Source organism: Macrotis lagotis, chromosome 6 (assembly GCF_037893015.1).
Source record: "Macrotis lagotis isolate mMagLag1 chromosome 6, bilby.v1.9.chrom.fasta, whole genome shotgun sequence".
Classification (NCBI taxonomy): Eukaryota; Metazoa; Chordata; class Mammalia; order Peramelemorphia; family Peramelidae; genus Macrotis; species Macrotis lagotis.
The window spans coordinates 10017757-10154749 of NC_133663.1; the positions used below are offsets into that span (position 1 = coordinate 10017757).

The window sequence follows — 136993 nt, forward strand, 5'->3', positions numbered from 1 at the left end:
CCCAAATTCTTATAAGGGAGCTAGTCCTCTATTTATTTTGAAGCCATCAAAAAAATCAGATGTGAGTTTAAAACATTAAACTATGTTTGAACCATGTTTCAACTTCAATGAATGTCCACTAAAAACTGATGATGCATTATAAAATGATGAAGCCTTAAGAGTATTTCTATGTATATTTAGTATTAAATATTCAAGGCTATTCTGGCGACCTCCCTTCCCAGGAGAATGAGAGAATACTCAAGAGGTCACACAGTTTTTTTCCAGTAGTTCTTGCTTCCTGTCTGGCAGTTGTGACTCAGGGAACTAACCTTTGTGGGGATATTCTCAATGACTTCAGAGAGTGTGAACAGACAAAAAGAGATCTCTTCATAGGCATACCTGGCCCCACTTTCGTAGAGGCAGGCAAAAGTGATGGCCGGAATCCCTGGTGGGGACGGTTCTGTAAAGGGTAACTCGATAGCTGCTAGATCAGAATAAGCACTGGGTCCTTCATATATCACCCAGGGCTCTGTCCAACTGTCAGCATTTCTGGGAAAAGTACTAAGGTAGACGCCCATATTGACCCGAGACCTGTGACTAGTAGGGTGGGAATATAATACCCAAGTAGGTGCCAATGAGGTGGAAGGTTGAGAGATGGGTCTTGGACCAGCCTGGCCTGCATCTCCATCACCAGCAGAGATCTTTTGTTCGGGGTGGCCTTGGGATGCATTTCTTAAAGAGGGGACTGGGATATTTCCAACACTCTTTCCATGGCTCCTCTGTAGTCTATGAAGCTTTTGTAGGAAATGGGAGTAGTCACAGCCACCAGCAAACCATCTCTCCCCTTGTGACCGAAATTGAGAGAAGTTCCTGATGAGAGGAGCTGGGAACCCAACGATGCTGCCATGGCAACCACGGTTGCTCTCCACTAACTTCCGGACCAGCTGGCCTGGAAGAAAAGCAGCCCCATCATCCATGCTGAGGGCCTGCACCCGGCAGCCCAAGGGACTCCTAGCATTGCAATAAAGAATATTGCTGCCATCTTCCTCATACACGGATACCAACTGGCACTCCCCAGTTTTCAGATTGGGGATGAAATCCCCAAATTGCCAACTCTGACCATGGTCATCACTGTAGAAGGTGAAGGAGTGGGGCGTGGTCTTGCAGATTTTCCCAAAGCACTCCTTGCAGTCAATGTGATAAGTGTAAGCTGGAACAAGCAGACGTCCAGACCTCAGTTGGATACCATGGCCCGGACCCAAGGCAAAGGTAGCCCAATCTGCAGAGAAAGAGAATGAGAGAGGCTGACGTGAATGAGTGGGGGCAAGAGGAAGAGAGGAGGAGAAGGAAAAGGAGAGTGTAGAGAAGGAGAAAAAGTCAGGAAGGAGGGAAAGAAGAGAAGGAAAAGGAAGAGGAAAAAGAGAATTAGTAGTAGGAACATTAATGACCCTCTCCTCAACCCACTTCTGTAGAAGCACTTACATAAAGAAGAATACCACAGGGAACATTTAGGTGCCAGCTTCAAAGCCCAAGCTACTCTGACCTTTTGAATCACATCAACAAATGTGGATCACTTTAGAGGCCCTGTCCTGGTCAGGTCCCCCTTTCTGGCTTCCCTATAGCTGTTTTCTTCCTCCCATAAGGAAAGGGACAATCTTGCTTACATTTTTATACCCAATGATTACCTGGCAGATACATAGGAAAAAAAACACTCTGATCCAGCAATACCACTACTAAGTCTGCATCCCAAAGAGATCATAAAAAAGGGAAAGGACCCATATGTACAAAATGTTATATCTAACATATGTATCATCTGTCTATCCATCCATCCACTTATTCTCCCATCTATCATCTACCTATCCATCCATCTATCCAGCCATTGATTTATCATCCATCCTTCCATCCATCTATCCATTCATCTATCATTTATCTATGCACTCAACTATCATCCATCTATCCATCCATCTATTCATCCATCCATCCATTTATCCATTCATCCATCATCTATCTATTCATTCAGTCATCAATTTACTCATCTATTATTCATTTCTCCATTCATCTATCAGCTCTCAATCCATTAATCCACTCATCTATCATTTATCTATCCATTCATCTATTAACTATCTATCCATCCATCCATCTCTCCATTCATCTACCTATCAATCCATCCATCTCTCCATTCATCTACCTATCTAATCCATCCATCCACTCATCTATCATCTGCCTATCTATCCATCCATCCACTCATCTACCTATCTATCAATCCATCCATTTCTTCATTCATCTACCTATCTAATCCATCCATCCACTCATCTATCATCTACCTATCTATCCATCCATCCATTCATCTATCATCTACCTATCTATCCATCCATCCACTCATCTATCATCTACCTATCCATCCATCTATCCACTCATCCAAAATTGAATAGCTTAGAACATCCCAAATAGGCAGAGAAATTTTACAAAAATATTGTATAAATAACTTTCTTTATTCAGGCAGGTAGAAAGTATAGTAGATAGAAATTGCCCTGGAATTAGGAAGACCTAGGTGCAAATCCAGCCTCAGACATTTAGTAGCTGTATGACTCTGGGCAAGTCACTGAATTTTTCTGTCTTTCATAGTTATCTCAAGTATAAAATAGGAGTGATAACAGAACTTAATTTCCAGGGTTGCTGTAAGGATCAAATACATCATACTTCTAAAGTACTTGGTATATCATAACTGTTAAATAAATATTAACTGTGGCTTAGAAAACTGTAGTATATTTATGTCATGGAACACTATTGTTCTATTAGAAACCAGTAGGGATGGGAATTCAGGGAAGCCTGGAGGGATTTGCATGAACTGATGCCAAGCGAGATGAGCAGAACCTGAAAAACACTGTACACCCTAACAGCAACACGGGGGTGATGATTAACCTTGATGGACTCGCTCATTCCATCAGTGCAACAACCAGGGACAATTTTGGGCTGCCTGCAATGGAGAATACCATCTGTATCCAGAGAAAGAATTGTGGACTTTGAATAAAAACCAAGGACTATTACTGTAAAATTAGGGGGAAAAAGTTATATTATTATGTCATTTTACTATCTCATACTTTATTTATCTTCCTTAAGGATATGATATCTCTCTCAACACATTCAACTGAGATCAATGTATACCATGGAAATAATGTAAAGACTAACAGAATGCCTTCTGTGGGGGGGTAGGGGGAGGGAAGGTGATTAGGGGAAAAATTGTAAAACTCAAAATAAATAAAATCTTTCATAAATAAATAAATAAATGTTAACTGTGACTATAATCCTTTCTTTTTTGTTTGTATTTTAAAGAAAATTAGAAAAGGTTTGCACTTCCCTTTACTATCTTGCTTCGAGTGTATATTCCAATAATCGTTCTCAAGTTAAACTTTGTTCCCTGAGTCTCATGACATAGACTCTGTCCCTTGGTATTAGTAATCGACAACTCCAATAAGGATGGATCTCTGTCAGTTGCACAATGACCTAGAAAACCACAAATAACATGATCTATGTTGTATGGTCTTTTAATTTATTTTGTTAAATACTTCCTCATAGTTGTTTAATTTGTACTTCACTAAGCAATACTGATTTAGAGAATTTTATCATATGACTATAGATAGCTTTAATGTCTTCATCTGAAAACTGCCTATTCATATCCTTTGACCATTTATCAGTTGGAGAAATGTATTAATATAAATTTGACTTCATTCTCGATGTATTTTTAAAATGAGTCTTTTATCAAAAACACTAGTTATAAAAATGGTTTTCTAGCTTTCCACATTCCTTCTAATCTTAGCTTTGTATTTATGAAAAACTTTTAAATTTAATATAATCAAAATTATCCACTTTTCATTTTATAATATTCTTTATCTCTTGTTTGGTTTCAAATTCCTCCCCTCTCCATAGATCTGACAGATAAAACTATTTCTTGTTCTCCTAATAGGCTTATAAATCACTATTGATTAGAGAAATGCAAATTAAAACAACTCTGAGCTACCACTTCACACCTATTAGATTGACTAATATGACAAAAAAGGGGAATGATCAATGTTGGAGAGGATGTGGGAAAACTGAGATACTGAAACACTGTTGGTGAAGTGTGAATTGATCCAACCATTCTGGAGAGCAATTTGGAACTATGCCCAAAGTATAACCAAACTGAACACTCTTTGATCCAGCAATACCACTACTAAGTCTGCATCCCAAAGAGATCATAAAAAAAGGGAAATGACCCATAGGAACAAAAATATTTATAGCAGCTCTTTTATGTAGTGGCAAAAAACTGAAAACTGAGGAGATGCTCACCAATTGGGAAATGGATAAATAAATTGTGGTTTATGAATAGGATAGAATACCATGGTTCTGTAAGAAACCATGAGCAGGTGGGTTTCAGAAAAGCCTCAAAGACTTACATGAACTGACTGAATAAAGTGAGCAAAACTGGAAAAACATTGTAAATATTAACATCAACATCATGTGATAATCAGCTATGATAGATATTGTTCCTCAAGGAGCAAAGACAATTCTAAAAGACTTGTGCTGGAAAATGTCCTTCACATCACAGGAAAAAACTGTGGAGTCTGAATGCAGACCAATGCAGACAATTTTCCCTTTTTAAAATTTGTTTTATGTTTTCTTTCCCTTTGCTCTGATTCTTCTTTTACAACATGACTAATATGGAAATATGTTAAATATGATTGAACATATATAACCTATATCAAAGGGAAGAAAGGGATGCAGAAAAATGTGGTACTCAAAATGTTACAAAAAAATCAATGTTGAAAGCTATCTTGCAATTGGAAAAAACTTAATTTAACTTAAAAATAATTATTTCCCAATTATATTTTAATCTTCTTTGGCAGTATTCAGGAGTTTTTTCTGGATACTTATGGCCAACTGGCTTGGAGTTTGACATCTCTGGGAATGTGGACAGGAAAGAAAGGAGGAAACAAAAAGCCTCAGCAGCCTCTGTCAAAGATGAAACTTTTTCTGAATGTAAAATGAAAGCCAAGAGTCTCTTCTACTATTGCTATCTGATAAACTGGACCACACATTAAATGTGGATGTGGTTACTCCATAGGTTACATAAGGACACCTCTCATGCAAAAGAGCATTACTTAAAATTCATGAACCATTTTTCATTTCATATCTATAGCAATAAATTTAACTATGTATATATATACATATATATGTGTATATATATATATATGTATATATACATATATATATATATATATATATATAGCTTTCCACATGTGCTGTCTTTCATTTCTCTGATGGAGCTGCTGGCTTACCACAAAATCATCTAGTTAGAAAGCATTTGCTGTTAAATGGTAGGGAAAAGAGCTGGGAGAGTGTAGTCATTTCTCTGGCCTCCAATAAGTCCCTGAACCTGTAAACTAATACAAAATCAGAAACAAGTAAATGAGGAAGGGAAAAGGAAAGAAGGGGAGTAAGAGGAGATTTAGAAAGAAAGAGAAAAATAATCAAAACAAAAATACTTGAGCAACGGTTCTAAACCTAAAGAAGAATATGTGGATGGAAATAACTGGAATGACCTGAAGCTCCTCAAAAATCAAAGGAAATCTACCAGACCCTGGGAGAATGGGACATAAATTGTTTCATTCTCAGGATCAACCTCATAGAGTTCATGTGCTGAGCAAAGAGATGGCTAAGACACATGCAGCCTCAGTATCCTTTATAAATCAGGTTATTTTGGTTACCTCCAAACCCCACATCTTATCAAGTGTGTATGACTTCTGTTATTTGAAATTCTGGACTGAACTGGCCAACCTACTGTGAATTATCTTCTCCCACCCAATTTCTCTTTCACTATCAGAAGTCTTGTTTGGCCCCAAGTAAGAGCCAAAGCCAGTCATTTTAAGTGGAACACTTTCCAGGCTCAGTGAGGGCTCCTTTACCTTCTATGACAGAGCCGATGACTTGCTCCGTTAGATCGGTGACAGGGCTCCAGGTGAGGCCTCCATCTGAACTGGTCACATAACAAAGGCGGGCTGCATTCTTGCCAGTCATGATCTGGAAGGATTCTGGGGTGTTGCCCAAGACGGCAATAAAGAAGAGGAAGACGGTGCCAGTGAGCTCATCATACACTGGGCAGGGGTTCATGGACCGATGCTCCTCCAGAGAGGCTGTCTTCACAACCCGCATGTCTCCCCACTGGAGAGGGAAGAAAAACATCCAACTTCTCTCTCCTCATTCTATTTCAAGCTTACTGTCCATCTTCACACACGATTCTCTCTCCTTTCTCAATGAGCTACACACTCCAAATTCTCTTTAAATTAGGGAATGTCAATTGCCTTGAACAATATTTGTAAAACCTTCCAAGTTCAAGCATGTCATTGAGCCAAAAGACCATACAGACCCTGCAGAGCCAGAAGAAGCTACTGGACTTGAACGATGAGTGAAGTATCTGGGAGAGAGGTATGATTCATGAAAAACCATTGCTCTTGGCCCCAAAAGACCTGGGGTCAATCCTGGATGTTACTGGCAATATGACCAAGCAAGTCAATTAACCTCTTTGAGTCCCAGTTGCCCTATCTGTGAAATGAGAGTGCTAATGCTGAGGGAAAGGGATTAGGCCTGGCATTTCATTCTACCAGTGCAGGTCAGCCCCTTCTGAGAATTTCCCAGGAGCACTGATCACTAAAGAGACTTGCTGAGTGTCCAACCAGGAGGTGCCAGAGGTAGCATCAGTCTTCTGGGTTCTGACCTAGAACCTACTGTAGTAAAATGACTAAAGGCCCCTACTATGTGCATGTTAACTAAAAGCCTCTATTATGTGCATGAGTGACTAAAGGTCCCTGTCCTTACATAGAAGCATATATCCAGAGCTAAAAGGTCATCTAGTCTGATCCCCTTATTTTACAAATGAGGAAACTGAGACCCAGAAAGATTAAATAACTTGCCCAAGGTAACAGAGGTGGTAAGTCACAGGAGTGGAATCTAATGCTTAGTCAGAGCTCTTCCCATCATACCACACTGCCTCCCATGAAGCAATAAAATCAAACACTACTGTGAAAGTTGTGACCTCATTCAGATTTGGGGGAATTGGTTGTATATTTGTAATATATAATTATTTAAATCAACAAAGAACATAGGAAAGAGGTTCTCAATGCGGAGGCTATGAACTGATTTCAAGATATTCAGTAGTTTGAAAGGGGGAAATATATCTTCATTTTCACTAAGCTCTAGGTGAAACTTCGCATTTCCTTTGGTTATGAATGCAGGCAATAAATCACTATTCTGAAAAGTCTGTAGGCTTCACTGGACTGTCAAAAAGGATCCCTAAATCTAAAAATGGGTAAGATCTTTGACCTAATTCTTATTCTCTCCACTAGTGGAGATGCAAAACACATGCAGAACTCCTGACTGTGTCCCTAGGTGAGGAAGAGAAGGAGGAAAAAGAGAAGGAAGGAAAGGAGGAAGAGGAGGGAAAAGAGGAGAAAGTGGAGGAGGAAGAGGAGGAGGAGGAAGGAAAAAAGAAGGAAGAAGGGGAAGCTAGGTGGCATAGTGGATAGAGCACTGGCCCTGGAGTCAGGAGGACCTGGGTTCAAATCTGGTCTCAGACACTTAATAATTACCTAGCCGTGTGGCCTTGGGCAAGTCACTTAACCCCATGGCCTAGTAAAAAACCTAAAAAAAAGAAGGAAGAAGAGGAGGAGGGAAAGAGGTGGAGGAGGAATCAAACAAGAAAGAGGAGCTGGAGGAAGAAGAAGAGGAGGAGGAAGAAGCGATATGCACATAGGACTTCCAGCCTGGCTTTACATGCAATATCTCATTTGTTCCTCATGACAATTCCATAGGGGACGGTACTATGACTACTATTATCCCCATTTGGCAGATAAAAAACTGGATTCAGACCATTATTAAACTAAGGTCATACGGCTATTAAGTGTCCGAGCCTAAATTGAGTCTCCAGTCCCAACATCAGGAGCCAATTTGATGCTGCTGAACATCCTAGTCTTTTAACCTCGTCTTCCCAGAATGCACCAGCTCTCCTTGCAGGCAGGGACTTCTGAGACATTCCTCCCGCCTCCAATGCTGTTCCTGCCCCACTGCTGCAGGAATGTTGCTCTCTGAAAAATGAGATACTTCCCCTGAGTCTCACACAGATGCCCATCAATTCAGTAAGTGAACAATTTGTCCACAACCTCTCAACAGCCACCCAAAATCAAGCTTCTCATGTTTCCATGGAAGGTAAGTCCATGACCTGGGTGTCACTCACCTCCACATAGGTCCTGTGGAAGGCCCCCCTTCTCAGGACCAGCACGTTTGCATGGGAATCATCTGGGCTGAGCCTCTCTTCTGCAAAAGCCAGCAGAGTGGTCCTCTTGGGGATGTAGAGCAGGGCAGGTATCCTATAGGTCACACCACCTTCCTCCCTCTCAAACAGTACTGTTCGAGCTGGGAAATGTGAGCTACTCATGGCTCTCCTGAAAGAAAGGCTACACAACCAATAAGTAGATAGGAAGTATGAAGGAAGGGATAGAAAGAAAGGAACCAGACTCCTAGGCTCAGTCATAGGATCTAAAGCTCACATTTTGCTTATTTATTACTTTTTGTTTTAAGGCATTCCCAAACAAGGGATGCTTTCCCCCCAGGTAGATGAAGTAGACAATTTCCTGGGTAAGACTTCAGAGTCACAAAATCAAAGATCAAACAGATCTCCATGGAAATCTAATCCTGCCCTTGGCCGAAAATTGCTCCCTCTACAATACAATTTGAACAGTAGCTCTCCAAGCTTTCTTTAAAGACTTCCAATGAGGAGGAGCCTTCTTAGACAGCCTAATATATGTTTGGATAGTTTTGATAGTGTAAGAAAGGGTAGCAATAAGACAGTGAGGTACACTAAAGGCAGTCAGGACCATGGATAGAAGTGGGTTTCCATCAACCCAACAAGCATCCACACCAGCATCCACAGGGTCTTTTCTTATCTTGGAGAAGACTTGATTAGTCTGTAGAGTAAACCTACTCTCTACATCCATTCAGCAAACCCATCATTTCCTTAGTAAGGAGTTTAGTTAAATAAAAGGGCAATAAAATAGAGGCAACAGGTCTATCTCAATGCATCCCAATCCCAAGGGCAGAGCTTGCTTCTCTCCTGCTGAAGGGTGAAATAGAAATCTCCATGTTTATCCTCATTTTATAGTTAAGGAAATTGAGAAAGATAGAGGTTAATGACCAGTTCAGGATCACAAAACTAATAAATGTTTACAGTCAGCTCAATCTTTGCTGACTTCAAGCCTAATGCTCTATCCATTGCGCCACCTACAAGCAAGTCCCTAGACATAATTCTATTATTCAGGAAGTTTTTTCCCTTATATCCCTAAATTTACTTCTTAGCACTACCTAAGCGATTACTCCTATTTTTTCCTTCTAAGGGCCATCATAAAGGGTCTAATCTCTCCTCCATCATAGTCCCTCAAATAACTGAAGATACCTCTCATGTTCTCCATCTCATGTCTCTTCTCCAGGCTAACCACCCCCAGTTCTTTCAACTAATACTCAAATGGCATGAGCTCAATACCATTCTTCCTCCTTGATTACTTTCTTTGGATACACTCCAGCTTCTCTTTGCTCCTCTGAAAAATGTGAGGCCCAAAACTAGACTGAGTACTGATCTACATTCATGATGTATATTCAAGTCAAGTCAAAAAGGGTTTCATGGACTAAATGACACCTGAATTGGACCTTGAAAGAAGGCATGAGGGGGAAAGAATGAGAGGGAGGAAGAGATCCATTCCAATTATAGGGGAAGGCATCAGCAAAATGTGGAGTCTAGGGAGGACAGGGTGAGAGCAGAAAAAGGGAGCAGTCTTTTCTCTCTGCTCTGTGAAAGAGGACAGTGTGAGATACTACCCACAAAAAAAAATATGCAGCCCCTGGAGCTGACTAAAAATGGAAATTACAATTTGACCTTCCCAAATGTGATCCTTGCTAAAATGCAATAAATTCATTCTTCTCTTGGAAGAATAAGCAAATAAGCTGTTCACTTGACATTCTCACAGAAAGGTTGTGATGGGGGAGGGCCAAGTGAGCCCTCAAAAGAAGGATCTGACCAGGAACCTTGGAATGAAATCAAGAGGACATTGCCCCAAGGTGCCGTCACAAGCCAAAAAAGGAGAATGGTTCCTTGCCACTCCCTATATCTCTTAGCACCAGAGCTGCATTATGTCTTCTCCTTCCCAGAGCTGCCACTCTCAGAGGCCCATGGTCTCATCCTTTCTTCCTTAACCCCCATGGAGTTGCAGTCTAGAATTCAAGTGAGGTGGGCTGCACTCTATCCTAGGCTAATTGTACCCATTTAGACTATTCTGTGTATCGGCACAGTCCTCTGACTGCCTTATTTCCTGCCACCCCTGCTCCACTCCCCAACTATTTTGAGATGACATTTGCTCAGCTTTTGACTTAAACCACAGAGGCCAGCTTCCAGCAGAGGGCCATTCTCCTCCCTCCTCTCTCAGTTGCCATGGAGATCCACATCATAGGTCTGCCATGGAAACAATGGAGCTCACAAAAATTGATATCCAGGGTTCATGTCCAGCACACATGAGTGAATGAGAATGAGAGAAATGCTCAGCTGAGACTGGGATCAGGAGGAAAAATAAATACAAAGGGCTATGAGCTTCTGGGATCAGAAAATTAAACAGAACCAGAAGGAACTTTAGGATCTACCTAGGGCAACCATATCACTTTATAGATGAGGTGGGAGGTCCAAAAAGGTTGAGTAATGACCAGTGTCACCGAGTGGCAGAACCATGTTTCCATTGAACCAAAGCCTTGATTTCAAATCCAAAGGAGAAACAAAGGGAGGGGGCAGACAAAGGGGAAGCCACAATAACTGGGGGATGGGAGGAAGATGCAAATGCAACATGCTCCACCAAGACCCTATTCAATGACTAGGATCAATCCCTTCCCTTGACAGAAACCAGGCGAGTTGGAGAACTCCAGAGTTAGAAGGGATGTCAGTAGACATCGAGGCCAAACCATCAATCCATCAAACATTTCTCAAAGATCACTCTGACAAGCATCCCCTCTACCATATAGCCAATGAATGGGCATCCCCACAGTATCTATTGGGATATTTCCTGAACTGAGAAACTCACTATCTATGAAGATAGCCTTCTTTGAGATAATCCTGGTGGTTAGGACCTTTTTTCTTCATTTGATGCCGAAGTCTGGGATTTCAACTCATGGGCTGCTAGTTCTATTCTCTGGGGTCAAGGAGAATGAGTCAACCTCTTCTCCTAGGTCACAAGCCTTCAGATGTCGCATGACACACGCCATGTGGGCAGACCGTAAGGTCCTTGAGGTGAACGACTTATTTCTTTTAGTCTTCATTCACTCAGGGTCATAGCTCAGAATCTAGAACATTCCAGTTATTCAGTCACTTTCAGTTATGTCTGCTTCTTCTTGACCCCATCTGGGATTTTCTTGGCAAAGATATTGAGACTCATTTACCATTTCCTTCTCCAGTTTATTTTACAGATGAGGAAACTGAGGCAAACAGGGGTAAGTGCCAGGAAGTGACTGAGACCAGATTTGAATACAAGTCTTCCTAACTCCAGATCTGGAACTCTACCCAAGTATCACCTTGTTGCCCCAACACAGTGTTTAATAGTGTTTATTGAATTGACTTAGATGGAATCTGCACCCTTCGGATTTTTACAAAAGCAACCCACATTCAGCACAGTTTCTGCAGCTATTCCAACAGGCCAAAGGGAATTTCTATGAGGTTGGCTGAAATTCAACCAACATTACCCCAACGATGAACTTGAAGGGTATTTTGAGATGAGGAAGGAATTGGGGGGAGGGTGATGGAGAAATGGAGAATGGAAATTTCTTAGGTGTGTAATTATTTACTAATAAAATGTAAAAATATAATTATTTTCCTAGTATGGTGACAGTACAGTAATGGAACTAGGGCTGGCCTGGGAATCAGCAGATCTGGGATCGGAAGCTGGTTTTACCACTAACTGACTGTATGACCTTGGACAAGTCATTTAACCTCTTTAGGACTCCATGAAAACTTCCAAAGTTTCCTTCCAGCTTGAAATTTAGGACTCTAAGAAGTTCCCCTTCCAGTCTTCTTTCCTCATTGACCTCCTAAATCAGCATTGTCTGGGATAAAGACAGGAAGCTATAGTGAAGCCTCCTCCTGGATTTGGAACTGTAGAGACCCATAGCACTTTCCATGTGACTGTATGACTCTGAAAAAATCACTTACTCTCTTTTTTTATCTGTAAAATGAGGGAAGACAAAATAAGATAATATTTGTAAAGTATTTTGCAAACTTTAAAGTGTTATTTCAGCTCTTATTAGCACTTTTATCGATTACCCTCAATAGGGTTTAGCTCATGTGCCGAGAAGGCTTCCTGGAGGGTGACTACTGCACATGGTACAGGGTTTTGGGAGTCACAGATGAGAGGTGGGGGACAGGTGACCCCAAAAGTAGATAAGCAGCCCTGAAAAGGGCTCAGCAAACCCCTCACACCAGATAGATACTCTTCCCTGAACACTCCATGTACCCCAACAGGTATCAAACCATTGGTGAGTTAGGGGCTATCTACCCTAAGCATGTGAAGACTCCCCCCCATGGAATGGACAGATGAGAACCATTTGTTCCAAGGGCCATAAAGGTAGCAGAGTATTGGGGAAGACTCAGAGCTTGGTTAGAGTTAAAGATTGTAGTTCCATAACTCTGGGAAAGTGAGGCTGATGACTTTACATAACAATACCTCCCTTAAATTTAATTCATTTAAGTCAAGATATCCCTCATGATGTCATTAGTCCTTTCTGAAAATGAAAGACTAACGTTACTATCATCATCATCATCATCATCCACAAAGCATGACTTCTAATAGTCTCCCCAACTCTAAGCCCCTATGTTAGCTTTCCTGAATGCCCAAAGGCTGGCTGCCCACTCTACCTTCCCAGTGAAAAACTAAGCTGCCCCCTAAGTTGTCAGTCATGTCTCCTGTGTGCCAATAAAATACCATTAGCCCCATAAGATGCCTGTGTCTCTCACATGCCTACCACCCTCCTAGTAGGTGGCTGACATGTGGCTAATTTTAATTACTCAGTACCTATTCTAGGCTGGCAAGGAATAGACCCAGCTTTAGAACACAAACAGCTCAAGAGGTGAGACTGTGAACCTAATGCTGACCTGAAGTCCAATTATTCCCACTTAATAGGGAAGATTAAACAGCGAGATGCACCACCATTGCAGCTGACATAGATATTGTGACTTACATGCATTACCCTATTGAATCTTGTGAAGTGTCTGCCTATTTTACAGAGGGAGAAACTGAGACTAGTGAGCACCCTGAAGCAGGATTTAAACCTGGGTCACCATGACTATTTTTTACAATGCTATCCATTCTCAGAAACTACCTCAGTCAGAAATGTAATCTTTTTATAATTTTTTCATGCCAACCAAAGGCAACACAGGTTAGGATTTACTTCAGGTAGAAGTTTATTATCATGAAACCCAATAACAAAAGACTAATTTATACTCTCACACAATAAACAGTGAAAGGGAATACAAGCTGGGAGAGGACAATATTCCTATGATATCTGGAAAATGAAGTCCAATTAACCCAAAAGCAATTATAGACAAAGCAAGGAGGACTGCAAAAAAACATAGAATAAGCCAGATAAGCTGGTGCTTTCTAGAGTGCTTTCCTCATCATTGAAGACAGTCCATTGGATACTCTCACTTCAGTACTTAATAGAAGAAAGTTGAAATAAGTATTCCAAAGATGAGTCTGCCAAAGGCAACATGATTTTTAGACTCTAGGGGAACTGCTTTCAATATCTCTCCAAAAGGGGAATAGTTCAAAGGAATGGGAAAGATAACAGAGAGAATTACTGAGGAAGCCCTGTGGCATCAGAGGGCTTGATGAAATTCTTTTTTAAAAGGTGATTGGAAACATCCTCACCTTCCAAAGCCCTCTCTCATCTTTCACTGCTTCATAAAATCCTAAGAGAACAGGATGTGTTGAGGTCGGGACTATCATTGCTGGGAGCATGAGAAGTGATCACTGTCTCCAGCAGACCAAACCTTCATAGCAGACCAGGAAGAGGAGAGGATGCAAGAGTTTGCTGCATTTCTTGTTTCTTACTCAAAAAAAAAAAGAGAGAGGAGAGGAGAGGAGAGGAGAGGAGAGAAGAAAAGAGAGGAGAGGAGAGAAGAGGAGAGAGAGAGGAGAGGAGAGGAGAGGAGAGGAGAGGAGAGAGGAGAGGAGAGGAGAGGAGAGGAGAGGAGAGGAGAGGAGAGGAGAGGAGAGGAGAGGAGAGGAGAGGAGAGGAGAGGAGAGGGAGAGGAGAGGAGAGGAGAGGAGAGGAGAGGAGAGGAGAGGAGAGGAGAGGAGAGGAGAGGAGAGGAGAGAGAGAGAGGAGAGGAGAGGAGAGGAGAGGAGAGGAGAGGAGAGGAGAGGAGAGGAGAGGAGAGGAGAGGAGAGGAGAGGAGAGGAGAGGGAGAGGGAGGAGGGAGAGGGGAGGGGAGGAGAGGAGAGGAGAGGAGAGGGGAGAGGAGAGGAGAGGAGAGGAGAGGAGAGGAGAGGAGAGGAGAGGAGAGGAGAGGAGAGGAGAGGAGAGGAGAGGAGAGGAGAGGAGAGGAGAGGAGAGGAGAGGAGAGGAGAGGAGAGAAGTATCAGGCCAAGGGAGCAAGGCGTAGCTTCCTCCAAAACTTGTGAAGATTTTTCTAAGCAAATAATAAGGTCGTTTTTAGAATACATGCTAGATAGTACCACAAGAATAACTTCACTTAATCATCTACTAAGTATCAACATTGAGTGAGTCATAAAACAAAGAGGCTTCCATTACTGTCCCATGTCCTATGGAACACCTGCTCTATTGGTAACCACATACCCTCCTTACATTTGCCCTCAGATTGGAAATTCCTGGCTCTATATTTTCTATAAGCTCCAGGAGGGATGGGCTATTTTGTCTTTATATAATCAATACCCAGAGCACTGTCTGAATGAATAAAAAATGAATGAAAAAATGAATAAAATCTTATAGAACTGAATTAAAATGAACTGAATCATAGAATACTATAATCTTTAAAAACTCAAAATTTCAGGAAATCCAAAAGAGCAATGAAAAGATTCAGGATAGGAGTAAATAAAATATGGAATGTGGCTGGTGGTGACAAGTCAACAGCCTCCAAGATGTGCATGATCAGAAAGGCAGGTGGGTAGATTTGCCCATGATAGGCTCCCACTGAGGCTGTTAATATTTTAGTGCTGAATACAGGTTTCATTTCTTCCTCCTTTGGCTCTGATTCTGATTCTCTAGACTTTTAAAACCATGCCTCAACTGCCTTCTGCCCCTGGAACGTCCCTCCTGGACCCTCTCGAATGCATCATTTGTCCCAAGGAGGGCACTTCTACCTCCTTCCACCTTCCAACTGCATTGTATCTCTCATCTTTCCCCAGCCTTGAGGACAGGGACTAGCTTTCTTTTTGTTTTTATTTGTTTGCCCAGTTTTCATAATGGTGCTTGGTACATGATAACAAATGCTTATTGATTGACTGGATGGCTGAATTCAGACCCTCATTGAGTCTCGTCTGGACCATTGCAATAACCTCCTCAAAAGCCTCCCCAGGACTCCTCAATATACCCTCACCACTCCCAAACTGTCCTTCCCTAAGTATAGACCCATCATGTGAATTCAGGGGCAGCCAGGTGGCACAGTGGATAGAGCACTGGCCCTGGAGTCAGGAGGACCTGAGTTCAAATCTAGTCTCAGATACTTAATAATCACTTAACTGTGTGACCTTGGGCAAGTCACTTAATTCTGTTGCCTTGCCAAAAAAAAAAAGAAGAAGCCATGAATTCCTTGACCAAGAAAGAAAGACATCACCAAGAATTGCATGGGATGAGAAAGTCTGGGAAGGACTTTGGACTGGGAAGAGAGAATTCTAGCATTGCTGATGAAGTACGGAAGGACAAGTGTGAACCTGCCCCTCATCTCACCCATCTTGTTCCTTGGATTGTGATGGGGGAGGGAGGGGAATATCAGTGACTCAGAGCTCCGGTCAAAGTCAGGGGCATCTGGGACTGGAATCCAGAAGATAAAGCATCCTGAGCCCATAGCTCAGAGTGTGTTCCCAGAGTCAGGAAGACTGTGTTCATACCCAGACTCAGACAATAGGCAAGTGACCTTGGATAAATTGTTTGATTTTTATTTGCCTCAGTTTCTTCATCTGTGAAACGGGAGGTAGCACCTACCTAAGGGCATCTAGATGATGCAATGGATAGAGCACTGCCCTTGGAAACAGGAGGACAGGAGTTCAAAGCCAGACTCTGACACTTATTAGCTGTGTCACTCTGAGAAGTTACTTCACCCTCATTCCTTGGCATCCAGGGCAATTGTCTGCAATTTTCCTGATTCCCATCTGACCACTAGACCCAGGTGGCTCCAGAGGAGAAAGTGGGACTGGTGACTTGGCACAGCCCCCCTCACTCAAACCTAATCAATGCATGGCATGGCATCACCTCCCTGATGTCACGGGCTTCTTCAAGAATGACGGGAAACCATTAGCACCTACCAGTCTACTTTGCTGTCGAGATCAAATGAGATTAGGGCAGCTAGGTGGATAGAGCACCAGCCCCGAGTCAAGAGGACCTGAGTTCAAATCCGACCTTTATTAGCTGTGTGACCTTGGCAAGTCACTTCACCCCATTGCCTTGCAAAAATAAATAAATAAACCAAAAAAAGATCAAATGAAATATTTGTAAAGAAAGCTCTTTGCAAACTTTTAAAGGGTTAGTTGAGTGCTCACTACGTCCTTCATCATTATTGTCGTCAGTCATTGTCATCCTCCTCCTCAGGTCTCCACCACCACACCAGAGATGTGACATCATAACTGACTTTCACTCTAACCATTAACAACGCAATAGGAGCACAGGGCCAAGAGAGCAGAAAGCCTGGCCGGAGCCGGGCCCAGAGACACCTGGACATCTTACCTGATTTCCCTTTGCTGGAGAGAAGAAAAGAATGAGAAGTGAAAGTTTGCTGTGGGCTAAGATCAGCAGATGAGATTCAGTAGTGATCAGTGGGAGCCCAGTCTCCTCATTCTGCAAGAAAGGTTAGAGTGATTTAGGTCAGAGAGGGCAGTGGTTCACCCCAAGGCACAGGCAGGAAGCTTAGTACCTCCACTTGAAGCCATCTCCACTGAGGTTTCCATCAAATAGCTCCCTGATACCAGCCAAAAACAAAGGAAGAAGAGCAGGGTGGGGGGAAGAGGGAAGCGGGCAAGGAAGGGGGCGGGAAGGGGGAAGGGGGAGAGGGGGGAGAAAGGAAGGAAGGGAGGGAGGGAGGGAAGGAAGGAAAGAAGGAAGGAAGGAGGGAGGAGGGAGGGAGGGAGGAAGGAGAGAGGGAAGGAGAGAAGGAGGGAAGGAAGGAAGGAAGGAGGGAAGGAAGGAAGGAAGGAAGGAGGGAAGGAAGGAAGGAAGGAAGGAAGGAAGGAAGGAAGGAAGGAAGGAAGGAAGGAAGGAAGGATAGAAGAAAGGGAGAGAGCAAAAAAGAAAGAGAGAGAGAAGCCAGACAGAAAGACAGAGAGAAAAAGAGAGAGAGAGAAAAGACAGAGAAGCTAGAGAGAGACAGAAAGAAAAAGAGAAAGAGAAAAAGAAAAGAGAGAGAGAGAGAGAAAGGAGAGAGGGAGAGAGAGAGAGAGAGAGAGAGAGAGAGAGAGAGAGAGAGAGAGAGAGAGAGAGAGAAGCGACTTAGGACCTTTTTTGTCCAAATGCCTTGTTTTCCCAATGAGGAAGTGAAAGCCCCAAGATTGGCCCATGTTCACAGTGCGGGGCAAGGCTGAGCCTCAGTCCCAGCATCCTTCCCATCACCTGCAGCTTCAACTGAGCTGGACCATCCAAGCCCCTCAAACACTGAGCTCACCTGGATAGTGTCTGACTCTGTTTCCAAAATGTGTCTTTGTGGAAAGGAGTGGTCCAGATTCATGATCTCCTTTAGAGGCAAAGACATAGACCAGGGACACGTCATACAGACAGATCCAAGAAATGGAGAGACAAAGAGATGGAGGAGAGAGACAGAGACAGAGAGATGGAGATAGAGATAGACAAAGCGAGAGCCAGACCCAGGGATAGAGACAGAAATAATTCTGTAAATGTAAAAGCATCATATAACTTGGCGTTATCATAAGAGAAAGGAACAATCCAGGGTCAAGGGAAAAGAGAGAGAGGGAGGAAGCTAGAAGACCTAGCATTGTAATGAGGCAGACAAAGAGAGAGGGGGCAGAGGCAGAGCTCGCTTTGTAACCTGGACCTCTACAGAAAGAGGAATTAGGGAGAGAGAAAGCCAGAGCCAGCCCCTCCTGGGCTCCCACTCTCAGGTGCAGGGCACCTTTCTGGGCACTCCTTGAGGAGTCAGAAGGCCGTTCCTCAGGAGCCATCAGGTACCAGGCTATTTAGCCCTCAGAGCTGTTCTCCTAGAATGCCCCCAGCTGCATTGCACTCTTGTCATTAGCTCCATAGAAACCAGTGGCTGCCATCTTCCAAAGCGGCCTCACCCGCATTTTTAAAAAAGAAAACAAAATTCTACTGCAGTCTTCATCTGCAAACATCTGTCTTTCCTTGAAAAGAGCAGTTTTGATGAGTCCGGGTCACCATGACTGAAAATCCTTGGGGGAGAAGGAAGAGTGGCAAAGCAGTTGGAAAATCATATGAACTGAATCATTCGTTCCCCAACCCCCCACCAAGGTTCTGCTGTGTATCGTGTTTGGGAGGTAGAAACTGGTATAAACATAACTACTTTCCAACCCAAAGAGGGGATGGGACCTGAAAAAATGGAGATAAAGGTTTTAGGGGGAATGAAAAGTTCCTCCAAGATCAACCTCATTGTGAGGGCTCCTCTGCGGGGAAAGACCAGTAGGAATGGAGCCAGAGAAGCCCAGGTGACTCCTACTAACAAGTCACTTAACTTTTGGGGACGTAATATTATCCAGACTCCTCCCTGCCTCCCAGGGCCGATGGGAGCCATACACACCATGGGTGATGCTCCCAACCTGCTATCACATCAGCTGTAGTCATCATTGTCCTCTGCACTATTGTAGGAGATAAAGAGCTGGCCTCGGCCTCAGGAAGATATGAGTTCTAATCCTGACTCCAATACATAAGTTGACTGTATGGCACTGAACAAGTCTGAGGTCACTGAGAGCCCATCTTGGACCTCAGGAGGCATCCTGAGACTGAGAATGTCAGAGCTTATTGTTGATGTGGATTGGCATAAAGTGTTTCCACACTGGGAGTTACCTAGACTGATGAAATATGTCTTCACCAAGATGGGGTGAGGGGAAAGAAAGAGGGATGACTATGCAGAGAGTGGGAGAGGAGAGCTGTCACAGGAGGCAGCAGGAAGAGCTGGGTTCAAATTCTATCTCAGTCATTTACTGAGTATGTGACCTTGGGCAAATCACTTAAGACTCCTGTGCCTGTTTCCTCATCTGTTAGTCTTCTAGTTTCTTTAGATGATACTCATAATCCCTGGCAGAGGCATCAGACTGGCACACTGACTCCCAAAAGGATGGTGCTGGGCATTAGGAGCCCCCAGAACCCCGAGGAATCAAGGTGGAGGAAGGTTTTTTTGGTGACAACAGAAAGGGAGGAGGGAAAGAGAAATAAAATCAACTTACCAGCTTCTCTCTCAATGAGGCGGGTCCTAGTCTAAGCCAAATCCTGACCCTAGCACTGGCACAGGAACTCATCCATCCATCCTTTCTCTGATCTGGGGACCCTGGGAAGCCCACCGACGCCCATTTAGCTTCTAAGTAAGGAAAGGTCCTTAGTTCCTGAAGTCCACTCAAGTGGGGGCAGGTGTTGTAGCTCAGGTGTCTCTCCTCAGCAGACCCTGCCCATCATTTTGATTTTCCTCCTAGCTGAGGTCTCTCTGCTCTGGTCTCTTCCACCCACTCTGCCCATCCCTCTCTAATAGAGGGGCCAGTCAATGACCAGGAAAGAGAACCATGAGTCAGCAGTAGGGGCTCAAAGAGTGGTCCAGACAAGTGGTCCATTGTGGGGAAGCCAGGGGCACGCGCGTGATTGGCAGTTTCCCAGGCGATGGGAGCCAGCCAGGGATTCATAGCATCTGAGAGCAGGGTCAGAGCCCACATTCAGAGATGTGCAGAGTCAACACCTCAACACTCCAGAATGTACAGGGGGACACTCCAACAGGCCCACACCAGGCGAGAGTAGCTCCCTGAGCTGGGACCCTGGCAGAGAGCAGCTCAGAGAACGAATTAATGGAGCTTTCAGTTCCCAGAGAGGTATTCCCTCTGTGACAATAAAAGAAAGGCCCTAATGGGGAGAGATAGACAAACTTTATTTTTCTTTCACCCAGAGTCAAGAGGCAGTGTCCCCTGGAAGGTACCCTGGACTTTGACTTTGGAAAAACAGGTTCAAATCCACCCTCTGGCCATTTTTGGGATTATAGACAATGCAAAGCCAAGAAGCAGAAGATAAAATGTTATCTATGCAATTAGATTAGTTTGACTTTGAAGTAAAATATACAAAGGGGAGTTTCAAAATCAATATGAAAGGGGGTGGCTAGGTGGCACAGTAGATAGACCACTGGCCCTGGAGTCAGGAGAACCTGAGTTCAAATCCGACCTCAGACACTTCATAATGACCTAGCTGTGTGGCCTTGGGCAAGCCACTTAACCCCATTGCCTTGCAAAAACCTAAAAAAAAAAAAATTAATATGAAAGAGTAGCTGAGGTCAAATTGGGAAGGGCTTTAAAGACCATCCAGTTTGTATTGTAGCCTCAAGGCAATAGGGATCCACAGACAGTTCTTGAGAAAGGGAACATCATGGTAAGACCTATGTTTTAAGAATATCACTAGCTCGCTGGGTGACTACATGAAATCATTGAACCTCTCTGGGAATCCGGTTTTCTATCCATAAAATGGGTAGAAAAATACTAGTTCTATCTACCCCCAGAGATTTGTTACTGAGATGAAATAAACTGACATGGCCTCATTTTTCACCCTTTAAGTGATCAACGCTAGGATGACTCTTCCAGGGATTCCCCCAAAGTGTTGTGCCCACTCTGGCCCTGGCATGCACCCCATGTTCCCTGACTTGATGGAATAGTTCACGCTATCCCAAGCCAGGTCTGTTCAGAAAGCACCAAGCCCTCCTTTCCAAATCTGTCCTACCTCCAAAGCTCCCCACTACTGTCCGAAGCATCGCCTTCTCTGCAGTTCCTTGGGTTTGTAATCTGATGGTAAAGCAGGTCACGTCAACAAGGACTTCTTAAGTGTCTGCCATTTTTCAGGTACAACTGAGCCTTGAGGAGTCAACATGTGGCATTTGGTGAATGCCCATAACACTCCGCCAGGGGTGACGCCATGACCTTTCCACCCCCCATTCACTTCTGCTTTGGACTTTCAGAGGATGGAGATGGTGCCCATATCACACCCAGTCTAGCTCTCCACTCAGAAAGAAGCTTCTATAACTTCATCTCTCATCCGAACTCCAGTCCCCCACCCTCAAATGACCTCCGGCCAGCAAGGCGATCCAATTGATAGAGCACCGGACTTGCAATCAGGAAGCGCTGAGTTCAAATCCAGTTGTGTAACCCCAGGCAATGATTCAGCCTTGCCTCACTCTGCTTCGGTTTCCTCATCTGTAAAATGAGAATAAAAATAACTACCTGTCATAGACACCGTGAGCATCTGATACACCAGCACTTTAGACTGTTTTGCAAACTTTTTCTTAGGTTTTTGCAAGGCAATGGGGTTAAGTGGCTTGCCCAAGGCCACACAGCTAGGCGATTATTAAGTGTCTGAAGTTGGATTTGAACTCAGGTCCTCCTGACTCCAGGGCCGGTGCTCTATCCACTGCGCCACCTAGCCGCTCCTTGTTTTGCAAACTTTAACGCATTACATAAATACTGGTTGTTATTATTATGAAGGATGAAACCATTCCTGCTCACACAACTGGTCCTGTAGTCCTGCCTCATCTCTCACTGAGATTATCATAGTCTCCAAACAGGTTTCCCTTCACTCATTATCACCCATCTCCAGTCCAGTCCCTAAAACAATCCTCACAGTTCAACCTCATCACTCCCCCTGTTCAGTAGCCTTCTGTTGACTCTCCAAAAAACACAGCCTCTTCTGCCAGCACCAAAGGCTGTCCACAGTCTAGCTCCAGTGGCTTGTGCAGAGTTCCTCCACATTCATCTGTCCCTTTCACAAGCTCTAACTTCCAGCCTAACTGGACCACCGTTATCCACCAACTCAACGTTCTCTGCGCATTTCTACAAGCTTACCCATATAACTTTTCTCTCCTTTCCATCTTTTGTAATCCTCATCTTCTTTCAGGAAGTTCATAGTGTTCTCCCCTCTAGGAAGGCTTGCCCATTCTCCAAAATTGGAACCATGTCCCCCTTGTTACCCCATATTAATTTATAGGGTGTACCATGGTTGGTTGCTGGGAGCTGAGAGAATAGAGGAGGGTCAGGCCACCTATCTCCTTTTCCAACTTGCTCCCAGACTAGGTCAGAGGAATGAAAAGCATTGAAAAAATATGCTGATGAAAGTTCTACTTCACTCCTCTGCAAAAGTGTGCTAAGGATAACACCCGGGATGATTTGTATGGACCCAGGCTGGCAACCAGCCATATGATAGGAATTAGAAAAAATTTTCTAACCATAATTCTATTAATAATTATATTGAAAGAACTCAGAAAGATTTGATACAAAATCCTAAATTTTCTCTAACTAGCTGGCTGGGTACAGCTGCAGAGGGTTTGAAATCATAAAGAGCTGAAATACATCTGACACCAAATGGCAGACGTCTAGCTTGGAGTCAGAAAGATATGAGTTCAAATTCTGTCTCAGACACCTACAAACTGTGTAACCCTGGGCAAAACACAAGCTCAGTCAACTTCAGTTTCCTCAATTCTGAAACAGAGACCTATTTCACAGGGCTGCTGCAAGATCAGACTCTGCAAGCTGTAAAAACACTACATAAATTCAGCTGTCATTCTCCTTGTAATCTGCCAGCAAACGCAGGTGCACTTGAGCAGAGATGCCAAAAGATGACAGAATAGTAAAACTCAGAGTGAATGCCCACAGAGAGCAGATCAGAGCCAGATGTCATCACCATTGGATGGATGGCATTGGATGATGGCATCCAACAAAAACCTCATCTTAGAGAAGAAAGTTGACCTGAGCTGTTTCCCAGTCAGGAATGTTCCTTGGACACATATTTTTCCTATAGAGCTCAGACCCAATTATTACAAGTTCAAATAATGTGAAATATGATTTAGCAATACCAGGTCATGTGTAACATGAACTAAAACTCAATTCATGTGACTCAAACAAGCCAATTTTAAGGTGCTCCTATGTCACATGTGGATGGAATATGCAGCTGTGTAGACTATCACCACCATTTGTGTTAAATTTTTAATACCCTAATAAAATGGACAAAAGGAAGAATCCTACAGATTGGAAACACTGCCAGTGCAGGGTGGGAAAAAATGAAATGGCTTAGAATTACATTAGAACAAAAATGTGTTGTAATTAAATGAGATAAATGATATGGTTGTAGTAAATCTAAAAGAGGATGAGATGTCAGAATGTCTGAATCTACAGTATAGAATATTATAAAACACAAGCAAAATAAGAGGAAAAGGCAAGGTTGTATCTGCTTTTGTGACTAAAAAGAACAGAAGCATCTGTTGCTGTTGTTTAGTCGTGTCCAGCTCTCCGTGATCCCATTGGGGATTTTGATGGCAAAAATATCAGAGTGGTTTGCCTTTTCCTTCTCCATTCATTTTACAGATGAGGAACCTGAAGTAAACAGGGTTATGTAACTTGCCCAGGGTCACACATCCAGTGTTGGAGTCACATTGGAACTCAGGTCTTCCTGACTCCTGACTCAACGTTCTATCTATCCACTGCACCACCTAGCTACACATTCATGAATTCATTCATTTTAAAAAACCAAATTGTGGTATATGAATGTGATGGAACACTATTGTCCTATAAGAAATCATGAGGGACAGGATCTCAAAATAGCCTAGAAAGACTTTCATGAACTGATGCTGGGTGAAGGGAGTAGAATCAGAAGAACACTGTACACACTAACAGCAACACTGATCAATTGTGATGGACTTATTTATTTCAACATGACAAAAATCAAAGACAATAATCTAAGACTTGAAATGGAAAATACAATCCATATCCAGAGAGGGAACAGTAGAGTTTAAATGCAAATCAAAGCTTATGATCTTCAATTTTCAAAAGTTATCTTATGTATTTTTCTCTCTAACATTTTTTTCCTATTTTGATTTGATTCTTGTTTCACAAAACGATTAATATGGATCTATGTTTAGCATGGTTATACATGTCAAGTCTATATTAGATTGGCTTGGGGGGATAAGGGAGAGAGAGAGCAAAATGTGAAACTCAAAACTTTGCCAAAACATGATTGCTGAAAACTGCCATTGCATGTAATTGGAGAAATAAATAAATAAACTATTCTTCTTTTAAAAATCAAGTTTAATTGCATAATGTTCAAATTGCCAGAGAGGCAGTTAGTGTAGATGAAGACACAATCGGCTAACAATCCTGATCATTGGAGAAAATAATCAAAAGTGAATATTCAGATCACCAAAATCTTAATGTGATTGAAGCAGGCTTAGTCTGGAAAAGAATGCTTTCCCAGAGATTAGATGCCTAAGGAAATAAAAAACTCAAACTGAATCTAAACCCTGTGATTTGGAGGAAAAGAAGACTTTTGACCCTTCAGGCTGTATACCTATAGTTCATTTCCAGTACTATGACAGGTCAAAAAAAAAAGAAAGCCAGGTTGGCCAGAGTCATTTTTGATGATTAATCTATAAGTTATTTTAGCCAAAGAGTAAAAATATTACATTTAAAATGTTCCAGATTTTGCAGAATGATACAATTCATTCAACAGTTTGGTCAATGAAGCTAAGAAGACATTTTAAATGAAAATAATATTGCTCTGTGAAGTCATCAGAATAAGCTTATTTTTATGTACAATGTTTAGTCATTTTAAATTTTACTTTCCTTAACTACTCTGTTACTTTATATTAAACTTGAATTCAAATTACATTTTTTGTTTATTTATTAAAGATTAAAAATTATTAAAGAATTTTCATGGCACATTTTTATCAGATTGGAATCAATTACTTATTTTCTAAACAGTTGTAACTTCAAATGGTACATAATTTAAATAATGTTTCCTGTGCCTAGAAAAATTCTGAGGGCTGGGGCCTTCAAGGACATTCTATCAGATGGCTGGGAGAACGTGCTTTCTGCTTTTGTTTCTATTTCTACTGCTTAGGATAGGGCCCGGCCTACAAGTGAATACTTGCTGACCCTTTTTATGACTGATCCATAACAAGATACCATCTCTTCCCTGACTGCCACCCAGTAGAGGAATTGAGACACATCTACAAATTAGTCTTGAAAAAGACTATGTGGGAAATGTGCCATAAACAACATATGCTCAGAGCTTAGAGGATAGAGACGGCACTTCTGGCAGAAACATCATTGTGTTTGGCCTTAAAAAGGGAGGAAGTTGATATGAGGCAACTGAGGTAGGATATTCCAGAAGTATTGAAACAAGTAAACAAAGTCAAGGAGGGCTGAAATTGAAGTGCAAGAAGTATTTGGCTTCAAAATAAGAATCTTCAATTATTTTGAACTCCTTTCTGCCTAATGAACTTTTTCAGATTATTTAATTTCTCATGCTTCAGAATTGGGGAGTTCCAAGATCTAGTGGATTTTTCCCAAGACAGAACTCCATTCCCAAAAGGACCAGAGAACTTTCAGCATATGACACTTGGTTCCCTGTCTGGTCTTTCTCCATGTTGGGTGAGGGTAGACTTATATTAAGCTCCAACCATGTGTCTAAAATCTCTGAGAAGACCACCATCAATGGATGCCTCTCATTCTCTTCTTAAATCTTTGTGGTTTGCCCAAGGCCACACAGCTAGGTCATTATTAAGTGTCTGAAGTCGGATTTGAACCCAGGTACCCCTGACTCCAGGGCCGGTGTGCCACCTAGCTGCCCCCCTTCTTCAATCTTTATGGTCTATCTTCTACTGTCTTCATTCAACTGAAACTCTTCTCTCCAAAGTTACCACTGATCTCTTGATTGCCAAATCTAATGACCTCTTCTCAGTCCTCATTGTTCTTGACCTCTTTTTCAACCTGGCAACTATTGATCACCCTCTCCTCCTTCACACTCTCTTTTACTTAACTTTTCAGGACACCTCCCCTCCCCCCTCCTGGTTCCCCCCATTTCTCTGACCATTCTTTTTCTGATAAATCTTTGTCCACATCCTTCCCACTCACAGTAGGGTCTTATGGGGCTCTTCCTAGGTCCTCCCCTCTTCTCCCTAAGAACCATTTCACTCGGTGATCTCCACAGTGCTCACAGATCTCATTACCTCCTCCATGCAAATGATTGGCAGATCTACTCATACAGCTTTAACCTGCTCCTTCCCTCTCATCTCACATCTCCAAATGTATTTCAAAAGGCTCCAGCTGGATGTCCAAAGCAGAAGTCACTATCTTTTCCCTTCAACCTTCCTTATCACTGTTGAGGACAGCAGTATCTTCCCAATTCCCCACACTCAAACCTAGGTGTCATCCTCAAGGGCTCAATCTCAATCAGCCCATCCCCATATCTAATCTATGGTGAGGTCTCATTTCCCCAACTTGGCAACTTCCCTTATATGTGACTTCTTTTCTCCTCTGAAACTACAACCACCCCAATGTAGACCTTTATCCCCTTACTCCTGGGCTCCTACAATACCAAGTGGGGTCTTCTTGACTCATGCCCCCCTCACTCTGATCCATCCCCTACTCAGCAGTCAAATGGATCTTCCTTAAGATCCATGTCTGAGTCAAAAACTCAAGTTTATTGAATAAGGGGAGGAGGTGATATTTTGTCTTCTCAAAAATCAAATACGAAATCCTCCATTGGAGGTCCATTGGACTTCAAGGCACTTCATAACCTGGCCCATGGTTACCTTTCTAACTCAACCTCCCCTTCCCTTGCACATTCTCTGTGATCCAGTGACACTGCCCTCCTCGTTGTACCTTAGTCATGATGCTCCATTCCTAAATCAAGTCATTTTTCCTGGTTCCCCCATCCCTCCTGTTGCCACCTCTCGTGTTCCATCAAGTCCCCAAATAAAATCTCACCTTCTGCAAGAAGCCTTCGTGGTTCTCCCTAATCTTTGTGCCTTCCCACTAATGTTATCTCTAATTCACTTTATATGTGTGTGAGTGTGAATACACACACATGCATAAATACATGCATGCATGCATGCATAAATAGCTATTTCTTGTTAATACAGACTTTGATAGGATCTGAACTTCTTGAGAGCAAGGACTTTAACATTTTCCCTTTCTTTGTATCTCCAGTCCTGAGGATAATAAGTGGCAAATCGTAGGTGCTAAAGAAATGTTATTGGCTGATTACTCTCTCCTGGGTTGACCCTAGAATCGAAAAATCTGAATTCAAATCTCAGATACTTCATAGCTATGTGACCCTGGGCAAGTCATTTCATCCTGTTTGGCTCAGTTTCCTCATCTGTAAAACGAGCTGGAGACAGATATGACAAACCAAACCACTTTCTCTACCAAATGGGGTCATGGAAAATCAGCCACGACTGAAAGGACTCCACAATAGCTAGGTGGACCATTTATATATTTGGCCCAGGGTCCCACTGAGGATGGCAAGCTTTCATAAGACAGGGCTTCTGCTCTCAGAGAAGCTGCAGTGTAGTCAAGAGTAAGACTTACACATGAAGTTAAATATACAAAATTACCTGTTCCAAGAGAGAGACAGAAACAGGGGACTACCCGAATTCCCAAGGAGAGACTATCTCCTCGGGATCCTGGAGAAGCCTTCCCACAGTGGGACCATTAAAAGACAGGAAGGAATTCCGCAAGTTAAGAAGCGAGAAAGAGAACATTTCATAACTGACAAAGGCTGGAAGTGTGGAAATGGGTGGATTCTTGCAATTGCATGGTACCAAGGCTGGCAATGAGAGAGAGAGAGAGAGAGAGAGAGAGAGAGAGAGAGAGAGAGAGAGAGAGAGAGAAGGGGCAGACCTGAGCTATCAGATAATAAAGGCTTCAACAGAAAGCAGAAATAGCCAGGCAGCAGCCCACAGTCTTGGATGACTGTGTGATGTCTGTTTGTGTCTGACCAGTTCATCACATACTCATGAAGTCCTGGCATGTCAGAGCTGAGAGAGACCTTAGGTCTCATCTTCTCCTACTCCCTCATTACACAGAAGAAAAAAAACCAAGACCCCACATAGGGAAGTGGCTAACCTCAAGATCAGTCATCGAATCAGTGACAAAGCCTGGACCAGGCCCAGAGGCCCTTAGTATGGGGCCAAGGCATTCTCAGAAAGAGGGTGGGGAAGTTGGGTGCTCTGCCACCTCAAGAGACTCCCTGTGCCCATTACAGTGTCCCAGGTGTCATAGCATGTAAGACATAGGTCCTGTAGGCAGACTAGGACTTCAGGGACAGTGAATAAACATTAAACCATAATCAGTTAGGCACACTTTTTTTCATGAAATAAAATCATATAAATCTGACCTCACACCAATTTAATCAGATCAGTCAACAAGATAAAACGCCAGAACTATAAACCTGTCCTTGAGGAAAAATAACAAAGAAGTAGATATTTGAAGGGAAAGGCTGCTATAGTCACCATCCCACCTTGTCTGGGGGAAATCCCCTATAATCCCTCCTTTTTCCAGATGTCTTGCCCCTAAAGTCCTTCCCTGATTCCTCAAGTCTTTTTGAGTTGAGCATGGGCTCTTGTGGTCAGAAAGTTCAGACCACAAGATTCAGAGGTCATCTAAGACAGAGCTTCTTCCCTTGTTTTATGTTATGAACCCCCTGGGCAAGGCAATCTGATGAATCCATCTGATGGGTGAACTGTGTTTTTAAATGCATAAAACATAATTTATAGAATTACCAAAAAATCAATTATATTGACATATAGCAGGCGTGGGGTCTTTTGAATATTTATAACATCATTCCAGGACTATATTTGGTCAAACTTTCACCCCTAAAAAATGTACCTAAATGTGTTGAATTCCACGTCCTGCCTTGACAACACCAGACCAATACAGCCAACCTGAGAGCCAGAATTTCCTGGTCCCTGAATTATCATCATCAAATTTTTAAAACTGGAAAATATTTAACGAAATAAAAAAATAGTAAAATAAAAAGAAATAAAGACAGCAGAAAGGAAAAAGTGGGGGAAGGAGAGACAAGTTCACCAAGACCCCAAGTTAAAAAACCTGTATCCAATCCAGCCCTCTCATTTTATAGGGAAGGAAATAGGATCTCAGAAAAGGGAAGTGATTTGTGATTCTGAGGTCACACATTTTTTGGAAGGCTGTGCCCAGGAATCGAAGGCTAGCAAGTCCTGCTGAGCTAGAAGGCTTGATGAGTTCTGAATTCAGTCACAGGTTTCCAACCTTGCCTCTGATCTAGCAACTGATGACCAGGCAGCATACTGACCACATTCATTCTGGAGTCAGTGTTTTGAGGCTCATCTTTACGTGTCCTTGACTTTAGAATCTCTACCTCTTCCTTCTATTTGCATATTGCATGGCACAAGATACAACTTTACAAAATAAAAAAGATTATTTTTAACCATGTGATATTCCCCCCCCCAAAAAAAAAAGATCCTGCCCCTATTCTTCTCTGGGTAGTGACATTTCTTATCTTCAGGCAGAATGATACAGTTAGACTTGATGACCTAGGAGATCTCTTTCCTGCATTGCCACTCATGAGAAGCATCTTCTATGGTAAGGGGGCCTTAACTTTGGGCAGTCTGGTGAAGCCTATGGCTCTTTCCCAGAATCTTGTTTTTAAATACAGAAAATAAAATAGATAGGATTCCCAGGGGACCGATTTCATTGAGATACAGTCATCCAATGAAAAAAGTTCACAAACCCTTATGATAGGATGTGAAGGCATCAGGATTTTTGTGATTAGAACAAGATTCCAAGGAGAAGAAATCTATTTTAGGAACTATTTTCTCATGTTATCTCCCTCTGGTTCCTTTTCAGAACCTTTCAGGCTAGGAGCTAGTGTCAGTCATTGATAAGGTGAATTGAAGTAGTTTTCTCTTCTCTGCCAGGGAGTTCTTGCCATTTCAGTTTCTTCTTTAACTATGGAGCAAAACTCAAACCCTTACTAATGGATTTTGAGGAGTGGAATCATTCATTCATTCACCAAACATCTAGTAGATGATACTCCATGCCAGTCAGTAATCTGGCCACAAAAACAAACAAAAATTGAACTGCCTTCAAGAAACATGCATTGCATTGCGAAAAATCAAGTGTGTTACGAAACACAAACTATTTATGAAGCAAATGCAAAGTGATTGGGGTTGGGAAAGGGGTTAGTTAGCAACCAGAGGGAAAGGAAAGAGCTTGTGTAGGAATTGGCACAGGATCTGGGTTTTGAAAGAAGCTAGGGGTTCTAAGAGATAGGAGTGTAGGGGGCACAGCTAGAACAAATTCATGGCAGTGAGATGGCCTATCGTTTACAAGGATAGACTATAGGGCAGTTGGGTTGGAACAAGGGCTTTGGGAAAGAGAGTGATTGGTTTGTAGTTTCATCAAGAGGCAAAGGGAACCCTTGGATAAATGACATGAATTATAAATGTAGGGCTAGAAGAAAGCTTGGGGAATAACAGAATAGTTGTAGCTTAGATCTTAAACCAGAAGGAACCTCAGGGGCCACCAGGGACAAATGCCTCATTTGACAAATGAGGAAACTTGAGTCCCAGTGGAAAATTCAAGGTAACACAATTAGTAACTGGCAGAGACTTCAAATATGGGACTCTTTCCACCCTATTTGGGGAACCCCCTTACCAACATTGGATTGACACCACAACCTAGGTGGCCCTGCAGACTCTTACCCACATAAGTCTAATAGAATCATCTGGCCCAAGACCAAGGAAAGTCTCAGTCAACCCTCAGTCTGCCCCTGCCTCCTCTGAGGCACATAAGCTCGTGTTCCCCTCCCAGAGGCCCAGGCTTTCATGAACCAGTTCTTCCACTTTAGCCCAAACACAGATACCAGATCCTCAGGGCTCTGGCCAAAGGAAGAAAAACGATCTGTTTGCCAGTCATTTCCCAGCTGGCTCCCTCATCCTTTACCTTCCAGAGGCACAGGCTGGAGGAAGCCAGTCTTTTGGTTTTTGGTCCCTCCTGTTCCACGGGGTCCTCATAAGTCCATTTTATCTCATCATCATACCCAAGAAGCAAATGCCAAAGTTCTAAGAGGGTGGGCAGAGCCCACAGTCAGTGGAACTTTAGTCCTGGGAGTCCCCATGAAAGCCCTTGAAGTTCAGGAGGAGTGGGAGGGGGACCCTATGAGAAAAACTCCCTTAAGAAAACAGAGTGTGCTCTGAACCCCCGAATATAATGATCCAACCCAATTTAATGAGTATTTATTAAGCTCTGCCAGACCCCTTGTGCTGGGAATGCAAAGTCAAAAACAAAATTATCTCTTCCCTCAAATAGTTTACATGGTGCTGGCTGGAAACAATGTGTCCCTGGTGAAAATGTACAAAATATGTATAAAAATAAAGATACTGTAATGGGGAGAGGAGGGAGCAAGAACAACTTTAGGGATGGGGATCCCACTAGGCCTTTGAGAGGAAGTGGCACAGGGAAGAAGGAAAGAAGGGGAAAAGGGAAGGAAGAAGGCAGGAAAAGAGGAAGGTATAAAGGGAATGAGGGAAGAAGGAAGGAAAGAAGGCAGGCAGGAAGACAGGAAAGAAGGATGGAAGGATGGAAGGAAGGAATGAAAGAAGGAGGGAGGGAGAGAGGGAGGGAAGCAAGAAGGGAGAGAGGGAGAAGGGGAGGAAGGGAGGAACAGATGAAGGAAGGGAGGGAAGAGGGATAGAGAGATGAAGGAAGGAGGAAAAGTGGGGGGAAGGGGAAAAGGGAGGAAAATGGTAAGGAAGAAGAGAGGGAGCCAGAGAAAGATAAAGGAAAAAAAGAATGTGGCCTGCCCAAGGGTGGCAGTTACATGACTGGAGAGGAGGAGGCATATGGGAGAGATGTTGGGTGGTACGATGATGTTCTCCTCTGTAATCGAAGAGGACCATGTAGTCATAAGCATGATGTTGACATGCCCAATTATGTTTCTTATAGTGAGGGGAGCGCTGTGCAAAGGCATGCATCTCACTTGCCTTCACCAGAACCCCTTCCTCTCATGGCCTGACTTGAGAGGAAACAGGACTTGTGATGATGGTCTGGTGTTGTGGGAGGCCTTGACCCTAGAGTATGATCCTTTCCTCTCTATCCATAAGGAACCTTAGCACTCTAGCAAAGCCAACCAAAAGGCCATCTGGAGACACGAAGACCAGTTTGCAGGACAGGACCACTTTGGACCTCCCTCCTCCAGTTTCTTCTGGCTTCACCATTTGTGGATACAAAGGATATTGGAATAAATGTCTTCTGAAATCTTTTCCAACTCTGAAGTTTTTTTGATAACAGGGCCTCTCTGATCCCCTCCTGCCCCCTTGTCCTTTCCCAACCCTGCCCACCTTATGCACTACCATTAAGCAGTTATCAAGAGAGGGAAGCCAGCAATCCCTAGGGATCTTCCCGGGGCCATGAAAACTTTCCCTTCAATTAACTACTTCTAGAGGATTGCAGAGGAAGGCCTGACTCCAACTCTCAGAAGACAGACACCACAGGTTACATGGAAAGGAATCTTTGATGCTGATTCTGCTCACATGAGAAGAATTTCACAAATGGGCAGAAGGGACAGGGTATGGGGAGTTCCCCAGAGAATTGTGGGTATGACAAAGCAGCTTCTCCCATCTCTGCCCCTTCCCATTGGCGATTAAAGTTTCCCTCCTTACTTGGGGGAGGTGGCGGAAGGCAGTTAGAGTGAGTCTACTGGATTTGCACAAGTGGCCCCCAATCTGTCTGGTTACGATTTTCCATTACAATTTCAGCTTTTCTTTAGCACTCCTCCTCACCTCACTTTCAATCAGCACAGCCAGCTAAGACTGACAGTGAGATCGTCATTCTGAAGAACAAGAACAAGGCCTGTGGACCAGACCATGAAAAGGTTCACCTTCAATGCAAACATCAGCATGAGAAATAACCCCCACAGCTGTCCTGGCGTCATTACCAGAATTGATTGGCATAACCGGAACAATCTTTATCTGCTGGGTCACTGAGGATATTGAGGGAAGTTGGCACAAAATTGTCTATTCTTTTTCAATCCCTATGTCCTTCCCTTGCCCCATACTCCTCAGTAGGTGACCTCACTTCCTTCATTCAAACAATCTACTCCTTTATCTACACCACAAATATTGTGTGTCGAATGGCACTGGGTATGGGCTCAGAGGATCAGACTTTCTTGTTCCCTAGGTAACTTTGGGCAGCTCATTCCTTCTCTGTGGTCCTGTTTGCTCATCTATAAATGAAGGGGTGGGAATGACTGGTCCCAGGGAACCTTCCAGCCAGTGATGTCTGATTCCCATGATCCTCCTCTCCTTCTTCTAGAGAAAGTGGGCAGTTGGCACCTTTCAAGGCTACTTGCTCTCCACCTGTGCCCATACTGCCATCCCCTGCCATCTCTTCTACAGCCTTTCTAATGTGATTGCTACTTCTCTTCTATATATTTTCAATCCCATCCTCCCTATGGTTATTTCTCCCTTCCCTTCAGAGTTACTCAAGCCTCTTTTATTAGGAAAGGAAGCAAAAACCCCCAGGATGCATTCTTCCTCAATTTGCCACACCTCCATCGAGGAGAGCCACCCAGTTCCCCAGAACTAGCCTGGAGCAACAGAAACTATCACCTGAGGACATCAGCCCTTCACTATAGGACATCCAGCACATACTCAGCATGTGCATCCTCAACAAGTATTTATTAAGTCCCTACTACATCCTGGGCACCTATGCCCCAAATGAATGCTCTGTGATTATGAATAAGCCCTGAGCAAGGTCTCCCCCACCAGTGATTTAGCCACCTGTAAAAGTGAGTCTCAAGTATGTATTGAGGTGGGGGGCAGCTAAGTGGTGCAGTGGATAGAGCACCAGCCCTGGAGTCAGGAGTACCTGAGTTCAAATCCGGCCTCAGACACTTAAGAATTACCTAGCTGTGTGGCCTTGGGCAAGCCACTTAACCCCACTGCCTCGTAATAAATAAATAAATGAATGAATGAATGAATGAATGAATGAATAGTATGTATGGGGATCAATTCTTTTTTGTTTGAGGCTACAACTGGCTATGTTACATTCAAAAATACCATGAGTGACTCTATTTTACCTTTATCCACCATTTTATGAAGCTAAGTTTCAACTTCTCCTAAGGCACTTGATTTTGGAGAAGCTTCTAGATTACTCCTCCTCCCAGTGGTCATTCAATTTAAGGAATGTCACAAAAGGACCCTTCTTCCTCTCACTTCAGTGTTTTCTAGTCTCCTCCACCACTAAGGAACCAGGTATCCCTACATTTTGTTTTTGCTGTTTTTCACCCCCTCTAAATTGAATATTAACTTTATAGAAGCAGTGGTCAAGGTCCTTGGCTACCAAGAGCCTTGGACCTCATATGTTTCCAGATTTACATGCATTGCAAAATTAATCATTGTGTGAATGTAACTATTCAGTTTCTTTATTCCATCATAACGACTATGGTGACCAATGAAAAGGTTGTGATTGCAAGTATTTTCAGACTTTTACCAAAGGAACACCCTCCCTAGGACATGATTTCTACATATAGACTTCCTTGGCAAAGAACTTTGCATCCCTAGATCTCAGTTTTGAACCAAGTTCATATGGACCTTAGAGGTGGATGGTCCCTGCAAGTGTATCATGGGGGCTAACTTTAGTAAACCAATGAACACTCCCTGTGGAAACTTTTTATTGGCCTGGGCACAAGGGAAAACTCCAACTCAGAAAGGGAATAAAAATAGAGTTCTCAAATTGTTTAATGATTGATCTAAAATATAAAAAATAATCTAGAAATGACCCTAAATCTTTCCCAAAGAAAGGATTTTCATATACTCCAAAATAAAGGTTGTGAAGCTGTTTTTTCTTTTCCCTTAGTTATATATAGCTTGTGTTTTGTTTGGATTTTCCACTTCTATGTAAAAAAAATCTGTGTAAAAACATTTTTTCCATTCATTTTTAAAAATTCTTAGTTTCAAATTCTCTTCCTCTCTCCCTCCCTTTCCCCCTCACTCAAAAGGTAATTTGATATGTCATACATGGGCAGTCATACAACACATATTTCCATATTAATTATGTTGTGAAAGAAAATATAGAAAAAATAAGAAAAAGAAAGTTATGTCTTAATCTGCATTCAGATCCCATCAGTTATTTCTCTGGAGGAGATGTCATTTTTTCACCATAAGTGGTTCAGAATTATCTTACATCATTATGGAGAATAGATCATTTATTCACAGTGATTGTCTGTTCACATTACTGTTAACATGTACAACATTGCCCTGGTTCTGCTCATTTGACTTTATGTCAATTCATATATGTCTTCACAGGTTTTTCTGAAACTTTCTGCTCATTATTTCTTTCAGAACAATAGTATTCCGTCACTTTCATATACCCACACCTTGTTCAACTATTCCCCAATTGAAGGGCATACCCTCATTTTCCAGTTCTATGACACCACAAAAAGAGCTGCTATGAATATTTTTGTATGTGTGGGTCTTTTCCCCCATTTTATGATCTCTTTGGGATATAGATCTAGCTGTGGTATACTGGGTCAAAGGGTATGCACAATTTTATTGTCCTTTGGGCATATTTCCAAATTGTTCTCCGGGATGGCTGGATTGGTTTACAATTCCATCATTACTATCCCAATTTTCCCACATTCCCTCTAACATTTGTCATGTTCCTTTTTTTGTAACATTTGCCAATGTGATAGGTGTGAAATGGTACCTGAGAGTTGTTTTACCTTTCATTTCTCTAACAATGATGAAGAGTATTTTCTCATGTGGCTATAGGTAGCTTTGATTTCTTCTTCTGAAACGTGTTCATGGGGCAGCTAGGTGGTGCAATGGATAGAGTGCTGGCCTTGGAGTCAGGAGGACCTGAATTAAAATCTGGCCTCAGACACTTAATAATTACCTCACTATGTGGCCTTGGGCAAGCCATTTAACCCCATTGCTTGGCAAAAAAAAAAAAAAAAAAAAACACCTGTTCATATCCCTTGATCATTGATCAATTGGAAATTACTTTATTCTTAAAAATTTGACTCAGTTCTATATATAATGAAGAAATAAAGCCTTTATCAGAAACACTTATAGTTAAATCTTCCCTCCCCTAATTTTCAGCTTTCCTTCTAATCTTGGCTGCATTAGTTTTGTTTGTGTAAAAGCTTTTTTTTGCTGTTATTTTTTACAAGGCAATGGAGTTAAGTGACTTGCCCAAGGTCACACAGCTAGGTGATTATTGTCTGAGGTTGGATTTTAACTCAGGTCCTCCTGACTCCAGGGCCAGTGCTCTATGCCCCTGTGTAAAAGATTTTTAATGTAATGTAATCAAAATTATCAGTTTCCATTCCATAATGCTCTCTATCTTGTTTGATCATAAATCTTCCCTCATTCATAGATTTGATAGATAAATTATTCCAAGCTCCCTTAATTTACTTATGGTATCACCCTTTAAGTCTAAATCATGTGATCCAATCTATCCACTTCTATTTTATGGGTGAGTTCATCCCATTATCATCATTCGCAGTTATGATTAGTGTATTTCCCTCCATCCTACCTTTTCCCCATTTATCCTTTCTCTCTGTCTCTGTCTCTGTCTCTGTCTCTCTCTCTCTCCTTTTATCCTGTCCCTCCTCAATGGTGTTTATTTCTGACCACTTCCTCCCCAAATCTACCCACCCTTCAATCAGTACTTTCCCTCTTACCCTCCTTTCCTATTTCCCTGTAGGGTAAGATATATTTCTATACCTAACTGTATATGTATGTTATTCCTTCTTTTAATCAGTTTTGATAAAAGTAAGGTTCAAGCATTGACCACCACCTCCATTTTCCCCTACATTATAAAAACTTTGCATCTTCCCAGGTTCCAGGCTAGCACAGCATTATGTGTTCCAGAATGGAATTATGACCCATCCCTGAAAGGATCACATTCCTTCCTCACCCCAGACCCTATGCTCTGATAGATGAGCTTTCAACATATCTTATCCCAACCCAAGCCACTGCACTCCCTCTTGGCCAGTCATAAACCTAACCTGCCCTGTCCACTGCTATTCCACTTACATGCCACAAATCCTCCACCTTGATTACCTCACCTTTGTTGTACCCCATGCCTGGAGGACTACGCCCCACCTCATTTTTACCTCATGATATTTCTGACTTCTTTCGAGAGTCATTTCAAATGCCACCTTCTGAGAGGGGCCTTCCCACCCCATCCATTTTCCCACCCAACCACCCTCCAGTCACTCTGAGCTTTCTCCCTTAAAATTCCCATCTTTCTAATATACATGATCATGTATGTGCCTAATTATTTGCATATTGTCTTTCCCACTGGTATGCAAACCTTTGAAGGGCAGAGACCATGTCTGTGTCTTTGTTCCCCCAGCACTTGACCAATAGCTAATGTTTAGTAAATTTGAATAGACTTCCTGCACTTTCTCACTTTTCCATCTTTCCTCAGTCTCAGAACTGCTCAGGAGCCATTTTGGTCCTTAGGTGAATAAGAAAGTCTTCTATGGCATTACCTATGATGATCCAATCACTGCTTGGTGATCTCTAATGAGGAGGAACCAACCCATCCTTGTAGTAAGAGATGGGCCAGGTGGGGTTCCATCTGTTCCTCCAGTAATGGGCTATTGTCAGAAGAAAATTGTTTACTTGCGTTGTCTCTCATCTACATCCAGTAAGGCATACAAAATTCACAAATCCAAAGGATTTATGAACATGACTCCACAAAACACTTTCAGAGGACTGGTTCTGGCTGATTCTCACAACAGAATTTGCTTTCAAAAAGAAGAAAAACTACTTTGTGTGGCCCCTCCTAAGAAACCTTCCCTTTTTATATGGCCTCTGATTCCTCTTCATGTTCTCATTTGGTCTGTGAAAGCAGAAACTCAACTGATGTTAACTCTGTCAAATTGGAAGTGATACTTGCATATGAGAATAAGAGCCCTTGGCGGAGAAGGAAGGTGAACAAGACAAGGGGAACCAACAAGGGGATCAAAAAGGATAAATGTCCATTTTTAAGATTAGGAAAACTAGAACCGTTAGCTCAAATTTGCCTCCTCATTGCTATAGCTGCTTCTTCAGGAATGGATTTAAGACCCCTGTTTCCCAGTTACCCGAGGATGCTTGGATGGCTTATTCCCCCCATACAATCAGAGACTGTTCGTTCAAAAATAAAAGTAATTTCATGGAGCTTTGCGAACTTTCAAAAAATGTGTCACTCAATAAACACACGCAAATTCCTCAAAAATAATTCTAGAAACTAAAAACAAAATCCTTAACAATTAAAGACAATATCTGATGCAATGATCCAGTGACTGATAAGTTCTTTGTAAGCAAGAACTGGTCTGTTTCCATATTTGCATCCCCAGCACCTAATCTACAGTCTGGCACATCATAATATATGCTTGCTGGTTGATTGAATGATTTATGGATGTGAAAGCTTTCCTACGAGGAAAACAGAGGAAGCTTACCAAAAGGGGCTCTAAGACATCCACAGAGTCACCAGGGAAAAAACAACTAAAGGAAGGAGTGGTGGAAGCCTATCTATTGCCTACCAGGAAGGGACTGATGAAAAGACATTGGAAGCCAAGATACAACAGTCCCTGAAGACAGGAAGGAGTCTTGGAGGGTCGGTCAGAGAAGTGACCTGCTGGTGATAGATTACAATTACAGTCTCCTTCCAAATCCTCTGTGCCAGTCCTCCCAGGTCACGGCTTTCCTTCTTGCTGATCTCTATAACCTGCTCCTCATCAGGCCTGTGAGTTGAGAGCAGCATTATGTCTCCTGTGTTCCAAAGACTAACGAGATCCGAACGCCACGCAAGGCACCCTACCCTCAAGTCCATCTTAAATCAAGAAGGCCCACCCCATTACAACAAGAACAACAGCTCAGTCCTGTTCTGATTTGCCTTCCTGTTTTCAAGAACAAGCTAAATGAAAGCGATTCCCTTCACACTGTTTCAAGAAAGTACTACGTTAATAATGACACTATTACTACTAATTACTACTAAGTCTAGCCAAGTAGGTGCCTCATACAATATGTAAATCTTCTAAGACCTTGGTTAATAGTTCTGGAGGCTTTAAATCCTATGAATTGGGGCTTCCCTAAGTCTAGAACAGTCACACTCAACTTCCACGTTTCTTATAACAAAACAACATATTTCCTCAAATTCCCAAGACAGCAATGGAATTGTTCAGTGCCTTCCCAAGGGGAATTTGAAGCCCTGGAGATTTTGAATTATAGACAAAAGCAAGAGTGATAGTAACTAGGCAACCCACTGGAAGGAGTCTACAGCTAGCTATTCACAAATATTCACAAACATGATTAAGAGATTCCACTAGAGTTATCCTTAGAGGCTTCCATGGTTAGCCAAACACCTTCCTTCCAAGGGAGGAGAGGAAGGGTGGAAAGGATATGTGAGGCAGAGGCTCATGGGAGGAGGGGAGGGGTGTTCTTATCACAGCTAACTATGACCTTGGTCACTTAACCCTGATTATGTCACATCCAGGGCCATCTCCAGTCATCCTGGTTCATATCTGGTCACTGGATTCAGACAACTCCAGAGGAGAAAGTGAAGTTGGGGACTCAGCACAGCCTCACTTAATCAAATCACCCAATTGTCATGACATCAACTCCCTGATGTCATGATCTTCTTTGAGAATGAAGGACAAACATCATCATCAGTAACTAGGTATTTTACAGGAGGAAGGGAAGAAAAGTGAAGTCACTTCAGGAGCAAGTGTACCACCATTTCCATGACTGGCATCCACAGGCTCACCCTTGGAGGCTGGAGGATTCAGCACCAACAAGAAGGGAATGGACCTGATTTGACCTTCCAAGTACATCAAAGGCCACTGTTGCAGCCTCAGTGATCCAGGGCATTCGATTCAATAGAAAAGTTATGTTTATTCCATCTGTGGATTCCCCCAGTGGAAATTCCCCCAGGAAGGGAAGGGAAGATGATTTGGGTTAGGCAGGCCTCCTGCTTCCCAGGAGGCCTTGGTCCACCCTCCCACAGTCATTATATTTGAGTTAGTCAGGGATGCAGTATCAGAGGAAAACTTTGGGACTCCTCCCATACCATGGCTGAGGATATTTTTTAAAATATTGCATGGTGCTCACAATGGCCAACTCCATTCAAGGAAAATGTGTGCTAGACAGGCAAGGAGCTTCTGGGTAATCTGGAAGCCTCTGACCTAATCTCTTCATCCAAAATCCCTTTTCACATCATAATTTTGCATTGAAGCCACCAAATGGCAGCAGAAATGGGGACTTAGATTAGAAGATCTGGGCAAGCTCTTTGTAGATGTTTGTATGGAGTAGCATGCATGGTCTGTGTGCTTGTGCGTCTGTGTGTGTGACTGTGTGTGTGCATTATACTTTTATAGACATATGTGCCTTTATACCCATGTAAACACATATGTAAAATGCTGTGTTATGTACCTGTGTGTATGTGTGACCTTTATTTCTACATGTGTGTGAGTTCATGTCTGCACATACATGTGCTGTGCTTTTATAGATATGTGTGAGTCGATGTCTGTGTGTGCATGTGTGTGTGTTGTTCTTTTATCAACGGCACCTCCAGGTAAATTTCTGCAGGCCCATGTAAGTAGATATGAGCATACATATAAATATATATTGACATATATGTGGGGGACTATTTCTGCTAAGAATATTTCATTGTCTTAGAACTAAGTCCTAGCAAGGAAACTGCTTCTAGAAATACAGACACCCCCCCACAACCTGTGTTGCTATTCTGGAATCTCTGGTTGCTGAAGTCACCAAAAGTTTAAGGGATTTACTCAGGATCACATTGTCAGTGTCTGACAAGGGAAAAGTGGAAACCCAGGTCTCAGCCTTGACTCAAGGCTGGTTCTCTGACCAGCAAACCAGCCCATCTCCACTCACTTTCTTCCTCCCTCTTTCTCCTCTTCTCCTTTTCCCCTTCTCCCTCCTTCTCTCTCCCTCTTCCTCTCTCTCTTCCTTCCTCTCTCTCTCTCTCTCCTCCACTCACTTTCTTCCTCCCTCTCCCTCTGCCTCTGTCTCTTTGATTCCGTATCTCCATCTCTATCTCCACCCTTGTGTCTCTCTTTCTGAAGGTATGGATATGGATATATAAATATGTGTGTGTGGACATACTTAATAGCACTTTTTCATGTCTGCTATTTCTGAATTTTGCAGCAGCCACCCCCACCCCACCCCCAGCCAGGCCAAGCTACATCAGCACATCTGGGCTGTGAATAATAACCCAAAAGGCAACCTCAGACTGGGACAGTTTCCTTAATACCCCTTATCAACAGCAATGCCCCAAAACTCTGGGGAATACCTCTTGAAGCAGGAGAAGGAAGGAGCAGACCTCCAAAGCAAACCCCGTCACTTATAAAGCCACAGAGACCAGACCAGGGCTGTCTGCACAGCTCTGCCCATGGACTTTTCATGCTTCGGGCTGGCATTGGACACCCCCATTAGCAAACTGGACTAAGCACAAATTGATGGGGGAAGGTGGGGGAAGCAGAATTAGCACCTTTCCTCCCCCCACAGGACTGCCTGGCTGTGGGTGAATATCTCGGTGGGTAGCAGCTGAATAAGAATGAAACCATGAGGCACAGAGGCACAGGCATATTATTTCCATGCTGAACTGAACATTGTTCTCACTACCACTGAAACTACTGAGGTAGGAAGAACTGATCATCTCCTCTAGAAGCGAAGTCACTTCAGACACTGGCAAGTCCCTTGACCTTTCTTTGCCTCAGTTTCCTCATCCATAACATTGTTGGGGGGGTGGTATTAGAATCAATTAAATTGAGGGTCCTTTCCATTTCTAAGGCCATGACTCTCTGATCTTTTCATTATTCTTAGAGAAAGCTGAGGATGATGCGTCTTCCTTCCCAAACAATGTGTTCACTTCTCCCAGCCTCAAAGATCAAATTCACAGTCATAGTCATTTTGGTACTTATGCACAAGTCCATCTAAAACAAATCATAGTGCAGAAGCGGGCCTGTTTTCTCAAACATAGTAAGTGGAGGAAACCCAGGTTCTACCCAACTCTACCCTTTGGAAAGACTCCAGGGATGGGGCAGGCACAAGACAGGACAAGAAACAGCATTCTAAATGGAGAAAAATGTCATATCATTCAGTCTGAGACCACTAAAGTCCTCCTTTGAGGGAGGAGAAAAGAAACAATCACATGAAGCCATTCTGAGCAAGATAGAATTAGTGATCAGAAGTAGTGTCGATTATTGGAGTAAAATGTTAAAAGCAATGCGGGCAGCTAGGTGGCTCATTGGGTAGAGTACCAGTCCTGGAGTGAGGAGTACCTGAGTTCAAATTTAGCCTCAGACATTTAATTACCTAGTTGTGTGACCTTGGGCAAGTCACTTAACCCCATTGCCTTGCAAATGCCTAAAAAAACCAAAAATAAAAAAATAGAAAAGCAATGAGAGTATAGGACAAAAGCAACAATGGAACAATTATAGCCAATGAGTTAATGTATTACCTGTGTCATTAGGTTCTCCCAAGGATTAGAGAAAGAGTCACTATTGATTAAGAGATTTTAACACATTAAGAGATTTACAGACATTCTATGAAGAGTTTGTATGGATCTAGAAATACATAGTTTGTTAGTGAGAAGTCTTGGGTTCATATCTTGCCTCTGAGTCATTCTCTATGAGAGTTTGGACAAGTCACTTAATTTCTCTTCATTCTTTGTCTGTAAAAAGAAGGGAGTGCCAGTGAGATGAGCAGAACCAGAACAGCACTGTACACCCTAACAGCAACATGGGGGTGATGTTCAACCTTGATGGACTCGATAATTCCATCAGTGCAACAATCAGGGACAATTTGGGGCTCTCTGCAATGGAGAATACCATCTGTATCCAGAGAAAGAAGTGTGCAGTTTGAACAAAGACCAAGGTCTATTATATTTAATTTAGAAAAACAAACTGATATTATTGTCTGATCTTGTTAGCTCCTATACTTTTTGTTTCTTCCTTAAGGACATGATTTCTCTCTCATCACACTCAATTTGGATAAATGTACAACGTGGAAACAAAGTAAAGACTGACAGAGTGCTTTCCCAGGGGTGTGGGGTGGGGAGGGAAGTAAGATTGGGGGGAAAAATTTGAAACAAATAAAATCTTTAATAAAAGAAAAAGAACACAAAAAGGGGAGTACCATTGATGTTCTTTAAGGTCCCTTTCAAAAGGGATTACTTTTCAGTCCTGTCTGAGGGGAGGACAAAGAAAGAAGATGAATAGGACTTCTTTCTTTAGAGAAATGTTTTGACTTTTATTCTGCAAAGAAAGTGAAAGTAATTCTAGTGAAAAGATTTCACTTGGTATCTTGAGATAACTGAATGGTGGGGCTGTGATATAGAAGTGAGAAGAAGTCAAAAGTGAATTTAACTGATTCTTCTTACACCTTAAAAATTGTAAATAATTATCTATGTATGACAACCCTACAGGACTAATTTCTCAATTCCCAATCACATTTATAGAAAGCTCAGGTGCTAAGGGCAACACCAAGGGAGTGGGGTTTCTATTACTCTGGTTCCACGAGCTCCCATCTAGCATATTCTTCATTAGCAGTGAACCAAATGAACTTTCTTAGCTTTTAGAAAAGGGATTTTCTGAGAAAATCTAGCAAGGACAGTTGTTACAGAAATATCTTGCCCAAACTTGGAACAAACTTTTCCCTTGAACACAAAATATTCCTGGAGACAGTGGGCTCAATTTCAAAGGACATGCAGCCAAAGAGTGTGCACAACTCCTGGCAGCTGGAAGTCTTTTTCTCCCTTTATAATATCCTTCTCAATTTTTTCCTAGGATCAGTGTCCTTGCCAAGTTCAGAACTGTATATTTAGTTTGTCCTTAAGATTCTTTCAGTTTCCTAACAGATTCTGCTGTTAAATCACGATTGTTCTGAAGACATTGATCTTGACCTCTGATGGACATTGCAAATACTTTGAGCTTTTGTATTTCCCAAGGTCATCATCTGATCAAAATGGAGAAAAGGGAAACAGAGTGGGGGTGGGGTGGGGCTTTTAAGTTTCTCTCCTTGCTTGGATCCTCTAGGAAGTTGTGATGAATTGATAAGCAAGTCATGACCATAACCAATAAAATAAGCAAATGGAGAATACCAATTACAGCCCCGTGAAGTTCCTACCAATGTGACCTTTTTGATTCAGAAGTTCTTGGTACTTGTTTAGTCCTTCAAATGAATGCAGATGTAAGAGACTGCAAACAATACAATTTCTACTGAAGGTTTGGGCCCTAGATCCAGTGAAGCCAATTCTCACATGCCAATTTTGCAGAAATTTTGAAGAGAATTTGGGCCTGCAATTCATGACACAAGAAATGAACTCTGGGTGGGAGGGTCTGGGAGAAGAAACACGAGTAAATGTCAGTTATATCCATTCAAGGAAAGTTCCCTTCTTTTGACCCAGCCCTATGATTTTTTTTAGGATTTTTCAAGGCAAATGGGGTTAAGTGACTTGCCCAAGGCCACACAGCTAGGTAATTACTAAGTGTCTGAGGCCACATTTGAACTCAGGTCCTCCTGACTCCAGGACTGGTGCTCTATCTACTGCGTCACCTAGCCACCCCCCAGTCCTATGATTTTAATAAGCATAATGAATTTCTTGCATCTACCGGAGTTAACTGACATCTGATTTGCAAATTCGAGGCAAAGAGAGTTGTTTGGGGAACTGAGAGGTTAAACAGCTTGCCCAAGGTTGGGTTGAAGTTCCAAGGTAGTTTATTAATTAATGAGAGATATGTTACCATCTAAACATTAACCCAGATTACCCTAAAGCCTAAAATGATGCCAGTGAGGTGGAACTGGAAATAAGCTTTCTCTGGTTTCAAGGCTAGTTATTTACCTGATACTCACTTGGTATCTCGAGATACCTGAATGGTGGGGCTGCGATATAAAAGTGAGAAGTTATATAAGTGAACCTCTCTCAGGCATAGGAAAATGATTTCTGTTGATGAGGTGATATCTCCATGGCAGCAAAGCACTATTCAGAAAGACATGGTAGAGTATATTGTTGCCCCTTGCAGGGTTTTTTGCATAGTTTCCATCATTTTATTCAAAACACGTATCAACCAATAAGTCCAAGTTCCTTAAAGATAATCTTTACAATTTCCCCTAGCAATGACTCATCCTCTGTTTCTATGTGTTATTTGTTCTCAAACCTCTTTGTCCCAAGTCACCTTTACACCTTTACAAATGCCTATGAACTACTCCCTTCAAATAGCTTTTGTTATATAGGTTAGAGATATCAATCTTTACCATGTTAGAATTTAAAATATCAAGATGAATTAGTCATGAAAAATGACAGATTAGGGGCATCCATCCAGTTGATTTCCTCCAACATTTTTCTCCAAACAACTTTAAAATAACTCCTCAAATCCAATTTTAAAGCAGTGGATCCTTTTCCATTTACAAAAAGTTAAGAAGTCAGCAGAAGTCAGAAGAAACCTGTCAGAGCCCCACACACACACACACACACACACACACACAACTGCAGCGATGGCACCAGTAGTTTAGGGATTTCTCAGTACAGAGATAATGATGATCTCCAAAATAGTGAAGGAGTGAGAAAGAGGGGTGCACTAGGAGAAGAAGGAAGGAAGAAGTAGAATGAGGAAAACTTTCTTACATAAAAGAGGCACACAAGGAAATGGAAGGGAAAGTGGAGGGTGGCATGCCAGGCAAGCTTAAACTATATTCATATTGTAATTAGTTCAAAGAGGGAAGAATATATGTATACACACTCAATTGTATATGGAAATGTAACTTGTCCATTAGGGAAATAGGAGGAAAAGGGGATAAGAGAAAGGGGGAGTGAAGGATAAAGAGGAGAGTGGATTAAGGGAGGCAACAGTTAGAAGCAAAATACTTTTAAAGAGCTACAGGATAAAAGGAAGGCAGAGGAAGAATCAGAAGAAAATGGGATGGAGGGAAATACACTGTTAGTGATCATAATTGTGAATGTGAATGGGCTGAACTCACCCATGAAAGGGAAACAGACAGCAAAATGGATTAGAAACCAGAATCCAAAAATAACTTGTGTACAAGAGAAAAAAATTGAAACAGAAAAACACATAGACTTAAAATTAAAGAGCTGGGGTAGAATCTAATATGCTTCAGCTGAACTAAAACAGAAAAAGGGGGTAACAATCTCAGACAAAGCAAAAGCAAAAAATTGATCTTGTTAAAAAGGAGAAGTGTAGAAACTACATTTTGCTACGATACCATAAACAGTGAAGTAATATCAAAGTAGATTACCCCTAAATACACTCAGGCCATCTATGTGCTTAAAAAAAACCAACTCTCCCTAGGTGTTGTCATGTCCACTAGTCACTGATATATATCTCTTCTTCCCTTTTTATAGTCAATAATAAACATTTATTAAGAAGCATCTATCATGAGTCAGACAACATGGCTAAGTACTAGTAATACCAAGAAAAAACAGTCCCTGTTTTCAAGGAGCTCCCAGTCTAAGGAGTAAGAAAAAATTTCATTTGAAATTTAATCTGTTAAATTCCTTGAAAAACTTGTCTGGACTTGGTGCTCCATGTCCTCTTCCTCTCATTCTACTCTAAACTCTCTGTGGTTTGGCTTTCTGCCTCATCATTTCCCTGAAACTACTCTCTCTCCAAAATTACTAATGTCTCTTAATTTATGAATCTAATGGCCTTTTCCCATCCTTCATTGTTCTTGATTTCTCTGTAGACTTTGAGTTGACCAAGCTCCCTTTTCTGTTAGACTTTCTCCTCATTGGAATGCATTTTCTCAATTTCCTTTGCTGGATCATCTCTATCACACCCTTTAGGTGTGGGGAAGCACCAAGACTCTGTCCTGAATCCTCTTCTCTTTCCTCTCTATGCTTTTGGTCACCTCATCTCTCTTCTGAGGATTCAGTGATCTCTACAAATGATTGCTAGTTCTATATATCTAACTCTGGTCTCCCTCCTACGCTACAGTCCCACATCCCCAACTTCCCACCAATCATCTCAAAGTCTACACGCCCAAAACAATTTCTTATCTTCTTCCCAAATCCACCCCTCTTCCACACTTCACAATTACTGACAATGTTCTTACTACCTTACACTTCACCTAGAGTCACTTTCATCACTTCACAGAGCCAATCACTTGATCTTCCCTCTTCTCTCCACCCATTCCTACTCCATATGTTTATCATCTCTTGCCCATATTATTGCAACAGTCTCCCTAATTAACATCTGTCCTTCAAGTCTTTTCCCTCTCCAGTCCATTCTCCACTCAGCTGCCAAAGAGGACTTTCTAAAAGTACAAGTATGACCTCCCCTCCCCCACTCAGTAAACTTCCGTGGTCTCCTAATACCTCCAAGACCAAATAGAAACTCTGTTTGGCATTTAAAGGTCTTGCAAACCTAGGACTTTCTAACCTCTCCAATCTTCTTAATAATAATTTACATTGCCATAGCTCCTGTAAGGTTGCAACAGAACTTTCCATATATCATCTCCTTTGGTGCTCACCACAACTCTGGGAAATAAATGCTATTGTCATCCTGTTTTACAGATGAGGAAACTGAGATTGAGAGTGATTTGTCCAAGGCCTGAGGCAGAACCTATATTTGTGCAGAAACCATTTTCTAACCCTCCTCAGCTGTTCATGGCCTTCCCTCCATGACTACTTTGTGTCTCATGTATGTTGAGTTCCCCTGTTAGAATGCAATCTCCATGAAATAAAAAGACTGTTTTACTTTTGTCTTTGCATATCAAAGGACTACCTTTAGTGCCTGGCACACAATGGATAATTAATTCTTTTTAATTGATTGGAAGCAGTGTACTACCATGGAAGAAGCACTGCCCATGGAGTCAGAGATCGTGGGATCAAATCTCACCTTGGATTCTAGATCTATGATCCTATAAGTGCATATTTGATCTAGGAAAGCAGTCTCTAGTGCAGTGCCACAAGGCTCTGTTTTTTAACCTTGTGCTGTACAAGCTTAACAATGATTTGGATACAGATCTGGATGGGTATACTTTAAAATCTGGTGGAGGCCGAAAAGATTAACTACCATGTTGGATGAAAGACTATTAAAATCTAAAAAGATAAGAATAATCCAAAACTATGGACTGTATCTAAAAAGTGAAACTCACTAGGGTTAAGTATCAAGTAGATTTTTAAAAATCAACTGTCTAACTTTCCTAGCTCGATATTTAATAACGACAGACAAAAGAACCGAGGCTCTTTGTTTTCTGAAGGCTCGTGAGGCTAAGACCATCTTGGGCACCATTCCTTGAAGCCTGCCTGGGTGCTGGGAGCCACTGTGGCCTCAGCACTGGGCAGACTTCATCAGGAATACCACAATCAGTTCCTGGGGTCACTTTTGGAGGACAGTAACAAGCTCCAGTGAATCTAGAGAAAACGAGGGGCCTCACGACTGTGCCATAGAGGTCAGTCAAAGGAGAGGGAGATGTTTATTCTGGATCATAGAATACAGGCAGAACTTGATAGCTGCCAGTAAGCACTTAGAAGTTGTCCCATAGAAGAGGGATTAGATTTGTTTGGCTTGGCCCTAGGAGGGGGTAGTACCAGAGGGAACGTGTGCCAAAGAGAAAGATTTCAATTTGATAAAGAAAAAAACTTCTCAGCAATTACACCTGCTGCATATGTAGTAAGTTCCCCATTACTGAAGGTGTTCAAAACTTAGAATGAAGGACCACTTCTTTGGGGTACTGCAGAAAGGACTTCCTCTCGGGAATATATTAAAATCAACAATTTCCAAAGGCCCACTTGGCGCCTTGACATCCCAGTGTGGTTTTGTAAGCCACATTGACCACAATTTAAGCCGGCCTTGATTCCAAAGGCATACCACAGAATGGACCACTATGAATGAGCCCCAGTGATTGTTTTATCCTGGAAACATAGTAACGGTGGTTGGCAGAAACCTGGGCACTGCAATGATCAGTTCCAAAGAATGTCCCATCTCTTGCAGTCATTTTAGGCTAAGTTTCTGAAATGAAGATCAAGGTTCAAATGTGTCAAAAGTTTAACCATTTATTCTTTAAATTAAAACATTCCTTCTCATAATTAAAATACATTACAATTACCCAGCTGTGTGATCTTAGGCAAGTCACTTAACCCCATTGCCTTGCCAAAAAAAATCCATTCAAACATGATTTCCTTGAGACAGCACACCATGTTTCTGTCTTTCTTTGGTGATCCCCAGTAATCACTTAATGCATACTTGACTGACTGAAAGACGATCTACAGTTCTCGGGCCCAAATATCCTTTTCAACTGGACTTGTGTTTTACACAGTATGAATTACCTAGTCTCTGTATTTTCCAGCCTCTAAGTAAATAATGTGATGTGGAGCACAGAAAGCTGGCCAAAAATCCAGAAAGACTTGAGTTCAAGTCCTGACTGTGACACATCTAGACTGTGCGATCCTGAGCCAGTCATTTAGCTTCTTTCCCAGGCAGTTCTCTAAGCCTGAATATCAAGACAATGGCAGAGCTGTGTTGGCAGAAGGAGATTCTTAATGGGAGGTCCCTAATCCCAATGAAGTCACAAATTCAGCCTAGGGGGAAAAAGTCAAATTTAAAATTCCATCATTGGATTCATCCATCTGAGACTTCCATGGTAGCCAAAGAAAGTTTGGATCCAATATTGTTCCTCTACTGCCTATAACTATTCTGGAAATATCACCTGGATAGCTTGGCTTGGATGCCCCAAGGCAGAAGTTCTGTGAGGAGAAGGCTATGAGATCAGTAACCTACACACACACACACACACACACACACACACACTCTGTTATCTTAAACAACATCCATGACAGATACTTTTAAAAATAAAACTCTGAATTGAGGTAAGAATTTTCCAGACTACCCAGAGATTGTTTAGATCAAGACCCTTCTTTGTTGAAGTCTTTTCTCTACTGGTCACACTGGAGCCTGATGGTCCTTTGGAGATCTGGGGTTGCCCTCTGTCAGGCCTCTCAGTTCCCAACTTTGAGCTTTCAGTTAGAGACGCCACCATCACTGCAGCTTGATCTTGGGAGGTTTTCTGGGGAACTGTTGAGAGTACAAGTGAGCCATGTACTGTAACTCAGGCATCACCATCCTCTGACACATGATCATGGTCTCATTATCTAAATCCCGTTTGAGATTGTAGCCCAGGATGTTAGCCATCCCAGACTGGTAGGGACGGAGTTTCTTGTCTTTGATCTGGGTCTTATTCTTTGGCTTCCCGTCCTGAATGCAGAGGTCTATGAGTTCCTGCTGCCTACCCCTCAAGAGAGTCACTTCCTTCACCAGCTTCTTCAGCCCAATGACCTCCCTGATCTTCTGCCAGAAGGTCCTGTTGAAATGCTGGTAAAGCTCCCAGTCCAAAGCACACCATTCCTTTACTTTCTCCTGGTTCTCCCTGGAGAGGTTCTGGATGGAATTCTCACTCCGAGAGTTCAACTTGAAATAGACCACATCATCCAAGTCCCAATGTAGGGTATTTCTCAGGAGGACCATAGATTCATCAAAATAATCAGAAATCAGGATTAGCTGGAACTGTTTCTGGATCTCTTCGATGACAGCCCGCACATGACCTTTGTCCTTTTTGTTGTTATCATAGCCAAAATCAAACCACATGCTATTCTTGGCATATATATTTTTAATAGGTATACTTTCATTGTAGTACCTTAGTGGTGATGCCAAAAATTCATTCAGGCTCTTTGCCTTCTGAAAAGCTGGCACGTATCCTTTGTAATACACAAAGGAGGACTCCAGTTGGGAAATTGGGTTCCTCAATATGGAAAAGTAGAAAGTGTTGTTTGGCATGACTTTCTGTACCTTTGGGGGGAAAAGGAGAAATGACCATTAGCAAGCTCGAAAGGATGCTCAGAGCATGAAAAAGATCTTGGACCAGAGCAGAGGACACCTAACCCAGGCTGAGAGATATCAGGCAATGCTGCCAAGCACCATCTTGGAGGAAATCACAATCTGGGACTGCAGCCACTATCCAGAGGTCAAACACACGGGGGTCAGTTCAAGGAGCTGATGGGGGAAAATGTTCTTACTATCATATATATTATGATGGGAGCTATCTGAACTGAAAGAATAAACCAAGAGAAGTGATCCTGGACCTGTCCTCCTCCCCAAGATCTGCAATCCCTGCACCCTTTGGTCCTCTCCCACATCAAGCCCTCTTCATTTATTCCCCTCTCTTCTCCCTATTTTGATCCCTTAGAGGATCCTTCTAAGTTCACATCATCCTCCGCTATCAAAGCCCCGCCCCTCATCCTTAGCACCAATCCACCCTTGCTAAATCCAGTCCCGGATCATGTTCACTATGTACCGCCTTTCATCCTCTTCACATGTTATTAAACGAAGCTAGAGAAAATTATAAAACCAGGCTGTTTATGCTATATAATCTCAAACAGACGCTCATTGATAATCCTTTAACCCTTCTCTAATTGACTGAGGCAGCTACATGGCCCAGGGGATAGACCACTGGACCTAGAATCAGGAAGATCTGAGTTCAGATGAGGCCTCAGACATTTACTAGTTGTGCCACCCTAAGCAAGTCACTGAACCTCTGCTCGCTTTAACCCATTAGAGAAGGAGATGCCAAGAAAGTCCCATGAACATTATGGTCCGTGGGGTCACAAAGAGTTGGGCACAGTTGAACAACCACAAAAATCGATTCTCTCTCCCCCTCCCCTAAAGTGGCTCTTCCAAACCTTCCTATCCCTTCTCAAGTCTCTTAGGCTGCTATGGCACCTGTTTTCCCAACACCCTGTCAGCAGAGGACTTTGCCCCATATCACCACTTAACCTTGGTCTGCCTCAGTAATGGCACTTGCCTCCCAGGATTGTTGTGAGAATGAGAGAAGATGATATTTGTAAAGTGCTTAGGACAAGGGTCTGACCCACAGTAGTTGCTTTGTCGATTCTTGGTTCCCTTCCCCTTCCTCATCTCACATCCCTCAGATGTTGTTTGTCTGTTCCCTCCATCACTCCTATCTCATTTTTAGAGGTGGTCCTTCTCCTGGCCAAGCCTAGCTCCTCATGGGCATTCTTGATCCCATTGCCCCCCTCCTTCTCCAACAAGTTGACCCTCTCTCTGGTCCCCATTCTCTTACTGAGCTCAATGCTCCCCCGCTCCATTGGCTGTATCTCAGGTCTCCACGTCTTTGCACCTGCTGACCCTTCTGCCTAAAATGCCTTTACCCCCTCCCCTCCACTTCCTAGAATGTCTGACTTCCCTCAAGACTCAGCTCAAGAAGGCAGAGCCAAGAAGGCAGAGCAGCAAAGTGACTTCTCCTCAGCCAAGTCCTTCCAAACAGATCTAGAAATGCACCAGACCAAATCCTGATTGGGAAATCCAGAAAAGTCAGAGCTGTTTGTCAAGCCCAGCTCCACGTAAGACCGAGAGGAAGAAGGACTTCAAACAGTGGGGATGGACTTGGGTCAGGAGGTGCTGGCTCTCCTACCCCCACCACCTGTGCCCTAGGGCAAGAAGAGGACCCAGGCCTCTAGTAGAGCATGCCCACCCTCATAATGAGGAATGAGGGAGAACTGGAAGCTTTGTCACCCAGTCCTCAGATCCAAGTAACAGATAGGGAGAGAAGGAAGAAGGGGCCCTGCACACCAGGATGGTATACCCAGGTAGGGAGGCCCTGGGCCTGGAACCAAGGAAGGCAGAAGTGCAGAAGCCAGCAGCAGCTGGATCTCATTCTCAGCATCTAGCCCAGCCTGTTGAGCAATAGGCAGGGCAGGAACCACAATCCAAAGGGAAGCCTGCAGCAGGGCTGCTCCAAATCAGCCCATTTCCCAGCTGGCTCACAGGGTGCAGTTGGCAGCAAAACCTTCTCGTGTCCAGACCCTAACCCAGGTCAGGAACGTGCAGAGCTCAGACCAGGGGCAACCATCAGACTTTGTCTTGGATCAGCCCCCTCTGGGAGCACTCAACACCAGCTTGTCCCCAATTCTCAAAACACCAAGGAAGCAGCACCAGGAGGCAGCCCAGAAACTCTGTCCAGGAGTTGTGGCTGCAGAGTCAAATCTCAACATCAAGTCCAAAGAGAGGTAGTAGGTCATAAATAAGAATGGGTAAACAAAGCAAGGAGATAGCCTGAGCTAATAGTGCCAGGGATACTTAAGACACAAATGCAAAAGAAGAGAATGACCCCCCAAAAGCTACAAGCAAAGCCTCAGACATGGCTCAGGCATAAACTCAAATAGAATATATGGAAGAGATGAAGCAATAGCTTTAAAAAAAGAAAGCTAAAAAAATATAAATGGAATAAGGGCATGAATGAAAAAATTGAAAAATAAATGAGAGCTTTGGAAAAAAGAATTGGAAAAGAGGTAAATAGTCTGGTATATGACAAAACTCCAAGTCAGCTTCCTGAAAATCAGAGACCAAATGGAAGCCAATGACTCCATGAGGCAAGAAGGAACATTAAAACAAAAGACTGGAAATAGAATGAAATTTCAGGTTATTTAATTGCAGAAACAACTGGTAAAGAGAAAACATTTAATGATGATGAATTCTCTGAAGCTCATAACCCAAAAGGGAGTCTAAACATAATTTCAAGAAATTTTAAAACTGCCCAAATGTATTAGAACCAGAGGTCAGGGACAACTAGGTAGTTCAGTGGAGTCAGGAGGACCTGAGTTCAAATTCAGCCTCAGATACTTAATAATTACCTGGCTGTGTGACCTTGAACAAGTCACTTAACCCCATTGCCTTGCAAAGAAAAAAAAACAGAGGGCAACATGGAAATAGGAAGAACCTATCAGTTCCTGAAAGAAATCATTGAATGAAAACTTTCAGGAAGATGAGAATAAAAATCTAAAACCTCCAGGTCAAAAAAAAAAAAAAAACTACCACAAGCTTCCAGAAAGAAAAAAATCCAAGTAAGGAGGAGTCACAGTCCAGATCACACATGATTTAGCAGCCACTACAAAAAAGGAACAGAGAATCTGGAATATGATATTCCAGAAAGCAAAGAATAGAGGCTCAAGAGCAAAAATAAGTGACCCAGAAAACTGAGAGCAGAAGAAAAACAATTTTCTAATAAAAAAAGACCAAAGCTGTGAAGAAATGTTGAAGTCAAATACTAGAGTGAAAAGAAATGTAAAAAGTAAACATGAATGAGCAATGATAAACAGCTTACACTCAAATGTAAGGAGATGGAGCTGTCCCTTCATTTCTCTATCATCCTCACAGAGATAAACAGACAAGACTGAGGGACTGGTCTGCTCTGAGCTGATGAGCTTAAGAAAAAAATAGAAAGAGAGGAGAAAAGGAGCATACTGCGGTGTAAGGGAGGAGAAGGGACAGAAAGGAAGCTTAGGGAAAATTCTCTCATGCAATGAGGGTGCCCAAGTAGATATATATGTACACAAACAAGGAGAAGGGGAGAGGGGTAAAGGTTCAACCTTGAACTTCACTCTCATTTGAGCTGGCCAAAAGAAGGAAACACACACACACACACACACACACATACACACACACACACACACACACAGAGCAGGGTACAGAAATACATGTCATTCAACAGTGAAATATGTAGAAAAGGGAAGAAGGAAGCTGGAGAATTAAAAGGAGGGTAGATTAAGGAAGGATTAATCCTAAACAAAACAAATTCTAAGGATCTACAAAAATATTTATGGTTCTTTTTTGAGGTGACAAAGATTAGGAATCTGATGGGGTGTCCATCAACTGGGAAACAGTTAAACAAATTAAGGCATAGAAATGAGATGGAGTACTAGTGGGTCAAACCTTTCAGTGTAAAGACCACCCAGGATTCCAGAGGACCAATGCTGAAATATGCCGGCCCCCTCCTGAAGGACTGAAGGATTCAGAATGTTGGAGGAAACAGCTAGTTTAGGTCACAGCTGATGTGGACAAGTGCCTTCATTGACTATGCATGTCCATAATGGGTTCGGTTTGTCTTGAATTCTTGTTGGAGGGGAGAAGGGAAGGAAGGGTCAGAAGACATGACTCGGCTGGTTAAAACAAACTTTTTAAAAGAGCAAATCAACAAGAATACACACACACACAGACACACAGACTCATGCATACACGCATAAACATCCGTGCATACCTGCTTAGACACATAGACACTGCCATTTGCAAATTGTTTCTCCCCTTAGAAGTTGAGTTCCTGAATAGATGAGACTTTTTTGTTCATCTTTCTTTGCAAACTCAATGTTTAGCAGACTACATGGCCTGTAACAGGTGTTTTATAAAAGCCTGTTCACAGACCAAACTGGCTTCCCCCCAGAAGATAAGAAAATGCCCCTCCCTCTCTTTTGGCCTAGGTGGGGGTTCCTGGGCATAGAACCCCCAAACTGTCACATTTGTTCAATAGGTTGGTTAGTTTTACTGAACTGGGTCTTTCTGGGGAGTAGGGGCTTCTTTCTTTTTTATTCTTTAATATAAGGGAAGGCTCTCTGAGGAGAAGACAAAGATGAAATGGTGAAATCAAAACAAAAATTATGAGAATTATTTTTTAAATAAACAGTCTGTAGACTTTTAGGGTGTTCAAAATCTCCCCACACCCCCACCGTCCACTTTATCTTCTTTCTTGTTCCCCCTCAGAGGTTCATCTCCTACTCAAAAGACCCATTTCATCAAGGTTTGTAACAACCACAAAAATGGTGAGTCGATCGGATTCTATCATCGTAATACCAGCCGATACACATATAGCCCTTCGGGGTTATACTCCAAGTCATACATCTACAGAAGAAAGGGGCCACAAAGGAAGAGAATCCTGAGGGTCAGGGGAGTGACTTGCCCAGGATTGCAGAGGTGAGAATCAAACATAGGCTACATCTAGTAAGCACCAAGACAGAATTTGAACCCAGGTCCTGGGACTCCACAGCTGGCGATCTTTCCATTGGACCACATTGCCTCACTAAGATCATCTGAAAGAGCCTCGGTTTGCCCATCTTTAAAATGGCACCTACTTCATGGAGTGGTTTTGAAGCTGAAATGAAAAAAGGTACATAAAAGGATCTGAAAGGCTTTCAGGGTTCCTGCTCTCCCCCCTGCCTGTGGCAACAGGACTGTGTAGGCATGCTGTATTAACTTATCTCTCTACATGTGTGCTCCCCCATGAGAATGGAAGCTCCTGAAGGGCAGGGATGGGTGGGTTTCATCTCTGTACTCCCAGAACCTATCATGGTGCCTGGAATACAGTAGGCACTAGATAAATGTTTGTCATCATCATCAGAGCAAACTTTCATAAAGCACATTAAGTTTGCAAAACTTATATTTTATAAACATTATTCCATTTGGTCTCATAGCAACTCTGAAAGATAAGCGCTATGATTACCACCCATCTTACAGATGAGAAAACTGAGGCAGGCAGAGGTGAAGTGACTTGCCCTGGGTCCACAGGTAGTCAGTGTCTGGGGTAAGTTGTCATCTCAGGCCACCTGGTTTGGCCATGACCTGGTAAGGAGTTGATGATTGCTTCTTTTACTTGGCCACCTGTTGTCTGGTCTCATTTTTTTTTTTAGTATTCCCAGAACTTTGCAGACAACCCAGAGGCTGTCCTCCCTCTCCTTCTCATGGGCCTGTGCCCTCCATGGTGATGGGATATCTTCACTGATTCAGACCCTTCATCTAGGCCCTGACCTTGCCATGTTTCCCTTCCTTCCCTGGTCATCTCTTCACCCTAACCCCCTTCTAGATGTTGAACCATCCTTACATCAACTGGGTCATGGCTCCTGTCTATCTACTCCTCAAAAGCGCCTCTCACCATCCTAGTAATCTTCCAAACCCAAAGATCCCTCTCTATCCCTATTCCTCTATTAACACTGTTTTTGTATTTGGATTATCTATATTTAAGTCCTAAATAACAGCTTTTTCATTTAAACATAGGGTTTGGCCTCTAACAGGTGCATAATAAGTGCTTGTAGATTGGCACCTAAGGGTAGGCTGAATACAAAAGTGGCTTGGCCTGGCAGACAGAAAGACTATCAGATAACAGTCATGGAAAAATCCAGGAGGGAGAAGGAGAAGAATGCAATGCTCAAGAGGAAATTGTGGGGATCACAATCAATTAATCACCAAGCATTTATGAAGCACCTACTGTATACCAGTACCAGGATAAACTCTAGAGATAACAAAGGGCCTTTGTCCTTAAGAAGCTCACAATGGAATGAGGCCAACAATGGTGGCTCAGACTAAGCTATCATGTTTCCCCAAGTTGTTTCTTCTGTATGTTCTCAATCAGCCTATCAAACAATCCACAGTTTATTCATAAGCTCCTATTGTGGGTCAGGTTAATCTCTAGAGTTAGAAGAACAAAAGTAAAACAGCCCCTGCCCTCAAGGAGATTATAGTCTAGCATGGGAAATGACCACCTCAAGGAATAATTTCAATGATTTGGGGCAATGGATCAAGTGTTGGATGTGAAGTCAGGAAGTTCAAATCCCAACTGAGACACTGACTGTGACACCATGTCTCTGAGCCTCAGTTTCCTTATCTGTCAAATGAGAGGATAGGACTCATAGCCTTTCATGGTCTCTGCTATCTTTAGCTTTATGAGCTATGATCCTATCCTCTAAGGTCCTCTTCCTCTCTAAATCACTAATCCTCATAATCAGACCCCTCCCCAGGAGCCCTTCCCTACCCAGGGATCTGGCATCACTCAGATCCGTCTTGTCCTCCATCTAAAAGTCTGATAAAGAATGAAGCTCTCAGGAACAAGTCACCATTCCAGATCAATCCCAAGTATTCTCACCTGACTTATGACAGCTTCCTACTGTTAGTAGGACTATTTCAGTCACCTCCAAATCAACTCTCTACCTCCACACTCCCCCTCACTCTCCACCCAGTTGCCACACTGATGCTAACTGGTACCCAGTTTGAACCAAGTTGGATACTAATGAGCATGGATGGTCCGCATCTGCCAAGGAGAGGCAGCATGGGCCATGGACCTTACCTCAGTGGGGTTAAATCTCAGATGATTGCACATGATGTTGAAAGTCCCATTCAGAGTATCAAATCCCTCCACATATTTGGTCTGGAAAAGCCAGGGGTAGCCCAGGTGGTAAAGCTGCCTGGCAGGCAGGGCCACCGTGAGGTTCCACTTCTCTGTGAACCGATACAGGATGTTCATCACAGTGCTACTGGCAGTCTTGTGGGTCTTGAGGAACATAATGTTGGTCACGGGAGGGAAGGATTCCTGACCTTTGAAGAGACTGGGGAGAGAATGATAGAAGATAGCTTCCATCAGTATCTAATGCTGTTCTCTCTTCCTCTTGTGAATAAATGAATAGATGAAAATAATGAATGAAAGAATGAAAAAAAAAAAACCTGTCGTTGAAAACTCATTTAGTCTGTCCTTCTCCTGAGCTCCCAATGCCTACTGGTCAACTCTGCCTAGGTGTCCTCTAGGCATCCCAGACTCAACTCATCCAAAATGAAAGTCATTACCCTCTGAACTCCCTGACTTCTGCTGAGGGTGCCAACATCCTTCTAGTCTCCAGGTTTGCAACCTAGAATCATCTTAGATTCTCTATTCTTCCTCATCTCATATAGATGATGGGTTGCCACATAATGTAGATTCTTTCTCCACATCTCTTGAAATAGCTTTCTCTATCCTTCCAACCTTCCCACTCCTTCACTCACACATTAAACCTGGTCTTTGCCCTTAGTTTCTCTTCCTTCACCCTTCCATTCTCTCATACCACCGTTTGTCAGTAAGCCAATCAATATGCTTTTATTGATCACTTAACTTTGTGCTAACCTCTGAGACACCTCTCCCCTCTGGGTTCTGTCCATTTCATGATATATTAGATGTCACCCTGGTCCCACACCTGTACCCCTTACCATCACTAAGTCAGATCTCAACCTCCCCATTCTCAACCCCAGATCACCCACATCAGCTCTTGTCCTGTCTCTTTAATGTGAAAGTCAGATTTGGGGCATTCATGTTTCCAGAATGTTATATTGGTGAAGTTTAGGAATTTCATAAATTTGTAGGAGTCAAACCTTCTCCTGAAATTTTCCCCTGACTCCTCAGAGTTGCATGGAGGTGATTCTGGGTCTTTGAAGGTTGAATTGAAGATGATCAGGTTCTCCTGATGTACCAAAATGGAGAGATTTCAAGTGTCTCTCCAGTTAGAATGTAAGCTTCTTGAGGGCAAGGACTGAGTTTTGGGGGTTTTCTCTTTCTTTAGATCCCCAGCACTAATATGATGCCTGATCCAATGCTCAATTAAGGCTTACTGGTTGATGGGTTTTGTTGAAGAACTAGCCTGGAAAGTGTGATTTCAAGAATCTCCTTAGCAAATAGGGTCTAGAATGAGCAACATTTTGGCCCCTCTCACAGAGATCATGGCAGCCCTGAAGAAACAACACTGATCCCAAGTTCAAACTGTTGTACAGTAATTTCTTCACAGACAACCTGGAGCTGTTTCAGACCAAGGGAATGAGCAGAAGGTGATAAAGACTGGGAGTTAAGGTGGGGAAATGATTGTTTTAACCAAACAATTGGGTATTTTCTTTTTCCCTCTATCCAACACTACCTTCCAATAAGATCATGGTCTTTGGGTTTTCTATAGCCTCCTTTCTACTAACACTGAGCCTCTATCTCACCAGGAACATACAGTCCCTGAGGCATCCATTTCTCTATTGATAACACACTTTCCAGACTGGTACTGTCCCTACTATGCCAGGTTGACCCTACTGACTCAACAAGGGGTCTATCAGTCTGGAGCCAGAAGGAAGTATATCCTGGACAGCTAGGTGATGTAATGGAGAGAACAACAGGCCTGGAATCAGAAAGAATTGAGTTAAAATTTGGTGTCTGACAATTCCAAGCTGAGTGACCCTGGGAAAGTCACTTCACCCTCTTTGCCTCAGTTTCCTCATCTGTAAAATAAGTTGGAGAAGGACATGACAAAGCACTCCAGTATCTTTGCCAAGAAAACCCCAAAGTGGGTCATAAAGAGTAGAATACAACTGAAAAGACTAAACCAAATGGAAAATCAAAGGACCAAAGAGGCAAAGGACTTTGTCCAAGGGAGTAATGGCCAAAGCTAGGGCACACTCAGGTCCTCTGAACTCTAAAAACATCAACCGCTCTTCTCCCTTGTCTCCTGTGCAAGATGCGGGGCTTATATCAGCCAACAATCCTGTGTGTCAAAGACCCAAAGAGCATCTCTGTGTCAGTGATCAACTTACGGGACCAGCAAGTTGACTTGTGTGTTGAGAAAGCTTCTGAAGAGAAAGACCAAAGGCACCAAGAGGAGGAGGATGATGACATGGAAGTACCTGAAAAACACCAGATAGGAAGAAATATTCAGCATTAGCAAAGGTGAGATAATGCCCTCACAGCATTCAGGATTTGGAGGGGTTTCTTCCTCTGCCTCTTGACCATGTCCAGGGGTCACCTTCTGTCTACTTTGTTTCTATTTTGTATACACCCTGGATTCCCTTAAGACTCACTTCCCGAATCGGGAAGTTTTCCCCATCCAATCCCATCCCTCCTTATCTCCTCTCCAGTTGTTAAAGTCCTCTCAGAGATCACCTCCCATTTACAATGTCCGTTTTGCTTGTACCCAGTTATCAACATGTTGTCTCCCCCATTTGGATGTGAACTCTGAAAGGGGGCTCTGCCCTTCAACCTTTCTTAACATCCCAACACTTAGTCCATCATCTAAGAAGCTACTGCAGAAAGAAGCAATGCCAAGGAACAAGGAGCGCGAGTCAAGATCTCTCCAGATCAGGTCTTTTGGACCTGAGGATGCTCTGGCAACCAAACTGTCTCCTCTCCTTTCCCCAGTCCCCATGATTCAGAATCACCATCAGTTAGGACAAAACCCCCCATTCCACAGATGAGGAAAGTAAGGGCCAGAGAAGTGAAGCAACTTGCCCAAGGTCGTCCAGCTAATAAATAGTAAAAGTAGGATTCGAACCCAGAGCTTCTTTGATCCTGAATCTTTCCAAAACACTACCCTGACTCTCTGGTTTGATCATAGCCAAAAAGACTTGCATCTGTGGCCTTCACCTAGGGCACATTGGTTCTCATCTCAACAACTGTTATCACCTAAAGTAAGGCAGAAGCAACATCTTTTCTTATTGGTAAAATAGATTGATTGAGGTAGAACTCTTATGTTCACAGAAACTCAAGACTGGAAGGGGTCACTCAAGGTCTCCTGTGCAAGCTGTGGTCCATCCCCACCCTCTCAACATCCCATAAAGAGCTGTCCAACCTGTTCTGGAAGCCCACCAGGAAGTTTGTACAGCCTTTCTTTGTGAAGATTAGGGTTGCACAACCCTTTCACCAGGAAATCCTGCTCCTGTAGCTATGGGTTGGAGACTGGATGGATTAGCACTAACCATTAGACCATCTCCTTAGTGAAAGGTACTGGACAAACATAAGATATGATTACCATTTTCCTCCCTTTCATTAAACTAAAACAAGGAAATGTAGTATCATAGAAGGGCAATGGACCTTAGAGGTAAAACACCTCAGTTAAAACCCTAGATTCATGTTCAGTCAAGTCCATTTTTTTGTCAGAGGCTCAATTTGACATTTTTTGTGACTCCCAATCAATCCACCAACCCTTTCACCTACTACTCATCTTCCATGCTCCTCAGTCTCACTAGCCTCACTGTCCTATCAGAAGGGATGTCCCCAGAGACAGAAAGAGAAGACTCTCAGCTTTATTGTCATAGTTTTATCTTACAAAGAGTCTCAAATGATTTTTTTATTTATTTAAAGCAATGGGGTTAAATGATTTCCCAAGGTCACACAGCTAGGCAATTAGTATGTATCTGGGGTCAGATTTGAACTCAGGTTCTCCTGACTCCACTGAGCCACCTAGCTACCCCAATTCTCAAATGATTTTGAAGACATGTCTTTGGAAAGAGGCCTTTTTCTTCTATAAAATCAGGTGTTTTTTTCCTATAATCAATAGACAATAAGCATGGGAAGGGGAGCCTTGAATTCTCTACAACATCCAGCCCGCTGTGAAATGGGGTCCATAGAAGAAGGTCCCTATAAAAATGTTCTCTACAAACATCTTCATCTGGAGGCAGCTAGTGGTGAACTGGACCAGATGTCAGGATGATCTGAGTTCAAATCCACAAATTCAGACACTTACTGGCTGTGTGTCCCTGGATGAGCCAATCTATTGCCTCAGTTTTCTCAAATGCGAGATGGAAATAATAATAGCACTTACCTTTCCTTCAGCTCATGTTATAGATGAGGAAACTAATACAAACAAGGTGAAATGACTTTCCCAAAGTCACACAGCTAGTGTTTGAGGTCAGGCTTGAACTCATGAAGATAAGTCTTCAAGAAACCAAGCCTGGTACTCTAATTAAACATAATATTTGTCTACTTTCTACCCTCCATCCTTCATCAAAGATGCCCTCCATTCATACATAAATGATTCATAAATAGTCTAAATGGGAATGTAGGGAATATAAATTGGTAGATATTGGAGTTCTTTCTGTCATCTCTGGGGAATAACAATGAGTCTATATCTCTTGTATCTTTCCCCTCCTTGGGGGACCTTGTGAGTCAATCAGTCCCTCAAAATAGTGATCTACCTCTTTTAGAGGTCAGGGTCCCAAGTCTGTTTGACCCCTTTGGGTGGAAGTCCCCGGGGCTGGAGGTAACAGCTTGATCCTGAATATCCCCAAGAGTCCAGGGAGAGCCCCTTCCCAGCAAGGCTATACTGTGGAGTTGCAGAGCTCCCAAATCATCCCACAATAAAAAGAGATCAGACCTGTGTCTCTGATTTGTTATTTCCTACCCCAGAGTAGAAACTAGAGAAAAATCTCTTAAACACAAGGTTTAATTTTACTTCATGCTCAAGGTGTCTCCTTAAAAGGGATTAACAAAGATCCCATTTCAGGAAAGGAATTCAAGGGGGAAAAAATAAATATTGAATATATGACAGTTATTTTATTTTTTTCCTCCACCACCAAAGAAATGTTCAAAATATAAAAGCCTCATGAGCACACATTAACAGATAATTAAACATAAAATAACTGATCACATCCATTATGCATCCTCAAAGAGAAAGAAAATCAATGAGCCCAGAGTTCACATTCACCTGAGTTTCAAGCTTCCAGAGCAGCAACCAAGCCCAGCTCTTGTGACCAGGCACAGATCTCTAGACGCCTCAGAAAGCAAATAAACCTGTCTGGGTGGTCATCTTCTCCTCTCAGAAGTGCAATTACAAGAATCACCTCCTCCAGAGGAGATAGCATCAGCCCAAGAATTTCCCAAGCCATAAGCTCATAAGCAAAGCAACAACTCAAGAGAGAGTCAGAGTAAAGATTTTCTATTATCCTCAGAGCCTTTTGTGGGAAGGGCAAAGCCCCCTGCCTCAGTTGCTCCCAGTTACCAGAACCACCATAAAGAAGTTACTGTATCATCACAATACACCCGTCCTTCATCAAAGGGTCAGAATGCATGTGTCCCAAAAGAGGACTCAAGAGAGGTGCCTTAGATTGTCTTTGTTACTAGGAAGAATGGGGCTGGGGGAGTCAGAGAATAGAAAGAAGAGGTTGTTTTAAAGGTATGAAGCAAAAGTATTAAATTGGAGGAAAAATAAAATGTGAAACAGTGCTACTTTTCATGGCTGGAGTTGCTTAACCATATAAAATGAGGGGTTGGACTATATGGCTTCTGTCATTTTTTCCAACTATAAGTCTCTGATCAGATATAAAAATATGAGTATTTATATTATATATTATATTATATTATATTACATTACATTACATTAGATTATATTATACTACATTATACTATACTATACTATATTTATTATATTATATTATATTATACTACATTATATTATATTATATTATATTGTATTATATCATATATAAATGTTAACATAGACACATGTAGCAGCAAGTGGAGGCTGAATGTGGACTGGGTCAATTTTTCCAGGGGACACTTGAGACGCTGGAGCAGAAACCACAACAGCCCCCACTAGACTTTCAAAAAAGCTTTCGGGAAGCAGGATGTCACAGTAATTAATCATTTGTTAGCTCATGAGGAAACTCTTCTCTGTCATCATTTGCCAACAGCCCAACCTCCCCAAGTTTCAGGCTTAGATGGGCTAATGCAGAAGAAGTATTCCTTGGCCCAGATTCCGAATTCTAGGAAAAAATACCTATTTATATTTAAGATATATAAATATAGATATAGATATATGAAAATATATAAAATGACCTCAAGCTACTAAAATAAGAGAATTATTCCTCGGTTCTTGAGTCTCTGTTCCTCCTTTCTCATGCGTGACTCTCTATATCTATTTGCTCTTATTATTATATTGTTACAGGGCAGCTAGGTAGCATCGTAATTAGAGCACTGACTTTGGAGTCAGAAGGACAGGACAGATCCAGACACTAGCTGTGTGATCTTGAGCAGGTCATTTAACCCTGATTGCCTCACAATACAGTCGTTCTGATTCATATCTGGCCACTGGACCCAGATGGCTCTGGGGGAGAAAGTGAGCACAGCCCCCATCTCTCAAATGTCATTCATGTGCTTGTCATGGCATCACCTCCCTGATGTCATGGTCTTCCTCAAGAACAAAGGACAAACATCAATATAAATATTAGTTATTAAAGTAATCTGCAAACTGCAAAATGCTGTATAAGGGCTAGAGATTATATTTAACTATTTTGTGTCCAAAATAGCACATCATAGGTGCTCAAAAAGGTCCCTAGATGGTTGAGTGGAGAGAGTCCTGGGTCTGGAGTTAGGAGGAACTGAGTTCAGATTCAGCCTCAAAAACTCACTAGCTCTGTGACCCTGGTCAAGTCATTTAACATCTTTCCCTTAATCCCTCAAAGAAGAAAATGGCAGAACACTCCAGTATCTTTGCCAAGAAAACCTATGGACAGTATTGGAGTGCTGTGGTCCAGAGGGTCCCAAATCAAAGGTGCTCCCACCCTAAAAACACAGTTCTGAAGACAATCAACAGCAACCATGGACAAAATGTGCTTCTCTTTCTCCAGAGACAAGTCATTGCTAGACGAGAGGTGATCTGAGCAGAGAGAATCCATAGATGACTAGACCTGGCTGGAATTCTGTACATTCCACTGGGCTCTCGTCCTTACCAATGGTCCTAAGAAATCAACCAACCTAGGGTCCTTGAGCTCAAGAATGCTGCTATCTACACATCATTTCCCTGATGGAATTTTTAGTAGAAAACAAGAAAAGAGGAGGCAGGAAGAAGGTAACACTATTCATTCAAACAAAACTTCAAAGGAGCATAAAATAAGTCAGAGTATTTCCCTTCCCAAGGAACAAAAAACAACCAAATATATGGATCTTTTCTCTTTACAAAGAGAAGCAGCAAGTGGGTAAGGAAAACTTTTTTTTGCTTTTTTGAAAGTTTTATGGATTTCATATCTCTTTGTTTTTTAATTTCAGTCATTTCCAGGTATATTGGCCCTCCAACTGATGCAAGGTACATTGAAAAAGTTGGCTGGAATACAATGATCAAAGAAAATTTCAAAAGACTTATGATAGAAAATGCTATCCACATCCAGAGAAAGTACTATTTTCACTTCCTATATTTGCTTTGTTTTTTCTTTCTCATGGATTTTTCACTTTTGTTCTGATTCTTCTTTCACAATTCAACTAATATAGAAATGTGTTTAACATGATTATACATGTGTAACCCATATTAGATTGCCTTCTTGTCTTGGGGAAGGAAAGGGAAGGGAGGGAGAAGAATTTGGAACTCAAATTCTTCCAAATTTCAATGCTGAAACTATCTTTAATGTAATTGGGGAAAAAATAAAATACCATTTCTGGAAAAAAAGAAAGAAAGAAAAAGCCAATGGATTGGAAGTCAAGGGATCCTCTTTTGAAGCCTGCTCCCTCCCCCCACTCCTCCTCCAGGTATTGTGGCGTGACCTTGGGCAGATTATTTTGCCAAGCTAGATCTCAATTTCCTGCTCTGCAAAAGGAGAGGCGTGAACAAGATGACTGCTATGACCCCTTCTACTTAGAAATTTATGATGCTATAAAAGAATCTGACTTTTAACTTTAGCAGTTCTCAACCCCCACCTTTTCCAAAGAAACAAAGGCAATATATTGCCTCACCTCTTCCTGTAAACAGGATTGATTGTTAGAATTCTACAATCAACCCCCACCATTCCAAAGAAACAAAGAAGATATATTTCCTCATCTCTTCTGGTGACCAAGATTGGGTGTTAGAATTCTACAATAAGCAGCCATTTCAAAAGAAAGAAAAGAAACTCAAAAACTCAAATCTCAGCTATGTAAATCTTAATGGTTAATTAAAGCCAGAACTGGTAGAGATTGGAATAATTTGATGAGGAGGGAAGGAGGGAGGCATCCTACCCAATTTTAGTCAAGAAGACCTGAATTCAGATCCCAAGTCCAATTCTCACCAGCTGTGCGACCCAGGGACTATAGCCACCTTTGCTTCAACTGTAAAATCAGAAAGGTAGTATCTGTCCTGTCTGCCTTCCAAGATAATGAATAGAATATTGACTACATATTAAGTGTTGCATATATGTCTTATCAATCACATCAAAAATAAAATTAAAATTAAAATTATAGGAACAAACGCACAGCCCTACTTCACTCCATCAGTGACTAGAAAATGACAAGAGCATGGTTCCTTATCCAAAACCCAGGCAAACAGACCACCATGAAAATGATAATACCAAACTGATGAACTTCACCAGGCACCCAAATTTTGCCATGTTGTTCCACAACTGACACTATCAAAACCCTTGGTTAGACGGACAACTGTTGTGTACAGACCTCTGTTCTGTTTCTAGACTTCTCCTAGAGTTGTCAAAGACCAAATGCCCTATCCACTATTCCCTGGTCCTTTCTGAAGTCACACTGTCTCTCAGGAAGTTAATCTTCTTCCAAGTGAAGGATCAGCTACTTACAAAGGACTTTGCAAGAATCTTGCTGGCAGTAAGAGAGGGACCCACTATGATTGTCATAGCACAAACTATTTCCTTTACCTTGAAAGAGATGGACAATAGAGGCATCCTTGAACTCCTAGAGAATAATCTCCTCCTGCCTTACCTCCCAAAAAATGTCTATCAGTTTTTTGTATAAGTAATGGTCCCCCTGCCTTGTAAATCTCTGCTGGAAGAGAATCAGAACCACATGTTTTGCTACACCAGAGAAATTTAATGGCATTCAAAATCTCTTCTTCAGTTGGAAGGTTGGCTAAAGAGGACCTGAGTTCAACCTTAAGTATACAGTTAAGACCTTCAGCCTTGATTGATGATGATCTGTTGGTAAATCCATGAAAGTATTCAGCCCATCTCACCAGGATCATGTCTCAATCACTAATCAATGTGGCTCCATTAGCCCTGAGGTTCACTATGGGACTCTGACCCAAACATAGCCTTTTACAGCATCATAAAAGTGACTTGGATTGAATACTACCAATATAAAATTGAATTTCATCGGCCTTCTTACTGACCAAGAATCCTGCATCTCTTGAAGTTTCACTTTCACTTTACTTTTATTTTTCATTTTTAGGGGGGTTTTTTGCAAGGCAAATGGGGTTAAGTGACTTGCCCAAGGCCACACAGCTAGGTCATTATTATGTGTCTGAGGCCGGATTTGAACTCAGGTCCTCCTGACTCCAGGGGCCGGTGCTCTATCCACTGCGCCACCTAGCCACCCCCTGCACTTTACTTTTGATAGAATGAAATTGTCCCCTTAGAGGAGGATAAACTATCCTGCCGGTAAACCCTGTGGAGTTCTTGTTTTTTATTTAGCAACTTCTGGATTTTCTCATTTTCATCAACTCAGTCTTGATATTTGCTCCATGTTGTCAACCACTTGCTGGCTCAACTTGCCTTTCAAGTTAGCAACTAACTGTTCCCATTTGGAAAAGCATTCTTATCCATCAGCATCATCCTCTAGGAGCCAATTTGTCTTGGGATGCCACTTTTGTGGAAGGTGATTATTTCATTTGGAGAAGGTATCTATCAGTCTGGTGCTGCACCATACATTGCCTTAGCCACTCTCATCTCATCTGTCACTTCTTGCAATGACCTGGTCTATTACATGACAATGTTTGCTGCAAGAGTGCATCCACAGGGGCGGCTAGGTGGCACAGTGGATAGAGCACCGGGCCCTGGAGTCAGGAGTACCTGAGTTCAAAGCCGGCCTCAGACACTTAATAATGACCTAGCTGTGTGGCCTTGGGCAAGCCACTTAACCCCATTGCCTTGCAAAAACCTTAAAAAAAAGAGTGCATCCACAAAATTCTATTGAATTCTGTAAATGAAAGACAGTATGGGTGGTGTGGTCATGAGATGCACAATGGTCACACGGGTGACCTCTGCTGTTACTCTTTCCAACTCTATTCCTCCCCAGTCCTCTCCACCATGACTCTGCCATGACTTATTAATGTCATTCAGAATTACGTTTGTCTTCGGCACAATGAGTAAGAGTCTCTAGTCTTCATAAAACTTTCCTTTGACCTCATCAAGGTTCATCATGGGAGCATATACACGGATAGTGGTGGCATGGCACTTCCCTACAAGTGGTCATGAGTTCACTCCTATTGGGAGGAGTCCAACGTTATTTAGGAAATTAGTTTTGATTGCAAATCCTACAGTGTTCCCCCATTGCAACGACTCCAGAAAATTGTGTCTCCAACTCTAACTTCCATAAGCTGGTCTTCGTTTGTCAGCCTTGTTGTGCTACTTGGTGATGCCTGCTAAATTCTGGTTGCCAAAAGAGTGTGTGCATTCCATATTCCCATGGCCAGTGGCTTCATCTTTACAAAAGTTTTTGCATGGTTTTTTTTTGTTTTGTGCACAGGTAGGATCCCCAACTGCCGAGGTAACTACAGCTTCCAGTATATCTGTACCTGCTGTATCATCACTTGCCTGTCGCCAGGCAAGGACACTGAGAAAAATGATAAACTGGTGTGGGTGATGTCTTGATTCACACATAAAATGGATTTAAGGGAGGCAGAGCTGCACAAAGTCATTGGCCTCATTCTTCTTCCAGAGTCATTGGAGTCTAATGGCAAGACAAAAGTCAAGGTGAGTGGTGATGGCTTGGGTGGCAAAATCTGACCCAGCTCCAAGGCCTACACAGCACCGGCTTCAGTCGCCTTCATAGCTCTTGGAATAAATTATTCTCATCTGCCCATTCTGTCAAAGGAAGTCCTCACATGCTTGGCAAACCCCCTCAGTTACCCTCAACTTAGTTCAGCCCATCTGCTAAACAGTCTTCTGGGTTGTGGCCACTCGGTAGGCCACAGCTTCCTGGAGCCACAGGCAACAGTTGGGTGAATTAAGCAGAAAGCAATTCTAAAGCGAGCTCAGTAGTCCTCACCCCAGAGGTGCTAGTCTTCCCTAAACACACTCTACACCCCAACATGATGAGATGGTGGAAAGAACACTGGATTTGGAGTCCAAGAATCTTGGGTCAAATTCTTGCCCCTGCATCTCCTAACCCTGTAACCATAGACAAATCACTTCACATTCCCCAGCCTCAGTTTCCTCTTATGTAAAATAGCAAAGAGCAAAGAGCCACAAAAGTCCCCTCCAGCTGTAAACCTGGAATCTCCTTGGTTCCATTTGATTTTTTTCTAGATAGTGACAATAGTCAGGGAATGAGCTCAGAGGGATAGAGTGCTATCTCAATCAGGACAACCTGAGTTCAAATCCAGCCTCAGCTAGCTGAGTCACCATGGGAAAGTCACATAATGTCTGCCTCAGTTTCCTTATCTGTAAAATGGGGAAGATGATAATAATACATTACCTTCCAGAGCTGTTGAGAGGATAAATTGAGATGATACTTGGGGTGGTGGTGATGGTGGTGATGTTAACCCTTTTCTGATATCAGGAACCTATTTCAGTTGGGAGCAAAGAAACACTGTGGAAGGAGATCATATCCATCCCTTCTGGCCAGCTGATAGGATCCTCAAAAGCTGCTAGTTCTGTTCATTCCAATTCCCTCTCTGCTCCAGGCCTGACATGTTCCAGGAGTGCCAAGCATTATAACAGGTACCACAGCTAAGACTCAGGCCTAGTACTGAGAGGCCTGCTGTCCAGAAATAAAGTAATGCAACTAGCCTATAGAAACTGGGTCCGTGGCCCAGTTATTGGTCTCATGGGGAGCAACCTCACTCACACTAGCCCTAGTCTCTCCAAAGCTAGTTACAGACCAGTCCAGACTCCCACAGGCATTAGGTGATCACCCCCAAGGAGTCCCCATGCCTGGGTGTCTTCAATCAGAACTGAGGGAGGCACTAGGGATCCAAAAGATACCTTTCAAAGAGTAAAACTCTCCCTTCCCTCAAAGAGATGACATTTTTACCAACTGGAGTGGGGTAGACCACTTATCCCCCACTTTCAGTGGATGAGCTATATGGTCTGGGGACCCACCCATACATGAGATTTCTGAGCATCAGGGAGGAACATAACCTTGACCTGAGATTCCACTCCTGGGCATGTACCTATGAAAGGTCATTAAGGAAAAAGAAAAACCCCACTTATATGCACCAGCACGCATATATGGATGTATGTGTCTACATGTATTAGTGTGTGTGGATGTAGATCAATATATAGCTATATCAGCTCGTTTCATGATAGCCAAGAAGTGCCAATAAAGATGATGCTGCTCAACTGAGGAAAAAAAGGGAAGTTCTGGAGTGGGTGGATGTCACTGCTTCTTACTGTGCTACTAAAGCTGGGACTAGGGGGGATTCACAAGAGCAGGGAAACATATAAATTCATTCAAGGTGAAAGAGGCGGAACCACAAGGCAATGTAAATAAAATAAAGCAATGAAAATGGAAAGACCAAGGCAGTTGGCCTCTGAAGTCCCTTCCAGCTCTGGGGCTCTGATCCTCTGACCTAGCCTTCTGATGACCCGCCTCTCCAAAATGGGCCAGGTCACTCATACCCAGAGCCAAGAGAAAGAAATCCTTTTTCTGCCCCCACTTTCGAGCTTCCTTTTGCCACCATCAGTCAGCATCCATTGCTCCTCCCTTAATGACAATTCCATCCCTTTTCTCTCTAACCACTTGTCCCTGTCACCCATGAATAGAGTCCCTCTCCTTCCTCTCAATGAGTTCAGTACCTGCTTCCAGTGATCTCCATCCCTACCCTCTGCATCCCTAAAACACCTTGACTTCTTAGGTTCTCAACCTTCCCAAGCCCCATGACCTCTGCCTCTGGTCCATCCCAACAGCACACATTAATTTCCTATGACCATTCTGGAGCTCAACTGAATTCCTCCTTAGGACTCTTGTTTTCATATATTAGTGGGATCAAGCCTTCTCCATGGGCCAGTTCAATGGAAATTTATTGATAAGGTCATTTTCCTTGGAGTAATCTTTGATGAAGTTCCTGTAATAAATGAAACATGCATCTGAATCCCAATTGTAACTTAAAAGCATATAACCTGTGCCTTTAAACCCATTTTTAAAGTATTTTAACATTTATTTCAAATTTTGAGTTCCTTGAAAAATAAATATGCTTTTTAAAAAAAATCTGTTTCAATCTGCACTCAGAGTTCACTCTCTCTCTGGAGACTGATACCATTTTTCATCATGAGTCCTTTAGAATTGTCTTGATAGAGTCAATTAAATCTTTCATTTGATCATCCTTACAGTATAGCTGTTATTGTATACAAACTTTGGGTTCTGCTCACTTCACTTTTTATAAATTCATACACACACACACACACACACACACACACACACACACATATATAATCTTTCCAGGTTTTTCTGAAACTTTTCCCCTCATCATTTCTTATAGCCCAATAGGATCCCATCACAGCTTGTTCAGTCATTACTCAATTGATGAGCATCCCCCAGCTTCCAATTCTTTGCCATCACAGTAAGGGCTGCTATAGATACTTTTTGTACATTTGGGTCATTTTCCTTTTTCTTTGATCTCTTTGTGATACTGACCTAGCAGCAGTATTGCTGAGTAAAAGGTTGTATACAGTTCTATAGCCCTTTGGAGTAATGCCATATTGTTGTCCAGGATGGCTCAACAAATTCACAACTCCACCAACAAAGAATTGGGGTCCCTGTTTTTTTCCACATCGCCTCCAGCATTTGTCATTTTCCTCAAAGTCCATTCCTCACTGGCCTTGGAAGCAGGAGGATGGGAGAGTGAATCCAATCTCTGACACGTACTAGCTGTGTGACCTTGGACAAGTCACTTATCCCTGATTGCCTCCCATCTAGGGCCACCTCCAGTCATCCTGATTCCTATCTGGCCATTGGAGCCAGATGGCTCTGGAGGAGACAGTGAGGTTGGGGACTTAGCACAGCCCCCCTCACTCAAATTTAATTCATATGCTTGTCATGGCATCACCTCCTGATGTCCAGATCATCTTCAAAAAAGGGCAAACAGCAGATTTGTGTAGGTGGAGACTGATTATTCAATGTTCTAGGCCGGCAAGAAGTCTTTTAGCTTCTTGTTTTGAGAGAAAAAATACAGGGTTCCAGATAAGTTGGAGGTCAGAAGACCAAGATTTCTCTTTTCCCAAACTCTCCCCAAGTTGGGCCCTCTCAAAAGCAAGGATCAATCTCCACCAATGAAAACGGTCCCTCGCAGATGGGCTATGAGGTGAGGGGTACAAACAGGAGAACTCTACTCAAAGTCTCCAGGACAGGCTGCTCTAACATGCTGTCCTCACTGGTTAGAAGAAAGTGTTTCTTGCCCCAAGCCTGACCTGGCCTCTCTGGAGCTCCAGGTTCCTAGGTCCGCTTCCTGGGACCAAATAACAAAGAAGCCCTTTCCCCCAGGTGACTTTCCTGGAAATCCATTGTCCCCTCCTCCCTTTTCCTTTCCAGGCCAAACACCCTTCACTTCTGACAGTGGCTCCTCCATCAATCAGTTGCTCTCCAGGCCCCTCAAGGCTCTCTGTATTTACCTCAAAAGCCACATAATTACATAGGAAGAGCGTTGGCACTAGAGCCAGGCAGAATCTGGACGGGAATCCCATTTCCCTCACTGACTAGTGGTGTTTGAGCCAATTTAAATCAATCAGTCAGGGCAGCTGGGTGGTGCAGTAGATAGAGCACTGGCCCTGGAGTCAGGAGGACCTGAGTTCAAATCTGCCCTCAGACACTTAATAATTGCCTAGCTGTGTGACCTTGGGCAAGTCCCTTAACCCTACTGCCTTACATAAACCAATCAGTTCCTTGGAATCTCAGTTTCTTCATTCGTAAAATAGGGGAAATGATCCTGCACTCGCTCCCTGGGGTGTGGAAAGGGGTAGGAAAATGTCAACTATTGCTTTCATCCTCCAGTGTCCTTCCACTTAGCACTGCTCTCCTTACCAGAGAAGGAAGAAGGGACTTGAAGCAACTTTTAGGGATGGTGGCTCCTGGAGGGCAGGAACTGTGTCCTCTGTGGAACCTGAGCCCCTATACACAGGTCTCTTGCAAATGCAGCAGACTAAAACCTTTGGAGGTTGGAGCTGTTATGAATGAATTCACTTAAAAGACTAACGCTGGGCCCTGGAGAATTTAGGGACAAAAAGAGGATTATTCTGTTAAGTAACAGAAAAAGGTATTAACCAGTAATAGAGACTTTGCTAAGTAAACAGAGAAGATGGCTGAGCAGCCGCATCGGAGAGGATCATCGACTCACTCTCCGGGGACCCAGTGCCCCAGACAAGACATGGCCACTGTCTGCCGTGGCTTCTAGATGGGCAACAGAAGGCTGCTTTTCCCTCTCTAGCTCTGTCTCTCTGAGACCCATTCTTGGAGAAGGCTCTCCCCTCCAACTCAGCAGCTATTATAGCATTAGGAGTCCCCCTTTCCCAGGTCCAGGGGCTTAGGATAATCTGGCTGGTTTCAGGTGACTTTCCTGGGTTCATAGTGGATGTCAGAGAAACTGCCTACACCCAGAGCCATCCCCAAGTGGAATGGAGGTAGTGAGCTCCCTGTCACTGGCCGGCTTCCAGCTGAGGCTAAATGACTCCTTACAGAGTTTGCTGTAGAGGAAATTCCTGCTTGGGTAGGAAACCTGGGTTCCTTTCTAGCTCTGACTTTCTCCGACTGTGAATGACTGAAACGGAAGAATAACCGAATAGGGGCATAATAAAATAATTACAAAATAACAAAAATAAAATCATAAACAATTTTAAAGTTACAAAAAAGCTCCACCTGGGCAACAATTCTCCAAACACCAAAGATCAAGGACTTATAGTGACCCCTTTTTGAAAGTGAATTACATTTGAAACTGAATTACATAATAATCCTAACAATGGGATTATTCTTCACAAGCCAGGGAAATAGTGATTTTCATGGGAGAGAATGAATGAGGTTATTAAATAAAGGATTGGGTGGAGAGGTTAATGCTGAGAATGCCTTACAATGATATGATGATGTCTTAAGGGGGAATGAATCCAAGAATTTCACTCTTAATTCTCCCACTACAAGGAGATGGGCTAGTCCTAGATTTGAGCTATGGAACCTTTATTTGTCTTTCATTCTTTTTTTTTCTTTTTTAGGATTTTGCAAGGCCATGGGGTTAAGTGGCTTGCCCAAGGCCACACAGCTAGGTCATTATTAAGTGTCTGAGACCAGATTTGAACCCAGGTACTCCTGACTCCAGGGCTGGTGCTCTATCCACTGCGCCACCTAGCTGCCCCTTGTCCTTCATTCTCAAAGACCAAAACATCAACCTCAACTGCTGACAAGTTGGGCTACACAGCTCCTCTCTTTCTTTTCTTCTTTTTCTTCTTCCTTAGTTTCTTTTCTTTTCTTTCTCACCACCTGTGGGTGCTCTGCCTAAAGGCTTGGTTAGATTCCATGGGGTTTCCAAGCCCATTCTTGATTAGCCACCAATGAGTCTCAGGTGAAAGTTTTCTAGGTCCTCATTTGGGCCCTGATTGGTTCAGAGTGAATGTAAATAGCCATTGTTTCTGTTTAGGTCAAAAATCCTGAGGGTCTTCCCTCCCAGATTAATTTTTTAAATTCTTTTGGACTATGCAAAAAAGGAGGGTTTTTGGCTTCTTTTCTTTCTTACCTACCTTAATCACTGTGAAACCCAGAGAGTCTTACCTTCCCAGCTTCCTTTTATTTTTAGAAGTGGTCATTCTTGGCCTCTTTTCCTCATCTCTCTCTTACCTAACCTTAATCCCTGGATGAGTGTTGCCTCACTCATACTGTGACCTGGGTAAGACCTAACTTTAAAAAGTCAAGGTCTCCCACTAGCATCCAGGGCCATCTCCAATCATCCTGACCCATATCTGACTACTAGACCCAGATGACTCTGGAGGAGAAAGTGAGGCTGATGACCTAGCAACACTCCATCATTTCATCCAATTCACTTGCAAGTCAAGGCATCACTTCCCTGATGTCATTTATTGTCTTCATTGACAAGGAAGGAAAACATCATCACCAGGAGTAGAGAGCTCTTTTAATTTCAAACAAGTGGAGTTTCAGAAAACTGAAAGGGAGTTTGAATTGAAACAGACTTGAACTGCAATTAAAAGTTAGCAAAAGGGGGGGATAGCTAGGTGGCACAGTGGATAGATCACCAGCCCTGGAATCAGGAAGACCTGAGTTCAAATCAGACCTCAGACACTTAATAATGACCTAGCTGTATGACCTTGGGTAAGTCACTTAACCCCATTGCCTTAAATAAAAAAAATTTAATTTAAAAAAGTTAAAAAATGATAGCGGTGTACTGGGCTGAAAGAGAGGAAAAAAAGCATAGCAAAGATAAGGGAGATTTTGGTCTTGGCCAGGCGTATGAAGAACTGCTCACTTGAATTAACTTAAGTGATTTACCCAAAGCCAGTCTGCTTCTGCAGTGGCCCTGGAAGCCAGATCTCTCCAACTCCAGGATCAGTCCTCTCACCTCTAATCATATCTCAAGTAAAAAAGGAAAAAGAGCATTGTAAAGCATAGCTCAATAGTGAGCAGTAGTAGCCTAGCAACCCTGGGAGAAGTCATTGGCATAAGGAATATTTCAAGAATCAAAAATCATTCCCTGGAGTGATATTAAAAAGATGATTTTTTTTTCCTGTGAGGGAAATAACTTAAAGTCGTTGACAGTGGTACAAATCTCCAAAACACAGAGGAATCCTTTTCAAATTTTCAAATTTCAAATTTCAGATCATTGCCCATTTATCTGCTGGGCCATCCCAGATGTGCACACTGCTGATCTTCCAGTGGCCTGGTCCTTCACCTGTGTGCCATGGTATGGTCAGGGGCATCCTCCACTCAGTGAGCTTATTTCTAGCATAATGAAAAACGCCCTAGCTCTAGAAAAAGGGAAACAGATTCTAACACTCTAACACTCACTATGTGTGAAATTTCTAGTTACTCTCCCTGAGTTGTGATATCCTCATCTATAAAATGAAGGGATTCGACTAGACGGTTCCTAGATACCCCACAGCTCTAGATCAATGATCCTATGAAGGTAAAATTATAATTATTATGCAAAAATCTATGGGTGCCCTTCCCCCCATTGAATGTCAAGAGTAGAATGTTCCTATCTGAGGTCCTTATATGTATAGAGTAGAAGGGAATCTGGGATAACGTTTTTAGTGACCCGGATAACTAATAGGACATTTGAATAGCTGTCTTGAAAATGTTGACCTTAACCTATCTACATTTTGACCTAAAGAAATCGTCATTACAATTGACTCTATGGCTTAGAGAAGCTTCATACCAAAAACTGAGTACTGACAAGAAGAACCCAATTGGGAGAGGTCTAGGAAATACAATCAGGTAATAGAAAGTCAAGGCTGACTGGTGAGGCCATGCCCTCACAGCTACTTCCATCTGGCCAGAGAATCTAAGCACAGTTTTAGGCCATACGGAGAAAGTATGGAGGTTGGCTAGGATGCATTTCCCAAATGGAATAGACAAGATGAGCAACTCTGGGACTTACAGATTCAAGTCATCCAGGTCCACCTTCTGGAGGTCAGTTGATATGCCACAATTTCCCTTTCTTCCCTTCTCTGGAATCTGGGCACTGTCTAGGGGTGGGCCTAATGTGATGGTCACCCTGAGCAGTAAAAAAAAGAGATGAGGAAAGACACCCAATCATCTCCCAAGTTGGGTGCTAGAGAGACAAGAAGCAACCTTCATATACTGTCTGGAGACAAGTCATGGTTACTGTTGTGTGGTGGAAGATGGTCAGGACACATGATGGAATGCCTCCAAACACAGCCTTGGTGTGGGGATGCCTCTCACAATGGGGAAAAAACAAAGGAAGACTAGAAGGAAATGCAAACAAGCAGGACAGCTTTGAAAGTCAAGTGTTAATGTTTTCTTCCCATACTTAAAAGACAAAGCAAGCTGAACCAAAGAGATCACTGCTTCCATGTATATCCTTTTTCTCTATTCTACTTTGTATATGGAAATGCTCAGGGTTTTGTTCTGGTTTGTTTGTTTTGTTTTGTGTGTGTATCAGATTCACAATTTGATCTTTCCTGAGATGCCTCAGGATCCTTATCATACTCCCTGCTCAAACATAAAAAAAAACCCACTATTTATATTTGCGTTCATACTGATCTAGCTTACTTATCATTGGGGCATTCAAAGAGTTACCTGTTGGCAATATTTGTTGATATAATTGAAAAAGGATCTGGCTATGGTTTGCTCTCCAAGCACTCTAGCTGTGGCACTGTAGCCATTTAGACAATATTCTAGTAAAATGGCTTGAATCTGTACTACTTTATCTCTCAGGGAATAGAATAAACAACATAGAATTTGATGAACTGAGAAACCAACTGACATTTGCATAGCACCATCTCTGCTCTACTCCAATTTTCATTTCCGTTTTCAGTAGATCTTCAGAACGGAAGTTTTCTCAAGGTTCACAGATAACACCCTTCTAAAACTAAAACTGATGAGTCCCCACCAATGTGTTTACTATTAACAATCAGCCAGCAGACTCAGTCAGCTCTTAGGAGAGGCATTTATTCAACTAGCCCAACAAGAACAGCAGTTACAAACAGCCTCTCCGGGAGGCACACTCTCACACAAATACACACAAATTTTAGCCTAGTAAACCTGGACTACAAATTTAAATTATAATGGCAATTAGACACATATGACATAGAGGAAATTTATAATTTTCAAACTATTAATGTCCTTTTTCCCTAAGGAACTAAAGGACCTTGAATGTCTTTACTCTCATGACAGACTGAACTCACTAAAGTGAAATTTCTCCTGGACTATCTAGGCTTATTTCTGATAGATTCCATCATCTCTAACTTCATGTTCAGCTGGAATATCATCCTCAGCTGGAACACTTTGTGCCCTTTCTGAAAGAGCAGAGACCCTTAACTTAGAATGGAAAGAAGCCTCTACTCTTTCTGCGGGGCCTCAGCAATAGAGGCTTGTGATCTCTAAGACAGGAGATGGAGATCAGGGTCATTTTACCATTAGCCTTCTCTGATCACTTTTACTAATTCAGACCTGAATTCCATTAAAAAAAAACACTGATTTATTTATCTTCATAAACTAAGCCACAAATGGGCAGACACTATTTGATAAAATTACCAACCAGCTCTGGGATTCAGGTTCCTACCCCCTTTATAAAGTTTTTTCTATTAGTTTGTGGAAACAAGAGGCTGGAGGGAAGGAAACAGGCAAACCCTGGGAACAAATGCATTGTCTCTGCTAATTTTTATTAGTAAATGAATTACTCAAAGCCTCAGAGACAGAATCCAAGATACAGAATTGAAGTCTGTCTGGGGCTAACCCTACATCTCACCATTCTGGAACTGACTTCTCACAACTTGCAAATGTTCTTATGTGAAATGGCTAGTCCTTATATCCTTATTGAATATATCTTTGATATGTTTTACATACATATATATATATAGTCAATAAACCTATGTTGTTAGCTTTAAGTGGTATGTGTCAGCAAAGGAATATAGAATTAAATATATTTATATATCACAATTATAATCTATATATTTATATGACTCAGACTATCATGATTTTATAAAGAAATTCAACAACCAGGAAACCAAGGAAACTTAAAAACTACTTCAGATACCAAATGTAAATGTTGTGTTTATGAGAGATGTGGCAACCAAAGGGAACACCGTTTCAAAAATAAACTGACTTGTAATATAATATAAAGGAGAAAGATGGGAGCTTATGGGCAATATTATATCATAAAACAATGAAAGCCATAGAAGTAAAAGCAGTTGACAGAAACTTGGCAAAAGCCCCATCCTTCTAGATCATAAAAAAGAATATTTCTGGGTGGATCTAAAATGAGGAAAATGGGGGGGGGGGGCAGGAGGAATGAAAAATCAACCTGTCTAGGCCTAGATTATTGTAATGAATTAGTCTTTCCACCAATAAGAATAGGCTTGTGACATTTGGATTCCTCCACTATGATCCTGAATCTTCTATCCAACCCAGTGGAAATGATGAGGGAAGATCAGCTGAATATACCTAAAAGGTGCTCTGGGATGGAAACAACTCAGTTTCCAGGAGGTCGGATGTTTGGGTCAAGTAGGTAGAGGCCCAGACCCAGACAAATATGATTGCTTCCCCACTCTGATCTTGGAAGTTATTGAGATAAGCCTCCCTTGGTCATGGATCATATTAAAAGTAATTAGAACAAGAAACTCCCCCCTTCTTGGATTTCAGGCTCAACATGAATGAATTCCCTCAAACCAAAAGGATCAATGGGCCTCGAGCTGGAAGGGGACATGGAGACCCCCAACCCCCTCACGGGAGCCTAGAATCATTGATTTAGAGCTTGAAAAGACCTCAGAAGTCACCCGGCCCCACTCCTCTTCTTATAGAAGGAATTAAGGCTGGGGAGAAGTGACTTGTACAAGGGCATTCAGATAGGAAGTAGCAGAACCAGGTTTGTAGGGAAGGATCTTGAGACAGGCCATTTCATAGATCGCCGGATGTGCTCACAGTATCTGTTGTTTTCACCTAATTGTTCTTCCTGTGTCATAAGGAAAGGGTCAGATGGGGGGGTGGATTTTGACAGTGGAGCTAAACCTCAAAGTGACAGTCCATCGAGAAGCTTTTTTGTAAACAACATAATGTGGAGTGTGCCAGGAGCTGCGAGGGCACAATCTTCAGACTACACACTCCCTCCCTTTTAATATTGCCAAGTTGTGCTCCTGGAGCCGCTGTCAAAACAGTGACTCACTCAGTACTTGCAAAGAGATCCCTAGTTCATCATGTAAACCACAGAAATGCAAAGCCCCAAGAATGCCCAGAGTCAGAGGAATACAATTCTTCCTTTTCTTGGGTCTTACGGTTCAGACACTGTGCACATTCATGAGTCACCTGGGACACGCTGGGCTATGTCCTAGCTGCTGGAGATCAGACAATGAAGCAGCGCTTCAAGTTGAAGGCATGCCTCCGCTGTACAATCCCTGCCCAGTAGCATCTGCCGGGTTTTTTCCATTCCGAAGATTATAGCCCTTGGTGGTAAAGAATCGGGCTCCGGAGGTGGAGAGGGCAGTAGGTCTAGACTAGCCTCACTTGCCTTTTCAAGACCAGGGCAGGCGTTGAGTTGAACTCAGACTTCAGTCTCTACCATAAGCAGGTGACCCTGGGACAATCATGCCATGGAAGGAACAGACCACGTGTTTTACTCTGCTCTCAGATCCTCTCCCATTTACTCTAGTGTTTAAAATGTAAAGACTATTATTATTATAAAATATTTTATTTGCAGAAATCATATGTGTGTATCACACTCACATTTTATATATATATATATATATATATATATATATATATATATATATGCAATTTTTTTACCAAACTGGTCTCAGTCCCATTTCCTAAGAAGTTTGTCATCTGAATTACACATAATCCTAGGAAATACTGATTCATATTACTGAACCTAACAAAGTATCTAGTATATAGTAGGCACTTAATAAATGCTTAACAACTTCATTTTATAGATTCTAGAACATTTATTGAATGAACTTTGATATTTTAAAAAATATATATATCATCAAAATTTCCAGCCTAACTTGAGTTCAAATTCAGCCTCAGACACTGGGTACCAGTTGTGTGACCTTGGACCAGTCACTTAACCCAGTTGACTTGCAAAAGCCAAAAAAAAAAAAAACCTAAGTAAATTATCCAGCTGACTAATAATCAGTTTGCTAGAGAGATCTGAACTCCCAGCTTCACTTCTGCTAAGGGAATAGACATGCACTGAGGCTGTAGAGGTAACTGTAGAGTTATGACTGCCAATCTCACAGTCAGAAAAAGGGGAGGTGACAGTCTCACTGCAGGGCAAGCAATTCTGCTGCTTAAAGGTCATAGCCAATTCTTGACTGATTACCAAACCAATGGCCTCTGGAGTTTCCATCATCATCACCATTTGCCCCTTCATAAAGTCCATGCCCCATCTTGAGCTGGCTTTCTCATATGCATCCTCCTCCTGGCCTCAGCTGGGATGTTTGCCACCCAGGTGACCACAGTCTCATGAGCAGGTCAAAAAACTGCCAACTTTGATCCATGGTACCTAGACTGGGAAGAAGAAGGAAGCCCCTAACCAGAAAGCAGAATGCTCCCCACCTCCACAACATACAGCAAGCTTAGGGACCAGCCAATTTCCCTCTAGTCTGGCAAGCAAGGAGCCTCAGTTCTCCTTTAAAGATTGATTATCTCCACAGCACAATTAAAACAGTTTTGGCACCTCGGCTAAGCTGATATCCTGAGGTTACACAAGCCACAGCTACTTTCTTTTACTTCAGTGCCTTCAAAATCCCAGGAATATAAAGAAAAAGCAAGCCTAAGCAAGTAGGCATTACTGGTCACAATAGTCTCCTGAAGTCTGTTTTTCAGCTATTGTTCTCTCCAATTCACAAATGAGGAAGTTGAGGCTCAGAAAGATTTAGTGACTTATCTGTTGTCCCACAGCTTGTTCTTCAAGCATTTCAGTCATGTTTGACTCCTTGTGATACTTCTTGGGGTTTGCCATTTCTGTCTCCAGTTCATTTTAGAAATGAGAAAACTGAGTCAAATAGGGTGAAGTGACTTCAAGTCAAAGACTTCATCAGTGCCAAAGACAAATTTTGACCCCAGGGCTTCCTGAATCCAGTCTCAGGCCTGTGCCCATTGCAGTACATTGCCTTTCATGAAGAAGACTCAATCCCTGCCCTTAGGAAGCTGATGGAACTAATGTAATTAGTAATTAATGCTAATAATAATATAGAATAGTAGAATGTAGAACTGAAAAGAGAGAAAGAAACTATCTGAATTAACCTTTACCCTTCTGCTTATCCAACCACCCGTTGGACATCTCCACCCAGTTGTACCATTATTTCATTATACTATCAAACTCAACATGTCCTAAATGCAAGTCATTTGTTAGATTTCCCTCTCTAAAAGTACAACTCCTCAAAACTTCTCTCTTTCTGTTGAGGACATCAATGTCCTCATGCTTCAGGTCCCCATTATCCTCCACTCTTGCCTCTCCCCTTCCCTAGCTCCAGATGCAATCTATGGGTGAATTGCTGCCAGGATCTCTCTCCTATTTATCCCCCTCCATCCACTTATACTCAAAAACTACCACCAGATTCAGAGATGTATGAGCCATCACCTCAGCTGTTACAACAAAGTGGCCAAATCACCTATCTAAAGCAAAAATCTAACCATGTCCATTTACTCTTCAAGAAACTTCCCTGGTTCCCTATTATCCCCAATGAGAAGCTCTTCAGCTCGACATTTGAGTTTCTTTACGATCTGCTTCCAATCCACCTTTGCAAGCAGGCTGCACATCACTTCCCTCCATGTGTTCTACTCAGCAACCAAATGGGTCACCTTGCTGGTCTTCAAACTCAGCATTTCATCTGCCATCTTGGTACTTCTACCCTGGCTGTCCTCAAGCCTGGAATCCTCTCACTCCCTCCTCAACTCCATCTTTTAGAAATCAGCCCCTAGCTTTCTCCAAGACTCAAATCAGTGGTCAAAAAAAAATCTTTATCGGACTAGCTAACATCTTGACCTGACACATCCATTAATAGACCGTACAGGAATGATGGGTTTGTCCAACTTTTTAAAGGCTTGGCTCATCCAAGTTTGTGAGCAGAGAACACTTCCAGGAACTTTTAGAGGAGGGGCCAGTGAAAGGAAGAATTAGTCCCCAACAGGAATCTGTGATTTTGCAGGAAGATGTCTTCTTGACCCGGGGATGGAGGGGATTTTCCTTCAATTCCCCAGCGCTGGTATCAATTATGATGGCTGTATATGCGTGAAAGGAAGAACACATACTTGGCTGGAATGTAAATTCCTTTGAGAGAAGGATCGAGTTTACTCCTTTGTATGCTTGATGGGAGCCTAAAGCAGGAGTTTAATAAATTATTCTATGTAGCCTGCATCTCAAGGTCCTATTTGAGAGTTTTGCAGTTCCTTTCTTGGGCTATAGGTGGCACAGGAAATGACATATGGTATTCCAATACCGTAAATTCAAGCAGTGAGAATAGGACCAGTGGCTCTGATTAGATATTTTGGGAATTTGAGGTGGGGGGCAGGAACCACTAGCAGAGACCATAGCAGCTAAGGCATCATCAGGCTCCAGCATGAGATGGGAGGGAGCGAAAACCTAGAGCCCTCTAGGGATCTCCTTTCTGTAAGGTCATTGGGAGGGAGATGAGAGAAGGGCAGGGGAGAGTGATCATGGCTGAGTGCCTAGTACCCCTATAACCTCACACAAAGGATGCAATAAAAAGGATGGAGCCCGCCTAGGGCAGCAGTGCTCACCCAAATACCTGAGCTTCATCGAATGGGGATGGGGGGGAGGGAGGAAGGGGCAGACCCCAAGCAACCTAACCACCATTCCCCCTCAGGCTGCTTCCCTGCCCTGCCTCACCCTCCCCCAATCTCACTTAGAGGGGTGATCAGGGTAGGACAAAGGTAGGGAAACAGATCCATCAGAGCAGGCAGCCTCAGGGATAACCTGGGAAACTACCAAACCTCTCTTTGTCTACTCCTCAGGAGCCAATGACATCGATACCGCATTCCTCCATTGCTCCCTCTGGCCTTCCTGGGACAGGACCAAAGCTGACTTTTTTCAGAATCAACTCTTGCACAGCCCACATGAAATTTCATTCGTGGTCCAGGGAATGACTAGGGAATAAACCCCCTTTACCAATGCAGATGAAACTTGCTGTGAAACTTTCCATGTTGGAGATCCCTGGAGGAGGGGGAGGGCAGGGGGACAAGAAAAGCTGTAAAGATTTGTCCAGGTTGAGTCACAGCTGTCAGAACTCATATCTTTTCTCAGAGGCCAGTTCCCTTATTCACTAGTCACACTGTCTCTCCAAGACTTCTTAATCTGAGGTCCTGGACCTCTTTTATAAAAGATATTTTGATAAATATATTTCACTATAATTGATTCCTATTGAAATCGTTTGCATTTTATTTTTCTGCATTTAAAAATCTGATTTTAAGAGGCCCATAAACTTGATCAGACCATTCTATATCTGGGCCAAGGGATCCAGGACACACCAAGAAAGGTGAAGAATCTCTAGGATCAATACCAGAGACTAAAGTGGATTGTAGATAAACACTCAGCCACTTTTTGCAAAGGGATCCTTCCAACATGTATAGCTACCATGTTGGACAAACTCGGAACAAGAGAAGGCTCTGTCTGGGCACCTCAGTAGCACGATAGATAATCTGAGTTCAAATCTGGCCTCGGACACTTACTAGCTGTGTGACCCTGAGCAAGTCACTTAATCCTATGTTAGGAATGTGGGGTGTTTGGCTTCCACAGAATGTAAGGGGCATTTGTTAGTTTACATCACAAAGACTGGGGCCTGCCCATGGCTATTGGAAGCTACATGCAGGTGTAAGAGTGTAAGAGTAAAGAAATGACCCTGACCAATCACTGAGCTGAATGACGTCTCCTCACCTGACATTAAGCCTCCTTACCCAGGGGCAGGTCAAAAGCTAGCTTGGATGAGTCAGCTTCAACTTCAGTCTGTGTCCTTGTGCTTTGGGCCTGCTCCATGAAGTTCGTGCATCTGCCTGCACATGCCCTGTGCTCATTAGTGTAATGACCAGGGCAGGGAAAACATATTGGAGGGAACGGATTGTGACCCTGACCAATGATTGGAGAGGAATAACACTTTCAAACTGCCAATAAGACTGGACATTGTCATCATTCACTGCCTTTTCTCGCCAGAAGTGGTCCTTCTTCGCAAAGAAGTTAATTAATAAGAGCTATTTTAATCACGCTGGACTAAGTATTTATAATTACAAGTCATTGATCAATCCTGTTTACCTCAGTTTCCTCATCTGTCAAATGAGTTGGAGAAAAAACGGCAAATGGCTCTAGTGTTTTTGTCAAGATGAGGTCACAAAGAATCAGATCCAACTGAAAAATAACTGAACGAGAAAGACACTATCCATTCCCAGATAAAGAGGACTATTAGCTATCTGCATCATGTGCCTTTGCGTGCCGAACAATCTTCTTCACTCTAGCCTCACAGAATCTCCAACGGCCTTCAAAGCCAGTTACAAACTGGTTTTGATCCCTGTCTTTTCCAGTGTTCTCTTCCTTTTGGAATGGAATAGTGGCTAGAGCTCTTGAACCCTGAGTCAGAAAGTCTTGAGTTCAAACCTAGCCTCAGACTCTCTCATTGTGTTACCCAGGCAAATCACTTCACCTCTATCTGCCTCAAATTCTTCAACTGTAAAATGGGAATAATGATAGCAAGGTTGTTATGAAGATCAAATGAGATGATATTTCTAACGCACTTTGTAAATTTTAAAGAACTCTATACAAATGAGTTAGGATGATGATGATGACAATGACGATGATGATGTACACACACAACAGAACATGATCCCCTTGAGTGACTGCTAGAAAGTGTATGTGCATGCGTATGTGAGTGTGTATGCACATTTGGGAATAGGGGTTGGGTACACTTCCCAACTGTCCCAGGAATGCCCTAACTCTGCCCTGGGGCAGGAGCAGCAATACCCAGGTAGTAGTGTCACCCACAGAGCAGACAGGGTTGGGGGAAGAGAGTGGGACTGCCAAAGGCAGGGGTGGCTCCCAGCACAACATAGCCACAAATAGGGCTCCCATTCCCAAGGCCAGCAGCCAGGTCCAATGCTTTCTGCAGCCCACACAACTCTCTCCTGGGTAAGAAGCTTGAGGCTACCCACGGGAGCCTCGGATTCTGCTTCCCCAGGCAAATGACAAGTCTAGGAACCTTGGGAGCCCTTGGGTGCCTTTTCAGTTCTCCTCTGCATAGTACCACAAGCTGTCTAACCACCCCCATGGGGCTCTCATCACCAAGCAGAACAAGCAACAGGTTGGATGCACCAACCGGCTCATAGCGCTGCTCCCTGATCACCTTCAGCACACTGGACAGGAGGCTATCTGATCAGATTTCCAGAACTCTCCAGTTTTGCAGGATTGGGTCATGGTCACAGACACCCCTGCAGCCCTCAGGGGCTACCAGGTGGACCTGAGTTGGAATCTGTCTTCCGACACTTAGCACATACTAGCTGTGCAACCTTGGGCAAGTCACTTCACCCTCGAGTCACTTTGCCTCACATTCTCCATGGTTCTGATTCATATCTGGCCACTAGGCCCAGAGGGTTCCAGAGGAGAAAGTGAGGCTAGTGACTTAGCACACCCCCCCACCTCCTCAATCTAATTCAAGGCACGTGCTCCCTGATGTCCTGATCTTCTTCAAGAAGAAAGAACTAACACCATCATCAGTTGGCTCCACACCTTTGGTGACAAGAGCAAAGATGCCTCAGAGGAGGCTTGAGACTTACTTCCAAGCTGTTTCTGACCATCAGGTGGGCACTGCTGCAAGCCCTTTCATTAGGAAGCCAACTAGACTTCCTTAACTACATCCTGAACGGGTACTGCCACTTCAACTTGGAGCACTATAAGCTGACTGGTTATAAGAGCCAATGTCTGCCTCAGCTGTTGGTACAACATGACTGCCTCAAGGAAGACTCATCAAAAGCTCTGCCCTGTGAGTGCACCAAGACTTCTAATCAAGAAACAGATCATGTCCTTGCAAAGATGGTGTGACTGGCATCATAGGCCATCGATGTGCCCATTATCAGCAAAGTCCATCTCCCATGGACCTCAAGGGTCCCCATGGGCCTTCAAAGGGAAGATGAAGATTAACATGATAAAGTATTTCATGGCAGCTACATAGCTCTGTGGATGAAGCACGAGCCTTAGAGTCAGGAGGATCTGAGTTCAAATTCAGCCTCAGACACTTAATAAATTACCTGGCTGTGTGACCTTAGGCAAGTCACTTAACTCTATTGTCTTGCAAAAAACAAACCAAAAAACAGTATTTCAAGGAGTATAATTGTTAGAATCCAAGTGTCACATCACTGCTTTATCTCAGAGTCCTTTTGAACTTCCAACTCCAATGCCAACTTTCAATAAGCTCACCCTGATTCCCTCCCTTATCACATTTGTAACATCCTTTGATCTCTAGTCTATCTAACACATAATGCTGGGTTTGATAGTCATTCTCTCATTTCTGTGTCTTTTTACTATCATGAATGTCTAGAATGTTTATCCCTCCTCACCTCTGCCTCTTGAAATCCTTGGTTTTGTGTTTCCTTAAAGACTCACTTTAAGGGTAAGTTAGATGGTGCAGTGGATAGAGCACTGCCCTGGAGTCAGGAGGACCTGAGTTCAAATTAGAACTCAGATACTTAATAATTACCTAGCTGTGTAAAGACTCATCTTTAGAGTTTCCCATGGGCTAAGATAGCAGAGTGAGAAAGGAACCCTCTGAAGTCCTCCTAAATTCCCCTCCAAACAACTAGAAAATCACCTCACAATTGATCTAGAAATTGGAAGCAGCTCACTAGCATATCAGGAGAGGTATCTCTTTGGAGTAGGAAGGGAGCAAGGTCCAAGAACAGTAGCAGCAAGGTTTCAAGACAGGGGCAATCCATCAGTAAGTTCCCCACCCCCCACCCCCAGTACAAACCAGAAGGGAAGTCTACCCTCTAGAGAAAGTAAGCAGCTAAGACCTGAAACCTAGTGAAAGTCAACAGTAAGACTCAGAGACTCTGCACCAAAAGCCTGGAAAAGTATAGATCTAGAGCTCAGCTTCCATGTAAAAACCACAAAGTCACAAAAAAAGAGAAAATAAGCAAAAAAAAAAGAACTTGACTACAGAAAGTTACCATGATGAAAGGAAGATCAATGCATAAACTTAGAAAGGACAAGAAAAAAAAAAAGGATTGAGGAGATTGAATGGGGTAAATTATCCCACATAAAAGAAGTATTAAAAAGCACCATATATAATGGAGGGGAAGTGGGGGGGGCATATGGGCAAAGCTTAAAATTTACCAAAATTGGCTCAAAGAGGGAGTACATACATTTACTGGATATAGAAATCTATCTTACCCTATAAAGAAGGAAAAAGGATTGGAGATAATAGCTGAGGAGAATTGATTGGGGAAGGTTGTAGTCAGAAGTAAAACACTTATGAGGAATAAAAGAAGGAGATAAATAATTGAAGAACACACATTTAGGGGCAGCTAGGTATTACAGTGGATAGAGCACTGACCCTGGAGTCAGGAGGACCTGAATTCAAATTCCATCTCAGACAATAATTACTTAGCTGTGTGTCCTTGGACAAGTCACTTAACCCCATTGCTTGCAAAAAAGAAAGAAAGAAAAATACACAGTTAATTGTAATAACTATAAATATGAATGGGATGAACTCACCCATAAAACAAACAGTTTACAGAATGAATTAAAAATGAAATAAAAGGAGTGGCTAGGTGGCGCAGTGTATGGAGCACCGGCCTTGGAGTCAGGAGTACCTGGGTTCAAATCCGACCTCAGACACTTAATAATTGCCTAGCCATGTGGCCTTAGGCAAGCCACTTAACCCCATTACCTTGAAAAATCTAAAAAAATAAATAAATAAACTTGAAATAAAAAACAGAATCCTGGGGTGGCTAGGTGGCATAGTGGATAAAGCACCGGCCCTGGAGTTAGGAGCACCTGGGTTCAAATCTGGTCTCAGACACTTAGTAATTACCTAGCTGTGTGGCTTTGGGCAAGCCACTTAACCCCATTTGCCTTGCAAAAACCTAAAAAAAAAAAAAAAACCCAGAATCCTACAATATGTTGTTTACAAGAAACACATTTGAAATAAAGTGATACATATAGAGAAAAGGTAAGAGGCTGGAGCAGAATCTATTATGCTTCAGTAGAAGCAAAGAAAGTAAGGGGTAGCAATCATGATCTCAGACAAAACATAAGTAAAAACAGTTCTAATTAAAAGAGATAAAGAAGAAAATTATATCTTGCTGAGAAGTATCATGGACAATGAAGTCTTAACAATACTAAACATATATGCATCAAAAAAACTGGTATAAGCATCAAATTTTTGAATGAGAAGATGAATGAGTACAGGAGGAAATAGAAATAAAACTATACCAATAGGGTACCTCAACTTTCCTCTGTCAGAACTAAATAAACCTAAACAAAAAAATTAATAAACAACAAAGAAATTAAGGAGGTGAATAAAATTCAGGAAAAGTTAGATATCATAAATCTCTAGAAAAAAACTGAATTGGAATAGAAAGGGTATATCTTTTTCACAGAAGTCCATGGCACCCACACACAAATTGACCACATATTAGGACATAAAAACTTCACAACCAAATGCAAAAAAAAAAAAAGCAGAAATAGTAAACATGTCCTTTTCAGATCATCATGCAATAAAAATTACATTCACTAATGGACAATGGAAAAGGATTAAAATTCATTGGAAATTAAATAAGCTAACCCTAAAAAACAAGTGGATCAAAGAATAAATCATAGAAATTGGTGATGATTTCAATAAAGAGAATGACAACAAAGAGACAACATACCAAAATTTATGAGATGCAACTAGGATTTGGTTCTTAGGGAAAAATTTATATCTCTAATTTCATCAATAAAAAAGAGGAAAAAGCAGATCAATGAATTGAAAATGCAACTGAAAATAATAGGAAAAGAACAAATTTAAAATTTCCAATGAAACACCAAATTGGAAATCCCAAAAATCAAAGGAGAGATTAATAAAATTGAAAGGAAGAAAACCATTGAACTAACATAGAAGCTATTTTATGGGGGGGGAAACAACAAAATAGATAAACCATTGGTTAAATTTGATTTTAAAAAGAAAAAATCAAATTACTAGTATCAAAAACATGAAAGGGGTGAACTGAAAATAACTCTTCAGTTGCTTATTATTCAAAGGAAAGCAAGCCCCCCCCCCCCCATTTAGTTGGTGCTTTTTGTAACCTGCTGAAGCTACAAGAAGAACCTGCTTGGAGAACAGGAGACTGTTTTCTCCTGCTTTCAATGACAAGCTAAACAACTCACCCTGGATTCTCTATAAAAATCTTAATGATTTTATGTCCAGATCAGCAGTAGGTTAACAGGGTTTCTTTATAGAGGAGGAGGAAAGAAGGGAGGAAGCAAACTAAGGAGCTCAGAGGGTAGGATTTTCCAGACTCATTTGTCCCAAATTTTTGTATTCTTCCATTCACTTGAGAACTTCAGGAAACTGCATGCAGAGACACACAGAGAGAAGAAGAGAGAGGAGGAAGATTCTCTTCCCTCAGGTGGCTCCTCTCCACTCTATAGAAAAAGTATTTGTCTTTCGAACATCCCAGTGATTGAGCCTAGGGAAGAAAACTTTTTCCCAGCCTCCTGGGGATGGATCCAGGCTTTTCAAACAGTCCCCTCTGGCTGCCTCTTCCTAAAGAAATCAGTTTAGAAGCCTTCAGCTAGGGCCGAGACAATCTGACACCCCGTGCTTTGGCTGGGGGAGCCTGGGGAGCACCTCAAATGTTTGGCCACTGGTTGAATGGCATTGGGCTTCAGATGGCCAGGCCACTAAGCAGAACGTGACAAGCCAGGTGGAGTGGGGGGCAGAGGAGGAGAGGCACATTTTCCACCTGGACAGCGGGATCCAGGGCCAGGCCAGATAGAAGAGGGTAAAGAGAAGAGGCCTCCATCTCGGCCCGGCTTCACTGGGTCTGACTTCATGGGCAGGGGAACTGGGAAAGCTAAAGTCAAGCTGACTTGGGGGGGGGCAGGGGCAGGTCCCTTGCCTGCCAGCTAATCTCAAGGCCCAGCCATGGCCCGGCCTTCTCCCAGTTGGGGCCCCAGCTCTGCCTCACCCCCTTACCTCCATTGGCGGAGCAGCCCCAAGGACATTGTGCAGGGAAAGGCTCCAGGGAAGGAACAAAGAGCTGCCTGTGTGCGTGTGGAGCCGTGCTGGCAGGAGCTCCTAGGTGGCCACCGGCCGGCCGTGGCTTAGGGGAGGTCGGGGTGTGGCTGCACAAGCCCCGGCAACTTTCAGCATCAGCCCCTGAGCCAGTTCAGCACAAGCCCAAGGGGGCACGCTCTGAAACCCCCCACCCCGGCCCTCTGCAGGAGTCCTCTCTCCTGAGGAGGAGACCAAGGTCTGAAGGGGCCTCTGAGGTCCTCCTTTTACAAGTGAGAAAACCGAGCCAGAAAAAGAGAAGTGACTTTCCCAAGGTCTTGTAGCTCAGAAGAATCCGAGGGGATCTGCCAAATACTGACCCTCTGATTCCAAGTCCAGGAAGGAGGCTGCTGCTCTCTGGCACCAGACTTTACTTAGTCTAAAACTAGGGGACGGGTGATGCTTTAAAGGGAGAATTCAAATGTGCAAAGCCCGTTAGAAAAGTCAAGTCCACTCCAAAATGACTCACCTGCCGGGCACTGCCCAGCTGAGGAGGGAAAGAAAAGGGAGAAGAGTGAGCCGAGAGAGACAGACAGACAGACAGAGAGACAGAGAGACAGAGAGACAGAGAGACAGAGAGACAGACAGACAGAGAGACAGAGAGACAGAGAGACAGAGAGACAGAGAGACAGAGAGACAGACAGAAACAGACAGAGAGACAGACAGAGAGACAGACAGAGAGAGAGACAGAGAGACAGAGAGACAGAGAGACAGAGAGACAGAGAGACAGAGAGAGAGAGAGACAGACAGAAAAAGATAGACATACAGAGAGAGACACAGAGAGAAACAGAGACAGAAAGAAGGGAGAAAGGGAAGGAGGGAGGTGGAAAGAAAGGGAGGGAGAGAAGGAAGGAGGAAGAGAATTTTATGAGGTCAGTAAAGCATGTGAGTCAAGCTGTGTTTAAAAGAAGCAAGTGGTTCTCTATTATCTCTCTGGAGAGCCCTCAGAATGCTGGACTTTAATTCGCTTGGATTGAAGTGTCAGCTAGGTGGAACAGTGGACAGAGCACTGACCCTGGCGTCAGGAGGAGGGAGTTAGAATCCAGCCTCAGTCACTTGACACACTTTCTCTGGACAAAGTAAGGTTGGTGACTGAGCATAACATTCCCCCAGTCCACTCCAGTCCAGTCCAATCCAATCCAATTCACATGTTGGTCATGGCATCACCTCCCTGATGTCGTGGTCTTCTTCAAGAAGGAAGGACAAACATCAACTTAGAATGAGGAACTCTGGGTTCCAATTTCACCTCTAATACCTCCTTCCGGGATGCAAATTACTGAATTTATCGCATCTTCAGTTAACTCATCTGTAAAACAGAGAGAATAATGGTCTCTCCTAGGATTTGGTAGGTGATCGAGTGAGATCAAGTATGCAAAGTGCATTACAAACCTTAAACTCTAGAGATTGGGGGTGGGGGGAGGCGGCAATGAGGTCCCTGCCCTCTAAGAGCACCCCTCCTATTTTGTGCACAAATTGCACAAATAAATCAATCTAAATTATACAAAGTAACTTGGGGGTAGGGAGAGAATGCTAACAACTGAGGTGATCAGGAATGACCCTGTAGGAGATAGTGCTTGAACTGACCCTTGATCCCTTGGATTCCAAGGGGGAAAGAGCATTCAAGTCATACAGGCCTATGCCAAAGCATACAAGTGAGAGATGGACTCGTGTATAAGAGATAAGTGAGCAGGTCAGTTTGCCTGGAATGTATTGTGCATAAAGGGGGTTTAAGCATTTCTATTTCCCCTACGGGCAGTAGGGAGCCATTGAAGCTTATTGAGCAGAGCAGGGCAAAGACCATACTCATGTTTTGAGAGCATCAGTTACAGAACAGTGTGGAGGATGGATTGAAGAAGAGAGAGATGCCAGGTAGGAAGATCAATTAGGATGTTACCAAAATAATCCAAATGAGAGGTGTTGATGTCCTGAACTAAGGTCATAGTCATGAAAGTAGACAACTTTGGATTCAAAAAATGCTATGGAAAGATGATTGGCAGGGCCCAGCCACTGGCTGAGGGGGGAGAGCAAAGCATCTGGGATAAATCTGGATGACTTGGAAGGGTAAGGGTACCCTTGGTAGAAAGAGGAAAATTTGGAAAAGATATGGAGTCTTGAGGAAAAATGAGCACCATTTTGGAAGTGTAGAATGTCATATCCTGGAGGAAGGGGGGTGGGGGCTAGCATGCAGCTGATGACTTTGATGACTGGGGTTCAAGAGAGATAAAGGACTGTGTATAGATCTGAAAGTTATCTGAAGAGAGATGATTTCTGAAATCCCAGGACCTGATGAGAGGTATGAAGTGGAAGAAGACAGACGATAATGTAACTTGGAACCTACAGGTATACTCATACAAATAAGAGGAAGAGACTGAGAAGATCAATGGTCCCGGCAGATAGGGCTAAGCCCAACAAAGCAGGGGCAGGGCGGAAGGGAGGGTGGCCAACAAACACTACAGAGGGGTCCATGCAGGAGGGAGACAAGATAGGCTCTACTCAATATAGGTGGTACTACTGGAGAGCAATGATACCACATAAAAATAAGTGGAGTGTGAGCTGGAAGGAGCATAATCTCACTCCCATAAAATGTTTTTAATAATCAAGATTCACTCTCCATTTATTCGAGTAGGTACTACTATTCCTCCAGTAGAATATCAAGAAATATCATGGATTCCTCTCCAGAACATCACACTAAAGTAAATAACAGGATCAAGTCCCATAAAGGAACAAGGACCAAGTAACCAATGTCAAACTATTTTGATAGAAATTTGTTTAACTTCAAGGTAAGTGAGGCTTAATTCTGGGTTTATTTATTCTTTTTTTACTGCTTTGAAGCAACTTGTCTTCAAGTAGTCATTTTTTTTTCTAACAACTTAATGGTTAATTTATTTTGAATATTAGAAATTATGAACTTTAATCTGGGGATCCAACTGAACCTGGATTTATAATTTCAAGTATGTTCACTTGTCCTGTAGACTCCCAAAATTTGAGGTACATATGTATTTACAGAAGGACCTCCTATTTTTTTTTAAGAAAAAGCATAAATTTTAATTCACAGGTTGTTTCAAAATTTCACAAGTTACAAAAAGCTCACTGGGTAGGTTCATTAGCAAAGTAAAGAGATCTTAAGACAATAAATTTAAGTACGGAAGAACTTTGGTCTGGGGAGAACAGCACAATTAAGAAAGGGGGGAAAAGGACCAGCCACGAGACATTGATTGGGCTTAGATTAACATGGATCCAGCTGCATGATGATGGTGGGTGGTTCAGTTTGGGGATGATGCCCCCCAAGAGCAGGTTGTTCTCCAAAGGAGAGAAGCATGCTGGAATACATAGTAAAGAAGTACATAGGGGAGTGAAAGGTTATTTGGGGAACTATGCTCCCTCAGAGCAGGTTAATCTTCTGAAGGAAATCAAGAAATAACTGAGTGAGCAAGCTTAAAGACAGAGACAAAGTAATAAGCTTATTTGTGCAGAGACTTAATCTTTTCAGGCTAAGGCAGCATCCATTGTTTAGTTGCTGGAGTCTTGTTTTGTGCCTGGGGACTGGGATTTACAGGAATCTTTCCTTGACAGTTTGGGGCACAGTACTTTACTAAAAGTTCATTGCCTTCATCTTATAAGCAGAACAATTGAGGCAGTGGGACCAGAGTTAATGGAAGGTATAGGGTCAATGCAGAGGGAACAGATTAATTAAAAAAATAGATTTTTCTTAACATTTCCCCTACTTCAATTTCTTCCTTGTGACCAGTATTATTCTTTTCTCTGAGGCTGTACTTAGAACTCTCATAGCATCCTTTTTCTTCTGGGGTTACCATTTGGTTTCTCTTAATCCATAGTAGTTCATTATGTTCCAGCATTTTCATCTGTTTGCTATGATCCTCAGCCTTAATTTCTCTATTGGAGCTTGGAGCTTTGGTTATTCTTTCTTCATCTCATTTGATAGGTTAACAGGTCATACTTGGTCCCAGTTATTGTGCCTAACACCAGGATCAGGCTTCTGAGAATTTATTTTAGCTCTGCTTCCTGGTGACTGAACCTAAGTTGTGTCTTTTGTCTTTGGTCTCCTATCTTCTGGAGTTAACTCCTTACTGGGAATCTGATAAGCTCTACTGACACGCTGTTGATTGGATTGGTAAGATGGGCTCTTTTAGGATGCCAAATGCATCTCTTTCCAGGTGACTCCTGGACCTTTTCTCCTCAGCTTCTGTTCTGGGTTGTCAGGTCTATCCTGTCTCCACTGAGGATACCTAGTAACAGCCCCTGATTTTGGCCTGCCACATCCATGGTTACCCTAGGTTCAACCATAGCGATGGAAAGGGTGGGAGCCAGACCAAACCCAGATTTGGTCATTCCCAAGGACACTGAGAAGCAAGTCTTCTGGAGTCCAAGCCAAATGCTTTCCTGGTCAGGGAATCCAAATGATGGCAGAGAAAATGTTATAGGGTGGACTAGTGTTATAAATGGCTTGTGAATACTTAGTCCAGAGTGATTAAAAGGGTTTTTATTAAGATATCTTAATAAAATGGCACACCTCTCTCAAGGTGGGAGAGAGGGGCCTAATTTCTACTATAGTAGATTGTAATTGATGAGTTAAAGAGATAACTCAGCATATGTATGAGGAAAAAAACAAAGAGAAAGAAAAATCTAAGCTTAAAGCCCAGGCTAGATGTTTCTACTGTCTGAAAGGAGTTCATGTGCTAGGTGGCACAGTGGATAGTGCATCTGCCCTGGAGTCAGGAGGACCTGAGTTCAAATCTAGCCTCAGACACTTAATAATTACCTAGCTGTGTGGCCTTGAGCAAGTCATTTAACCCCACTGCCTTGCAAAAACCTAAAAAAAAAAAAAATTGAAACATGTAACTTTCTTGTTTTGGAAATTACAGAATATTATACTTTAATGAATGATATAACTTTTTTAACAGCTTTTGTAAGCTATTAAAGATTTTTACAACAGCTAAGAATATCTCAATGAATTTTTATAAGCTTGCAGTTAAAATTAAGATGAAGTTTTTTCATTCCTGGAAGATAACAGAATTGCAACCAATTAGTAATAATTCATTGGTTAGTTTGTTATAGGTAAAATAATGCCAGAGTCACCTGAGTTGAAATAAAAGCTTGATAAGTCATTGGTTTTGTTTAAGAACATTTTATATGATAAAGGAGAAATTCAGTACATTAAAAATTATTTCTATAAAAGAAGCTGTTTGAGTTAAGATAATGAGATACAGATTCTTAAATTTGCATCCATTTTCTAATAAATAGTTGTTCAGTTGTATTGGACTCTTTGTAACCCCCATTTGGGTTTCTTGGCAATGAATGAAATGGTTTGCCACGTCCTTCTCCAGCTTATTTTATAGATGAGAAAACTAAGGCAAACAGGGAGAATTCCTGTCATTTTAATGAGATTCATTTGTCTAACTACTCCCTGTCACCTTTGTTTCTCAGGAGTATTCAACTCCACACCTACCCAGGATAGTCTCGTGTTTAAGTTATTTTGTTACTGGTTCAGTCTTAAATGAAACTTGTTTGGTACTAATGTCTGAGTTATGAGGATTGTGAGTTTAAAAGCTGCTTGTGTTAGAATGATTTTCTATGTGATAATTTGGAAATACATTTGACTGATTTGATGTCATGAAGGAATAAGTTTGGATTCATAATATTAAAAAAAGTTATTGTCTTATTAAATTTTCTTGTATATTGTTTAAGAAATTTAAGTTTCTTGTATATTGTTTAAGAAATATTGATTAGGGAATGACATGATGGTGGTATTGGAGAAACATAGGGGAGGAAGGAGGCCGTGGTCTCGAATTTGCCAGCCCTGTTACTACGTGACACTAAATCCGACCAGTGACTATTCTCATCCCTCAGCACCTGGACCAGAGTCATGAGTCCCTGAGCTCATTAGGCTATCAATTTGGGCTTAACTCCAGATCCCATTTTCCATGCCCCTGGAGACCCACTTGGATCCTCTCATCTCACACGGGTCCTCAAGGTTTGGGTCCTGATCCCAAGAAGGCTCTGCTCCTCAAGGCACCAGGATATGAATCCACACTTGCACCTAATCACTCAGCACATTCACACCAACAAACCCTGCAAGAAAAGACTCCTCACACCTGGACACAAAAGCCTCTGCTAGTAATCTTTCTCTTTTACAGCTGGTTACAGGAATGGCATAGGTTTACATAACACTTAAAAGAAGTTTGCCAAACCACTCAGCTCACCACACCTATTCCAGTTTCCAAACTTCCAGCTTCTCTATGGCCCTGGGGCAATCAATCCTACTTTTATAAGACAAGACACCACCTTAGGTCAACCTTTTAATTCTAGCATGGGCCACCCAACTGCTTACAGAATATTTTTGCATCATCACAGAATAAAACCAGTTAAAAAATCTGCGTTCAAAAAATATTCTTTCCCTTAAAAAGTCCTCACTAAGGCATTCTTTCTGAGAGACATCCCTGGAAAAACCTACTTGTTCATGAGAGTTTAGAGCAGTCTCAGGCCACTGAGGGAATCACCCAACATAAATTTCAAATGATACGTATTTAGGTGGTACGGCAGATTAGAGCCCCGGAGTCAGGGGGACCTGAGTTCAGATCCAGATTCAGACACTTCATAATCACCTAGCTATGGGACCTTGGACAAGTCACTTAACCCCATTGCAAAAATAAAATAAAGAATTTCATTTAGGGTGTTTAATTCTTTTTAAAGGGCTATTGCAAGCAACTTGTCCTCTTCCTCTTGTTCTCCAACAAACACAGACAAAAAGAATTCTAGAAAAGAATGATGATTTTCTTCAGGGGCAGAAAAGAGCAAACTCGTGGTGATGATGATTCCCTTTCCTAAAGTTCCCCCCATTCTTTTGTTGGTCTGGTTTTGTTGTTTGTTTGGGTTTTTTTTTTTACAGGCAATGGGGTTAAGTGACTTGCCCAAGGCCACACAACTAGGTCATTGTGAAGTGTCTGAGGCTGGATTTGAACTCAGGTCCTCCTGACTCCAGGGCCACTGCTCTATCCACCGTGCCACCTGGCTGCCCCAAGTTTCCTCATTCTTTAGAAGACAGGAAAGCCGAGAAGAAACCACAACAAAATCAGAATACCATATAATTATAATGACCAGATTTGGGCCTTCACAAAAGATGAACAAAAGGACATCTTTCCCTTTGCTGTGGACATGACACAGCATATTTCCAGACTTAGTTGATAGTTGGTTTTCTGCTATTTTTTTCTTTCTTTTTTTATTCTTTCTTCCAAGGGATTGAGATAGGGAAGGGATGTGCTTGAAAATTAAATTTTTTTAAATATTTAAAAGATCTACATTAAGCAGTGAAAAGGGCTGTAAGATGTCCAGGTAGGTCATTCTAAGGTCTAGCTCATGTCCTATTAAGGGCTTGTGTCATCAAGTTCGGAAGATAAAATGAGTTAGAAAGAAAAATTATAATCACTCTTTATATCATGTGTAAAAGCTGGAACAAATTGGAAGTAGAGAAATATTAGGGAGAAAGTTACAAAATTGTACCTAGCAGTAGCTTGTTTATTGCTGCTGAAACAATTCACTTACTCTTTAATATTTGCTATAATACTTTTAAAACAACTTCAAAAAAAAAAAACTTCAAATTCACACTCAATCTTAATGTAGCACTTATATAGTTTGTTAAGGTATGCAAAGACCTTTCCATCTCATTTAATCCTTAACAATAATTCTGTGAAATGGGTGCTCTTATTATGCCCATTTTACAGGTGAGGAAAATGGGGTTTAGAGAGATATCAGATAAGCAGGGTGTCTTTTTAATTTTTTTTTTCAGTTACATAAAAAGATAGCTTTCACTATTCATCTTTTTGGAAGCTTTTGAGTTCTACATTTTTCTACCTTCCTCCTTTCCCTTCCCCCCATGATAGTAAGTAATCTGACATAGGTAATACATATACAATCAACAAATAAGGTATCTGAAGTTTGCAGGCCTAGATTTAGAGCTGGAAGGAACCTTAGACCCTTTATTTTACAGATGGAGAAACTGAGGCACAAAAAAAGTTAAGTAACTTGTCTAAGGCCAAACCAATCTTAGGTGTTTGACAGAAGAATTGAACCCAGATCTTGCAGGTGCCAATTCCAGAATCCTATCCACTGCACAACCTTGCTTCTCAGACAGGAATGAGACAAGAGCACCTCATTCACCCTGGTGACAGCAGGTGACATCTGCAGGGAAAAGCGTCCTAAGGAAGAAGAGTTTGTTCATGGCTCCACCATTCTGCTATTGAAAATATTTCAAACTGCATATTTCTTTACCCTTGAAATAAGACATTAAGTCTTAGTGATCCTTTCTTTGTGATATCTTGTTATGTTCCTGCCAGGATGTTAGGTTCCTGCCTGCTAGCTTACCCTTACCCAGGTGAATGTTGAAGGGCTGGGAGACAAGGATGGAAAGATCTCCAGGATCTCCATTTATTTACCAGAATGCAAGAGCTTAAATATCCTCCCCTCTCCCACTCAAACAAAATTCCGGTGCTCAAGGACACCGGGTGATGATTTATAGTACTCCCACACACAATACTCCCTAACAATATCTGAGACCAATCCTTTCTGTCCTATCAGCACAGTCATTATACTAATCCAGGTGCTTCAACCAAAGATACTTTGGACTTAGAATATTCATCCAGAGGGGTGGAGAGAGAGGAGAGCCATACAGGCTCCTAGGTCTCCACACCACCTGTGACATTTTCTCCATCATTAATTCAGTATAAAGAGGGGAATTTGAAAATAATGATCTGAAGCTGGCCAAAAACACAACTATGAGAGCTTTGGGAATGTGGAACTTGAATTTCATCAGCATATTATCGCTATCATCATCAAAATCCCAAAAAGCAAGGTCTTGGATGAAATTCGAAAGGCTTTGTTCCTGCCCCCTCATTCCAATCATGCCAATCTAAATTGATTCATTGGTCCCTATACATATTAATGAGCAAGAGCAGCTAGATTTCCTTGAGCAAAGGAGAAGGTCAAGACTAACTTAATTTAAAAACCAGGTAGGGCAGTTTTTGATCAAACTGAGGCTCAATTCTTTCATCTTATCTCAGTACCTGCCCATAGGCAATAATATAGGTAGACCCTAGACTTTGTAATGTAAACTCACAATCCTCTCTTCACATTCTTGTGGAACCCAAACACCCAGAGAGTCCTCACAATTTCCTCCCTTTTAGGAGTGGTTAGGTGGTGTAGTGGATAAAGCACTTGCCTTGGAGCCAGGAGTACCTGGGTTTGAATCCAGTCTCAGAGACACCTAATAACTACCTAGCTGTGTGGCCTTGGGCAAGCCACTTAAGCCCATTTGCCTTACAAAAAAAAAAAAACCAATTTCCCCCCTTTTATAATGAGAATTTGGGGTTCCACACCTTACTAGTGATTTCTTTCTTAAATCACTATCCTTGGTTCATCACTACTGATATTTTCTTCTATCAAAATTTTTGCTTCCTCATTATCAGAGACATGGACCTGTCCTATTTTCCAGGTTTGTGTGGGAGCACATGTCAACTTTCTGAGGTCTTTTACTCCTCTCACCTATGGACATCTATCTTGAGACATTCAATTTACCACAAACCCCTCCATCTCCAATAAAAAGATTTGTTTGCATGGCTTCGCCAGCCAGCAAGTCCAGGCCCTAGCTTGTCTAATTGGTCATTTTTCTACTACAGCTTACAATCTAATCAAGAGTAGATAGAGCACCAACCCTGGAATCAGGAGGAATTCATTTTTTTTTTGGCAAGGGGAAAGGGTTAAGTGACTTGCCCAAGGTCACAGGCAATTATTAAGGGTCTGAAGCCAAATTTGAACTCAGGTCCTCCTGACTCCAGGGCCGGTGCTCTATCCACCTAGCTACCCTGAGGACCTGAGTTTGAATCTGACCTCAGAGGTCGCTTAACTCCATTGCCTTAAATAAAATCTTTTTTTTAAAAATCTAATCAGGATATAAATTTGGGTTCCATAGCCCCAACTCCCATCCTGTGCCCAGGTAGTAGGCCCTTAAGTCTAGATAACAACTCCCTGACCAGCCCTTTGGACAAATGGGTGTAGGCAGTGGTCCCACATTATTAATGTCCCTTTATAATGTCTTCCAGGAATATAGTTTCCCAGTTTCCCACAAATGGATAATACCCTGCATATGGTATAAAAACAAAAACAATCTTAATCTTTTGCTCTCATTACAATAATGACTCCAATATCCTTAACCAAAATGCATTTTTCCCCCCAAAATATTCCCATGTTTTCCTTTTCCTGATGTACTTCTCCAGCTCTGGTGACTAGTTGAGACCTTGTCTTATAGCAGAGAAACTGCTTAACATTTTACTCAGATCAAAACACAGTTTCCTTCACAAGACAATGAGATTCTGGAGCTTATGACAATTTACATTTTGCCTTACTCACTGTCCTATTGACTTCACTTTAACACAGTAAACTTCCATTAGTGCCTTATTACATGAACAAATTCCACTGAGAATTACCATATTAACTTAAGCTTGTACAACGAGTACCCTGCATATGGTTTAAAAACAAAAACAATCTTTTGCTCTCATTACAATAATGACTCCAATATCCTTAATCAAAACAAATTTTTCCCCAAAATATTCCCATATTTTCCTTTTCCTGATGTACTTTTCTGACTCACATTCCTTTCCCTAAATCAGACCTTGAAACTGTAATTATCCTAAGAATTTCCCATTCTTCTTAGCTAAATATCCCCTCTAACAAAAAAATTAAGGAAACAATTCCTATCTTAGCCTGTAGCTCATAGCAGGTGTCAGAAGCACACACCTAACCTATCTCTGTCTATTAAATCCAATTCACCTAAAACATTTTTCCTGCTTTGCTTAGTAACTATAAAGATCCAGGATATTAAAGGAAAATTCCTTTATAGCTATAATTATTGAATGTCAGTGTCCAGGCAGAGATCATGTGGGTAGTCAAGTGTCTTAGGACAGATTTTTCTTTCAGGTGAGACATTATCCATATATCACTTTGGGGAAATCAAGTCAAAAGGGTCTAGCCTCAGGCCATACTGAGAAGCTGCCCCTTTGACTGCACATCTTCAGCCCACTGGCTTCCTTGGCACCAAAAACAACACATTGATCCAGTAACGCTTCCTTTTTGCTGACCATCCTGATCACATAAAGAGAAAATTGATTAAAAGTCCCATGATCTAAAATAGTTGTCTTACCTAATTGGAACTTCCAAGTGAGTGCAATTCACTAAATTCCAATTATAGTCATAATGCAGTCCCAATTAATGAACCCCCTACCTAAAGCTCTGAGTGTGCTTCCCAGGTCCTTGCTAAACCCAGTATTTTAACTATGACAGGCCCTACAGACCTAATCTGCTACCTCTTACTAGAGGCAACCCTTTGTCTAAAATCATATCTACTCTATCTTTATATAAAGATAGCGTATCAGACTCCCCTTGGCAAGAGAACCCTCCTTCTAGCCTGTTGTATTTTATAACAAATAAACACCTTTGACACAGGGGTTACCTAAGTTAAATATTGTCACAGAAAAAGCTCAAATTATCTTTCTTGCTTTTGTCTTTCTCATGTTACATAGGTGCTCTTACTTCAAAGCAAACAACCAGTTTTGGAAATATATATATATATATTTCCAAAATATTCCCAATTTACATAAATAGTTAGACACTTCTATACATAAACTTGTTTAGCTACTAAGCCATCCTTAACATACAACTTTTTTTGTTTTTGCAAGGCAGTGACTTGCCCAAGATCACACAGCTGGGCATTTATATTAAGTGTCTAAGGTCACATTTGAACTCAGGTCCTCCTGTCTCAGGACAGGTGCTCTATCAAATGTGCCACCCAGCTGCCCCCTTTCATACAAATTATTACTTTCAGAATTCTTTAAAACCATTAGAACATCTTAGGTGACTTAATTTCTAACATGCATTATTAATTCCAATAGAACAGAACAGCAATAAGAATAACACACAAATTACCAGACAGCAATCCTTCCATTATTACATTACTAATGAACCCAGAGATCTATCCCAGGAGGGGTCATAATTTTTGATATCTTCTATATTGCCCTCCAAAGCAATCACAGGTTAATCCCAGGCTTTTAACAATAAAGTATTTAGATATCATATATTCCAGGAGATAACCAAATATTGTAAATATAATCTCTTTGCCATTACAAAAGAATCACATAACTGATAAATACATCTTACTCATTGCTGTGACCACACTATTGCCATTTGTTCAGTCATCCATCAGAGCCCCCCACATCAGCTGTACCCAGATTCTCCAAGAATCTAGTCTCATATATATTACATTTAAAACTCCAATTCAATTCTTATTTGTGCTGTGGTTAGTCTGATGGCAAAGGACCATACAACTAAAGGACAACTAAAACTTTCCAGTGGTTTAAGTTTGATGAAAGCTTCAGAGCACCTCGTACAAAGAATCCCGAGCTCACATCCCAAAAGCCCCATCCAAAATGAAAATACAAGTGTTAGCATTATTATTCTAACATAAATGAATTAGAGCTTTTCCCCCAAATAAATCAGTAAATATCTCTGATAACATGGGTGTTTCTCTTCTTAGTTAATTAACCCAATACCACTTTCCTTTAACTCCTTGCAACAGTTACAATAATGTTAAAACAGTTTAAAAATCCCAAACTAATTTAGCAGTCTAGGTAGATTAATTCCTCCCATTCTGTACAAATTTGTCACAGTGCAACCACACTATTATCCCTCTTTTAAAACACTTGGAGTGATTTCCAAACTCCCATTCAGAAACCTTAAAAAAATGGTGAGAGTCAGAGTAGAATAGAGACATGCATTAAACAGGATTTCCTTTCAATAACCCCTGGATTTTATATTTTCTTCCCAGCTGTGCCCCAAACTGAGTTTAGAGTTCAAGTCTAAACAAGATGGCAGATGGGATCAAGACCCCCCACCCCAGGGTGCAAACCTGGGGTCTCTTTCCCTTTTCTAAGCTCTTGACAGCCACCGCTTTTTCTCCTGAGTCCCCCTCCCCTCTTCTGCTTATGTCTACCCACCGGCTCAGTGAAGGAGGGGCTGAGCCCCCTCCTCCTCCTCCCCCACCTTCTAAAACTCCTCCCCAGATTCCCCAGTTTAAAACTCAGACAGGGTCCCAGACCCAGACATCGCCGCCCCAGACACTTCCAGAAGAGAGGTCATAGAACCAACACACACCCGGAGAGGAACATGCATCAGACTGGATCCAATCCTTGGCTTCCAGCTACCGGCCATGTGGCTCCCTGGCCCCCCAAGTCTGGAGAAGTTCCCTCCCTTCCTCAGGGCACCCTGTCATTCTCTGGCCTCTCCTTCAGCCTAGATCTCCCACCTGGAGGACTCCTCAGCCACCCTAGAGATCACCCCTTACCACAGTTTTTACCCCCAGTCATTTTAATCACTCTCAGCTCCAAACCCGGGCCAGTCTTCCCAGGAATCTCTGAGATACTTCCCCACAGAAAACACCAAGAAAGTGGACTTGAAATCAAGCCATTTGTGTACATTTTTTTCTTGTGTTCTTCTGGAAAATACCAGGTAAAAGAGATTTACCTTAATATCACAGATGAGTCCCCAAATTGTTCTAAATGGCTCATGAATACCTAGTCCAGAGTGATTAAAATGACTTTTTATCAAGTTATCCAACAAAATAGCACACCTCTCAAGATGGGAGAGGAGCGAGGAAAGCCCCAAATACAAGGTCTTTTATGCAATGAGAAAGGCTTGTTCCTGCCCCCTCTTGCCACCCATAGGCTGGGCTCACAATCTAAATTGATTCATTGGCCCCTATACATTTCTCCTGCCCTGCTCATTATGCCAATGAGCAAGAACAAGACCAGCTTATCTCTTTGAGCATGCACAAACAGGTCAAGCCTTGGTTTCCTTAAAAAACAGGTGAGGCTGTTTTTGATCAAATGGAGGCTACTTAACTCAGGACCTGTCCATAGGCAACAATATAGGAAGACCCTAGTCTTTGTAATGGAAACTATCAGTCCTCCCTTCATATTCTTGTGGAACCCAAACACCCAGCTGTCCCTCACATTGCTATGGTCAAGGGAAATGCCCCTTCCTTTAGATTTGCCCACCTCCAACGTGGCCACTGAGAATTTAGCCTGATATTATTCATGTGCTGGTTACTTTTGTTAAGCTCCGTATTTCCCTTTCGTTTTTTAATTCTTTGTTACAAAAGATGGAGGGGGAGGAACACAAGGGATTTACCTCATGAGAAAGGTGATATAAAAACAAAAATATCAACAATTTTTAAAGAAAGATTCAGCTAGACTCTTAAGCCAAAACCCCATCAAGTTAGGAAACCATCAACCCAAAAGAGAATTGAAGCCATCTGAGGCCAGAAAGGACAGTAGACTCAACTAGAGTCAATCCAATGCCACAATCCTACATACTCTTTGACCACTTCTGGTGCCATCCATCCAGAGTGAGGGGCCAACCCTGTAATCTCAGTAGAGCTCTCTGGCCTGTCTGGGCCTTGATTTTCCTAACATCCAAAATGAAGTTGACTTTGTTCCTTCTGAGGTTCAACCAACAAGAAACCTATGAAGACAAGGCTCTTGAGGCATGCCATGTCTCCCCAACCCTTGGTATCCTCCTTGGTAAGATGAGAGGGTAAAACAGATTGAATGCAAGGGTTTCTTTCCAGCTCCAAATTATAAATCAAGAACCTGAGTCCAAAGATTATCAGGACTAAACCCTGTAATAAAATGCTACTTCCTTCCCCAACTCCGTCCTCATAGACAAAACATTCAGTTGAAATCTAACAAAAGTCTCAAAAGGAAAGTGAGGGTCAGGAATGAAAGCAGACTCCGCACTTTTCCGAGGTGAGAACCATTGACCAACTCTGAGAATGCACAAGCTTCTCCCAAGCTTGGAGCAAGTTGACAGCCAATTGCAAGTTCACAAACTTCATCTACAAGAAATGAATTTAACTGCCCTTTAAAATGTGGATGAAATAATAAACTTACAAAGCCGACAGCTATTCCCTCATCTCCACCCTGTCAGGGAGAGGATACTGGGATCCCTGATTTACACTTGAGGAAACTGAGGCTTCTGATGGTCTCCTAGGGTAAGAGTCACTAAGACCCCAAGCCTAGAACCAAGAAGGGGGTTTAGAATCTGGCTGGTCGAATTCCTTCATTTTACAGGTGACAAAACAGAGGACCAGAGGAGTGGTGACTTGCCCAAAGACTCACAGCGGGTGTGGGAGGATTCAGACCCAGCTCCTCTAGGGCCCAGCCCACCATCATTTGTGATACCACATAGCAATGCCAGACACAATCTTGTTTCATCAAATGGCCAAACATTAAAACATGCTTCTATCTGTTACAAACGTCCCTTAAAGCCCAGACACTCATCCCTCCCACATCAGATCCCAAGAAAGCTGCCCCCAGCCTCCAAGCCCAGCTCTTGCCAGGACCCCCCAGCTGCCTCTCCTCTGGGAGCAGGGTCCTTAGAGACGGCTACTCCTTCCAGCTCTCATTCCCTGCCAGCATGAAACCGCCTTCACCCACCCTGGCCGTGGGATTGGAGAGGTTCTTGGTCGGCTGCCCTTCCCCTTACCTCCATTTGCCTCCCAGAGTCATGCTGCGTCTGGGGCCTTTGTGGGAGCTGAGTTGGCCCTCCTGTTGGGTGCCTCCAGCTGCTTCTCTGCCCTGGAGGAAAGGACCTTATACAAGAGCCTTCCTGGCATCTGAGAACTGAGCCAGCCTGGGTGGGTGGGGCATGGCTAAGCACACAGATACCAGGAGACCAATCAAGCCAGGCAGCTTGTCTCGGACTTAAGGTATTAGGTGAAAAACTTTGATCCAGGTTTCCTGTCACACCCCAAACCCAGAGGATATTTAATCAAACCTGCCCTTCTCTTCCACTCCTAATCCCTTTTCTTTAAATTAAAAAAGTTTTATTGATGTGCTTTTGTTTCTTCACCTGTCCTTATGATTATCACACTGTCCTCTTCCTTGAAATTGAACCCTTCCTTAAAACCAAAAAACAAAACAAAACAAAAAACAACATAGCAGTAACCTAATCTGGCTAGACAGAAAACATTCTGCCCTACTGGTCCCCCATGCCTTTTACCAAGACAGGGAAACCTATTCCATTAGCCTTGCCCGCCCTCCCAGCTGGGTGTCATCCAACCTCGAATTATCTTCTTTCCATTGTGTCCCTTTCTCTGTATCTGCATGCTCTCTTCCAGATAGATTGGAAGCTCCTTCAGACTAGGAATGGTTTTCTCTTGTTCTTTGCCACTCTCCTAGCACAACTCTTAATAAATGCTGGGGGATTGATTGATTGATTTCTCCCCTTCCCTAGTAGCCTCCAAATGTCTTGGCAGAAAAAAAAGGAGTTAAGTTATTGATTTTTCTGCTACTCAGAATTGAATTCACCTTCCTTCATTTATTTTACTGTAGTTTTTTTGCATCTTGCCCTTCTGGTTCTTCCTCCTCCACCCAGCATCCATTCACACACATCTTCTAATGTTTCTCTGAATTCTTATCAGTAGTTCTCAGAGTACAACATGACCATAGATGGTGAGCTGGGGGGACCTCAGAGGCTGTCTAGTCCATACCCTTCATATTACAGAGGAGGAAACCAGATCCAAAGAGATGATTGCCTAAAGGGCCACAGGTCCTAGGTGTCAGCTCCACCACAGTTGTTCAGTCATGGCCCAGGTGCTAGGTCCTCACCTAGCTCCAGATTCTTTATTCCCACAGGAGTGGCACCAGGAATGAATATTCCACATATCTGAGACTTTGGCTCCTGTCTAGGTCCTCCTTTCCCCAAACCCTTTGCCACTTAAAGCACTTGTGGGCTCCAGACTTTCCTCCCTTTTTCCTGGTTACCTGAGTGGACCATGATGGACCAATGCCGGGTCTGGACAGCTCCAGGGCCAGCTTTGCCCAACCAAGATGTGGCAGAACTCTAGGGTCTCAGGCACAAAAGATCCAAGTTACAAGTGGCTGGGACGGCTGGCTCCAGGGCCTCTCAATCTTCTAGGCTTACAAAAGATTAACCAAGGAGTGAGTATTTCAGGAAGTTATATCCCATTTCCAACTCTGAGGATGCTTCCTCAGGTCTGAGCTTTACTATGAAAGGTAAATAAGAGGGTTTCAATTACTCAAGGGGAAAACTGAAGCAAGTGTTTGCCTCTTGTCTTTGCAAGATGCAAGGTCCTTTTCATGCGTCCCCCTGCCACCCAGCGGGCAATCATCCATCAGAAAGCATTTATTTATTAAGCATTTTCTGTGGGCCCTGCAGATAAAAAAAATAAAAAAGCAAAATCAGGACCTACCTTTCAAGGGGCTTACATTCTTTTTTTTTCCTTTTTATTAATAACATATTTAATTATTTTTAACCAACAACATGCAAAAATAGTTTTCAACATTCAATTTGGTAAGATTTTAAGGTTCACCTTTTTCTTCCTCCCTCCTTTCTTTACTCCCCCTTTAACAGTGAGTAAGCTGATATAAGTTATTCAGGTATAAATATGCTTAAAAAGATTGTTGCAGGGGGCGGCTAGGTGGCATAGTGGATAAAGCACTGGCCTTGGAGTCAGGAGTACAAATCCAGTCTCAGACGCTTAATACCTAGCTGTGTGGCCTTGGGCAAGCCACTTAACCCCATTTGCCTTACCAAAAAAAAAAAAAAAAAACCCTAAAAAAAAAAGATTGTTGCAAAAGAAGAGTCAGAACATGAGAAGGAAAAAACATAAAGAATAAGACAAATTTTAAAAATTAAAAATTAAAAAATTAAAATCGACAAATTGAAACAAATTTAAAAATTGACTTCCTGAAATGTTCCTTCCTTGGAAAGGCCTTTTATAAGCCTAGAAGTTTGAGAGATTCTGGAACCAGCAGTCCAATTCTTGTACCTGAGACCATGGAGTAATGCTCTGGTCTGCATTCAGACCCCATAGGTCTTTCTCTGGATGTGGATAGTATTCCCATCATATATCCTTTAGAGGTGTCTTTGATCACTGAATTGTTGAAAGGAGTTGAGTCCTTCATAGTTGATCATCACAAAGTGTTGCTGTTGCAATGTACAATGTTCTCTGGATTCTGCTCACTTCATTGAGCATCAGTTCATATCCTTTCCAGACTTTTCTGAAGTCCACCCACTCATGATAGTGTTCCATGATAATCATGTACCACAAGTTGTTCAGCCATTCCCCAGTTGATAGGCATCTCCACAGTTTCCATTTCTTTAAAGTTGCTATAAATATTTTTGTTCATATGGGTTGGGGGTTGGGGGTTGGAGTAGGGGTTGGGGGATATGCAAATAACTAGATGCCTAGAAGATAAACCTTGTGAAGGGAAGGCAATCTCAGAAAGGGTGTCATAGTGCACAAAGCACCCCACTTGAAGTCAGGAAGAATTTTAATGAGTTCAAAACTGGCTTCAGACTCTTCCTAGCAAGTCACTTCACCCTGTTACCTCAGTTTCCTCATCTGTAAAATGAGCTGGAGAAGGAAATGGTCAACCACTCCAGTATCTTTGCCAAGAAAACCCTGAGATCATGAAGACACAACATCATGTCAGACACAACTGAATAACAACATAACAACAAATCTCAGAAGAGAAGGGATGAGCAGCAGGTACGGGAAAAGACCTCAGCAGATGGCGGGGTTTGAGCCAGTGTCATTGGATCATGAAATGTATGGAAGGGAATAAAGGGGAGCAAAGTTGACAAGTAGGAAAGCTACCCAGATTTAGAAGTTTACATTTGGCCCTGGAGGAAATAGGGAGTCATTGGAGGTCACTGAGGGAGGCAGGAGTAACTTCAAGTGAGGGTAACTCCTAACTTCAAGACCAGGCTGGCACCCAGTAAATGGACATTTCTTTACTCATTTGTCCTTTCACAGAATAGAAACTATGAATACAACTTCAGATCCTTTGATAGGGACGGTGTCTAGGATTTCATTGCTATGGGTATCTCCCAGGTGAGGAAAAGCCTCTCTACCAGGTGGCACTTTCTCTGCGAGACAAAGTCCTAGAGAATTGCCTCAGTCACCGAGAGATTTCAATATCTTGTCCAGACAATATCTTGTTTCCCCAATTATATCTGTTCTATATATGATCTCCACTGGATATCAAGTACCTTTCTAATCCTTCTTTTGCTGGGGAGATTCCAGATGCTGCTTCCTCTAAGTGATTACACCCAGAGTTATAAGATGGTGGCATGAAGAGCCTGACCCTTCTCTTCCAAAGTCAGGTACCCCTAGACATGAACCTGGGTTGGCGTGAGCCCTCAGCTGGAGCCCCTTAGTGGGGGGGGGGAGCCCCAGCCCTCCAGGCCAACAGTAGGGTTGTTGTTACTGAAATTTTGTCAACTATGTGGTCAAAGGAACTGAAAGTTGATGATGTAACGGAAGAACCACTTCACCGGAAGTCAGGAGACCTGACTTGGAGTCTCAGCTCTGTCATTTGGTGTAAAATAATCCTAGAAACTGATGGGTACACCAAAATAAGGAAGAAAGTAAGAAATACAACCTGCGGGCATCAAAGGCTTTCACAGTCTGATTCCAAAGGACGCTTCAAGTCACATTACATGAAAGTTACCTTCATGCTCTCATTCTATGGTCCAACTCAACTGGTCTTCTCACTTACGCTCACATCCAACTTTTCATCTCTTGCCTCCATGCCTTTGTATAGGACTGTCCCCCATACACAACGCTTGAATTCAGCCTCTTAGCATCCCAAATTTTCTTCAAGACTCAGTTCAAGCATGGATCAAAGTACTGAGGAATTGGTCTGGAGAGTGAAGTGTGCATCTGTGGAGCCATTAAAGAAATGATGATCCCAGTCAGACTCACCAATTAGGAGAGCATGACCCAGAAATCTCCATAAAATCTCCAGGTTTCCAGTTTGATTCTTCTGTCCCTATGGTTCTCTCCTCAGATTGGTTAGCCTCTGACCTGGACCACCAGTTCATGTAACACTATGAACCAGTTCATGGGTATCCATGAACTTCACTCCCAACTCTGCTCTTGTATCTCAAGAGTTGCCCTTGCCCCCAAGAGGGTCCTGCCCTTTGAGAGCTCCCACTTAGGAATTGCTTTCCCCCCATTAGATTACAAGTTCATTGAGGGTAATTTGTATTCCTAGAGCTTAGCACACTTGTATAGCATGAACTTTAAAATACTTTTTTCTCTCTAAGGATTATGAAAACAAAAGTCATAAAAGAAAATAAATACAAATGTAATGACAGGGAAAGCAAGTAAGGTAGAAAAGATTGTGAAGGATCTTAAAATTCAGACTTACAAATTTTATTTGATTCCTAATGACAATTCCTGGAGCCACTGAGGATTTCAAGAAGATGAGTGACAAAGTCAGATTTGTACCTTTAAACACTGTTTGCCATGTTCATGGCGATAGTATCTGGAATCCATCACGTTAATCTTTTAGAGTCATTCATTGGGGCAATTAGGTGGCACAGTGGATTAAGAGCACCAGCCCTGGAGTCAGAAGGACCTGAGTTCAAATCCATCCTCAGAAACTTCATAATTACCTAGCTGTGTGACTTTGGGTGAGTCAACCCCTTACTTTGCAAAAAAAAAAAAAAAGTCATTTGTCTAGTTTATGAGAGTTTAATTTAGTTAAAATTAGACAAAATTTACCTGGTCACAAGTAAACTGCAATATAATACCAACATTTGGGGGGGTTTGTTGTTTTTCAGGGGATTGTTTTGGGGTTTTGCAAGGCAATGGGGTTAAGTGGCTTGCCCAAGGTCACACAGCTAGGTTAATTATTAAGTGTCTGAGGCCGGATTTGAACCCAGTCCTCCTGACTCCAGGGCCGGTGCTCTATCCACTATTCCACCTAGCTGCCCAATACCAACATAATGAAGGTAAACGGGTAGGTGAGGGGGCCACTATCACCCCCTCTGAGCTATCAATGACCATTTTTTCTTTAGGATATCTTTAATGCTGAATATGACATATGACTCTCTGACATGATTGAGTAAGAGTCAATACATAGACAATATGAATACAGCTAAATTTCTTTCTTTTCTTGATTAAAAAATGTAAATAGTGGGGTGGCGTAGTGGCGTAGTGGATAAAAGCACCGGCCCTGGAGTCAGGAGTACCTGGGTTCAAATCCGGTCTCAGACACGTAATAATTACCTAGCTGTGTGGCCTTGGGCAAGCCACTTAACCCCATTCACCTTGCAAAAACCTAAAAAAAATGTAAATAATTTTAATACTTTCTTTTCCTAGTCCCAATGGATTGTTATTCTCCTTTCAGAACACACACACATACCACTCTGAAAGTCTTTCTAGTGTCTTAGAAAGATCTCTTTAGTAAGAGTAGAAGATAAATTGGAGAGGAGAGATAATGGAAACATGAAAATCAAAATATGTTCTAGTCATTATTAACATCACTTTTGTTATTACTGTTATTACCTAGAATAGTTCAAGTTAAAGATTGGTAGGATCTGGGATACAAGGCTGAAAGTGGGCTTTAGCGAAGGGAAAATTCTCTTTTTTGCAGAGATCAGATTAAAGGAGAAGTATTGTAGGCCAACATGAAGAAAGGCATGATGAGTTGAAATTTTTATCATTGAGAAACAGAAGGTGTAAATAAGATCACAGAAAGACTAGGAGTTTAAAAGAATAAAGGAATTGAATTTTTCTAGCCCTAAAATGATTTACTACAGTGGGTTAAGGTTTGGGAGGGAGGGGACAGGGGTCCGGCAGGAAGTCCATGAGCTCCACCAACCTTAGATGGGTTAGGAGGCTGTTGACTCTCCCAGGGAAGCACAATCTCCCTGTCCCTCTGCCTCCTCTCTGCCTGAGTAGGGAGGGAGTTGATGCCAAATCTAATTAAAGAAGAGAAGGTTGGAGAGGCTGGCACTGCGATCAACACCAACTCGGGATGATTGTCTTTGTGAAATTTGTGGGGAAAGCAAAGGTTGAGTAAGGGTGCATGGGAAATTTTGACAGCTCCATGGTAAAAGTCTGCTAGTCCTTTGTGCTGTTTCTTTCTATGTTTATTCTGAACCTCAGAGAGGCAACCAAAATATATATGACATTTCCGTGTTTCCTAAGGCTGATTTGACACTGGTCGCCCTTCTCCAATCCTGGGACACCCTGCCAATTCTGCATGACCTTTCAGAGATCCCTGACAGGAGCTCAGTTCTCACAGCTGCACATTTGTTCCATTCATAATTCATGTTCTGTGACATAATTCATCTGGGCCCCAGGAACCTGAAGGAAGGAATGAAAGGAAAGACAATAAACATTTATCAAGTGTCTACTATATGTGCTAACTACTGCCCTATGGCCCCATTTGATTCTCACAACTTATTATTCCAGTTTTACAGATGAGGAAGCTGAGGCAGACAGTCATACTTGGTGTTTGAGGCTAAATTTGAACTCAGGTCTTCCTGCCTTCATGACCAACATTCTACCCACTGTACCATGAATTTACTCTGAAAAATGATCATCCCATGTATCTTCTGGTTCCAATTTCTACTCATCTAGATTGCTCGCTCTATCCTCCACTGTCCAAAGGGCATTTTTTTCTGAAAGAAAAACCCAACATAATCAGAGTTGAGTCATTTATCTTATCTACCACCAACAGTGGGTCTTTCCCATCTGGGATGCTCCTCTTGCCCCAAAACAGAGAACGAGAAACAAAACCCTTCTTGTTGTCTGGAGCATTCCATGCCAGGTTCTTTTAATTTATAACAGACACCCAAGACAGGACCCTGCAAGTCCTGACTCATCTTTAGGAAAGCTGTTTTCCTTGCTTCCCACTTCCCAACCCAAACTGATGGAAGAGTTTCTTGAGAAGCCACATCCACAAACCTCCCCCCCTTTTCCTAAACTGGGTTTAAAAAAAACAGAAACTATAAATATAAGAAGAGAGAAACAGAGACAGAGACAAAGAGAGAGAGAGAGAGAGAGAAAGGAGGAGGAGGAGGAAGAAAAGGAAAGAGACAGAGACAGAGAGATAGAGGAAGAGAAAAAGAGTTATAAACATTGGAGAAGAGTGACAGAGAGATAGAGAGGTGGGGAGACAGCTGACAGAGAGAGACAAAGATGGGGACAGAGTCAGAGACAGAGAAAAACAGGGAGAGAGACAGATAGAGAGAGAGAGAGACAGAAAAAAAGGCTCTAGCATGTGTTTCTGATGAAAAAAGTCTAGAGGCCAGGGAGCAAGGTGCCACCACTGGACAACTGACTCAGTCTTCCCTTTTAGCACCCGGAATGAGCTGAGGCAGGGAAGCACCAGCAAGGAGGTGTCTGAGCAACTTGGGTTTCCTGCCCTTCTCTCCAGGGGGGAAAAAGAGATGTCAGTTTTTCCTTCCCCTTCTCCCTGCCTCCTGATTCCAAATCTATTTCTGTTCTATAATTGCTTTTCTGATATTTCCTTAAGTGGCAGCATTGACTTTTGACGGCTAGATAAATATGATTGATTTAACATTCTTGAGATAGGAGGGGAGCTTACCCCATGACAACAAGCAAGAAGGTTTGGGTATTGTTAGAGCTTCAGAAAGAAGCAGGTTTGGAGCCATGTTCACTAAAAGAGATAGGCTTTCTCTGGGTCAAATGGAGGGAGAGTCTTGGGGGTTTTTTTTATTATCTTTTATAAGCTTCCTCAAAGCAAATTTAACCATCTGAACTGATTCAGTTTCAGGGAACACCATTTTTTACTTGAAAGAATAGTTGACAAGCTCTGGTTCAGACATTTTCTCCAAAACCTGAGCTTTCAAGGGAAAAGTAGCATTTTGGAAAACATATACACTACCATCAATGTGACAGCTTTACAAAGACTTTTCTGATGAGATCAGCGGTAATGGAGCAAATGTAATTTTTTTCATATTGTATAATGAAACGTGTCAACATTTAGAAAATCTGTATTTCAGTAAACCACTCTTTTCCAAATGATCAATGCATATTGTTATAAAATCACTTATGGGTAAAAAAAATCTATTTAAAATACAAAATGGGTCAATGGATTTTAATGTAACAGAAAATGAAAAGTTCATTCATTCATTCATTCATATGGTATTATGGTATATTGCAACTAACCTTTAAGAAACAATCACTTTCATTCCTCAATTGATAAGTTGTCAAAGAATATGAAAAGCCAACTCTCAGATGAAGTTAAAGCTATCTGAAAATGCTCTAAATCATAATTAGAGAAATGCAAATTAAAACATCCCTGAGGTACCACCTCATTTCTATCAGATTGCTCAATATGACTAAAAAGGAAAATGATCAGTGTTGGAGGGGATGCGAGGAAACTGGGAAACTAATGCATTGTTGGTGGAGTTGTGAACTGATCCAACCATTCTGGAGAGTAATTTGGAATTATGCCCAAATCTAGTAACACAACTACTAGGTCTGTATCCCAAAGAGATTACAAAAAAGGGTAAAAAATCCACAAGTACAAAAATACTTATAGTGGCTCTTTCTGGAGTGGCAAAGAGTTGGAAATTAAGGGGATGCTTATTAATTGAGGAATGGCTGAATAAATTGTGATGTATGTATGTGATAGAACACTATTGTTCTATAAGAAATCATGAAGGATAGGACTTCAGAAAAGCCTGAAAAGACTTGCATGAACTAATTCAGAGTGAAGTGAACAGAACCAGAAGAACATTGTATATAATGGGTGTTGATTAACTGATGAACTTGATCATTTCAGTAGCACAGTAATCAAAGATAATACTAAATTTTTCATTTGTGATGGAAAATGCCAGCCACATCCAAAGAAGAAACCATGGAGTTTAAATGCAGGCCAAAGCTTAATAGTTTCAATTTTTTTAAAGTTTTCTTATGTATTAATATTTTCCCATTTCAATTTGATTCTTCTTTCACAATATGATTAATATGGATAAAATGATTAACATAATTATACATGTATAGCCTATATTAGACTGCTTTTGTTAGGAGAAGGGGAGGAAAGTAAGGGAGGGAAAAAAATGTGAAACTCAAAATCTTTCAAAAAAAGATTGTTGAAAACTATCTTTGCATATAGTTGGAAAAATAAATAAAATATTTTTTTAAAAAGAAACAACCAAGCAGCTAGGTGGTATAGTGGATAAAGCACGGACCCTGGAGTCAGGAGGACCTGAGTTCAAATCCGGTCTCAGACACTTAATAATTACCTGGCTGTGTGGCCTTGGGCAAGCCACTTAACCCCATTTGCCTTGCAAAAACCAAAAAAAAAAAAAAAAAAAAAAAAAAAAAACACTTATTGAGTTTCTGCGTAATATCAGTAAGGAATATCCACAATTAATCTGAAAAACTATTCAAATATTCCTCTCTTTGCCAACTTCATTTCTGTGTGAAGATATTTAATTTTTTTGTGTGTTTGTTTCTGTTTTTTTAAGTTTTTTTTTGCAAGGCAATGGGGTTAAGTGGCTTGCCCAGGGCCACACAGCCAGGTAATTATTAAGTGTCTGAGGTCGGATTTGAACTCAGGTCCTCCTGACTCCAGGGTGGTGCTCTATCCACTATGGCACCTAGCCACCCCTATTTTTTGTTTGTTTCAACCAAAATAACATACCACAGCAACTGAATGAAAAAGCAGATAGGAGAATTCAGTTGTCTTCTACTGAGTCAGACACTAAATTGGGGAAAATATGTTTAAAATGTCCCTCTTCTCATTAATTTTTTCTTATTTTAGAAGTTATTTTTCATTAAAATATTTATACTAATATTTAATTATAAACTCATAACATATAATTTACAATTATTTTTAATGTATTATTAAACATTTTTAAATTGTCTTAGTTTTAATTTCTAATACAGTAAATAGCAATAACCATACCCAAAATAAACAAAAGCATTTTGGAATCCTCAGCACTTTCAAGAGCTTAAAGGGGTCCTGAGATTAAAAAGTCTGGAAAACATTGGGCTACCAGGAACTACCTGGGAAGTAGAGAAAAATAGCTGCTAGTACTGTCAGATCTCCCTAAGGAACCTATTCAGGTTTACAAAATTATAGTTAGGGCAGAGGCCTTTTGCCCCTAACCCCTATATGGGGAAAGCATCAGCAATTACAGAAGAGCCAAATAACCTTCTTTCATCTGATGGTTAGTGGTGCCCAATACATATGTTCCCAGAAGAAACTCCAAGGCATTAGAGATAATATTATCCAGAAGGCACCAATAAGGAATCCAGTCTTAGAAAATCAGAGCTTCAATTCTAAGGTAGATTTGAAAGATTCCAGGAAAATCTATTTACCTTTCTCCTTTAAGCCTTATTTCCGTCAGTCAAGGTTTGTTCAGGAAGTCCACCTTATTTCCAGTTAAAGACAGGACAACACAGGCCAGTTGGCTGACCCTCCTGAAGTGTTCTCATGTGGTTGAAGTCACTACAAGCGCAGCATCTAATCTTGAATTTTATAGGTTTGGAAATTCAGTTATTTTTCAGTTCGCCCAGTGGTGATCAGGTTTTAGCGGGGGAAACAAGAATCCAAGTTATTAATTACAGTCTAGCTTTTTCATTCAAGGCACTGGGGAGGCCCACTTGGTAGACCAAACACATATCAAAAGTTGTTCTATGAACACAGGATTAGAACATAAATGCAAGAATATCTCTATGAAACTGAAGGAGCTTGCAGAATTGTTCTTATCCAGGATTTTTCACTGGAAGCACCTTCCTTTGGTCAGCACTAGATACCTACAAATCCTTTCTTTCCAACTCTATTTTTTAAAAACTTAGCAAAATTCTAATAGACATTGGAAGTGAGAGGAGAGAGAGAGATACAGAGAGAGAGAGAGAGAGACACAGAGAGAGAGAGCGAGAGACAGAGAGAGCTGAACTATAGTTGGGAAAAGAGAGAGATCAAAGGACTCATTAAGTAATGACTGCTTCTTCAAGGGCTGAGGAAAATTGTAAGAAGTCTACCTTTCCCCATCTTCATTTCACTGTGCCTGCCCAGTAACAAGTTCCATTATATGGTCCTCACACTTATTTTATCGAAGCATTTTCATTATCCTGGTCTCACTTCAAGCTTAAAAAAAAAAACCCACCAAGGTCAGTCTTGAAGACATGTGCTATTTAAACCTTAGAGAAGAGGCTGGAAGAAGCCCAGCATTAGCTAGAAATACAAAGAATTTAAATTAAGAAAGAGAATCAAACTTCCATGTGAACATTTGAACTATTCCTGACTAGGGGCTCTGAACTATTATGATTGTATTAGTAACTTTTTGCCTGATATAAACTATATAAAATGAGAGAGAGAGAGAAGGAGGGAGAACACAATGAATCTAAGAACTATAATATTGTATATATTCTATATAATATTGTTCAGGCTGATGCAGTCATGTACAACTCTTAGTAACCCAATTTGGGGTTTTCTTGGCAAAAATACTGGAATGGTTTGCTATTTTTAAATTGGGTTAAGTGACTTGCCCGAGGTCACACAGCTAATAAGTGTCTGAGATTGGATTTGAACACATGAAGATGAGTCTTCTTCATTCCAAGCTAATTGCTCTATCCATTGCTACTTTGCTTTCTCTAGGATGAAATGATTATAATCATGTTGTCCCTAGACTAAAAATGAGCTTATTGTGATAAGAGGTAATGGTAGATTAAATCTTCAGAAATTTTCTCTAAGTTAAAAATGAACTTATTGGTTTAACAGGGTGTGGTTGATTAAATTTCCAGAAAAGAGGACAAAAGGAGATGGCAGAGACTAAAGAAAAGATCTCATCCTAAATGACTCTTTCATGAAGAAGAGAAAAGAGAATTAGGAAAGACCCTAACCCTAACCCTCCCTTCTGAGGAGGAAGAGGAATGGATTTAGTACTAGACAGAGTTGCTCTGCTACAGCAGCAGCTTCCAGTAAAATAAATTCACCATGTAAATTCCAAAGCTATTGTCATTGTCTGGATCTCCTTCAGATCTTGCTTCTCCTCTATTCATTTTATTTGCTTCATTAATTCTCTAGTGTCTTTTTTCATGCTGTCAAAATCGTAAGCCCCACTCTCTTCTTCAGTTGCCCCCTAAAAAACCCTTACTTATAACAAATATCTAATATTTAAATAATGTTTTAAGGTTTCAAAATTCTCAAAGGAAAGAATTCAACTTATCAAAAACTATATGAAAAAAATGCTTCAAATTATAGTAACAAGTCAAGAGTCAGGAAGACTCGTCTTCCTAACTTCAAATCTGGTCTCAAGACACATACAAGCTATGTGACCTTAGGCAAGTCACTTCACCTTGTGGTCTCGGTTTTTTTCACCTGTAAAATGAGTTGGAGAAGGAAATAGTGAGGTACTCAAGTATCTCTGCCAAGAAAACCCAGAAGAGGTCATGAAGAGTCACATACAGGTGATAAGTGACTGAATAAAAGCAGCAACAACTAATAATTAGAAAAATACAAATTAAAACATTTCTGAAGCTCCACTACTCACCCATCAGATTGGCGAAGATGACAAAATTTTAAATGATAATTGTTGGAAGGTCTGCAAAAATTGCTATTTGACAGAAAGAAAATCAAAATTGGGAAATATTAAGCAATTTGCCCAGGCTCCCACAATTAAATATGTGGCTGATGAAAGATCCCAGCCCAGATCTTCCATATTTGAAATCCAGCACTTTTGCCATTGAACTCCCTATCTCATCATTCAGAAGAAGCAAATCCATACATCTGCTATAACCGAAAATGACTGTCTCAGTCCTTTGCCTTGCTATCAAGAGGTGGATGGTCTGCCTCATCATTAATACTCGACAGTCATGGTTGGTCATTACATTTATTACATTGTATTGCAAAGTTAATTTTTTTAAATCTAGGACATGTCCTATTTATTGTGAGAGTCTCAATCTCATTTCTGCCAGACCGCTTTGCAGTTTCCCCTGAAATTTCTAATTCTACCTTCCCCATATTCTTTATCAATCATTCAAGATTTGTGTAATTAGATTTCTTTATGATAGGCACTTTACAAAACCCAAGATTACAGTGAAACTCATATTATTTATATTTTACATTGAGATTTTTTCTTTTTAGGAAGGGATATTAGGCTTCTTGCTGAGATTTTGGAAGGACTTCAGCTTAACCCGCTTTCCAGTCATTCTGGAAAGGAAACCCCTAACCTCATGAATTAATGTGAATGATGAGTATACTTTAATAAGCTTGTGCCCCTATATTGAGTACATTCAAAATCACTGATGCTCAGTAACAGATCAATATAGCCATTTTGGAAAGCAATTTAGAATTATGCAAATAATGGGATTAAAAAGTCCATACCCTTTTGACCCAAAGATTCCTAGTAGACATTCCCCAAAGAATTCATTGATGAAAAAAAAGTTCCCCTTATATGCCAAAATATTTATAGCAACATTGTTCAAAAAAATTGAAAACAAAAGACGATGCCCATTGATTGGTGAATGGCTAAACATATTAGGGGATACAAATATAATGAAATAAGCTAGGTTGTAAAAAAATTATGAATATGATGAATTTAGAGAAACATAAAATGCAGAACCAAGAAAGCAATATACACAAGGAATATCATCATGTCAATAGAAAGAGCAACCAAGAAATCAAAAGTGAATTTTCAAAATTATAAACAAAATGTCTGGCTTGAAAAAAGAGAAGATTCTGCACTCCTTTGCAGAGGAAGAAGATGAATGTAGTATACTGCACTAGTTTTCTGAACTTTTAAAATTATTAATAAGCTTTGCTAATGTTTCTCATCTTTTTCTTTTTTTATTTTGTCTTTAAAGTATCATATGTTATATTGGATGACTCTCTGGCAAGAGAAGGGGAAAGAGACTGAAGAAAATTTTGGTTTGGTTTGGTTTGGTTAGTTTAAAAAGCAAAAGATACCAATAAAAACTTAATTAGGAAAAAAAAGGGAAAAAAAGCACTGTCACAGGACAAAGGATCTGAATTTTAAAAGTAAAACATCTAATTGTGATTAAAATAATCATCAAAAAAAATAGAGAAAAGTCACATGACATTCTCATTTAACAACTTGGGAAGGGAGAGTACAACCAGACCATGTTCCCCAAAGGGACATTAGCATGAAGTAATTGTCTCCAGACAAGGCAGGGAAGATTCAATTGTTCCTGATTTCTCCTTTGGGTCAGACTTCAATCCAATCCTGGTCACTGTTGGCTCACTCCAGTTGGAGAGTTTATCTTGAGTTGCCTTCTACTTGAATCTCTGTGTGTGATGTACAGTGTATAATTCAAGCATCCTCACCCAGTCAGCCACATGCAAACACATCCCCTGTGGCCTCTAAGAGATAGGTGACTTAGTGAAATCTATCTAAATCCAAAAGCCAGTATTTTTCTGCCATGAGGTTAAACTGGAAGCTTTTACAATAAGATCACTGGTAAAGCAAGGGTACTCAGTATTTTCATTACTACTCAATATAGTGGGGAAATGCCAATTATATCAAAAAGACAAGAAAAATTGAGGGGAAAAGAAGAAAAGGAAACAAAACTCACTTTTGAAGATATGATGGTTTATTTAGAAAACCCTAGAGAGTTAATAAATATTTTCATGAAATAGCTGAATAAATTAAATGGGATTTGCAACCTATTTAAAATATCATTTATGTCTTTAGTTGATTGCAGTACTGAATGGAAAAATAAAACTTAACTGATACATCAACAGATTTTGGATTGCAATCATAAAAATGACAGTTATAAATTTTTTACTAAAAATTAAAAATGAATTTCTCTCAGTAAGAAATTATCTTACCATTGTTTTATAGTATATTTTTCTAAGTGAAAATTTTCACTTTATTCTAATGTTAATAAAAATACAGAAATAAATTCTTTTTGAAATCAGATTTAACTGTGTTTATCTGGTATAGAACAAAATATTGCATACTTTTAGTCAAATAAAAACCAACAATGTAATTAGATTCCTATCTAATTATTATATTATGTTAAATATCTCCCACATGAGAATTTAATTCTTTAAAATACTACTTATGTTCTTCAAAATTTATAAAATAAAGAATCTTAATATGAAGCCTTAGAGATGATAGTAAGTTCATGAAGTCTTACTCTATTCTTTCAAAATGCTCCACATAAAAAAATAATTCTTTTATAATTTTGTATTTTAGTTTTTATAATTTCAGATAAAATTAAAATTTATGTTTCTTCACTCTGATAATACAATATAAATTTTGTTTAAGAGCTTTTGGGGCAAAAGAAATTATTTTTATTATAGGTATTTAATGGATAAATCTAAGAGAATATTATAAATAGATAGCAAAACAACCTGGGGCATCACAAAATATTTTTTCTTGTTGAAAAGGGCTTTCAGAAATAAATATTAAATATTAAAAAAATAAGAAAGAAAGAAAGAAAGAAAGAAAGAAAGAAAGAAAGAAAGAAAGAAAGAAAGAAAGAAAGAAAGAAAGAAAGAAAAGGGCTTTCAGGAAAAGAAAGCAATAAATTGGGAGACACTGCTCTAAATCATCCAGAAAATAATTAAAGATAAAATTCAATGAAAAATGGTGATGATGATGATGATTGATGATGATGATGATCAAAAAAGATCATAACATCAGGGAGGTGATACCATGACATGCAGAGAATTGGATTTGATTGATTTGGGGGGTGGAGGACTGTGCTAAGTCACCATTCTCACTTTCTTCTCTTCCTCCATCTGGGGCCAGTAGCCAGATAGGAATCAGGTCAACTGGAGATGGCTGTGGATGTGAGGCAATCAGGGTGAAGTGACTTGTCCAAGGCAAGTGTCCGAGGCTGGATTTGAACTCCCATATTCTGTACTACAAGGTGAGTGCTCTTGCCACTGTACCACCTAGCTACCAACAATTAGATAAATAAAGGAAAAGATGTCTCAAGACTTTTATAAGAATTGCTGTTCAGCTATGGCCAAAGGTCAATAAAACTGTGCATACTCTTTGATCCAGCAACCAGTGCTAAGTCTACATCCCAAAGAGATCATCAACAATGGAAAGTCCCACATGCTCAAAAATATTCACAGCAGCTTTTTGTGGTGGCAAATAATTGGAAATTGAGGGGATTCTCATCAACTGGGAAATGACTGAACTTGCTATGGCATATGAATGTTATAGAGCACTACTGATCTGTAAGAAATCATGAATGCCAAAAAAAAGGGAATAAAAAGGAAATCATGAATGGGTGGACTTTAGAAAGCCTCCATGAATTACATGAATTGAGGCTGAGTGAAGTGAGCAGAACCAAGAGAACATTAACACATTAACACAAGTGCACATTAACAACAACATTATGAGATGGATCAACTATGATAGATGCAGCTCCTCTCAGCAGTTCAGTGATCAACGACAGTCCTGAGGGACCTGTTATGGAAAATCCCATCCACATCCAGAGAAAAAACTATGAAGTCTGAATGCAAAGCTAGGTTCACTTTTTAAAACTTCTTTTAAGTTTTTTCTTTCTTTTTCATGTCTTTCCCCTTAGTTCTAATTCCTCTTTCATAAAATGACTAATACAGAAATATGTCAAACATGATTGTAAATGTACAACTTTTACCAGATTGTTCAGCACCATGAGGAGAGGAGAGGGAAGGGTAATTGGTAGGAAAATGTAAAACTCATCAACTTGCAAATGGATATGTTAAAAAGAAAAAACTACCTTTGCATGTAATTGGAAAATTTTTTTTAAGTATTAAAAAATTGCTGTTCAGTTGTATCCAACTCTTTAAGACCTCATTTGGGGTTTTCTTGGCAAAGATACAGAAATGGTTTTCCATTTCCTTCCCCAACTCATTTTATAGATGAGGAAACTGAGGCAAACAATGGGAAGTAATTCATCCAGGGTCATACAACTAGTATGTATACAATACCAAATTTGAACTGAGGAAGATGAATCTTACTCCAAGCTCAAGGCTCTATCTACTGGGTCACTAAGCTGCCCTTTTAAAACACACTATATATCAATTATTCCACATTGGAGTCTAGCATCATAGCCCTCACTAATCCCAATGTAAGCAATAAGGGCATGAAAGGAACCTGTATAATCAAGGTGACAAAGATGAGAGGAAGACAGAGTGGATCAAGACTACCCATGTTCCAAGTAACAAAAAGATGAATGGTTAGTTTTCAAGACATGCAAAAGAAGGGACACCAAGTGCCTGGGGAAAAATGTCTCTGACAAAGCTTCACTAGAGTAAGTTAACTTAATTATTATGGAACTTCCCTGATTCGTTCCTCTACATATAATTGAATACAACCTGTTTAAATATTTACATGTAGGTTTGATGCTAGGAATAACTTACCAATTAAAACTATCCAAAGTGAAATGATTGCCTCAAGAAAATTTGAGTCAATACTATAAACATTTATTAAGTTCCTGCTCTGTCTCAGACAATCTACTGATCCTGGGGCATGTTAACAAAAGAAAAAATGGAACAGTCTCTGCCCTCAAGGGACTTAATTTATTCCTTCTCATTGGAGGTCTTCAAGCAAAGGTTAGATGATTTCCCCTGCGGAATGTAGCAGAGGAGACTCCGTACTGGGCAGATTAGATGGTTTCTAAGGCTCCTTTTACCTCTGGCCTTTAATGGTCTGGAAATGCATAGGAGAGGTACATAACACTTTGAGAAATCAACGGTGAAGCTCTCTCACGATTGGTACTAGGGAGATCAGCTGAATCTTTCTAGAGGAGAAGGCCCCTAAACTGGGCTTTGAAACAAGGGAAAATTTCCATCAAGGAAAAATTGGTCAGAGTTGGGGGAAGAGATCACAGGGGAGGATTTGGGAAAAGACAGCTAATATGAGGTAAGTGCTTTGTAACTGTTATTTCGTTTAATCTTCATTAAAACCCTGTAAGGTAGGTCCTATATTATCCCCAATTTACAGATAAGGAAACTAAGGCAATCGAGTTAGGTGCTTGCTTAGGACCCTAAAGTTCATAAATATCTGACTCCAGACCCAGTTCCCTATCCACTGAGCCATCTCACTACCCTTGAACTACTTCACAAAAAGGTAGGAAAAAGGTAAGGAAAGTTCACGGGAAAATCAATTGTCTAATTTAGCTATACTTGAAGGAAAGTAGTGTAAGTTCTGACATGGAATGCCAGAACCAGGAAATTTTGGGTTTGTTTTTTTTTTGCAAGACAGTGGGGTTATTAAGTGGCTTACTCAAGGCCACATAGCTAGGGAATTATTAAGTGTCTGAGGTTGCATTTGAACTCAGGTCCTCCTGCCTCCAGGGCTGGTGCTCTATCCTCTGCGCCACCTAGCCACACCAAGTTTGGGTTTTAAAAGGCAAACTGTATCACATTTCCTTTAAGGCTCTTAGAATCAGGATTCCATCCCAGGAATTTGCTGACACCCAGCCTCGGGAGCTATCTGGTCTTCGGTTTCCCCACTGGCCGTGTTTAGACTGGCTGGGCTAGCTTGTCTACCTACCTGATCCTGGCCTGCTACGACGTGTCTTGTCTGCTCTCCTGATGGCTCGCTGTTGTTGTCGACTCTTGGCCAATTCTCCATGATTCCACAGAGCATTCTGTCCAGATTTTATTAGCAAAGACACTGGTGCGGTTCGCCTAGCAGATTAAGGCAAAACGGATGAAGGCTTGCTCAGGGTCACAGAGCTAAGTGTCTCGGGCCTGCCTCCAGGCTCTGGGCTCTAACCTCTGCAGTCCCACCTAGCTGCCTCTGTCCTGGTACAGAAGAAAACAAATCACTGAATCTCTAGAAGCTGCAGTTTTTTCATTCACAAATGAATAAGAGACTTAGGTTTCAGTCATTCAGAAGAATCTTGGATCAAATTTAAGATCTGGGAATATGATGTGAATAGATAGATCTGGAAGAAGAGGTCCTGCAGTCAAATCCCAAATAATACCTTTGCAAGTTTTTTTTTTTTTTCACTATGCTGGACCTGTTGCTTCATCTGCAAAATGAAAATACTGGCATTATTCATTGGATAAATGCAAATTAAAACAGCTCTGAGGTAACACCTCACACCAATCAGATTGTCTGACATGACAGAAAAGGAAAATGAGAAATGTGCAGGGGATATGGAAAAATTGGGACATTAATGCACTGTTAGTAGACAACTATTCTGGAGAGCAATTTGGAACTATGCCCAAAGGACTATAAAATTCTGTATACTCTTTGATCTAGCAATATCACTCTTTGCTCTGTATCCCAAAGAGACCAAAAAGAAGAGGGAATTTTTTTTAAAAAATTGAAAAATATTTAGAGCTGCTCTTTTTTTTGGAGGTTAAAAGAATTGGAAATTGAGGAGATGCCAACCTCTTGATGAATGTCTGGATAAGTTGTGGTATATTACTATTCCATAAGAAATGATGAGCGGGTAAGCTTCAGAATAGCCTGGGAAGATTTGCATGAGCTGATGCAGAGTAAAGTGAGCAGAACCAGAAAACATTTTACACATGAATGGCAATATTGTGCAATCTCTTCTCAGTACCACAGTGATCCAAGGCAATTTCAAAGGTCTCATGGTAAAAAATACTATCTCCAAAGAAAAAAATCATAGAAGGCTGGATGTAAATCCAAGCAGACTTTTTTCACTTTCTGTATTTTGTGTGTGGATTCTTTCCCTTTGGATCTGTGTCTTTTTCCACCATGACTAATATGGTAATGTGTTTTGCATGATTGAATAAGTATAAACTATGTAAAACTGCTTACTCTCTCAGGGAGAGGGGAGGAGAGGGAGTGAGAGAGAATTTAGTACTCAAAAATAATTTTACATGAATGTTAAAAATTGGTTTTACATGTAATTGAGGGGAGGAAATAAAGTATTATTTTTTAAAATGAGGACATTGGACTAGATTACCTCTAAGATCCCTTCAGGCTTAAAATTTCATTCAATTCAATAAACATTTATTATACACCTACCATGTTCCAGGACCTATGCCAAGATCACAGCATTTGAGTCTGCCTACTAACGTTTCTGGGCCTCATCAACTGTAAAGTGAGAAGGTTAACAAGCTAATAAAAACAGTAACTGCTAATATCTATGCACTGTTTTCTTTATGGATCTTACAGGTTGAGTTTCATAATAACCATGAAAAATAAGTGATACAATTTCAGCAACTTCTGACATGAGAAATCTGAAATTCAGAGAAATTAAATGATTTACTCAGGGCCTCAGAGATAGTAAAAATCTAGGATAGGTTTCAAACTCAAGTCTTCCTGACTCTAGGTCCAGAATCTCATCCACTACACCTTATTGCTTAACTTAACTTCTGAGGACTTCAACTTCCTCCAAGGACTAGATGACTCCTACAAAAGCTATGATCCTCCAAGTCTATGAATGAAATTCTCTGAGCCTCAGTTTCTTCATCTGTAAAAGGAAGTATTTGGAATAACGATGTCTAAAACTCTTCCAGCCCTAAATCTATGCTACTATTTACTTGTAGCCTTGCTTTGCTTTTCTGTAAATGGACATAATAGTTCTCTCCACTATACCTGCCACCCAGCTATAGAACTTGGTTGAGAGAAAGACACTCTGTAAACCCTAAGAGGGCCATGGAAATGGCAGCCACCATGGGGACACTGCTTGGCTAAGTCCTTGGCTCAGTCTTGGATTTGTGGATGGGTTCCCCCCAGAGACAGCAGGTCAGAGCAATGAATTCATTTTCTACTCTGAGTCTGGCTGTTGCTGCCCTCTGCAGGCCTTGGGGAAGTCTGTAGGCTCACCATGACTCCAGAGTACTGACCACTGGGGCAACTAAGTGGTCCACTAGATAGAGCACCAGCCCTGGAGTCAGGAGGACCTGAATTCAAATGTGGCCTCAGATACTTAATACTTAGTTATATGACCTTGAGTAAGTCACTTAATCCCAATACATTGAAAAACAAACCAACCAGAGTACTGACCACTGCAGACATGAAGCTAGAGAATGTCAGAGCCAGAATCACACTTAGGAAGAACTTTCCAGTGCCAGTGATCTGTAGGCTAGATACAATCAGAAAAAAAAAACAAGAGAGAGAGCTTTAGCATCATCCCAGATGAGAGGAAATGAAGGTTCATGAAAGTCTCTTGGGTTAGACCAGCACTAGTATTAGTCTGCAACTTCCTGCAAAGTTCATCATTTTGATCCTTTGACTTTATTCCAAGGCATTAAAGGACCACCAGGACCCATTTGGAGGGTGGCAGGAGGGTTGACTACCAGACAGAAACATTATTCCTTCCAAAGAAAAAGGATTGGCCAGATCATACCACCAGCTACATGTCCTTGTCCCATCTCTGACTTCATCAACTCTTGGTCATGGAACCAACTCAGAACCCATTTCCTCTAGGGCTCCTGCTTCTCACCATGAATGGTGAACTTTAGGGCACACCGGAAATCCTTAGGGTGAGGTTAGGCCCCCTACTTGTAGAATACAAACTTAGGCACATCATGAATGCCCTCCCAGCTGGCATGGCCATGAATGGCCTCTGAGCACAAAGGGGCTCCCTGGTGAGTCCTGCCAAGCTCATGATTATTCCCATCACAAAGGAGCCAGTTAGAGCTACATACTCTTAGCCAACAGCTATGTGTGTGATGATGGGCACAGTGAAAGCCGCTAGTGTCCCCACGAACACCTGCCTCATTCAGTAGACCTCACCAGCTTCTTGAATAGTACACTTCAGTTTCAGCTCTTCTCAATTGACAGTTTCCTGCCCCTGGAATAAGAGTGGATTGAGAATATGGGCAGTCATCAATAAATGCCTTCTTTTGGAAGAGAATGCATGTGAGATTCCTAATGATGGATGTTCACATGGTGATTCAGCATTTAATCAACACAGTCCTTGGAGTCTCTCATTTGAGTCCCTCCTCTTGGCTCAATGAATATTAGGAGCTGAATGGAAGCTTCTTGAAGGTTATCCCCTAGGACTGGTCACTTGGCCTAGAATCCAGGAAGCACTTAAATACTTTATTCATCTGTGTAACTATATCTATCTATCTAGTAAGTCCCTCATCCACAATAGAGGTTTATTAGGAACTTATTAAATTTTGAGTCGCTGTTTTGTGATCGAGGGACCTGCAGCTTATATTGCTTAGTGTGCCTACCACACATCTGGTAAAAGAAGAAATGATGAGAGTAGTTGGCATTTATCAACCTCTTTCAGATTGCAGAGCTCTTAACATATATTATGTCCTTGGAGCCTCACAAGAATTCTGGGAGGTAAGTGCTATTGTAGATGAGGAAAGTCAGGCTCAATGGCGAGATTATATAGCAAGTAAATGTCTGAAGGAGAATTCAAACCCAAGTCTTCAGATCCACTACACCAGGATATCTGCTGCTGCCCCTAAATCAAAATCCATATGATCAAAGGCCACAAAAAATGATTCATTGAAGGGTTTTTTTTCCCCTGAAAGAGAGAAGATATTCTTTAAAAAAAAAAAAAAGATTTTATTTATTTTTGAGTTTTACAATTTTTCCCCTAATCTTATTTCCCTCCCCCCAACCCCACAGAAGGCAATTTGCCAGTCTTTACATTGTTTCCATGGTATACACTGATCCAAATTGAATGTGATGAGAGAGAAATCATATCCTTAAGGAAGAAACATAAAGTATAAAAGATAGCAGGATCAGACAATAAGATATCAGTTTTTTTTCCTAAGTTAAAGGTCCTAGTCCTTGGTCTGTGTTCAAACGCCACAGTTCTTTCTCTGGATACAGATGGCATTCTCCATTGCAGACAGCCCCAAATAGTCCCTGGTTGTTGAAATGATGGAATCAGCAAGTCCATCAAGGTTGATTATGGCCCCCATGTTGCTGTTAGGCTGTACGGTTTTTTTCTGGTTCTGCTCATCTCACTCAGCATCAGTTCACACAAATCCCTCCAGGTTTCCCTGAATTCCCATCCCTCCTGTTTCTAATAGAACAATAGTGTTCCATCACATACATATACCACAGTTTGCTAAGCCATTCCCCAATTGAAGGACATTTACTTGATTTCCAATTCTTTGCCACCACAAACAGGACTGCTATGAATATTTTTGTACAAGTGATGTTTTTACCCTTTTTTCATCATCTCTTCAGGGCATAGACCCACTAATGGTATTGCTGGATCAAAGGGTAATGCACATTTCTGCTGCCCTTTGGGTGTAGTTCCAAATTGAGAGAAGATAATTGTATCCTTTTTAATTTTTAAAAATGTTATTCAGGGTTGGCTAAGTGATGCAGTGGATAGAGCACGGGCCCTGGAGTCAGGAGGACCTGAGTTCAAATCCGTCCTCCGACACTTACTAATTACCTAGCTGTGTGGCCTTGGGCAAGTCACTTAACCCCATTGCCTTGCAAAAAAAAACCTAAAAAAAGTTATTCAAAAAATAACAGTTGACATTTCCACCTGCTCCTTGCAATAGCCCTATAAAGTTGCTAGAGTATCATTATTATCACTATTTTGCAGTTAAACTGAATAGAAATAGTACAATAGAAAAAGTTCAAAAGGAAAGAGGATTCCCTGAGAGTGGGCTATCTGCTCCTAGAGTTGATTACATTGTGCCCAAGAACACCAGAGGGTTTTATGAATGAGATCTGGGGTCATTCAAAAGACAAGCCTCCTGATCCACCTAAAAGGGACTTCATGAATGGCCCCATTGCATAGATGAGGCCTTGGGCCCACAGACATCTCCATCAGCGCATAGACCTTGAACTGGCATTGCAGATGGACACCGAGCTGGGTCCAGGATTGAACTGAATCACAGAATTTCAGACTGTGTGTGTGTTGGGGTGGGGGATGTCACCACTGCCCAATTACATTTTAATCAAGCTCTGGCCATAAGTTGCAACTTTGACATGTCTGATTTAGCCAACTTGGTTCTGAACAAGAATCTCTTCTATTGAGATCACCACCAAGAAGTCAACCAACCTTGGCTCAAAGACCTCCAAGGGAGGGAGAGTTCACACCTCCCCAGGCAGCCCATCCCACTTATCAGGAAGCTTTTCCTTAAGTGGAATCTCCATTTGCCTCTTTTAACTTCCACTCACTGTTCTCAGATGCTTAGTCCTGATTCACAGATGCTTCACTGGTTCCCCTCTTCTAATGTCATAGGAAGCTTGGCACCAGCTGGTCAGGAAGATAGAACTTTCCATCAAGAGAAAAAATGGCAGTAGTGGAGAGGAAGGGAAGGAAAAGGGGGAGTACCAGATAGAAGGAAATGCCAGTCCATAGCAGAGATAATCTGTCATAAGAAAGATGACTGAGGGCTCAAACACTCAAGTATCCATACTATCCTACTTCAAATACTCAAAAGCAATTATCACGTTTCCATTGTCTTTAGCCAATTCTCTAGGGTTAAGTGAGGTGTCTATTGTGGATAATAGGTGCCCAATAAATGACTCAAATAAAGACAATCGAGACCCTTCACCATTCTGGATGCCCTCCCCTCTCTGTTCTCCAGATTAGCATGTCTTTGCTAAAATAGGGCGGCATCTAAAACTGAGCAGAGGTATCTGGAAACCTGCAGAGGGCTTTCAATGAGTAGAAGCTACTCTCAAGGCAAAAATCCATCTTTTTAACATGAGCAGTCCTTCAATGTGGCATATTACTAAAGTCAGCCTTAGACTCAGGAGACTCTGGGATCAAGTCCTCTCTCTGATGTCTACTACTACTGAGTGATGCTGGGCAAGTCACTTAACCTCTCGTGACCAAGAAGAGAAATTGCTGATAGAGAGGGAGTGTCCTGAACTGTGAAGTTCCTTAGGCTTTTTCCTATTCTGCAGGTGATGCTATATGACCATGAATCACGGAACCTCATAATCTATTAAGAATCAGATGCTCAAACTCAGAGAATATAAAATACCTGGGAGTCTACCTGCTAAGGTGGATTCAGAAACTTTATGAAAACAATTACAAAACACTTCTTACACAAATAAAATCAGATTTAAATAACTGGGCAAATATCAACTGCTCATGAATAGGCCGAGCTAATATAATAAAAATGACAATTCTACCAAAACTAAACTATCTGTTTAGTCCCTATCAATCAAAATTCCAAAAACTTACTTTAATGAGTTAGAAAAAAAATTGTAAGTAAATTCATTTGGAGAAATAAAAAGTCAAGAATCTCCAGAGAGTTAATGAAAAAAAGTGCAAAAGAAGGTGACTTAGCCCTACCCGATCTAAAATTATATTATAAAACATCAGTCATCAAAATTGTCTGGTATTGGCTAAGAAATAGAGTGGTGGATCAGTGGAATAGACTAGGTGCAACAGCAGGAAATGATTCTAGTAATCTGCTGTTTGATAAATCCAAAGAGTCCAGCTACTGGGATAAAAACTCTTTTTGATAAAAACTGCTGGGAAAATTAGAAGTTAGTCTGGAAGAAACTTAGATTAGCAACACCTCACACCCTATACCAAGATAAGATCCAAATGGATATAGGATTTAGACATAAAAATCAATATTATAAGCAAACTAGAAGATCAAGGACTAGTTTACCTGTCAGATCTATGGAAAGGGGAGCAGTTTATGACTAAGGAAGAGATGGAGAACATCATTAAAAACAAACGATGATTTCGATTACGTTAAATTAAAAAGCTTTTGCACAGACAAAACCATTGTAACCAAGATCAAAAGAAATGTAGTAAATTGGGAAACAATTTTTATGACTAGTGTTTCTGACAAAGGACTCATCTCTAAAATATAGAGAGAACTGAGTCAAATTTTAAAAAAAAAGACAAGCCATTCCCCAATTGACAAATGGTCAAAGGATATGCAAAGGCAATTTACAGATGAGGAAATCAAAGCAATCCAGTCATATGAAAATTGCTCTAAATAACTAATTATTAGAGGAAATACAAATTAAAACATCTCTGAGGCACCACCTCACACCTCTCAGACTGGCCATTATGACCAGAAAGGACAATGATCAATGTTGGAAGGGATGTGGGAAATCTGTAACACTAATACATTGCTGGTGGAGCTGGGAACTCATGCAACCTTTCTGGAGAGCAGTTTGGAACTACGCCCAAAAGGCAACAAAAATGTGCAGACCCTTTGACCCAGCAATACCACTACTGGGTCTGTACCCTGAAGAGACCATGAAAAAGGATAAAAACATCACCTGTAAAAAAGTGTTCATAGAAGCTCTCTTTGTGGTGGCAAAGAAATAGAAACTGAACGAATGCCCATCAATTGGGGAATGGCTTAACAAACTGTGGTAAATGTATGTCATGGAACAATATTGTTCTATTAGAAACCAGGAGAGATGGGAATTCAGAGAAGCCTGGAAGGATTTGCATGAACTGATACTGAGTGAGATAAGCAGAACCAGAAGAACATTGTACACCCTAATAGCAACATGGGGGTGATGATCAACCTTAATGGACTTGCTCATAACAACAGGACATCAATCAGGCATAATTTTGGGATATCTGCAATGGAGAATGCCATCTGTATCCTGAGAAAGAATTGTGGAGTTTGAACAAAGACCAAAGACTTTCTACGTACCTATAATTTAATTTTTTTTAAATTGTCTTATTGTGTAATTCTGCTATATCTCATACTATGTTTCTTCCTTAAGGATATGATTTCTCTCTCATCACATTCAACTTAGATCAATGTATACCATGGAAACAATGTAAAGACTAACAAACTGCCTTCTGTGGGGGGTGGGGGGAGGGAAGCAAGATTGAAGCAAAAAATTGTCAAACTGAAAATAAATAAAACCTTTTTAAAATAAAAAAAATTTAAAAAAGAATCAGACACTCATGTGGGAAATCTGGAACAATAATGCATTGTTGGTGGAGCTGTGAACTCATCCAACCTTTCTGGAGAGCAATTGGGAATGATGCTCAAAGGGCAACAAAAATGTGCATACCCTTTGATCCAGCAATACTGGGTCTATACCTTGAAGAGATGATGAAAAAAGGTAAAAACATCACTTGTACAAAAATATTCATAGCAGCCCTGTTTGTGGCGGCAAAGAATTGGAAATTGAGTGAATGTCCATCAACTGGGGAATGGCTTGAACTAATTGTGGCATATGTACGTCATAGAACACCATTGTTCTATTAGAAACAAGGAGGGATGGGAACTCATGGAAGCCGGAACTGATGCTGGACAAGATGAGCAGAACCAGAAAAACACTGTACATCCTAACAGCAACATGGGAGTGAGGATCAACCTTAATGGACATGCTCATTCCATCAGTACACCAGGGACAATTTGGGGCTCTCTGTGATGGAGAATTCCATCTGTATCCAGAGAAGAACTGTAGAGTTTGAACAAAGACCAAAGACTATTACCTTTATTTAAAAAAAAAAAAAGGTATCTTATTATGTAATTTTGCTATCTCTTTTATTTTATTTTTGCCTTAAGGATAGGATTTCTCTCTCATCACATTCTACTTAGATCAGTGCATACCATGGAAACAATGTAAAACTAACAGACGGCCTTCTGTGGGGAGTGGGGGGAGTAAAGTGAGATTAGGGGGAAAATTGTAAAATTCAAAAATAAATAAATTTTTAAAAGATCAGGCCCTCAATGGCAATGGAGAAGTGTGGGATGCATGTCAAAAATGGCATCAAAGTTATCATCTTGGAAGTGGGATCGGAAAAGGCAGGCTGAACATGGGAAGCTTGAAGGATAAAAGCTGGGCATGCGAATGGACCCCAAAATTTTCTTTAAAGATTACAGAAGGCCCTACATATGCAGGTGAGATGCTCAACAGAGGATCCATGGGAAGGCATGGTTAGAATGATATTGGGGAGCAAGGTGTACCAGTGGAAGGAGTGACCGAGTCATTTCCTTGAAATACTGAAATTAGTGTGTCATTCTTCAATTCTCTCCTCTGGTTTTTAAGAGGTGGTTACAGACACATGCCCTCCAAGTCTACCCAAGACACGAGACATTGAGACGAGCCCCTGGCTGACTTGCCAACACTCCAGCAAAGCACACAGTGTTTGGAAATAAGTCTGAATTAGCTGCTGTTCAGAAGGTTCCTGTGGCTGATGCTCTGGATTGGTTCCGAGGAAGGAAAATCTATTTGGAGCATGGCTTTGTGCTGGTGCCACGTAAAGACATCTGTGCCAGTAGAGACAAAGTGCCCAGGCTTGGCATCACCAGCAAGATGGCACCACAGCCATCTATACAGTCTGATGAACTGCTATAGCTTCTGGTGTGGGTGTGTATGTGTGGAGGGTATATATGTGTATGTGTGTATGTATTCACATTAGTACACGTCTCTTCCAATAATTCATACCTGTGCATCCCTGCCCTTCCATAAAGTCACCATCAGAAATCTATCCATTGTGTTGTAAGCCTTTCAGTTTTTCGTGTTACTGCAAGAATATCTAAGGTGCATGGAGACTGTTCATTGATAATCCCTCATCCTCAACATGAGCTTGGTCATAGATTGCTTTGATGAGATAGTCTTCTCTGCTCTTTCCATATAACTTGTCAAGGACATGTGTTACCTCTGCTCACATCTCCATGTGCTCCTCTATTGCCTTTGGAGACTTGCAGTCATACAACAGAATCAGAAGGACAGTAAAGGAAGAAAAGAAATGGAGATTAAGGAAGGAGAGAACAAAAGAGAGTAAAAGGAGGGAGGGAAAGAAAAAGAAAAGAAGGGAGGAAGGAGGGGGAGGAGGAAGGAGAGAGAGAAGGGAGAGGAGGAGGGAGGGAGGAAGGGAGGGAGGGAAGAGAAGGAGGGAGAGAAGAGGAGGGAGGAAGGAGGGAGGCTATTTCAGGGACAAGTTAGAAGTCTTTAAAGGAATTCTGCTATTTCCTGAAGACAATGTGGCACATTTTTCTTCAAATCAACTCTGGGTCTAAGTCATTAGAGTTTTGCAGTATTTCCCCGTGTTTTATATGTGTCTATATTTAGATATGTGTGTAGATATATGAACTATAGCAAATATAGCATGTCCCAAATGTCTTAATGTAGTTCTAAGCTTATTTAATAACTTCAGAATTTCAAACTCTACAAACTTAAAAAAAAAACACTGAAACTTTAATTATTTACATTTTTTTTTTAGGTTTTTGCAAGGCAAATGGGGTTAAGTGGCTTGCCCAAGGCCACACAGCTAGGTAATTATTAAGTGTCTGGGGCTGGATTTGAACTCAGGTACAGGGTCGTGCTCTATCCACTGAGCCACCTGGTGGGTCCTTACAATTCTTTAATGTTTTTGACTAAGTACGTCATGGTCACTGAACTTAGGCCTCAATTCAAATCCTGCCTCAAGTGCTGACTAGCTGTATGATTCTGAGAAAACCACTTTAACATCTCGAAGATTCTGTTTTCCCATTTGCAGAATGAATGATTGGCCTCACAAGTCCCTTTGAGCTCTGAAAACAAAGTACTCCAGGTATCCGCTCCTGTCTGTTGGCCTCTTGAGACCTCAGAGCTCACAAGATTGAGGACCTGTCCAGTCTCCTCCCCATAAAACAAATGTAGACCTAAAGCATAAAAGTCATGAAGCCTGAGACCTCTCCCCTTATAGCATCAGCTCTTCTCTCACCGGAGTGTGGTCCGACTGGAAGAAGCCAACCCAGTATAGGGAAAGGCTTTCTAGTGGTTTGAACATCCCCAGGTCCAGGCT

General features: G+C 41.6%; 2 protein-coding genes across 3 annotated transcripts; both read right to left on the minus strand.

Annotated features, from left to right (window-relative positions):
* Positions 1 to 245: 245 nt before the first annotated feature.
* LOC141492078 (sialidase-4-like) lies at positions 246 to 9091 on the minus strand. The gene is made up of 3 exons (XM_074192710.1): positions 8246 to 9091; positions 5922 to 6177; positions 246 to 1258 (listed from the first exon to the last, which is right to left on the minus strand). Exons 1-3 carry the CDS (start codon positions 8540 to 8542, stop codon positions 246 to 248), a joined length of 1566 nt encoding a protein of 521 aa, XP_074048811.1. The 5' UTR covers positions 8543 to 9091.
* Positions 9092 to 46033: 36942 nt separating this feature from the next.
* On the minus strand, positions 46034 to 107227 carry GAL3ST2 (galactose-3-O-sulfotransferase 2). 2 transcript variants are annotated; one of them, XM_074190672.1, is made up of 4 exons: positions 107110 to 107227; positions 60475 to 60564; positions 58229 to 58487; positions 46034 to 51114 (listed from the first exon to the last, which is right to left on the minus strand). In XM_074190672.1, the coding sequence occupies exons 1-4, from the start codon at positions 107130 to 107132 to the stop codon at positions 50308 to 50310; spliced, it is 1179 nt and encodes a 392-aa protein (XP_074046773.1). In that variant the 5' UTR covers positions 107133 to 107227; the 3' UTR covers positions 46034 to 50307. The 2 variants fall into 2 exon arrangements, with proteins under 2 accessions (XP_074046773.1, XP_074046772.1); XM_074190671.1 differs by lacking the exon at positions 107110 to 107227 and adding an exon at positions 105088 to 107084.
* Positions 107228 to 136993: the final 29766 nt, after the last annotated feature.

Bases quoted from the DNA above. Each gene is read 5' to 3' on its own strand.
- LOC141492078 (XM_074192710.1), bottom strand. From the start codon at position 8,542: ATGACTGAGCCTAGGAGTCTGGTTCCTTTCTTTCTATCCCTTCCTTCA. The intron at 6,178-8,245 runs GTGAGTGACACC...TTCCCTCTCCAG, and splicing joins TCCACAGGACCTATGTGGAG to TGGGGAGACATGCGGGTTGT. The intron at 1,259-5,921 runs GTAAAGGAGCCC...CTTTCTCTGCAG, and splicing joins CATCGGCTCTGTCATAGAAG to ATTGGGCTACCTTTGCCTTG.
- GAL3ST2 (XM_074190671.1), bottom strand. From the start codon at position 105,131: ATGAGCCATTTAGAACAATTTGGGGACTCATCTGTGATATTAAG. The intron at 60,565-105,087 runs GTAAATCTCTTT...GGTGTTTTTCAG, and splicing joins GACTCATCTGTGATATTAAG to GTACTTCCATGTCATCATCC. The intron at 58,488-60,474 runs GTAAGTTGATCA...TTCTCTCCCCAG, and splicing joins CAAGTCAACTTGCTGGTCCC to TCTCTTCAAAGGTCAGGAAT.